A 144,179-nucleotide genomic window follows, 5' to 3' on the forward strand; every position below is an offset into this window, starting at 1 on the left:
CCGCAAACGGAATAAGCCCGTCGCGTTAAAAAAAAAAAAGAACGCAATTTTGGAATTGCACATTGGGGCTGGGGGTGCGGCCTGATCCCGGCGACCATTGCCGGCAACGCACTCCCTCACCAGAGCAGGATTGGCCACCCTGGTGTAGTAACGGCCACGACCTCCCATGAATACGCCAATTAACCCTCGGCCCTCAGTCCCCAGCGGCTGCGAAGCTACTGACCACGGCGGCGGTCAGACCTGTGACGTAGCAGAGGGTGCTAAGAATCCCTGGACCCGGACAGGCTGCCAATGGAATCTGAACCTGGCAACGTTTAACGCGCGAACCTTATCTAGCGAAGCAAGTCTCGAGGTGTTGTTTGAGGAATTAGAGGGCATTAAATGGGATGTAATAGGGCTTAGCGAGGTTAGGAGGACGGGTGAAGCCTTTACGGTGCTGAAAAATGGACACGTCCTATGTTACCGTGGTCTAGAGGACAGAAGAGAACTGGGAGTGGGATTTCTAGTCAATAAAAGCATAGCTGGCAACATAGACGAATACTATAGCATTAACGAAAGGGCCGCAGGTCTTGTAATTAGGCTCAATAAGAGGTACAAGCTCAAGGTGGTGCAGGGCTACGCGCCCACATCCAGCCACGACGACCAAGTAGTGGAACGCTTCTATGAAGATGTGGAATCGGCAATGGCTAAAGTAAAAACACAGTATACCGTAGGTATGGGGGACTTCAATGCTAAAGTAGGCAAGAATCAGGCTGGAGACAAGGCAGTTGGGAACTATGGTCTGGGCTGTAGAAATAGCAGGGGGGACCTACTAGTTGAGTTTGCAGAACGGAATAACCTACGGATAATGAATACCTTCTTCTGTAAACAGGAGAGTCGGAAGTGGACCTGGAGGAGCCCGAATGGGGAGCACAAAAATGAAATAGACTTCATATTATGCGATCACCCTGGCGTTGTGCAGGATGTGGAAGTGCTCGGAAGGGTAAGGTGTAGTGACCACCGTATGGTAAGATCTCGAGTTAGGCTAGATTTGAGGAGGGACCGCAACAAGGTAGTACGAAAGAAGCCAATAAATGAGCTAACAGTAAGACATAAAGTAGAAGAATTCAGGATCGCGCTGCAGAACCGATATTCCGCCCTTAACATGGAAGCCGAGCTTACGACACGGGAAGCCAGCGACAACCTTACACGCATTATCACGGAATGTGCAGTAGAAGTCGGGGGCACTATGGCTAGACAGGATACTGGTAAACTTTCACAGGAGACGAAAGATCTAATCAGGATACGGCAAACCACGAGAATCTCTACCGCAGCTGACAGAATAGAACTAGCCGAGCTCTCGAAGTTAATCAATAAGCGGAAGACAGCTGACATACGGAAGTATAATATGGAGAGGATCGAATACGTTGTAAAAAACGGAGGTAGCCTGAAAGCAGCGAAGAGACGTCTTGGCGTGGGGAAAAATCAGCTGTATGCACTTAAGAATAAGCAAGGCAATGTCATCACAAATAGGGATAAAATAGTCACAGTGGCCGAGGAGTTCTATAGAGATCTGTACAGTAGCCGGGACATACAGGATTATGCCGAACGAGACAGTAGTTCAGAGGAGATAGACATCCCACCAGTAACGACCGAAGAAGTAAAGAAGGCTTTGAAAGAAATGAAAGGGGGCAAAGCACCTGGTGAGGATCAGATAACAGCAGACCTCTTGAAGGATGGCGGAGAAATTGTACTTGAAAAACTGGCAAACCTGTATACGCAATGCCTAAAGACCGCAATGGTACCGGAATCTTGGAAGAACGCGAACATCATCCTAATCCATAAGAAAGGCGACATGATGTACTTGAAAAATTACAGGCCGATCAGCTTACTGTCAGTCGTCTACAAGGTATTTACCAAGGTAATCGCTAACCGAATCTCTGCAACCTTAGATTTCAGTCAACCTAAAGAACAAGCAGGGTTCCGTAAAGGTTACTCAACAATGGACCATATTCACACGATCAACCAGGTGATAGAGAAGTGCGCTGAGTATAATGAACCCCTATATTTAGCCTTCTTAGATTATGAGAAAGCATTTGACTCGGTCGAAACCCTAGCAGTCATTCAGGCATTACGGAACCAGGGGGTAGATGAGCAATACGTAAGAATACTAGAGGATATCTACAATGGGTCTACAGCTACCATCATCCTCCATAGGGAGAGCAGTAAAATACCTATAAGGAAGGGTGTCAGACAAGGAGACGCAATCTCTCCAATGTTATTCACAGCATGCTTACAAGAAATATTCAGAACGCCGGATTGGGAACAGGTGGGAGTAAGGGTTAATGGAGAATACCTCAGTAACCTCAGATTTGCTGACGACGTTGCGTTGCTAAGTAACTCGGGGGACGAATTGCAAAGCATGCTTTCTGCACTGGGCGAACAGAGTAGAACCGTGGGCCTGAAAATTAATTTGCAGAAAACTAAAGTAATGATCAATAACCTCGGGACAGCACAGCAGTTTGAGATAGGTGGCGAGGCAGTGGAAGTGGTAAGCGAATATATCTACTTAGGCCAAGTTGTGACCCCAGATCCCAACCATGAGGCAGAGATAATTAGAAGAATCAGAATGGGGTGGGGTGCATATGGCAGACATTCCCAGATAATGAATAGCAGCCTACCATTGTCGCTGAAGAAGAAAGTGTATGACAGCTGCATATTACCGGTACTCACCTACGGGGCAGAAACTTGGAGGCTGACTAAGAGGGTTCAACTTAAATTGAGAACGACTCAGCGGGCAATGGAGCGGCAAATGCTAGGTGTAACATTAAGGGACAGGAAGAGAGCGGAGTGGGTCAGGGAGCAAACTGGTGTTAAAGACATATTGGTAGAAATTAAGAAGAGGAAATGGACGTGGGCAGGGCATGTAATGCGAAGGCAAGATAACCGCTGGTCGTTAAGGGTAACAGAGTGGATCCCTAGAGAAGGCAAGCGCTGCAGGGGGCGGAAGAAAATTAGATGGGCAGATGAGATCAAGAAGTTTGCGGGGATAAATTGGTCGCGGTTGGCACAGGACCGAGGTAATTGGAGAAGACTGGGAGAGGCCTTTGCCCTGCAGTGGGGTAGACAGGCTGTTGATGATGATGATGATGATGAGCTTACCACCCTTCAAACTTACCTGAATTCTATAACAGCTTGGTGCTTAAAGTGGCGCATGGAACTCAATGTTAGCAAGTGTAAATTTATGCGTGTATCTACAAAACATAACACACTACCTGTTTACTACCTTGATAGCATCGCCCTTGACTCTGTTTCTTCTTATAATTATCTCGATGTTAACATCACGAGAAACCTCACCTGGAACGTTGACATTGAACATATTATTACCAATGTAATTCGCATGCTGGGTCACCTGAGGCATAATTTTGCTAAGGCACCATCTTCCCTTAACTACTGTTGTACAAAGTACTTATTCGGTCTAAATTAGAATACGCCCTCTCTATTTGGGATCCTTATTTTAACAATCTCATAAACTCACTTGAATTGGTATAAAACAATTCTGCCCGTTTCAGCCTGTCTAACTATAACCGAACCAACAGCGTAACAACAATGAAATTTACCCTTAACCTCCAATCCCTAGCAGTTCGACGTAAAATTTCCCGATTTTCATTGTTCCACAAAATATTTCATCACCAACATCTGCATGAGTACCTCATTTTGCCTGCATTGTACGTTTCTTCTCGCCTTGATCATATTCACAAAGTCGGTATAGCATCAACCCGACCGACCGCTTTTTCTCATTCGTTTATTCCACGTACGTTATAATATTGGAATCGTCTTCCCTCTCCTACAGCAACCATTGTAAATCACACGCTTTTCAAAAATGCCATTGTCAACATTGTGTGAATTTATGCTTGTAGTGTGCAGTTATGCTTGCATGCTGCGTTTCTTTTTGTTCTGCCTAATTTTGTATAAGATGTTTCTTTGTTATGTATTTCTCTCGCTGCTTTTTTTGTTATACCAATGAAAGTAACCAATCCCCTCTCTAATGCCACTGGCCCTGAGGGTAATACTAATAAATAAATAAATAAATATTTTAAATGAATCAAGCTTATGGAAATGTCACACCTTACTTCAGAGATCTAATCTTACTAATCTGCACGATAAAACTGATCAAATTACTTTGTTAAAAAATTACCTCGTACGCGGAAACAGAGAACAACAATTCCCATAAATAAAAGCTTTGCCGAAAACTACTATGCCATGTAATATTTTTTCTTTGCGAAACAACTAGAGCAAGGTGAAAAATCGCACTCATTTATGTTCTGCAAAAAGTCGGCGTTTTATACTGTTTTGCACACGGTCTTTCTAGATGCATTTGTGGCCGGTCCTTTGGATAGAACACCACAAAACTATATTGAACGCTGCTGCTAAGAACGAGACATTTTCTTGTGCAAGTCAGAAGGCAGCAATTTCAGAAAGAGCACCTACAAAACAGTTAAAACTGTTTGCCCGAACTCAAAATCACCTGAGTTGTTCTTCCTGGTATCAAATTCACATGTTGTAAGGTTGACGTGCGCATTTAGATAGCAACGATGCCACGTAGTTGAAAGCGATAGCTGCTGTAGCGAGCCATACTTTTGAAAAACTGAATACATATGGTTAATGGTCCGGACCACTGCTTCAAAAAAGCGCGCCCATAATTTCTGCCGCTAGCCTATGAGTATGTGTAATACAAATAGTATATATAGTAACAATTTATATCAATTTGTAGACTACAATAAACTTGTGGCAGTATTGCACAGTTTAAAAAATTGCACTCAGAAATACAGCACAAAAACTTTTCTACACCCCCCTTTTTTGGTTCCGAAAAGGTGTGAAATCGTTGTTCTATGACACATGCTTTTAAAATAAATTTTGACTTGAACTGGTGTAAAGATAAAAATGAAAGGTGTGCTTCAGACCACCTTAAACCAAATCAACAAGGATGCTTATTAACCAGAATTGACAGAGTGGGCAGCACCGCTACGTGGCACAATGTGTATCAGTTGACTGCGCAGCGCAATATGCAGAAATCTTCCACACCTACAAGTCATGCTTGGATCCCACATAAATTACACAACAAAACCAACAGGATGTTTCTGAGGAGCTACTGTGTCATGTGTTGCCTTAGAACTACCTCGGTTATTTTTGCATTTATTGTTAGCAGGGTGACGTCATCTGATGGAGTAGGTTGGCTTTTTACAAAAATAAATATTTTGGCGATCATTTTAGAACTGCACATTTTGATGTCACCATATACACGTCAGCATTCGCAATGGAAGAAGTTTTTATCCTTGAGGCGATGTGGGAAAGGGTTGTAGTTAGTATGTTTATTAAGTCATAAAATTTATTAAATACTAACGACCTCTTCTACACCCTTTCAACACACTCCAGAAAGTGTGTTCAACATATAAACACACTCTTTGCAACATGGTTATCAACCTACCAAAGAGGAGGTTGGAACTGAAGAGAAAGGGTGTGGAGGCTTTTATATTCGTAGGTCACTTTACCATTATATAGTGGGAACTTGGACATGTTCTGCGAGCGAAGGAATATTTTGTAACTCTAGGTGTTTAAAACAATATGAATTGCAATACTCTATCATCGGAGGAGCTATTTAGGCTTGAGCATTGTGTGGTGGCGTTAGCAAAAAAGTGCCAGCAAAATAGTCTCTGCCGGAAGTATATCGTCTACCAAGCGAGATTGAGCATTAAAACGGTGAAGCCAGCTTTAGCGCCTGCTGCAGTTTGATCATGAGGGGCATACGCCTACGTGAACTCATTACTGTACCCTTTCAACGTTCAAAGGGCATAGTCATTCTCTAAGAAACAAAAACACAAAATAATTGGTGCAGCTTCCGCAAATGGTGCAAGGCCGGAGAAACAGCGGAGCTAGGGGTTGACCTAACTTCTCCCATCCCCTGAGAACTGCTGCCCACGTAGGGGACCGATTAGATCGGCAATGTAAAATCCCTCTAAAGCTCGCCTAACCAATCAGCACTTATACTTGCCAAACAAGCACATCGCAAATTCTAACATAGCCAAATATATCCTACCAAAACCTTGCATAACCGGAGGAAGATCGATCAGAACCAAGCTCCTCTGTTTCTTTAGCAACTCATCACCCATTTCACACCCTTTCAAGAGCTACAAATATGACTGGTTCTCGAAATTCTGAAAGTCTTTTCGCCTTTCAAAAAGGTTTTGAACTACAAAGCATGGCAAAAGATTCAAAGAAAAAGTGTGTAATGAATTCCTAGCACAAATATTCTGCCCTTACTATAGCTTGTTTAGGTGATAAGGGTGTTAAAGGTAAGTGTTTCAAGGTTTATCAAATTATCTAAACACTTTATGGTGCTTAAACATGCTTCTTTTGGTTTACCATGCAGAACACCAATATCCTGGAATATAAAACTGATAAAACTTGAATTGGCCCTTTGAGCCCTGAATTTCATTTCGAGTAGGATACGTTCAGTGTGTGCTTTCCCAACTTTTACAGTCGATGAGCGCAGAATCCAGCGAGTAACATTGTGATGCAAGTAGGTAAGAATGCAGAGCCATGACATCTTATAAAATCTACAATAAAAAACCTATTTCCAGCAGGAATATTTCTGATTGTCTTTGATAAATTTTATAAAGCAGTTAGGGGACCTCCCAAAAAAGCCGGTAGTGCTACGTTTTTTACAAAAGCAGATATGTTGCCAAACTAGGCATCCGTCCTGTCTGGCCACGCCGATGTCAGTATGGACTCCCCTAAACCGAGTTTCTCTTTCAAGCATACAGCTGTAAAAAAATCTGGATATTCATTTCAACTGGCATCCTAGAAAAAACTATTTCAATTAAAACTACCAGATTCGGTTTTTTCTCTATGCGCAAGGGGCATTTTAGTTGATTTTTAAATATTGGTAATCTGGTTGCCAGAGGGATGTTGAGTAAACGTTCTTACTCTTATTCGCCTCACTTCATTTCATGTGAACCACCAGACTAGCTGACAGCTCCATATGACCCGCATGTGCACTCGTGGTTTCTCTACAATTTACCGCAGAACCTCTAGAATATTCCTCTCATGAACCGGCCAAAAGCAGTCATGGTGTTTGCGCTTGCCATAGTCTACACGGTGTTTGAGTATTATGTCGATAATACAGTCCTTTGTTGTATGAAACTGCACAAAACACCAAAGTGTTCTCTAATTGGGAATTCAAAAGTACCGATAAACCCAATGCCACGCCCCAGCTGCTTAAGCAATCGCGATCATCATTCAATAATAAGTAACAGGTGCAGCCATTTAGCTTAGGACGCCGGTACCAAATTACAGTACAGCACATCGCTGCACATGGCTTTGTTCTACGAAACAAGCAACCGCAAGATGCAACTCTCACAGGAACAGAGTTATGCCTCTGTCTAGTTTGGGGTTGGCAGGGAGCAATTTAGGGCTAGTTGTCCAGGATCTGGGCAAGTCCAAAGGAGCTGGGCAAGCAACGGTCACAAAAATACGTATTGGGTGCAGTGTATAACTTCGAACTGAGCGTTATTTAAAGTAATAGGCACATGAAGAAATCAGGCAAAACAATACTGCACCAGAAAGAAACAGTAATTGTAAATGACTAAAGCATTTCTAAATTTGCCTACAAATAATCAAATTGTGAATATGCAGTCAATCTCATCTGTACACCTCACCACGTAATAGCGGTGTTATGTACAAATACAGTTTATAGCGATTTATCGTAGGGTGGTGCTTTTTCATACCTTTGTATCGAACAATCCTGAGGGGTAGTTTTAAAACCCTGCTGACATACTTGGCTTCAATGCGTTAAAGGTAGTCTCAAATATAAAATATGACCTCTGATGGAAACATCCAGAACATATCCGCCACCTTCTGGTGGAGCGGAAATAAAATCATCGGAGGGAAGAGGACCAGAAATTGCTGTTACTTAGCGATGGTGCACAATTCTACAACAAAATTGCCTTCACAAATTGCCAAGAGCCTACAAAACTACTGTTCGAAGGGAGGTACAAACACCTTCTTTGAAGAAGACAAAGTCATACAGGCGTTGTTTAGCATAAACGTATGAACACTTTATGAAACGCCCCACAATAAAATCGCAACTGGGCCAAATAGCACGTGGACGTTTCAAGTAAATTTAATTGAGCCTAATCCTGCAGTGTCCTGGAACACGCGGAGATTACTTTTTGCAGAGCGAAATATTAATGAAAGGTGAGTATTTTACCAAGGAAGCAGGTCTAGGATGGACTGACGAGCTCCGGAGCGAGCAAGGCAGGGCTGGGTATGCCTGCACATTGACGTCGCAACCTAAGCTTACGCAGGTGCGGACCGACAACGCAGCGGTTCTTCCTCATCAACACACCGTCAACATGGGTTTTGTCAGCCGTAGCAGTGACCCGCAACTGCTTCTCCTAAGCACCAGCACCCCGCATACACGCCGTTCAACTACCTCAGAAGCGGTGAATTTTTTTGTGCTTCACGGCGTGCCATTTGGGCTTCACGGCCACTATCGGAGCCACAACCCAACTGTGGTACCACAAAAATATATGTCAAACGGGTACACCGCGCCGTGTCTTTAGGAACATACTCCGCGGTAGCCACTTCGAGACAGCTGCGTCTTGTCACCGCCGAATCTTCGTCGGACAAAGTAGGCAATGGGAGTAACTAAGGTTTTATGAACAGATATGAAAAAATTACTTGAGGTTTTTGTTTGGTCAATTATGTTATTTTCTTTTGTTACTTAGTGTGACGTACTGTTTTCATAAAGAGCGAAGAAATTGATTTAACAACGTCGCCCTGTGATTTAGCTTGATTTAGTGCGTGCAGATAGGCTGATGATGATGATGCACATTGTGTTTGCTATAGTTGGCAACGTTTATTCTATAAAGTTTATACTAATGTTTCATTAGTATACATTAGTTTCATTATTTTCATTAGTAATATGCTGTAAATCAATCTTGGAGAAATTAATAGGCCTTCTGTGAGCGGCGGGGTCGAGGGCCCAGGAAGAACTTGCACCCAAGAGATCATTGCATTCAAACGTTTCAGAGAAGGTGCCTAGAAACCCTCCATACAAAGTCTACATGGAGACCTGCCCCTTGGGAGCTGAAAACGACGAGAAAATCTTCAATTAAAAAGAAAAATGTTCGGTTTTAATTCTTCTGCACCAGATATTTTGATTTTAACGAAAATGAAAATACATCAGGCGATCAATATTTAAAATATATGACCAACACATTTAAGCCCTGCAGCCTCCCCGCATGGGGTACCTTGTGTAATCTTTATGACGGTATTGGCGAGACCGCGGACCCCGAGCCCCCATTCTGCCGCTGAAACCGACAATGGTAATGAGTTTGAAGGTGAAGTGCAGGAACCTTAAACGGTGGCCGTCGAAGCCCTGGTCAAGCTCCGGCGCATAGAATCCAGGTCTGTTTACCTGGCAGGATGTTGCGGGACATCTTTAGCTATCAGGGTAAGGCTGACAAAGTGACCCCGTCCGCTGCTTTTATACATACTGGATAGATTTATTTGAATTCCCCAAACCAAATGACCGGCCCCTAAAGGGCCCGCACCGAAGTATCCTCTCCACCCCTTCCGACCATGACAATCCCAATACCTGATAACTACACGCACACCTTCGTAATTGAATTTCTTGAACAAGCCAGGCCTATTGCTTCACATTTCCTGTTCTTGATTTCGAAGTTTCTGGGAAGCTTTCTCAGGTGAATCCTTTAACGCTAAGAAAGAAATAACCGGCGAGATCTTGGTCGAGGTACAGAGTGAGCAGCTGGCCACAAAACTCTTGATGCAGGCCCTTATTGCCGATCTTGACATTATGGCCGATAAATTGACCAACTAGAACAGAGAACTGTACTTCGCAGTCATCAAGAGAGGTAAAAAAAAGACTGTACAAGTACGTCTTGACTCAACATGGCAAAGTTTCGCTAAGAAAGCTCTGAAATCACCCCCTATCCACGTGACTTAAACGAGCTTCTGTTAAAGTGAACAAGGAAATTGACCTAGATTGATCCTATAACGATCAATGTTTTTCACAATTGTGACAGCTTCACTTACTTCATTCGCTCTCGCAAATCACGGATGCAAGTCCTTTACGGTTGTGCACGTTAATACCCGCAGTATCCATCGGCACTTGAACGAATTTCTTCGTATCATAGAAAATACCTATTTTTTCTTGGTGCTTTTGTAATAACTGAAATTATAATAATGACGACATTGTTCACTTTTTTAGGCTTCCGCAATATTGTAGTTCCCCTCTGACACGCCGTGTCAGCAGGGAAGGTGGCCTCACGGTTTTTTAAACGATCAATATGTAACACCATGCTTGCTATCAGGGTCCAGCTAAGCAGAATGCCTGGCACTGCGTATCCCCTTTTCACGTACACATATATAACTTCTTGCCATTTACAGACCAGCCTCCAAAACCGCGAACGTTTTTGTAAGCGATAGAAACAACTTCTTGCTTTCCTTGCCCTTAAATTCTTTTCTTTGTTTGGTTTGTGATATCAAGAGGAATACTTTATCTCCGGTGGACCAGCTCTTCGCGAATATTTAAACGTGCTGGCCAAATCACGTGTTATTTCAACTATCGGCTGCTCTACGCAGGAAGAATACCGTCATGTGAAATAAGTAACTTTATGTATTCACCACATCAACCTAAGGGCGCCTTTTGTTTCGCATCGATTCGGCACTAATCAAACACAAACTGGCCACCCATTTTTTTGTTGGTTGCTATGCTTATTTTCCCGTGTTTAAGAAGGTTCCATCCGAGCACTTGGATATATCTATTCTCGGCGTAGCTAAATTGGAAAGTTTAGTTATTTTTTTACTTAAATACATTCCTTGGAGGGGCACCTCACATGATAATTATTATAAATTTGTTAATGTAACTACGGAATACCACGTACTGCGCATACAAAAATGAAAATAAAAAAAGGAATAATGATTGGCCTTGGCATACCCGTGCCGTTCTTAGGGCATGTAAAGAAAAAGACAAACTTCGGGAGAAGTGTAGGCGCTCACTTTATGCATTGCTCGGAAGAACCTATAGAAAGTGTAAACAAATAAGGTAACTGCGTTACTTCGGTCCGATAAGCGCTCATTTTACTATAAATCCTTCTATGAAACCGATGCAACCCAAAAAAACTTGAGCAACAAATAATAAAAATTTTTTGACATCCTTCCAAACGAGTGTACCTTCTTCGTCACATTACGAGAATTTCGAATCTGCAGTTACTGATTTCAAGGTTCAGTTTCCTAAAACACCTTCGGGTACGCATTGAGCTTGATTCTATCCCTTGTTTCGACACCATCATCAGTTTATGGTCCTCTGGATTCCTTCCTTTCGTGACTTCTTATGACTTGCACAACATATTATTCAGCTTTGAGCCAAAGAAGGTGCCGGATTTAGATGCTATATCTGTCTACAAGTTTCGACGTACTTTCTTGCTCTGGAAAAATGCATTTTTATTTATGCTGAATAGTTACATTGAGCTTGAGTTCCTTCCAGTTGAATAAAATCTGCTGAAAATTGTTACATAAAAATGGCTGTTTTAACAGGTTGCCAACTACAGACACTTTTCGATTTTACTGTTCTCGTTTCTTTTGCCCTCCCCTTTTTCATTTCAGTTTTCTCTTTTTTACCTGCTGTAATTTATAGTGTCCTGACGCTGACTTCCGGGTACAGCACGACGAGCCGCCTGTTTGTCTTGGGCTGACCCGTCATGAACTATGTACCTCTTCGACAAAAAAACATTTATTATTTATTTATTTATTTTCGCTTAGCTCTGGTAAGACATAGATTTGCGAAGCTTCCCAACAAAGTGCACTTTGGAAACATCCTTAAGAACCACAAACAGTTAATTTATGCTTGTATATTTTACATAGACAAGGGCTTGTCAAAGTTATTTCGGCAGTTGCATGGGTTAAGGTATCACACGGTAGTTGTTCAGCCTCTTCGCGTTGCCGTTTCACGTCTTTGCGAATAAGGTGGCTACGATGGCTCTGCGGCCGTGATAGAGCCTCGCAATGACAGGGACGCTGCATTGAAATGTTGTCGTGTCCGAGAAGCACTAAAGACTTTTTTGCGTCACATGGGCCCTGATATTCTGTATTTTTATCCAGTTTAGCGTTGTTTCTTCAAGGCTACCCGTTATCAATGTTAAATAAAGCTTGTAAATGTTGCTCATCGGGAACTGCACGTTTATGGAAACATATTGAGACTGCCTCATTAACCGGGTGTGTGCATATAAAAATACAAAACGATGTCCTTGAAACGTAATCGAAAATGTGACTACGAATTTTGTATAAGAAATCACGTATTGATACAGAATACCATCAAGAAATAATGTTTTTAAATGTGGGAGCGTTTTTTACCCCAAACGAGACAGCCACATATTAAAATGAGCCTGTTATCCGTAACATTGTGTTATGAATATCATCCGCGTACATTTTATCTTCTAAAAAGCCGTCTGAATGATCTTGTGAGAGAATCATTGACGCACCGCCAAGCAAGTTTTGATAGGTGTAATAGAACGAAAATATTAGGCGTGTCTCTGGACGATAACACGGAGGGGTTACCACACACTGAGATGCAGTTGCGTCCTGCTTTCCCCGAACATCAACAGAGACGTTTACACGCTATGTGGTGCCCCGCGACCCCCATGCGCCTCATTTCTCGACAGCGACGTCGAGTTATTTCTCCTTCTAGGTTCTGAGCAGCGGAAATCGCACGCCGAGAAGGACAGCGTAGTGTAAATAACAATGATCTGAACGTTGTCGGGAAAAAATGTTCGATTGTTTTGGTTACACTAGGGTTACACTAGGTTACACTAGGGCGGCATGGGTAATTGTTTTCCAAGCAGCAACGTGCGATTGCGTCCTAGTATGAACTAATAAAAGAAGGCCTTTATGCATACTATTCTGTGGTAGGTTTCCCCCAAACAAGAACAAAGTTAAGCTCCGCCGAAAAAATGCAGGAACAAGTGCACGTGCAAAGATTCTGTACGACGGTAAACAGTGTCGTCTACCGCCCCTGCAAATTTCCTTACATCAAATGGAAGTAACACGTTTTTGTAACTAGCTACGTGTAGTCCTTTTATCCGTATTTGGTTCAGGCATTCCGAATGTTTGTCAATAACACACCTGTTAAAATTATTACGCGAAGAAAAAGTTTGGGGCCTAGGCACAATCCATTTGAAAGAAATAATAAAGTGAGAGGTAATTTTTTTACAGTTAGGACGTGCTTACTCGCCGATCCGTTACTCAAATAGGTAAGCAAAAACACTCCCAAAAACGTATTTGTGCATACTATTTCACTCTTAATTCTTCGACCTACCTGCTCCACACTTCTGGTGAAGTTCTGCCGTTTTTTTTCGGTTTACCTTAGGAAGAGTACCAATCGGCCAGCAAAGCAGATTGTTTATTTGAAGTTTTTTGTAGAATATACCAGAAAACATATTTCTATCTGCCTGGACGTACGGAGCATTGAAATATTAAGAATTCATTGATGGCTTGGGCTGTCTAAAACTGCACGTTGCTGCAGCATTTAAAGATAAAAGGTGGTCCTGGGGCCGCAAATAACTGTCATTTGAACCCACACTGTGCAACGTGGCTCTCAATAACAAGGTAAAAAAGATTTGTTGAAAATAAAGCAAGGTGACCTAATGATTGTGCGCCAACATGACCTCCAACTTTGCATCTGAGCGTGGACGTGGGAACTGTTTGCGGCGTTTGACGCAAAAATGTCTGTTTCAAATACGTCATAAAGCCTTCAGAAGTACTTGGAGTACTCCAAATGCTGAACTGGTATTTGCAAGAACCAATTCATAGTTTGGGAACATTCATTTTTCTTTGCGTGCACGGGTAGAGGGTTTTTGTGTAATCAGCTGAAATTAGTCATATTATGCCACTAAACGTACACGTAACACTTCAATATAGCAAAGGCTGGCGCGAACATATTTGTTGGCAGCTTGTGCTCCCGCTTAAAGACTCATTTTGAGGTGAAACTTGACGAATTGGTAATTCGGGCTCAAAACCATCTCAAATTGACGTTGGTTGGCACCTTGTTCTCATGAAAGAGGCAGTACATGACGGCGTATAGAGAACTAGCGCAAGAATCCACTGATACCAAAATGGGCCACTACTCCTATCGGTATATTACCTATGCCACAGGGTCGTTTCAAAGGCCTTCGGAAGGGCGTTGAACCAATTGTCTATTGAGTGCCCCATAGTAAATACATAGAGAGCAGTTCTGGTAGTAAGTCCAATTGTCAATTAGAAGTTGCCGGGAGCACAGGCATGAATCACGTATAACGATTCTTAAATAGTTAAAATTCACGCCCGCCGTCAACACGTTGTCATCCACCAGACCAGTTTGGTAACAAAAACGGCTCAAACTTGTGTTTTATTTCAACCGTTCACAAAGTCCACAACGTGTCCAGCTGAAGCGACTACACACACACACACACACACGAGGTCGTGTGTTCGGATCCCACCCGGCGGGCATTTTTTCACCACTTTCTTTTCGACTCAAAAAATTCTTCATGTCTTTCTATGACTCACCACAACCTCCCCTTTGCTTTCCGAGGTTTTCTTGACTGCCAATCCTTATTTTCTGTCTATATATCTATATATATCTATATATATATATATATATATATATATATATATATATATATATATATATATTTATACTGTAGCGCCCTCTAGTTACGCGCTCTTAGCCGGCGCCTTCGTGCGGCAGCAAGGCACGAGCAGTTCGATTACGTATGCCTGCCACACTGGTACTCTTTCAGTGGCGCTGCGCTGCGACCCCTCGGTTCCCGACATTGGTGACTCCAGACTAAGACATGACCGACCCCAGCAACCTTGCGTCCTCAGGCCCTCTTTTGCCTGACGCCTCTTCGCGGCTGCTCGACGTCGCAGTCATACAGCTCCATCTGCCCACCTTCGTGCGCAAGAACCCGCCGGTTTCATTCGCCCAGGTCAAAGCAGTCTTCGATCTGCACCGCGTCATCTCGGAGACTACTCGGTATGGCCACTTGCTTTCCAACTTGCCTCTTCAGGTTGCTAATGAAGTGGCAGACGTCATCTGTGCACCTTTGGGTGATGCTCCGCATCTGCGGCTCAAGCAGAGTCTGAGAGCGTGTGTCTCCGGCACCTGCTCACCCACGAAGAGCTTGAAGATCGCCGCCCATCCGAGCAGCTCAACACCATGCGACAGCTCGTGGGCGTGAGCACCGTGGAGTCGAACGGTGCGCTTGTAAAGGAGCTCTTTCTGCAGCGCTTGCCACAGTCCACTCGCATCGTTTTAGCTGCTGCAGGGGACTTGACCCTTGACCGCGCCGCCGAGCTTGCTGATAGAGTTCACGACGCGATTTCCCCTAAGTCGCCACCCTGGCTTCGACAGCAAAATCATCGGCCGTTTCCCGCTTAGAGACTCGGATCAATCAACTCGACGCTTTCATTGAAGCGCTTCGGACGTCTTCTGATCGCCAATGCGGCTCCTCCAACGTCCTGGCCGTCGTTCGTCTTCCCCGGGCAGTTCTTGCTCGCGAAGCCCTCGAAGCTCGTCTATCTGCTGATACCATCGCACTTTGCAGCACCGCGCCCGTCATCGCACTTCCCCATGCAGCTGGTCGGGAAACGCTCCGCGAGATCACCGATGGCGGCTAAGTGACCTCGCCATCCAACCTGGCCGCCTTTTCCTGGTCATGGATCGCATTTCTGGTTTGCGCTTCCTTGTAGACACGGGTGCTGAGGTCAGTGTATTACCGGCCACCAAGGATGAGCGTACTTCAAAGTCACGTGGACCTACGCTTCGTGCAGCGAACTCTACCTCTATCGCCGCGTATGGTCTCCCGTCCCTCACCCTCGACCTTGGTTTGCGGCGCACCTTCCGGTGGGTCTTCGTAGCAGCCGACGTCAATCAGCCGATCCTGGGCTCCGATTTACTCACCCACTTTGACCTAGACGTCAGCATGCGTCACCATCGCCTGATTGATAGCAAGACGTGCCTTTCCATACTGGGCGTACTGTCTACTGTCGTTCCAACTAGCTTCCGCACGCTGCTTTCCTCATGCCTGTACGCAAGAACCGTCGAAGACTTCCCTGTGGGTACGAGACCCTGCAACATAAAGCAGCCGCCCAAGCAAAGCGTTACCGACCACATCGTCACACGTGGTCCACCAATCGCAGTTTGGCCACACCGCCTCTTCGTTGAGCGTCTGGCAACTGCTAAACGTAAATTAGACCACATGCTGGAACTCGGTATTATCCGCCCATCGTCCAGCAACCACGCGTCTCCACTGCATATGGTTCCTAAGTGGAGACTGGCGCCCGTACAGCGATTAGTGGGCGCTCAACACTCAGACTGTCCACGACAGCTATCCTCTACCCCACATCCAGGATTTCACAAGCCACTTGGAAGGGTGCATAATATTTAGCAAAGTGGACCTTGTCAAAGCACATCACCAAATCCCCGTCGAGCTTGCCAATATCTCGAAGACGGCCATCACTACACCATTGGGCTTGTTTGAGTATGTGCGCATGCCCTTTGCGCTACACAACTCAGCCCAAACATTTGAAAGGTTTATTGCCGAGGTGACGCGTGGCCTTCGGGCGGTATTTGCGGACATCGACGTCATCCCAGTCGCGAGTCCTACTCCACAGGATCACGAGCGTCACCTGCGAGAATTGTTTGAACGCCTTCAACAATATGGCCTGGTTGTCAACGCCCAGAAATGCGTCTTCGGGACTTCCGAGCTGGAGTTTCTTGGACATCACGTCCAGGCGCAGGGAATACGCCCTTTACCCTCTCGGGTTCAAGCCGCGAAGGACTTCCTCGATCCTACCAGCCTCCGCCAGCTTCGTGAGTTCTTGGGCCTGGTCAATTTCTCTCGACGCTTTATACCCCACTCCACCAAACTTCTGCATCCACTGACTGAGTTTTTTCGCACAACCAAGAGCTCCTCATCATGATTTCCTGGTCTCCCGAAGCTCGAGTCGCTTTCAGCGCTGCTAAACAAGCCGTCGCCGATTCAGTGCTTCTCATCCACCCGAGAACCGATTTCCCCACTCGCATCATGGTGGATGCATCCAGCGTTGCAATCGGCGCTGTTCTCCAGCAGAGAATCGACTCCGAGTGGCACCCGCTGGGTTTCTTCTCTCAGAAGCTCCAGGCTGCCGCGACACGCTACAGCGTTTTTGGTCGTGAACTGCTCTCCTTTTACTTCACCATACAGCACTTCCGGCACTTTTTGGAGGGCCAGTGCTTTCACGTTCTTACGGACCATAAGCCTCTGGCGTACGTTTTCCGTACGAACTCCTCGAAGTACGTCGCACGGGAACTCCATCAGCTCACCTATATTTCGGAATTCGTGACGTACATTCTGCACATCAAAGGTACCGCAACGAGGCTGCTGACGCGCTTTCACGCATTACCTCAATCGGCAGTGCTGCATGTGCTGTTGACTGGGAACGCCTAGCTCAGGCGCAGATTGAAATGACCCTGAACTGCAAGCACTGCGGGACCACCCGGGTTCCCTCCGTCTACAACTTGTGCCTCATCCGTTCGTGCCTGGCTCACTGTGGTGTGACATGTCAGCGGCTGCGCCTCGACCCTTCGTTCCGGCTGCCTTTTGTCGTGCTTTGTTTCACTTGCTCCACATCTGCCACCCCAGCATCCGGGCCATGCAGCGCCTCATTACACAGCGGTACGTCTGGCCGAGCATCAATACGGATGTCCGCCAGTGGGCCCGTTCGTAGTTCGCTTGTCAGACATCCAAGGGGACTCGCCAAACGAAGACTCCCACGCAGCCTTTTTCGCCACCTAGCTGTCGCTTTGACCACGTGCCTCTTGATTCGGTCGGACCATTTCCTCCCTCCCGTGACTGCTGGTACATTCTCACAATCAGTGACCGCTTCACCCGTTGGCTCGAAGCCGTACCAATTCCCGACATCAACGCGGAAACGGTCGCAAAAGCCTTCGTTTCGGCTGCCCCGGTATTGTTACAACGGATGGAGGCAAGTAGTTTGAATGTCCTCTGTTTACTTTCCTCAGCCGCTTGCTTGGCACTAAACACTGCCACACCACGGCATAGAATCCCTGTGCCAACGGCGTCGTTGAGCGGCTCCATCGCCAGGTTAAAAGTGCTCTCACTGCACGCCTGGATAGAGAGCACTGAGTCAATCACATTCCTGTAGGGCTTCTAGGTCTGCGTGCCATCCTTCGTCGCGACCTCGGCTGTTCAAACTGTGAACTTGTCTACGGCGCACACCTGCGACATCCTGGTGATTTGTTCGTCCTTACGGCCTCGTAGCCCCAGCCGCTTGAGTACCTCCAATGCCTGCAGGACTGCCGGTAGCATCTGCGACCGGTCGCACCTCGGTCTTCTGATCACCGCATCTTTGTGCATACCGACCTGGCGTCTTCGATACACGTTTTCGTAAGGTGGGACGCTGTACAGGAGCCTCTTGCCCCCTTTTACGATGAGCCGTATCGTGTCTTTAACAAGACGCAGAAGTTCGCCACCATCCTGTTGAATGGCCGCGAAGAAGTCGTCTCGGTGGACCGCCTCAAACCGGCCTACCTCGAAACGCCACCCACCGAACTCCGCGCCGACATCGTAGCCCTTGACACCCCACTGCTCGCCCCCAAAACCAACTCCCACCTGCCTTGCCGTCGCGTCACGTTCGACATTCCGTCTGGTCGGGGGGCCCTGTATCGCCTTCTGGTTGGCGCTCTTAGCTGGCGCCTTGGCGCCGGTTATGAATGACGAGAATAAAGAAACGAGCGGCGCGTGCTTGGTGCGTCAACGTGGCACGGGCAGTTCGGTTCCGAAAGCTTGCCCCGCTGGTACTCTTTCAATGGCTGTGCACTGAGACCCTGCGGTTCCTGACAATATATATATATAGGGTTTGGAAATGAGGGGCTCGTTACAAAATGCAGAAAGAAATACCACCAGTTTACAACGCCAAAGAAGGCATATAGGAATGGTTAGACTATTTTTTACCATTAGTAACGTTACATTATTTTTTTTATTAATTACGTGAGAAAGAAAGAAAGAAAAACACGCGGTTCGGTCCCCACTCTGGGCTCGTGTTTTTCTTTCTTTCTTTCGCACGTAATTAATGCAAAAAAATAATGTAACTTCACTAACGGCAAAAAATAGTCTAACCATTCCCCTATGCCTTCTTTGGCATTGTAGACTGCCGGCATTTCATTCTATATATACATATATATATATATATTTATAGAACTTAAAATAGAAAACAGAACTGACATAACAATTAAGCCTACCTATAAAGGAGTAGCGATTGTGATCATGAATACTGTAGGTTACATCTCCGCAACAATCTTACAAATAAGTAATGTTTCTTGGTTTCGGTGCTGTTTCAGCAATAACTTCTGTTTACCTTCTCCCCAAAACACGTGTTCAAAAATTGGTTGGGAGATTTGAGCGTTTGGATATGGCGCATAACCCGGAAGGTAAGCAATACGATTCTGGGGTACGCGTTATTACTCGAACGCACATATCTTTGCCGCTGTTATCACTATTCGCCCCCGCGGACTGGTTACATTTTTGAAGGCTTGCAAATGTATTTTTCCCTCCCTTGCACCTACAGTCATCTTCTAAGACCAGCTACCAAACCATCGGGGTTTATTTTCTCCGTTTTCCCTTCCATCCCGTTGAGAAGCTTGCGTTCTGGTTTGGCTGTTCCCCCCTCCATCCCCCACTGAGCGGAGGGGAGACACCAGCAACGCACAGGTTGTCGCTGAGCTGCAAAGTGGCAGCTCTTAAAAAATACCTGAAAACTCGGCCTAACGCCCCGTTCTCCGAAGGCGTCCGTCCGGCGAGGGAACGGTGGAAAGGTGTCGGACCATTTCCATCTGCACGACCACAAAACGTCCTTTAACTCTCTCAGCTCCCAGAACGGGCCCATAAACGGGCTGTAAAATGCCTTTTTCGCACTTTCCGAACATATGGCGGGACACTCGCTTTCAATCAACGGAAACGCGATCCCTCCGAGTTTCTGGGCGTTATCATAGTGACGGCTAGCGGCGGAAGGTATATTGCCTTATCTCCTTTGTTCTATAACCCCACGTTCGGACGCTGTTAAGCTTTTCGCGTTTCCGCTACCACTCGAATTCCATTTCAGTGCTCTTTCGTCTCCCTTTTCTGCCTTTTTTACCCAACTATCTTGGCATCTTTCTCTTCGCTGTTCATTTTTTGTTCATTCTTCTAATAAGGAAGATTCCCGCTTCGTGTTTCTGTTATTCACGTATGTTTATGTGTGGTACCGCTGGCCATTCGTAAACCCGCTTTCCACTTTCGAAATATATGCTCTCTTCCGAAGCGACCGAAGCCATCATTCCCATAGAAGACTTGTCGAAACGTCGAAATAAACCCTCCGCTGTTGCTGTTACCGAGGTTTCTTACTTTGTGTTCACCAAGCCTTGGGCCCCATCGCCAGCATGCCAGTTGTTTCAAGACCGGCCCCCGGCGCACCCTTGGAGCAGCAACTCACGCGGAGGTTCCCCAAACACTTGCCTACCTCTACAGTGATCGGAAATTCACAGACTCGTTACCTTCACCAGCACTTCAATCCGTATGACACAGCGGCCCCTGCATTCATCACCATTCGAGGGTTGACCACGTTCGAGATAGAAAGTGAGCTTCCAGGCATTCCAAGAACCATGAGAACACTGGTGTTCCACGTCGGTAGAAGCGAGCTGGAGCATTACGGCTGCGATGAGACCCTTCGCCGTCTTTGCCGACTCGAAAACAACACCCTTCGCACCAGACCGGAGCTCCAGAAGTTGGTCGTGTCTAGTGTGTTGCCACGTCACACCAAACGCCGGCTTGACCGACCAAACGACCACTTCGTGAAGTGGTTTAATTGGGAAGCCCGCAAATTCAACAAAACAATCCGGAGCTACTGTCGTCGCCCAGCCAAAGTGACGTACGAGGACTATCAGTGTGGCTCACTCCCGCCCCGTCGTTTCCTGGCTGCGGACGGGCTTCACCCCAACTTCCTAGGAGTCGCTGTGATGCCGCAAACTTTGAGGGGTCTTTTCATACGGGATGCAACAACGACGGCACCCGGGTGGTCATCAAAAGCGGCCACTGCCAGCATTCACTCGCATTACCAACCTTGAACCCAGACCAACAGAGTTCCGGTTCACGACGCCGCGTCAATTGAGCAACGCATCCCCGATCATCATGCCAACCAGGAGAACATCAATGCAGCAAGCCCCGCCGCCACAGCGGAGAACCCCGAAGACCGCCGCCACCCCCCCATTGTGGACATGGTTCAAGTGCCCTTTTCCGGAGTTCTGGCAGAAAACATCGACATGGAGTTTGCGCCAATCGCCCAGAGCATGACGCCCGGAACACCTGTGCAACAACCCCGCTCCATATTGACGAGCGATAACCTAACCCAGTCGCCCACACCTGCTCCCCGCATTAGGACCGATTGATATGTAAATGGTGAGTACGGTTCGGTGCCTACATTTTTACAGCGCCACATTGCTGTTACCGAGGTTTCTTACTTTGTGTTCACCACGCCTTCGGCCCCATCGCCAGCATGCCAGTTGTTTCAAGACCGGCCCCCGGCGCACCCCTGGAGCAGCAACTCACGCGGAGGTTCCCCAAACACCCGCCTACCTCTACAATGATCGGAAATTCACATACTCGTTACCTTCACCAGCACTTCAATCCGTATGACACAGCGGCCCCTGCCTTCACCACCATCCGAGGAGCGACCACGTTCGAGATAGAAAGTGAGCTTTCAAGCATTCCAAGAACTCTGAGAACACTGGTGTTCCACGTCGGTACAAGCGAGCTGGAGCATTACGGCTGCGATGAGACCCTTCGCCGTCTTCGGCGACTGGTAAACAACACCCTTCGCACCAGACCGGAGCTCCAGAAGTTGGTCGTGTCTAGTGTGTTGCCACATCACACCAACCGCCGGCTTGACCGACCAAACGACCACTTCGTGAAGTGGTTTAATTGGGAAGCCCGCAAACTCAACGAAACCATCCGGAGCTACTGTCATCGCCCAGCCAAAGTGACTTACGAGGGCTATCAGTTTGGCTCACTCCCGCCCCGTCGTTTCCTGGCTGCGGACGGGCTTCACCCCAACTTCCTTGAAGTAGCTGTGATGGAGCAAACTTTGAGGAGTCTTTTCATACGGGATGCAACAACGACGGCACCCTGGTGGTCATCAAAAGCGGCCACTGCCAGCAGACCCTCGCCTTACCAACCTGGAACCCAGACTAACAGAGTTCTGGTTCGCGACGCCGCGTCAATTGAGCCACGCATCCCCGATCATCATGCCAACCAGGAGAACTTCAATGCAGCAAGCCCGGCCCCCACAGCGGAGAACCCCGAAGACCGCACACACCCCCGCATTGTGGACATGGTTCAAGTGCCCTTTTCCGGAGTTCTGGCTGAAAACATCGACATGGAGTTTTCGCCAATCGCCCAGAGCATGACGCCCGGAACACCTGTGCAACAACGCCGCTCCATATTGACGAGCGATAACCTACCCCAACCGCCCACACCTGCGCCCCACATTAGGACCGATTGATATGTAAATGGTGAGTACGGTTCTGTGCCTACATTTTTACAGCGCCACATTCCAAAAATAAGAAAACTTGCTTACAAACGAATTAGACATGATCTTCATAAATCAACGCTTCAAGTGTACCTAAAAGCTGGAGTAACCCCTAAAGGTATCACGCTCTCTCACGCGCCTTCCATAACGAACCTTGATCATCACGACCGACTAGCATGTCAGATCGTTCTCTTAAGTGCTTCTATCGAACTTTTAAAAATTGCCATCAATCATAAAGAAAAACAGGTGAAACAGCTAACGGCCCAATCCATGGCTCTTATCAGCTCCAACGGGCCCCTGTCACCAGACGAAATAAACTCCTTAACGGAGTTCGAAAAAGCTAAGCACCGTGACCTCGTAGACACAAAAATTCGCAAACTAAGACGAGATAAAGTTCCCAACCCTACTTTGCCTGAAATCTCGCCTTTCCACTATAGCCCCGACCCTCAACCACTTTCTTGCACAGTGGATAACCAACCTACTACAGAACCAAGCGGTACCGCTATCGTAAACATATCTAGTACTGCTCTGTCACCAGATGAAACAAAACTACTCTCGAAGGGGCTGAACTTGTGCCCCACAACCGGCTGTTTTAATGAATTCCAGTTACTTCAAGACCCAGATAACTTTGCAAGAAATTTAGGACTAAGAGAGTACTTTTTAGATAAGCCTCCTAACGTTCAATATGCGCAGACACGCCCAAACAGGATTTGACGCCAAGCACTCAACGTGACGATTGCCTGAATCGGTACATCGCCGCTGTGCAAAAAGATGTCATGCGGGAATGCGAAATTCGCACAGGTCAACGTCAAAATTTAACAAAGTCTGAGAAAGCGTGCTTGAAGGGTTTGGAGAATAGAACTGACATAACAATTAAGCCTGCCGATAAAGGAGGAGCGATTGTGATCATGAATACTGTAGATCACATTCGAGAAGGGCACCGGCAACTCGATGATTCAAACTATTATGAGCGCCTTCGGAGGACCCCACTATTCAGCACACCAAAATCGTAACTTCGGTATTAAAAGATCTTTTGGACGAGGGAAAAATAACCTCCAGTGAGCACAGTTCAATGTGACCAGTGCAACCCCGTCCGGGCCGATTTTACATGCTTCCTAAGATCCATAAAACTGGCAACCCAGGGCGCCCAATCATATCCGGCATTGGCACAACCACCGAACCCATATCGGGGTTTGTGGACAAGCTAATAAGGCACATTCAAAGCGTCCTGGACTCGTACATAAAGGACACCACGGATATCCTCAAATTTATTTCGGATCTTCGTGTACCAAAGAACTCATAACTAGTAACCCTTGACGTATCTTCCCTTTACACCAACATCCCCTATGACGAAGGGATAGTCGCACTAACCAGCATGTATGCGCTTCATAATCAGCCAGATACCCAAGACTGCCATGTAGGTGCGAGGTTAGCGGCCCTCGTCTTATAACTAAATTCATTTGAATTCAACAATGAGTACTTTCGGCAAGTTAGTGGAACCGCAATGGGAACCAAGATGGCACCAAGCTACGCCAATCTCTTTATGGGGAAGTTTGAGGCCACATTCCTGCCTGAATTCCACTTAAATCCCCTCCTGTACAAAAGGTACATTGACGATATCTTTTTTATTTGGACGTACAACGAGGATAAGCTCCTCCACTTCATTGACTGTTACAATTCTGCACACCCGAACATCAATTTTACTCACACCTACTCTCAAGAGAGCAGAAACTTCCTGGATGTGACCGTGACAATTGAAGACGGTAAACTCACGACAAAGCTGTATCGGAAGCCAACGGATCGCCAGCAATATCTGCATTACCAAAACGACCACCCACGTCACTGTAAGAATAGCATTCCTTATAGCCAGGCCCACCGTTTCAAACGAATCTGCTCAAAATCGGAAGATTTCGCTACCAACGCCAACAATTTAAAAACCATGCTGTAGGGGCAGGGGTACCCAGCGCGTGTAACTGATGACGCCATAAAAAAAGGCCGAAGCGCTCAACCGCGTGTACCTAATTGCGAACCTTCCCCCACAACGCGACTTACAACGAACAGACCTATGCTTAACGTACAGCACCAACTTTCCTAACTTAAAAACATCTTGAAGCAGCACTACAACATTCTCGAACAAAGTGAACGCCTCAAACGGGCGTTTCCATCCGTTCCAGGCGTCGTCTACCGACGATCCCGGAACCTCAAAGACACACTCGTGAACGCAAGGACAAATTCATTGTCCGCGCATAATGAATGCCGGCCATGCCTGAAGCCGCGGTGCCTTGTCTGCAAGACAATGCAGAAGACAAGCACTGCTCAAAGCTCCAACTCGATGTACTCTTTAAAAATTCGCGGGAACATGACGTGCGACACTGCCAATGTGATTTATTTGATTGAATGCAATGTGTGCCGAATTCAGTATATAGGGCAAACAGGGACCTCTTTCAGGCTCCGGTTCAATAATCACAAAGCGCACGCCAAAACGCGCCCGACCCTGCCCCTCTCCAGACACCTCAGCCTTCCAGATCATTCTTTCGATAAACTAAGCGTCACGCTCTTAGAGACGGGGTTCACGTCAAACCGGGAACGAGAACAACGTCAATCATACCTCATATACCGATTCAATACAATCAAAATAGGTATAAATGAGGACCCAGGCACACTTGCAGCGATTAAAACATTATCATCTACCTAACCCTATCAGTGGCGCTGTGTATGTAGCCGGAACCGAATTCCCGAAATCACATGCACGTGAGCGTTTGTTCAGTGGATTTTTTTCACTTTGCTGATGTCTGTCCATTTTTGTTTTCCTTTTTATTCCTTCTCTCCTTTTCCGCTTTTCGTGTTCACTCCTATCCTTTGTTTTTTATTCTCTCTTTTATAATATGGTGTTATTACTTTGGAGACCTTTTTTAAATCTCCGTCACAATCTGACAATTAAGTAATGTTTCTTAGTTCCGGTGCTGTTTCAGCAATAACTTCTGTTTACCTTCTCCCCAAAACACGTGTTCAAAAATTGGTTGGGAGATTTGAGCGTTTGGATATGGCGCCTAACCCAGAAGATAAGCAATACAATTCTGGGTTCCACGTTATTACTCGAGCGCACATATCTTTGCCGCTGTTATCACTATTCGCCCCGGCGGACTGGTTACATTTTTGACGGCTTGCAAATCTATTTTTCCCTCCCTTGCACATACAGTCATCTTCTAAGCCCGGCTACCGAACCATCGGGGTTTATTTTCTCCGTTTTCTCTTCCATCCCGTTGAGCAGCTTGCGTTCTGGTTTGGCTGTTTCCTCCCCATACCCCACTGACCGGAGGCGAGACACCAACGACGCACGGGTTGTCGCTGAGCTGCAAAGTGGCAGCTCTTAACAAAGACCTGAAAACTCGTCCTAACGCTTCGTTCTCGGAAGGCGTCCGTCCAGCGAGAGAACGGTGGAATGGTGGCGGACCGTTTCCTTCTGCACAACCACAAAACGTCCTTTAATTGTCTCAGCCCCCAGAACGGGCCCATAAACGGGCTGTAAAATGCCTTGTTCACACTTTCCGAACATATGGCGGGACACTCGTTTTCAATCAACGGAAACGCGATCCCTCCGGGCGTCTGGACGTTATCATAGGGACGGCTAGCGGCGGAAGATATATTGCCTTCTCTCCTTTGTTCTACAACCCCACTTTCGGACGCTGTTGAGCTTTTCGCGTTTCCGCTACCACTCGAAATGCTTTTCAGTGCTCTTTCGTCTCCCTTTCTGCCTTTTTTCCAACCAACTATCTTGGCATTTTTCTTTTCGCTGTTCATTTTTTGTTCATTTTTTGTTCATTCTTCTAATAAGGAAGACTCCCGCTTCGTGTTTGTGTTATTCACGTATGTTTGTGTGTTGTATCATTGGCCATTCGTAAACCCGCTTTCCATTTTCGACATATATGCTCTCCTCCGAAGCGACCGAAGCCATCATTCCCGTAGAAGACTTGTCTCGAAGTCGAAACATCGAAATTAACCCTCCGCTGTTGCTGTTACCGGGGCTTCTTACTTTGTATATATATATATATATATATATATATATACATATATATATATATATATATATATATATTTTTATATATATATATATATATATATATATATATATATATATATATATATATATATATATATATATATATATATATATATATATATATATATATATATATATATATAGATATAGATATATATATATATACAGGGTGATCAAGGTAAATCAACAGGGTTTTTTAATTAGGCCTTTGATTTTCATAAAAACCACGTCTATAATACCGTTTGCTGCCCAGCGGAACATAGAAATATATTCTAATTATTGATGTCGGTTGCTTACTCAACTAATACTGAATAATCAACTATTTAGTGGCTGCAGTAAGCCCGTATGTTCATATCAAAAAGTTGGACGCAATCGTGTTTCTAAGCAGTGTTCTTTTTCAGAATTCTAGCGCATGAGTACTCCGAGATACTGAATTGGGAACCTTAATTCCCCTTCACATGATTACACATCCAAGACAGTTAAGACCAGAGAACAACTCCTTCCTTTTGTGACGTGCCTATTGTCTACAGTGCTTTTTTTGAGAACGGGGTGGTGGCAGAAGCAAAAACCATAACTGGAACACTTTCAGTCTTGGCTGGCGTTATCGCAATCAGGACTACTCGGAACCACTATCGAATCACAGGTCAAAGGGGAGGAGCTTTGCGCTGGCCTTTACTGTCTAGCATGCGTACTCATACAAACGGGAATTGAACTTCGCAATTTGATATCTCGGAGTACGAATGCGCCAGAAGTATTCTGCCAAAGAAAACTGCTGAGGAAGAGAAATGCATAAACCTTTTTAATACAAAAATGCCTGCTTGCTGCAGCCCGTAAAAAGCTACTTATTCAATTTTTGCTAATTAGGCCACTGACGTCAATAATTATAAACTAATTTTGTGTCCCCTGGGCGCGTAGCTTCACTAAAGTTTAGGCACCTAATCTAAGGAAACTGGTTGACCTAGTTTTGATTACCCTGCATATATGAGAAAAGAATACTTTGAATAAAGCAGAAAGGATGATTGTTATCAATCTTCCATCAAAAAAGTTTGCCTTTCGTCAGGGCAAACCCTCGCGTGGTTGGCACACTTTACATCGGGGAAGGTCACCAGGTGAGAGGAGAGAAGGCAGTGAAATGCAATAAAAAGATTGGTTTTGGAGTGTGCAAGGGGAGATATTGAGTGGAATAGAAGGTTGAGTAGTCTGTTTTTCTTAGCTCAGTAACGTTCCTAGAAAATGTCCTCATAACAAGAGGCTAGAACTTGACAAGAATGAAGCATTCGGTTGGAAAAAACCGCTGTATAACATAAAAAATAGCTTCATCAAATTCTTCTACCATGTACTTGTTTTGCCACATGGCCTCTTCAAGTCCAGCTGCTTCTGCGCGACGTGCGCGTTTGAGATAATAAACAATGCATCCAGTTTTTAGAGCAATGTGATTTTTATTCATTGTAACAATAACTTTACGTCTGTCGGAAAGGAACGTCTGGCTATACACCACTCAAATCTCCCGTCACTTCTTCTTATCAACATGTTCTTCAACTTGCATCAATGTATGCTTACTTTGGTGTTCGTCTCATTTTTAACGCTACCCAGACTATCATTGGAAGGATCCTTTACTCCATTTTACAGCATACGCAGTGTGAGTTGACGTCGCTTCGGCCACCTTTGTTCCACAGTTATTACTGTTTACTATTGTTTGTACGGTAGTGTTCATAGAAACTTTACTGATTGCAGATCATTTTCCTGCTTCTACAAACGTTGTATATAACCTATAGCCATATTACTTATAGCCATGCAGCCACACTTTGTCACTAAAAATTGTGTGGTTTTTTGCTGAGTTTTGGCATGGATACCGCATACTCGGCGTTCTCCTTCCGCTGCGTTCGAATTGACTTTTCGTGCATTCAATTGCAGCAAGTTGGCGCAAAGACTTTTTTGTATCTAACAAAAATGTGTGTTTTGTGTGCTTAGTGCAAAATATAAATTGTCGACAGAACTAATATTGATAATTAACCTTTTCCGGAAGTTTTTGTGTAAAGTGGGATTCCAAATTACCCATTCTCATCCTTTTTCTTGGCCGTAAGACAACGAACCAGGCTTCTTGGGTAGCTCATCTCTTTGGAAAACGTACCAGTTGTATTGCGAAAGAGAGTCAAGCTACTTAACGCGGGAGCATTCCCTCAGGTCAAATTGTATTTTTTTCTATCCCTAGCTAGTAATTCAAGTGTAGATATTTCTGTTTTCCTTTGTGTTATGTACTCTTTTAAGGTCTTCTTACAATTTCTAAACTAGACCACTCTTCGTAACTCTGAAGTGGCATGTATTCGTAAATTTCTCTAAGCCTTCGTTTGGTTTTTACTGGTGAATTTAAATAATATATTCTGTAGAGTTATTTGATGTCTTCGTCAAAGATTCTCTTAGTTTTTACTGCTTGATGACACCTCTATAAGGTTTAAAAAAAAAACTTTTGGGCTCTAGTGTTTCTAATGTCGTAATGACTTACACTTCCTACTAGACAATTCGCAGTTAAGAGTCTCCTGGCTCGTTGTATTACTGAGCCATCGTGTAAACTAAATCAGTACTGTTCAGGGTAGTTTTAAAACGCGCACAAGTGAAACGTAACTAGAAGCAAAACATGTGTTTCGGAATGTAGTAAGAGAAATATCGCATTAACAAAAAGTTACAGGAAGACTGGTGATACGCTCATTTTCTTTTGCAATGAACACAAACTTGAAAGTAATTTTAACCCCTTTTGTAAAAAGTAATTAATTTGCGGAGTAAAACGGCTCTTTAGAGCTCATCAAAAGTGTTAAAAAGTTGCTGTAGATATCTTTTACAAGCTGGCCCCCCCTCCTTTCAGACTTTAAATCACCCAAGATACATGTAGAAAAACGAAAATTACCCGTCAAAGAATTTATTGCAGAGAGGTCACTTACAGCATGTAAAATACCGAGACCGAGTTTTGGTATATTTTACTTTCGCATCGATACATGTTATGCATTTAGTTAAAAGCAAGAAATAGGCACTATGGCACTATACAAGTGCCTTGAAAGTTTTGCTGGCCGAGTGCCATAGCTTGCAACGCTGTTTTTTTTGCTTTTCTGTCATATCGGGGATTTTGTGTGTTGTGCCGTGCTCACTTACCTTTCTTTTAATAATGTGTTGTATATGGTGCGCCAGCACCAAGACCTTAAGGTTGTTCCTGGGCACCGAAAATAAAGGTTGATTGATTTATTGATTGATTGTTTGATTGATTGATTGATTGATTGATTGATTGATTGGTTGATTGATTGATTGATTGATTGATTGATTGATTGATTGATTGATTGATTGATTGATTGATTGATTGATTGATTGATTGATTGATTGATTGATTGATTGATTGATTGATTGATTGATTGATTGATATTAGGACGTATTCTGAGGCACTTTTGTAAATAAAAGTTGGCATAAGAGAACGTTCATTTTGGTTGCGCCAGAACTATTTGTGTTACTCAACTTGTGAAATATTCAAAAAGGTTCATGGTGTCTTCGATGAGTAAGTGATACTATGTGGTTCCGTAGCTCCGGCGAACTTGTTCATGGGAGTTTAACCTAGTGAATACCGGTCAGGCACTTTGTGGAGGTATTTCCAGCTGGATGGTGACAAGGCAGGTACTCAAAACAGTTGAATAAAGCCACGCAGCCAGCATTAGCTTTGAATGAATTTGTAACTAGGGGTATATTTATCTTTGGACATTTTAGCTGGCCTCAAGAGGTTTCGGTGAATAAGAAATTTTGGCGCAGTGGAACAGTGTTAACAATTTTTTTCAAGCAACACATCGGTGTTGCGCGAGGCACGCGCAGTGAACTCACAAACTCACAAACAATACCAAACGCACACGGAACTTGGCGCAGGTTCTGGTCTGGGTGTTAGCGCACAATGAAGTTACATGCAGCCAGTGCCTCTTTAACATAATATATTGAGTCACTTTTTCTTCCTCCCTTCTCCGCACTTATTCATTTGGAACAAACAAGCAGTTACAAGTTTTCACTGCCTCATCGCACAAGTTACTGTTTGATTTTAGCCGAGCTTGAAGGTAAAAACCTTCAAAACGCCCAACAGTGACAACGGGACACAAACGGGACACAATTTGCGCTACGTAACAAGCAGTTTTTTACACCTAGAGTAACTAAGCATTTGGTCGGTCATTCGAGCTACTGTGCTGCAGTATATTTATTTTTGAGACGCTCTTAAATTATTTCCCAAACACTAACTCCAAATCTATCTTTTGCACTGTAACAGCATCCGTGGAAATTAAGCAGGACCACACCGGCCCTCCATACTACGCGGCGTGGTTAGTGCTCGAATACAAGAAGGTACACTCAGTCTAGAAAAGTACTTATGAAACCCCAGTTGTGTGCTTTCTCGGCTACAACTGGAATAGATTTGCTTCCACGTCTGCGACCTGTCGACTTTTACAATAATTATCTGCTCCACTTCCTTCTGTTTGCACAAATCAGTTCGAAGCTACGAGGTGTCCCGGGACAATGATACCCCCATCCTGTGTTGAGGGTTCACGTTAGCGTTCATCCTAAAATTTCCTTAGCATTCGAGTTGATTTTTTCTGTTAATTTTTTTTGCAGTTTGTTGTCCATATGTCGTTTCACGACAGGCAAGTTAGAATACCGAATAACCCAACATCTAAAGAGGTGTTTTGCATAGATTAGGTATCCTCCACTGCAGTTTTTGTGCCAGAGCTGTGTCAAAGGGCAGCATGAAGTAACTAACACACGAAATAGACGTAGACCCAAAATTATCCTTATCGCCTGCGGGTTTCAATTGCAAATGTACGCCCCACCTAAATCTTTGTATTCGCAGTGCCTGATTTATATCTGCACCGAAACAAAGCTCAAGAATTAGGAGAAATGTACTACAGGAGCATAAAACAATGAGCATAGAAACAAAAAGCACAAAACATCAAAATTTATGGTGTTCATGTCATTGCACTTAGTGACTATAAACAGGCGCCTCCACAATCTCTTACTCAAACAAGAATTATACAGAAATATGCACTTTCCGTTAAATAAAATATTTGGCCCTTAGAATAGTTTTACGGGTTTGTAATAATATACCTGATAGTGCACAGGTCAAGAACTGGATACTTGTCTTCGAACTCACAACAGTCACTCAAAAAAATTACCCTGAAGATTCTTTATCTGTTATTCCCAGTAAAATAGTTCTTGTATAAAATATAAATTTAAACTACAAACCTACGCACAATAGCAAAGCCCAACGTCGAAAAGGTACAAAATGTAGCAGCAATAATGTAATCATCATAACGCTCACGTTTTAAATACTAAAAACAGGACATCAAGCCGCCCGGAAATTCACGAAACGTATGAGGTTCAGATTATGTTGTGGAGATTGTTAAGAGCAACTCTAAAGATTTCAAATTTTAGTAGGGCACTCTCCTATATAAAGTATTGTTATCACCACAGATGATATCTTTCTCACAACACAGTCTTGCAAGTGACGTTGCGCACACCTTTCAAGGGTGACGAACTTACCCCATACGCAAAACATTTTCTCATGATGTCAATATCCGTACTAAAAAGAAATAATTTCTTTTTCGTGAATAAAACATCTCTGTCCTCGCTTCTCCCAACCTGTTATAGCAACTGAGATTCTGAGGAAGATGTGTTAGTAAAACAACTTTCCGGAAAAGCTCTAGCTCAGGGTGCCGATTTGTAAATTGAATAATTGATTTTCTTTATAAAGGAAACCCGTGGCCTGCGTGATACTAAACATGTGTTATATTTTCGCTCTATTTCACGTGAAACCTCTCCCAATGACTTCAAGCAAAGCGCCTACGCAATGCCTATTTGCTTTGTAGGATAGAACAAAGTGAAGAATAAAAGTACAATAAACAGCAACCTACCAAAGTATCTTACAATTTTAGAAGCAGTAGTTGAAGATTTTGAAGATAGAAATAAAGAGAATTTACGAGAAGCACTTGATCCTACTTAGCTGCCAACATTACATTAAAAATATTTTTTAGAACATGAGCTTTTATATTTGCCGAAAATATTATTTAGGTAAAAATGCTTATCGATTGCGACCAAGGCAATGATTTATCATAATCGATCACTAACATTTATTTACGCGCTCAGGAACCACCAATAGCCTTGCGCTGGCGCGCAGATGATGCTAAAATAAAATACGCAATTTTACGTTGAAAATGCAATAATCGAATATTCTGCAAAAAACGAACTAAAACCAACCACAAACTAAGGTGGTCCATCTAGAATAAATAAAATTCTGCCGGAGCGAAAAGTGAAAACAGCGAACGGAGACACCCACCGAAACTGTTGCTGTAAAAGCACGGCAGCTGAGCAGTGAAGGTGCTAAGGGATAATTTGAAATCAAGTTTAACAGAGCAGAACCGAGCGACGCTTTTCTAAAATTTTAACTTATCAATACCAAGGAGCACAGCAGAAAGTTTGGCAAAAATATCTTAAAGGAAACAATCGCACGAGTATAGACCAAAAAGTTGATACGTACAAATCACCGGTAAAATAATATTATTCAATCAATTAATTTAATCAATTATTCTGCGTTATATTGTGCCCAGGTACAGCCATAGCCTTTGTTCTGGGGCACCTCAAAAAAGAACGATGACGATGCACAATTACACCATATGGAAATAACACAGTATAAGCGAATCAAATGAAGAGAATGAAACAAGGGAACTAAAGGTCGTCCAAACAACGTCAACTATTTCGGTACACCAAAGACGGGAAATTCACGACGAGAATAAAACTGTCAGGAAACATTTGACACAGCAAACGAAAAAATATACATGACTAGGCATTGTAAAATAAACGCGAACAAAAAACGGAAAGGGGGCAATGAAGATCGATATACAGCTGGTTGAAACCGATTCAGGGTAGGACAGTAGTAAGAAGTTCGCACGTGGAAGACCGAAGTGGGGTATGAAACAGGGCAATATTATGGGAGTCCAGGTGGTATGTTTTTCGAAGGCGATAGAAGGTCAGTTTCGACTGCATGTGTTACGGGTAGAAGTATTGGGGACTTCCGGGCAAATTTCGACTGTACGTGAAGAGTTACTTTTGAAAAGAGGCCAGAACAAGAAATAATTCCGTGATCAAGTTTAAATACAAAGATTAGGTCAGCTTTGGTTGGTTTTGCCCTTAGATATTGAATAGAATGGAAACAACAAATGATTCAGTTCCATTGCCACTGTGGCAGAAAAAAACGATGTTTGTGCATAGATATGCACTTTTATTGCGCTTCATCAATGATGTTGCTGCTCAACTGGCATGTCCCGTTCTAAACAAAACAGGCATATTCTAACACAGAGTGTACAACAGACAAGTAAGGCCTTAGAAGTAAAACAGGGTTGGTGATTTCTTTAGACATTCTGCAGAAAAACCCCGTGCAGCGAAAAGAGCGCTCATGATTTTAATATACACGAGTAGCAAAGTTTACTGCTTTGTCAGAAACAACTCCACGGTCGGAAATTTTTGACACACGCGGTAGCGAAACACGTTTCCCAACGTACGAATAAATGATGTGCTGTGTTTTATGAGTGTAGGAAAAAACCTACGTTTTAGTGCCACACAGAGCAAGTGTGTTTGCAGAGCAGGGTTGTTAAAAGCATCAACTGATTGCCGAGCCAAGAAGTCTTGAAAACTAGTAACTCATTTAAATGTTTTCATGTGACCAGCATACAACAGAAAAGAAAAGTGATTTAAACAGGCCGAGACGTCGTTACAAACAAATAAACAAAAGGGGGTCCAGAACAAATTCCTGAGGCACACCACTTGTAGCTTAGTAAGCAGCAGATTAAGTATCATTAAGAGGCGAAGCCCGACCGACTACTAAGATAGCTCTGGGTAAATGTATGAAGCAAGCGGTAATGTTTCAGTGAAAGGTTTTGCAGAAGAAGTTTTGAACTATTTAAAAAGCTTTGCTGAGATCACCGCACACGGTATCGAACTGTCCCCGTGCATACACAGCTTCTGAGGCAGATGAGATAAGACGGACAATATTTGTTCTAGTTGAACTGCCAGATAAAAAACTGTGTTGTTGAGGAAGAAGAATTTTTCTGACGCTACTACAGAATATTAGATAAAAATGTGACTCGAACAGTTTGCTCGCAGAGCAGAGGATAGAAATTGGTCTGTAGTTTTCAACCATTCTTTTCACGACAGATTTATACACAGGAAGAATGCGCGAAACTTTCCAAAGGCGAAGAAAGGTAGATAAACATATACAGTTGGTAAATAAACAAGCGAGACTCCTAGCCAGTATGACCGCTTACGCTTTTAGTACAGCGGGGAGACTTCTATCTAGACCAGAGCAAAAAGATGGCTTTGTTCTGTAAGTGCTCTCAAATCGTCCTACTCGCGTGTGAGGTTAATTCAGAATTTTCAAGAGGCCTGCTGGCTGATGCAAGACGGGTTGTTGGATTCAAATACTTAAATAAATTTATCAGCAAATACGTCAGCAACAGAAGTGATATAGTTTCATCTATCATCAAGAAGGCATATGTTGCCTCGGCTGTTCTCGCCGGAGCAAAAACGAACGCACTTCAAGAACAATTTGGAACTCCGGGTAGCATCATTTTCAACAGCAGCATGTGATGCGTCCGATCCAGCTGATAACGCTATTTGCACAACAATCTGTAATATAGAATTTGCTGTTCCTATTACCCACTATTTGGTTCCTGTGCCTTGCTATGTGCGTGATTCTTGTTTCGAAGCAGCGCGGAGCTCACCTGAAAACAAAGAGGAGAATTTAAAATTCTTTGGTCGCGTATGCGGGATGAATCTGCGCTAACCTTCTTGCATCATATACAAAACTGCTTGACTTACTCGTTGACTGAACCAGAGTTCAAAACAATAAACCAATTACCATTGGAAAGATAATTAGAAAAACCTAAGTAGTCCCCAGCGGAAATTTAAATGCAGACGTACAGATGGACAGGAGCGAATGAACTGAGGGGAACAGGGTGAAGAAATTTGCTATAGGGGATGATACCTGCCGTGATACACAAAATGGACGTGGGTCTTAGAAACACCTAGAGAAGGAAGATTTTATGGCGAAAATATTGCACCCAAACTCACAGGGAAAAAGATTTGCAGGAAACTAAAATGTAGAGAGCAAAGAACTCACCTTTCCTCGGCAGCATAATTCAAACCACACTGATTCATCCACAGTTTGAGTATCACTGAGTCTCAAGGAAGTAATGAAACGATCTACAGCTACGAGGACACCACCACCTATGTTTTTACCTTCTGTACAACACGATCACTGCGGTAAATACTAACATTTTCGGTAAAAAAGTCCTCAGAAGGAATATTGAGGCAGAAGCCAGGTTTACCTAACAGTAATAACATGAAAATTTTATGAAGATGCTGAATAAACAAAGTGACTAGCCTTTGTTCATAGGCCCCAAACATTTTCGTATAGAACGTGCAGACGCTTCCGGGTGGAGTATTCTCAGATGTTTCGAATGTGTGGAGCATTGGGTCATAAAAAGGACCTTCAAACCGGTTTAAGAGGCGTCCCTTCGGTCACAACGAAGGTGCTTGAGAGCTTTGGAAGCACTCATCGGAGAACACTACATAAAAAGATGCATTGTAAAGGAATCTTGTTTTTCCCCACTTCTACGTGAAAGGAGGGGCGTAAAAAGTGGGGAGAGAGGAGTATAAGGCTTAACTAGTAGTTTCCGGAGACAGCCTAAGAACAAAGCAGTAGTAATATTAATCGTAATATTATAAGCAATCGATTATTCATTGTGTGCTAATAATATTATTCTTACGGCTACTACTACTACTAATAATATTCAATCAATCAATCAATCAACCTTTAAAAAAGTGTCCAGAAACAGCCGAACCCTTCGTGCTGGCGCAGCGATATGGGGGAAAGAGGGGCGGGCGGCGAGGGTGGGCAAATGCCGCATTGAAATACATCACCGGCTGTCGCATAAACAGCCAGTAAAAAGGTGGGTGAGTCAAGTACAATAAAAGCTCGAAATACTACAAAGAATAAAATGAAAAGTTGTATCCAACCTACATTACACGACTAACAGAGACTGTATATTATGTTACATTGCTAGAACGCATCGTAATCCCTCAATCAATCAATCAACATTTATTCCCGGTGCCTAGGAACAACTCTAGGGCCTTGGTACTGGTAAACCACACACAAAACATTCAAAAAACAAACTAAAATTGAGACAACACAACACAAAAAATCATACGTATGACAAAAAAATAAAGTAAATATAGTTACAGAATTGTCAGAAAATAAAGCAGAAAAAAAACAGAAAAGGAAAATAGGAAGCCTAGTGTTGCAGGCCAGGACACTCGGCTAGCGAAACGTTCAGGCTACGTAAAAAATAGGAAATATACAAGCACATACACAATTAACATGACAGAGATAGATAATACCCATAAAAACAAAGTTTTTTTAACAAAATATTGGGAAGTTTCAAACTGAAAAAAAAAAGTTCAGCGTTACAAGCACGGGCACTCAAACCTTCAAAAATTCAAGCAACACAATACCAGGATAAGTGAAAAACAAGAAAGCGAGAACTTGATTTCATAAAATAAACACGGCATATAAATTTGGAATGACATAAAGGCACTTAAGCTACAACAATTTTCAAGTCATTAGAGAACAAGAAAAAAGAGCTCCGGAATATGTTAAGACGATCGGAATATTCATTCTGTGCACATTGTATTATGAAGATGGACAAGCGTCGTATACTTGAAGAATATGTTCTGAAAGTTTGAAATGTTCTGAAAAGTTTTTTTGGCAAGTTCGCATGGATACGATAACCAAGTCATCACACAAAATATCACAAAGAAGAAGTTTATAAAGACAAATAATATCAGCTCGCATTCGTCGACACCACAGGGAAGGAATATTTTAAGAAACGACTTGATGCCGTTTGCGTCTTCTTGCACATGACGGAAACGGTGCCTAAAGGCAGAAAGGAACTTATTTTGAACCATTTCGATGCAATAACTATTGGCCTTGCAAGTTCTATTCCAAACAAGATACCCGTATTTGAGAAGAGGTAAGCAGAGAGCCGAATACAAGTTAAAAAAAGAAAGGGGACCTTTAAACTCTCTAGAATACATGGAAAGAGCACCCAGACATCAAACAGAGCTGTGTATAATTTGTGTAATGTGGGAAGAGAAATTCGGAGACGAATCGAAGGGTACTCCCAAGTCCCGAATTTTGGTAACCCTCGGAAGTGCAGTGCTTGCAATATTATAAGAGCATTGTTGCTTTTGAGTTTTTCTACTATAGGAGACAACTGTAGTTTTTTAAATGTTCAAAATTCGTTCATTTTTGGTACACCAACAATGGAATGACACGATAGCAGCCTGAAGAGAATTACAGCCCTGAACATTACGCACTTCTCTAAAGATTTTGATATCATCAGCATACAACACAAAAGATGAATTTTGAATGACAGAAGATTCATTGTAATGAAAATGGAAGAAAGAAGGGGACCAAAATTGAAAAAAAGAAAGGGACCCAGAACGGAGCCTTGGGGTACGCTACTGGGTGCTTTGTACCTAAATGGTGTTTGACCGTTAACACTACATAGCAATACGCTCCTGGAGGTAGCAACGTTAAGACCCACCAAAGAAGCATGTACATCTCACAGAATAAGCTTGAGAAGCCATAACAAGTGGTTTACTACATTAAAAGCATTGCTCATGTCACAGTAGACAACATCAAGCTAGCGTCTACCAAAAATTGCTGTGACAGCTTGCTCCATGAAGCACGCTAGGTTTGTGGAAGTTCAACGACCACGCATAAAGCTATGTTGATTAGGATTGAGGACGTGTTTAAGTGAAAAAGACAAGACCGTATGAAGAGATAACTCAAATATTTTAGGGGCAGAACAAAGGAGAGAGACTGCCCTATAGTTTGTGGGGTCAGTTTTTGGGCCTGACTTGAAAACAGAAAATACACGTGAGATTTTTCTTGAGCGAGGGAACGTGCCCGACCGGAGACAGTTGTTAAATATTTTAGTGAACACAGGAACGAATATATTTTCTTATGTTTTTTGAATGGCAACAGGAAGACTATCTGGCCCACAAGAAAGTGAGGGCTTTACCCGCTTGATGCTTGTCCGCACGCTGTTGTCATCCAGTTGGAAACAACCGGAGTTACCGCCCTGGTGACAAGGTATACGGCTGCCATCACTATTACCGCCAAGCCCCCCAACAAACGAAAACTGAAGAGCAAAGCAGTCGGTCAACTCTGCAGCCTCATCGCCGCTGGCATCTAGTAGACGAATAGATTCTTTTGTTGTACTAGATCTACAATGGGTGTACTTCCAGAAGCCTCCCTGTTGATGAGTTGCTTTATCTTCTACCAACGCCAGGTATGAGGTTTGATCACGTATGTGCAATATTTTACATTGAGCACGTAGGCGCCGGAATTCCTGAGCAAAATGGTTGGTACCAGAGCGCTTATTCTTTCTGTGCGCACGTTCTTTAAGATTCAGTGCATCCCGCAATTCAGAAGAAAGCCAGTGCGGGAACTTGATCTTCTTTGTTAAATATTGCGCGATGTATTTCGCCATACCCAAAATCCCAATCTCAGTAAAACGGTCAACTTGTTCATTGACTTCAGAGTGGTCAATGACTGCCCAACAAGGGGCAGCCAAAAAGTTGCCATATAGCTCAATGTATACTCCCCGGGCGAAAGCGAAACGAGGTGGCGTGTTGCTGGAACATGCAGAACGGTGGAGCATTGTAGGAAGGAAATATGAAGGAAGGAGGGTAAAATTTATTTTTTTATTTATTCATAAAAACCTTACAGGCCCTACTGGAGGGCATGGAGTAAGGGGGGCGTGTGAAAACGTAATAACAATACATAGCATAAATTGAAGACAGGAACATCGTAACAACAAAATGTAAATGCATTATACATATTTTGCAAGAACAAGGCTATTACTTTTTCACCGTACGTGAACACTTGTGGCCTACAATTTGTGAGAGAAAAAAAACACACACATACACAACATACACGAAACTCCTGGTAATGGGTGTTACACAAAAATATTTTAACAGCAATAAATTGTGTAATGCAGGAGTAGCTGACGGCGAAATGTTTCGGGGTTAGATATGGTGGCAATGTTATCAGGCAGATCATTCCAAAGGCGGATGACACGAGGCAGTGCGGATAAATTAAATGCATTGGTTTTACCGTATATGCGCATGAAACTGGACTGATTATGCAATCTGCGTGAAAAACAATGAGGTATTTGAAGTGGTAGCCGGGTTCGTTTATGGGTGAAAATATATTTGTGGAAAAGGCACAAAGCAGCGATATTACGGCGACTGTCTAATGGAGGAAGTTGCAGGTCTAGTTTTATTTGTGTTACGCTGGAATTGATAGTGTAGTTACGTGATATGAACCGGACTGCTCTATTCTGTACCATTTCTATCATATTTATTACGTAATTCTGGTGAGGCGACCACATTGGCGAGGCGAATTCTAATTGTGGCAGGATGAATGTTTGAAAGGCGAGTTTAAGAAGGTTAGTAGGTGAATTTCGCAAGTTGCGACGTAGATAACCCAGCGAACGTGATGCTTTGGCGCATAAAGATGTGATATGAGGGACGCATGAAAGATCGGCTGAAAGAAGAACACCAAGGTACTTGTACGAAGAGGTATGGGAAAGCACAGTGTTGTTTAAGTGATAAGAAAATTCCGAATTTACATGTTTACGGCTGAAGCACATTACCACGCACTTGGTAAAGATTAATGTCATGAGCCATTTGGAGCACAAATTACAAAGAAGGTTAAGATCTGCTTGGAGTGCTAAGTGATCATCAGTAGTGTAAATGGGACGGTAAATAATACAGTCATCTGCAAAAAGTCGCATGCAGGAAGTTATTTGGGTCGGTACGTCGTTAATGTAGATTAAGAAGAGTAAGGGCCCAAGGACGCTGCCTTGCGGCACACCGGAACTGACAGAAGAAAGTGGGGAAGAAAAATTGTTAACAACTGTGAACTGTTGCCGAAAAGAAAGGAAGTTTCGAATCCAGGATAATGTTAAAGGGTCAAGTCCTAGAGAAGATAATTTAGAGATTAGGCGACAGTGGGGCACGCGGTCAAATGCTTTGGAAAAGTCAAGAAAGACACAGTCAGTTTGAAGGTTGCGGTTCATGTTAGAGTGCAAGTCAGTCGTCAGTTCGAACAGTTGTGTGTCACAGAAAAATCCCTTCCTAAATCCGTGTTGATTAGTAAAAAAGAAATTGTGTGCCTCGAGGTGATTGTACACGTTAGAACTGATAATGTGCTCCAGCATTTTGCAGCATATGCAGGTTAATGATATGGGTTGATAGTTGTCAGGCGAGTGAATATCTCCAGTTTTGTGAATTGGTATTACATTTCCTACTAACCAGTCGGCAGGTAACATTCGAGATAATAGGGATTGCTGAAATATATGGCATAAGATCTGGCATGATATAGCGGGGGTGTTTTTCAATATCTTCGAATTAATGTTATCGATACCGGCTGATGTAGATATTTTTAGGTTTCTAATGAGTGATTTAATGCCTTCAACAGTGATAGTAATGGGTTCCATATATGCAGCGTCAAGTTTGGAAAAGGTTGGAACATTGGAATAGTCCTCCTGAGTGAAAACAGATGAAAAAAACGCGTTGAACACTTTGGGGAAATCGGTGCTAGGGATGGGTATGTTATCTGTTCCGTGTAAAGTTATTGTGTTAGCTTCTCTGGCCGGAGATATGGTTCGCCAAAATTTTTTGAGGTTAGAATTTAGCAGGGAAGGTAGGTCTTGTGAGTAGTATTTATTTTTTGCTAAAGTTATTGCCGAGCAATAGCTTTTCAAAGAATCCTTGTATGCCTTCCACGCCTCGGAAGTGCACACGCGTTTAGCCCTTTTGTACGAACGCTTCTTTTTGTTTCGTAGTTTACGAAGGGACTGTGTGAACCATGGGTTGGAATTATCGTTAGTTATAGACACTAGCGGAACGTACCTGTCTACTAGCTCTGATAATTTGTCCCGGTAGAGTACCCAGTTGTCGTGTACGGATCGAAAGTTAGACGATGGTAGAAACACTTGGTGGAAAAATTGTTCTAGTTGAGAGTTAATCTCATCGTAATTGGCTCTATTGTAATCGCGAATTTGTTTGGTTTTTGTGCCAGGTACAGGTTTCGGGATGCCAACAGTTAATTGAAGAAGATTATGGTCACTAATGCCGTCCACATTTGAAAGTGATATTCCTGTGTCAGGAGCGTTAGTGAAAACCAAACCAAGACTAAGATATTGGAAGCACGGGAAGGTTCTTTAATGATTTGGAAGAGGTTGAAATCTAACGTTAAATTGATTAGTTCCTGGGACGCGTGACATGAAGATGACATATGTTCCCAATCGATAAACGGAAAGTTGAAATCACCAAGAAGATAAAATGGGTGGCAGGACATAGATTGAAGGCTTAAGAGATGCTTTCCCGCAAGCAATTCAAAAAGGAATTGTGGAAATCTGGCGCCCGGTAACATGCGCCAATAAGTACCGCTCTTGAATACATAGGAAAAGCAGCCCAGACAATCTCAAGAGAAGACATGGAATCAATACAATAAGACTGGAGTGTTTTTTTAATGGCAATAAGTACGCCGCCGCCACGCCTATCTATGCGGTAGTTTCTATAGATATCGTAAAAACTAATATTTGGTAGTATTTCATGATCGCGAATATCTGAATACAGCCATGTCTCCGTTAGTACTATAGCATCTGGAACACTATCATCTAGAAGTGAACAAAGTGTGTCTCGTTTAGGTAGCAAACTTTGGATGTTAGTGTAGACCACCGAGAGTGACGAAGCGGCTTGCGGCGCGAAGGTTAGCTCATGCAAGCCAGAACTCGCATTTAGCTATTTGGTAGATAATACTACTGAGTCTTTGTCGCTATCGTAAACATAAACCTTTTTACCTACATAAAGCTTGTCGAGTACCAACTTAAATGGCTTGTCTAAAGGTTTAGCAAAAGCTACCAGCTTCCTTCGAACTGCACGTGTTGATGGCGCAAAGTCTTCACCAATGGAAAATGTTGTCCCCTTTAGCTTATGTGCTGCCGACAGGACACTTTGTTTGTTCTTAAAAGAAGACAGTTTAGCGATTATGGGCCTGTTCTTTTCACTAGAAAATTTGCCGAGGCGGTGTACACGTTCATATTGAGTAGTGCTTGTGGGAAGTTCAAGTTTTTCTTGGCAAAATTTTATAATCTTTTCCTCAGACGCTGCCCCCAATCTTCTTTCTCATCATCATCTAACCCGAAAAATAACAAGCTCTAACGTCTTAGCCTATTTTCAGCGTCGTCACATCTGTGCGTAATTTGCTGTAGCTGACTCGAGATATCTTGTAGAGTGTTCTGAGGAGGAGTCGCTTCAGAGGAAGTGCCCTCGGTTGCACTAGCTTCAAGTGCAGTCACCCGAGCTATGGCCTTCTTAATTTCTTTATTAGTAGCAGCTTGCTGTTCCTTAATACCGTTGAAATCAGCCAAAGCAGACTTCAGTCCGCTTTGCAATGTTTCAATTGCCTTTAGGGCCGATTCAAAAGTATCGGCCTCTGCCTTACTCATGGGGCCAGGGTTCGACTCCACATCTCCTGATAACATAAGAAGCAAGTTGACAAGGAAAGAAAATACACTCAATGAACATGACAATAACTGTTTCTTAACACTAGACAGCTCTAATGGGCACGACACCGCAAAAAGACAGTAGTTGCTGGTTTTGACACATGTGGCACGGTTTAAGTAACTACCTGAAACAACAGCAGCTGTGAGCGCATGTTTGCAGCGGTGTTGTGCCCGACGATGCTGGCGGCTGGATCCAATTTATGCTTTGCTCCGCATGCGTCGTCCGTACACGTGCCGAATCCGGGTTGCCAAGCGTTCGGAGCAGTTGCTTCCAAACACGGCGGGTATCGCAGCAGGACCGGACTAAGCGGCGGTTGGTCTTAGTAGTGCAGAAGAAATCCAGGAAACCAGGAATGGGCGGCCCATAGCAGTGTTGCCTGAAACAACAGCAGTTGTGAGCGCATGTTTGCAGCGGTGTTGTGCCCCGGGTAATGCCGGGTATTGCTAAACAACAATGATAGCGCGACACAGTAACGAGATCAAAGTTCAAAAAAGACAGGTACAGAATATTTACACTGCAGTTTTGTATGTGATTACGCTGTGTCATGGAAGTGCAAGACGAAAAATGTAGTAATTCAGTACCCTTCTGTTCAATGTGCTGGTTATAATGGAAACAGGTTAGCTGGCACCACTGAACGCCTTGAGCGTTAATGTCTCCAAGGAGGAGGACCTTGTGGTTGCAATGAGTGACAAGCTCCTGTTAATAAAGGACATTAACTGATGGAACGCGTCAGGAGCTACATCAGGGGAAATGTAAAAACACCAACTAGAAGTATTTCAGTTTTAGAGAAATGAATTTCAATCCACAAAGACTCTCCAGCAGCCTCAATATCACTACGTAGCACACACGGGAGAGATTTGTGGACGGAAAGAAGGGCACCGCCCCCCTTTTGCTTGCTTTCCATTAAGGCACGATCACTACAATATACATGGTAATTTTGAGGGAAATAACCGGTGGACAGGACATCAGGGCACAACCAACATTCATAAATAGCCATTGACGGAAAACAAAAGCCAGCACTTTACCGAAGAAGATAGTTGCATTAGTACGAAGACCTCGCACATCCTGAAAAAACACATCTAAACTAGACCTTATTGTCTTTCTTATGTGATGCGCTCAGAGCTGTGAAGCGTGCCTTCGCGAAACATGCCTGTAAACTCCTTACAGAGGCAGCCTTTCGGCGTGGTCACTCGAACGCGCGAAAAACTCTTCACCCAGGGATATATAAAACGATTCGTACGAGTCAAATTTCGTCTTCAATCGTCGGCAGATAAACGGCGTGACACCTAAGGTTGAAAGAGGGGCATTAAGACTAACAGAGGTGGTGGAAGAAGAAAGCTTCGAAATGAACATCGATTCGGGGCGCTTCGGCTGCGGAATAACAACGAGTTCACATGTGTCCGATGCACCTACACATGCCCGGCTTCGGCGCTTTTTCTCAACAGTAGGAGAGTGAGAGTCAAGCACAGGCACAGAATGCTCCGGGGAAAGTGGGGACTGAGTAGGAAGCAGTGCAGCAGGAGACGAAGACACCGACTGCAGTGAAGCCGATGTAGCCGATTGCGACCATTCCTTGTTTACAGCTTCGGGGAAAGAAGGCTTCCCCGAGCTGTGACGCACTCCTTCCTGGAAGTCGGCGGGGTGGTGTAGTAATTGGTCACGCAAGGAGCACACCTCCGCTCGCAGGGAAGCAGCCAGCTTCACATGATAAGCATGGTCTTCCTCCCTCTCCTGACACAGAGGGTCGAAGGCCTGCACGTTTTCCCGGCACATGATGTCGTTTCCTCCCGCAGCCGGGCCACTTGGTGGCTGATGAAAGAAATGCCGTCCAGCGCGTCGATGACGAGTGTGCGACGACCAGAAGCTTCGGCGTCAATGTCAACCGGTTGGAACGGCGGGGCCGTGGCCTTCTCGACGACGGCCGGCGAGTCACATCGAAGGGAGCAGGAGGAAGAAGCCCCGCTTGCGGACGGGCCGATGTCGCCGCTGGCTCCGCTAGGACTAGCCGCCACATCAGTCGTTTCACAGATGTTGCACTTGAACAGCCGAGCATCAGATCTCAGAAGCTGCAGCTCAGTGTCAGGCCAAAAAACACACTTCGCGTGCAGGCGTTTCTTACAGTAAAGGCAGCGGAGGAGCTATTGCTTACCGTAAAAAACACAAGAGCACAGAACACAGCCATCCTTGCTACGGGCCATCTTCAAAAGATGGCGTCTAGCAGGGAATACTTGTAATAAAAATAATATAATATTACTAATAGTAATATTATTATATTAATAATAATATGGACCTTCTTATTAAAAAGTAAAATGGCAGGCCTGTCGAAGCCAATTTACACTCGTGTGACTAGGCCTGCGCCGCAGGCGAAGCGAAGAAAAAGAATGGGATAGAGTGCATGTAACAGGGCCAGCTATACTATCGTTCGGGGCATCCGAAACGGGGTTCTGCCGCCTAGATGCATGCTCTGCTCTCCAGCGCTACATAGCAAATTCCAAACAATTCTCTTTATGATTCACATTAGTCATCCTCGCTTTGATTTTGCAGCTTTTGTTTTCAAAACCAACTGATCTGAATGATCTATCCTAGGCGTCTCGTGATTTGATAAGAACTCCATTCATTTTAACCATCCTCTGTTGATTGGCCGATCCCCTATTGGGTATGCGCCATTAATTATCAGGATCAACAACAACAACAGCATGTAAATACAAAACTGCGAACAAAACATTTACGAAGTCAAAAAACTAAACAGAGCGCAAGAAGAACATAAGAAAACCATCGGAAAAAAGATATCATAATCCACCTAGGTACACAGTTCCAACCCTACACAAAATACATATACAAACATGTTGTTGGGATACAAAATGTTAGGCACATGAATTACCAAAGGTCAACAGGGTTTTTTAAGTTGATGCTTTGATGGTGCGGCAAGGACGTCTTGGTTTAAGTGATTATATACTTTTGGCACGTAGACAAAACTACCTACCATACAATACGACGTACGGGAGCGGGGGACAGAGAAACGAGGCTGATTTCTTACAGGCCGGGCATTCTTGACTTCACGCATCAAATCAGGCAACTAAAAATTTCAACCACTGTTTCAAACAATAAATCATTAGATAACAGTAAATTCAGGTTGGAACATATCCTGCACATCTGACAAAGGCAATCCACAAGAAATAAACATCAATATATTTTTCAATAAACGGTTCATGCCACCTTTCCAACGTGATGAACAAAAAAATGGTTATCTTATACCTGATTACGCTATAGCCGAGGGCATACCCAATACTTTTTTGACGTTAAAGGGACGAAGGATTTAATGTCGTAAAGCAGAGAAGTCACATTTATTAGTTTCCCACAAGCATACTGCAAGTGTTCAGGGCAAGGCAATGCGGAATCAAAAGAAATGCTTAAATATTTAAAGTATCGACATAATTTACAATTTCACCGTCAAAGGAGGCGCACTGGTAATTAAGTATGTAAAGAAGAGCATTAATCACATTAGTTTTCCACAGATTACGGGAACAGATTAGTTTAGTTTTTACGTGAATTGACTTTAGGATGATTTTCGGAGAACCAATGCACAGCTTTGAAAGTGGCATTTTGTAGAATGTTAATCGCTATTTCAAAATTCACATGTTTAGCTACCACGATTGTGTTCTCTGCGTACAAGTACTATGCATTAAAAGTTTACATTGAAAAAGTATTCGTGTAAATATTAAAAGCAAGGGCGACAATATAGGAGCTTGTGGAACACGAGCAAATAGCGACACTGGTCTACTGAACTGAAATTGTTAACCAGTGGCAAAAACCTGAGAGCTCTCCGAGAGATACTTATACAGAAAATCAAGAAAAGGACCACGGAAACCTAATAAGTACAGTTTCCTTAGCAATATTTTATGGCACACAGAATCGAAAGCTTTAGAAACATTCATAAAGAAAGCACAATCAAATAAGTTACTATGAACAGCACTAAAAAGGTCATTGGCAAATTCTTCCAATTGTTTGGAAAGTCTGCATCAATAATAAATCCATTAGGAATGAAAAGAAGAACGTCCGATAGAACATGGAAGTTCCTGCAAAGCGTCTCTACCCTTATTCCATCAAACTCGGGGACTTATTATTTCGGAACCTGAACAGTATATACCTCCCATCGAATTTAGAGAGGCAAGGCAAAAATGCTGATAAAGGAATAGATTTTTAAGTGAGCAAGAATTAGGTACAGGCGAAGTATTATCGGGAGTAATACGGAACGCATGAATAATTGTGTCCGCCATGGTTTCGGCATCATCCGAAAAAGCTTTATAGGCTGGAGTATTCCTCGTCTTGCCACGCAAGCTGTTTATTAAATCCCATGTCATAGCTGAAATGTTTGTATACAGGCTGAATTTCTCAAACAATTGTGTACCTTAGCAGATCTTAGAGGAGCCACAACTCCATTGCGAGCACTTTTGTATTGGGCGCGCAAAGTCTCATCTTTAGGTGCGCGCTTTACACGCTTGCATAGGCGAGTCCCTCTACGAAATAGCTTGCATGACACCCGCGGCTAACCAACTGTAATTTTTACGACGCTTCCTTAACTGAGAAACAGTACAGGAAGCCAGCAACAGTTTAAGATGCTCGCATAAGCTTGCGTACAGTGTTCTAGGGGACAGGGTATGCGTTATCAGAGACGACCATTCGAAACTGGAAATCAAATGATCAAACATTAGTTTATTTACGAAAGAAAAACGTGTATCTCGACAAACCGGTACGCTGTCCACGACAGTTGATAAGTAGGAGCAGAAAAACCAGCCGATATTGAATATGCTACTATGTGATAATCCGCCAACCTTTGAGCGATGACGCAAGATGAAAAAGAGCAATTTTCGGCACTTCAGCGATGTGATCTAAACAGCATTGAACTAGTTTCCCATGGACAACCTCTTCGCGAGTGACAAAATTGACCAAATTTTTAAGACAAGACCAACAAAGTATTCCCTAATAATCTGCCACTGTAGGTTGGGCGACATGTAGTAAGTTTATATTCAAGTAACCATTTAGCACAATTCATCAACTACGCCAAAACTTTTAGGTAAGGTATCCAATTCAATTAAAAATCTGGGAATACTATTACAGGAAGGGCGATAAATTGCTAATCGCACCGACGAAATAGCACAATAGGCTACCTTAACGGCTAATATTTGTGCATGTACCAAGGTCGCAACCAGAGGCACCACTACAAAGTGCTGGCAAATAAAATTGGTAATGCCGCCCCCACGATAAAATGAACGAGTTTAAAAATTTGAGCTGAAACTCTGCAACTCAAAAAAGCCAGTAGGTGTGTTGATATTTATTTCGGTAAGAATAAAAGTTTCAAGTCAGTCAGCTGTGGATACTGCAAGACTGCTAAATTTGTCCCAGTTTTTTCGAAGAATACGAATATAAATTTTGACAACTATTAGATCCTATTCAGACCCATTACTTAACGTGTACCGAAATGCGTTGAAGTCGGAAAATTCAAGTGAGCTGACGTGTCCTTTACGCAATTTTTGCAATGTTCGCGATTTTGAAAATCCAAAGGAGGGCCGCGTCATCACTTTTAATAATAACAAAATAATATACTAATATTCAATCAATTATTCACTTTTCTTTATGTGCCCAGAAACAGCCAAAGGCCAGCGTGCTGGTGCACGGATAGGTACATAAAACAAAATAGAAGAAACATATTGCAAGAAACAAACAAGCGACACGACACATACATTTAGGTAATAAAAATGACATAAGTAAAACCCAGTTGGAGTAAAAGGTCGGCACAGGTAAAAGAAAAAAAAGACGCCTTTGCGACTATTCTTGTTCTAAAGACACCACAACTAGCACAGCAGCAACGTTCGACAGTAATACGACAAAAACAATGGCAAGGGTATAGAGACAAATGATAAGACGAACAAAGCACAGGAAACACTTTCAGAAATAGGCAGCTATCAGCCAGTTATAACAAATCCGCGGAGAAGCTAAATTCCAGCAATATAGAAAAAAATGAACCACAGAGACATCATAGATGTCTAACATACTGTATTGAACAGCGCAGTACGGAAAACTTCAAAGGAACTTTGGAAGATGTCAAGACATTCAAAGAAGTGATTGTAAGCATTCTGTATTCTGCACAAAGGACAATGATTTGAGTTGCGCGCAGCGGTCAAAAACGCACGATGCGACGTCGTGGGCCTTTGTGGAACAGTAAACTCTGAATAGCTAAGCAAGTCTGCGCAAGAAAGGACACCAGGAACAATTTTGTGAAGGAATGTAAGATCAGCACGCATTCGTTTGCACTTCAAGGACCGGATGGAAGGAACTTTTGGCGAGTCAGAAACCGGACCCGTTCAGTGAATTTGATGACGGTGCCTAAATATGGATAAACCTGTTCTGCAGGCGTTCTATTATTTCACTACTAGATTTGGAGATACCGTGCCGGGCAACAGAGGCATATTCAAACTTACGGACACACATACTGTATTGTATAGAGTTAGAAATTGAAAGAGGGAAGACATTTCTTTGAAGTTCGACACACATGTCCAAGACTGCGGAGTCCTGGCGAGGTGATGAGCCTAATATAAAGAGAAAAATACCGGGTAATATCGAAAAGCACCCAGAGGTCCCTAATCTTCTCACCCTTTTGCAGAGAAGCTCTATCAATACTGTAGGAAAACAGTACACGATGGGTTTTCCGGCTGTACGTCATAACCTTTGTTTTAGCGGGGTTTAAAATTAGGAAGTTTTGCTTCACCAGACCGATAATTCCGACACATACCTCTGCAAGCCACAGCACTGTTGAACACCGCTAATGTACCTAAAACGTTTGACATCATCAGCATAGCGAATAAATGAAGATTTTCTTAAGACTGTTGGCGCACCCTTGATGAAGATATAAAACAATAATAGACCTAGCACGCAGCCTTGAGGTACACCACTTGTACCAGTGTAAACACTGGACTTTTTTGTTGTTGACCTCTACGTAAAAGGACCGGTCAAGGAGATAGTTGGACAACAAGGGTTGCGTCTAAACTGGACGCAGTAAGGTTGTAAATAATAATTTATGGTGATATATTGATTGATGGAATTGATTGTTCAGCACATCAGACGCCTTACTGAGGTAACAAAAATCGCCCAAGACTGCGTAGCGCTCTCCAGGTATTCGACTAATATGAGATGAAAAAGACAGGGTACGGTCGAAAAGCATCCATAGGTCCTTAATCTCCTCAATCCTTTGCAGATGAACTCCATCAATGACGTAAGAAAACAGCAGACGATGGGGTTTCCCGGCTGTACGGGATAACCTTTGTTTTATGAGGGCTCAAAATCAGACAGTTTTTGCTACACCAGCCCAATAATTCAGACAAATCACTTTGCATGGCATGGCAGTCTTGAACACCGCTAACGTGCCTAAATAGTTTGACATCATCAGCTTAGAGAAGTAATGATGTTTTTGTTAAGACTGTTGACACATCGTTGATAAATATAGAAAACAACAGTGGACCCAGCACGGAACCTTGAGGTACACCACTTGTTGCAGTGTAAAAACAGACTTTGTTGTTTACGCATATGTAAAATGACTGGTTAAGGAGATAGCTGGGCAACAAGGTAACAAGGGCTGCGTCTACACTGTACGCAGCGAGCATCATAATGGTTGATGGTTAACCACATCACACACCTTACTCAGGTAAAAAGAAATGACTTCCACCTGGCCGTTTTCAAAAACTGCAGCCGAAGCCTGTGTCACATAGTTTGCAAGATTTGTAACCGTTGATCGACCCGAGAAAAAGCCGTGCTGATTTGGTAACAGAACTTTCTTGGCACAGGCAGCTAGAACTTTGTGCAGAGCTGACTCAAAGAGTATTGAGGCGAGAAAAAGAAGTGATATCCGGCAACCGTTTGTAACGGCTGACTTATTACCAGAATTAAATATTGAAAAAAAATCGAGTGATCTCCCATGAACGAGGACATTGGAAAAGTAAACAGCTTTTATAAATTGAAGTTAAAACAGGCACAAAAATGTGGCCGTATGCCTTCAAGATGGCAGCTGGAATTTCCTTTGCACAATCGGAAATGACAGTTTTGTCCGTTTGAGGCTATCATTGACAAGTTTTTCATCGAACATAAGTGTATTAAAGTTAGGCATAATATTGAATGATAGGCGTTCATTGTTAGCTTCAGGCAGTCGAAAGACAGAATAAACGTACTGAGAAAAGCTGGTGGCAACATCCTCAACCAGTTCACCATCGAAATTAAGCAAGCTATTGTGTTATTTAGATGCCTTTGAACGGCCGCGTCAACCGGTCAACCGCGTCAAGAAGTCAACCGGTTTCTGAGACGGGGCACTTCCCAAGGACTCTATACATGGCTGGCGGTCATGCCGGTAGAGGCTTTTACAAAGTGAGCAATACCGACTAAACTCCGCTTTCCACTTGTCAAGCCCTGAACGCTTTGCGTTTTTTGTGGGCGCTGCCCTTAGGTTTAAACGAACATCAAAGTTCTTTAAAGAAACAGTGGGGAAATGCGGCGGAACTGCAGAAAGGAGTTCACAATTGAAAGTCTCATAACATGCTGCATTTCTGTGCTGCATATAGGTTTTTGTGCTCAAAAGAAACACTGTTTCAGCGAATACCTGGGCTGTTGAAGTCCCCACGTATATTGAGCTTATGGTCGGAGTGTTAATTTGAGAGAATTTTTATAGATATGAGTGCTTGAATAAATTCAGAAGGTAATACACCCGGCCATATAGAGAAGGCCACGAAGGGTAGCTTCTCGCCCCTCGTGAGGCCTCCCTCAAGCGAGACTGCTTCATCTAGGGTCTCGATGTCACCACGCCGCATGTAGTGTACTGAGCGATCAACGGCAATGAGAACACAGCCACCTTTTTGTTTAGGTCCAGTTAACTTTCAGTCTCTTCTAAATATTTTATATTTAGAAGGGAAAGATTCGGAAGATGGGATATCATCGGAATGCCAGGTTTCACTCATAACAATAGCAGAAAATTTAGAGCATGCAATATTTCTAATTAATTCAGAAGACTTAGTTCGTAGACCTCGAGTGTTTTAATAGTAGATGCCGAGTATGCTTCTTATTTGTCATGCTCAGTAATTTCACAGCTGGGTACCAAGCCAGGGTGAAACGTGCCTGTGAACGGCTTGAAAAGGCTTCCCCTAGGCCACACACGCTTTAGGTGCCTAAAACACTTCTCGTTAACAGTTACGCAAAAAAAGATTATAAGTCGCACTTGGTCCTAAAGCGCTTGAACGACAATGACATGACTTCCACAGTCGACAAGTCGGCCAATGGTTGACCAGTTGTCAAGTTAGCCGACAATTTCGAAACAAAAATGGCTCTGGGGCTTGGTGGTCGACGCACCACAACCAGCTCTTAAGCCGACGTCAGGAAGCCAAAGTTCACACAGTTGTCTTGAAAGAAAGCAAGTGCTTTGAGTGAACTTGTGCTGCCCTAACAACCTAAAGAAAACAGACAACGAAGCAGCAGTCAACAAGGTGGTATGCGCAGGCGACTGTAGGTAATATCGAATACCCCAGGGCATGCTTTGCAGGATATTATCTCTCGACACGAGTGGTCCTCCAACTGTCGAACTGCTTCCAGAACACCATAGATTAAAACATTATTCTAGGCTTGTGACATTATTTCGGAACACTCTCTCTATCAGAGGGGATAACACGTTCGGAATAAATATTAGAACACGCGCTTCACTTGCCCACGGATGATACAGATAACACAGCCCGGTGCAAGCGGTTGGCAAAAACAACACAAAATATGAACAAACCCAATGCATAGTTTGCGGCAATAGTCTCCGCCTCTTTTTCTAGCGTTTTGTTGCATAAGCTAAAGAAGGCACTTTTGCCATGTTTAATCATCATCCCTTTAGACCTATTTTAATTTATTGGTAGCCCTATGTCCTTGCTTTGTGATTCTAGTTGGTGAAAAATTTTTCTAGTGATATACAGACTCACTTAGCAAGACAATGGTGACTGCAATTCTGAAATTCCTTAATTAGGTGTTCCCCGTTAGCCGTAATTTTTTGTCTCATAATCGAGCATCCTCAATAACTCCGACAAACATGGTGTGAATGCATTTGGCGACATGGAATTTCTTTGTCTAACGCCTTTATGTATTGGGAATTTATCACTTTGTGCGAGAACAATTTGCCTGCCCCTATATCCTTGACATCTGTTATCTAGAATTCATATGTAGTAGGTTTTTTCTATGCCCTGGTGGTTTAGAGCTTCCAGCACTCCGGCGGTGTGTACTGAATCAAACGCTTTTATATTATCTGTTTTGCCATGTAAAATGTTTGGGTGTACGCGGCGGAGTTTTCTATTCCTGAATTGGCCATGTGAATGTTTTCTATTGTTAGAGAATCATTCCCTAAACCTAACCATCTCTCTGGGTTGCCGGGATCAAAGTAGTCACTTATTCGTTAACAATTACTTGCGTAAACAGCTTCTATACAACTGCGAGTAGTAAATCCTCTTCAGTCCCAAAAATGCGCAAAATACAGAAATCTTTTGTAACACACTTTTATTCGATTCATTATTCATAGAAATAAACGCCAAAAATTGCAATAGCAAAAACGCAAACGAAAGTATTAGAGTTTGAAGGTACCCATTTGGGTACTCTGGGTTTCAGTGCGTGTGGAATGTAAAGACCAATATTGTCAAAATTCTACAATGCTTCAAAAAGGCTACAAAGATGCTACAACGCACTTTTATTTGGTTCAATATCTACAGAATTAATTACAAAAAGGTACAATAGCAAAAAAGCACACGAAAGTTATGAAATTTGATGGTACCCTTTGGCTACTCTGGGTCTTCTTACCCTGTGGAGACATTCGGGCGCTCGCGCCGGTGAAAGCCATTTTTGCCGCCTCGCTCTTCAGGGATGCCTGGACGCATCGCGCCACCTAGAGAGGCTTAGTGAAAGGAGGGCCGGCTTTTTGCGGGTAGACAACTTCTGACGCGCTAATTTTGAAAGGGGGAAAGCTATTGCCTTTATGATTGTGGTAGTTATTCGGGTACCCCGGCACCAAGGACGGTAAGGAACCTGAAATTCTTCAAGTAGTTGTTACCTCCCTTCTGTGAATATGAAATATTTTCGTGTTCTTCTAGTCAATGAGCCCTTCTACCGCCTTTGAGCATTCCAAGAATAGCACCGCAATATTTCCTGTACAATACTTCCTATCTGATATAGAAGCTCAGTGTTTATGCCGCCGCTACTTGCAGCTTTTCCTATTGTCATGCCCTTGACAGCCTTTTCTACTTCGGAAATTGATAATAGTGGAACCTCGCAACCTAAGCCTTCATACTTGATTGTTTCCTCTAATATATTCTCGCTGGTGTATAGAAGGTGGACAACCGTTCTGCTATTTTTTGGTCTTGTTCCTGGCATGCGAATGACACCATCTTCTATCTGAGTGCGTTCACTAGGTCTTCACAGTATGTCACCTTCGTTGTGGTTTTAGATTCGCTCTCAGCGTTTCCTCAATCACAGCCAGGTTGTGCATGCGATTGGCGTTCGTTTTAGATCTCTTAAATAAATTCTAGCGTTTATCTGAAAATCTCAAAACTTTATGTTCTTACGTTTGGAAATAAATTTCCAGTTCGTCTCCTATACATGCTCCTTCTGCAGTTGGCCTGATTCTGTTACTGACGTTCTTAGATTATCGTTTGGCCTATCACCACTATCCTCGTGCTTCTCGTTTAGAAGCGCCAATATGTTTTGGTGAGTTTTTTTTTATTCCGGCCACCTGTTCCTGACTGACTGACTGGTGGATCGCTTGCATTTTACAGGTTTCTGTCTTTCTTTTTTTGAGATGAAGCCTTACGTTTTATCTTCTAAACATCATACGTCACAGCCCAAGTTCTGGCCTAGCACGTCTGTGTCCGCCGGAATACTTTGATTGGGACTACACATGAAGTCAGTGTAGTTTTTTGTTTACCCCCCCCCACTTTTGAATGCCCATTTTTTTCGTTTTCTTTCCCTTGCGGAAAAAATGTGTTCACAATAGACAGGTTACTCGTCTCCGCAAATCCCATCAGTTAATCTTTAGGATGGATGTGACTACACATTCCTAAGATTCCCACTACCCTTCCTCCTAGTTACTTCTCGGCTACGTTTGTGTTAAAGGCTGCAATGCCAATGTTGAACTTTGCGGATTCCTTCCTTCTTTGCTGTTGGACTTTCTCGGATATACTTTCGATATAATCAAAATCGTACCACGTTTTGGCTCTACCACCTATTTACCTTGATCACACGGACTGCTACACTTTCGTTCACTGTGAAGAATTCCTTCCCTTTCCCTGATATATCTCCGTGGATTAGGCAACCCTAGTGGGGCTCAGTCTTTTTTTTTAGGTTTTAGTTGCCACGTATTATCCTCTCTAATGGGGTTCATGAAGTCATCTAGTGTTTTTTTCAAACTGCACCTAAATAAACCGCTAATGTCCGAGAGCTACTCCAGTAGTGAAGCTTGTCTTTGCTAGACAAAGTTGGAACGTTGAACATGGCCAGCTTAGAGTTCGGAAGGCACCCGGTCCAGACCCAGACATCCTTCACCTTCTGCTGTATCCCTGGCCTTACCTCCACTATGGTTTGGTGCGCTACAGTGGATGGGGACTGGGGCGCAATACTGGTATTGTTCAGCCAGTGGAGATCGGGGCCAACAAGTACACAAGAATGGCCAGACCATTTTCTGGTGAGGAAGTGCTCTTTGTGTACCAGAGAGCCTTAATATTGGGGTTTCACCTACATACTTGTCTTCATAAGGGGCCGGGATGGTAGTTCTTCTCAGGAGCAGTCAGCGGATCTTAGGTGCCTGCGTTGTGATCTAGAAGTAGGGAAGTGAAAGCAGCAGAAAAAAAATAGACCTAGGAAAGGAATACAGGAAAAAGAAAGATAAACGTAGAAATATTAGAAAGAAAGAGATAAAATAAAGGTGTTGGCCTACCGCGAATGGCAATACATAGGGATGAACTAATTTGCGAGCGATGTGCACTTCACCCCATCTCTCACGTGAAAAGACGCCTTGTACAAAAACAAATAAAGCAAGATTCTAAGCTTGCCTACCTACAAATAAAATAATTGCGTAAAATGTTTCCTCTACGAGCTTGAAAACGATAAATAGATACGCATCCTTAAGCGTATCCGTTCGAAGTTAATGCAGGAAGTTGCCCAGAAATTTTACGTCAACCGAAAAATTCACGCACGGAATGTTTCTACACCGGCTGCTTAATAGATTGAGACACGTATAGGAGAAAAAAACGACAGAATAATAACCTTTCTGGCAGACACAAGTAGCTCTGGTTTTGTCGCTCAGCAGCGAGAACGGTGTTAGTGTACGTTAATACAAGGATAAAAAAGATAGCGTGGAACGTATATCTTCGTAATACATCCAGACCTAATAGGCTACTTATCCCTTTACGGTCCGGCCCACCCAAACGTGTGGGTCAACAAATTCATTTACTAAGTGACACCTGTTTCGGTTTCGGTTTCACAGCCCCGGGTAGCCGCTGCGAACGCTTCCGAGACTTAATTGGTTTCGGTAGTTCACTCATTTCGCCCCCAAGGGGCAAGAAATCGCGCATTAAAAACGGCGCCAAAGCCGGCGCGTTCACGCTAGACGCCTTCAAGATGAAAACTGATATTTCTTCTTGCAATTCTCGTATTTTCTGAATAACAAGCATGAGACACGACTTGCACGAATTCGAAAAACACGATCGGCTAAAAAATACACCTGTTCCCTTCTTGTGCGTTACGTCATCACGCATGAAAAATGCGCCCACATATAAGTGTGGGCTGGGCTTTCGTCGTCACGAAAATTTCGCTGGGAGGTACAAGGTGGCGGGCTTGTGCACTCTCGCGCTGGCGATAAATAATTTTTTCTTGCTTTCTTGGTGTCTCATTTATTCGCGGTTTTGTGCTGGCTCGTTGGGAATGTTTTCTGGCGCCTTAACCTTGAACTAGTTACGTAATTACTTGTGATAATAATATAATTATAATATATTTATTCTAAAAATTAAAACTTCATTATTATTTATTTTCACAAAATCAAATTTATATTATACATACTCCTGAAATCTTTGTCAAACTTGTAAAAATACGTAAAAATGAAGTTTGTCGGCGCCTGAGGTTGTTTTTAGTTTAGTTTTACTGTCCGCAGATCATACGAATAGAAGCCCAGCCCACACATATGTGTGGGTTGGTTTTCTGTGTGAATACTCTGAGCTTTTCATTTTCACTTGTAGAAGGAGCATTAAGAAGGGGTAAATACGCAAAGTTTAATTACTTGCGGCCATTTCTTGTAAAATCTTTTTCTTGGGCAGGAAAGGGTTATATTAAAGTTGGTGCTGGGTCATTTTCAAATTATTGATTAGGAAAACAAAAAAAAGCGTCAGAATTTGTTGTTCTGGGGATTTTTGGTATTTAGATAAATATACGTTTTTATTTGGGGTATTATTTATATTAATGAATTGGCTGCTGCCTCCGAAGTAACTACAAAAGTCCCAAAGAGTTTATTTTCTGTTGTGCTACTATAGTTTGCACTCGTGACTATTTTATTTCCGAAGTCTTTCTGTAAGCTTTTTGTGTAGTTATGAAGTGTCCTATTCTCTTAATGATACTTTCCCGTTTGTCTTCCCTGATGTTAGCTGAATGTGGATGACTCCGACAACCTTTATAAATGAACGCGCCGGATCAAACATACGATAATAATGAAATTCTTTTGAAGGAGCACGAACCTGAAGGAAGCACATCACGTACACATTAAAATCACGTCACTACAAAGCGGCTCTTTCGTCGTCGCCTGCTCATATTTAGTTGCCTTGAATACCGCAAACATCTCAGTTTTGGAACTGCACCACCTTATCTGTAAAATAGAGAAACACCTTCTTGCACCGGACAGACATGTCTCTGTTAGGGAGCAATCTTCATCCACGGGAAAGTCACAAAATCTCGTATTTTACGCCGAAGCCGCCAATGCAAATCTGTCCCCGTCGATTTTGGGCAATGCGGCTTGTTGGACTACTCTCAATCTATTTAAATGTTCCGGCCATTAGAAGGCGAAACCTGTCAGTATAAAAAAGCATCGGTGTTTTGTTAAGTTCTTAAAACTCTGTCAGAATGAAATAGCGTCTGAGAATGTCGCCGGCCACGCACCCCTTAGTTAGCAACTTCACAAAACCTGTTGTGCATGCAATGTTTTCTTTCGATATGGGCTGCGCCCTTTCCTGATACACAATGACCATGTTCAATAACGCTCCTCAAAAAAGCTCAAGTCCAAGCTCTGATAGACAAGAGCCATCTTTTTTGCCTAAAATCGGTGGACTGTTATCCGTATCACCCCACCCCCAAAAGCACGCCGCAAACGTCATTGACTAGAAGTGCAATCATCTCACCACCGCCTACTTTGTGATCTCAACCAACCTAAAGAAATGCCGATAAACCCTAGCGAAACTGCCTACGCTGAACAGATAATGGCTCCCTATAACGTTTAAATTGCTTGAAGCGAAGTCTCGACCAAGCTCAACAAACAATACGCTCTAAACATCCTTCATAAGGCTAAAGCATCCTTAATATATGCGTTGTCTGGACCAAGAATGTGCGCTTCTAAAAAAGCTTTTTTTTTTCTCCGTCCAACAACCCTTTGGGATGTTTTTCACAACAGGTAGTGAATACAAAAATTCGAGAAAGCCACCAAAGACCGCTCCCCCCCATCTTAAAGAAGTATTTTTGTTCACTACTATTTTGAACAAGAACTGTCCCTTCCCATCATAATTTTTTTTGCAGCCTAACCACTAGTATTCTTCAAACTAGACATTTAAGCCTTTCCTAGCCCCAATTCAAGCCATGCACACCCCTCTACCACTCTTAACATAAACGCGGCCCTGAAAAATGTGCAACCAACTGTCTCGTATGTGAATGCCATTGGTCAGGCCATCTCAGCGCTAACACCAAACAACAGCCATACCAGCGAGTAGTGTTTGGGGTTTGCACCATCTTTACGCTCCCCAAAAATAGCTGACCATTAAAGATGGCCCAGTACGCATCGAAGATAAGCGCTTTTCAAAGGCGCTCGAATCGCATTTCATGGAATGCGTTCGGGCAAAAAATTCAAAGATATATAATATAAAGGTAAAATAACTGATTCAATACTTATGTTCCGTACACCATTCCTAACTGTTTTTCCGACGTGTGTCTGGTAAATGTAAGAAATCTAAGTATACTCTATAAATTCGGAAAATGCAGTTTTACAGATCTTCGGGTTACATATGGACGTACAACGGAACAGCTGCCGACAAAGGAGTTCATTGTAAGGTTGACAGAACAAGATTTGGAACAGATGAACATGTTGTCTTTACAAGAACGTATTACAAATGCAACAAAAAGTAAGCCTCTTTCTTTTGCGAACCTCGATGCTCGTTTATGGGAAATCTTACAGTCATTTGTTTTCCTTACAATAGGTACTGTCATTTGCTGGAGGGCACGCTTGCCCGCGAGGCCAACGCAATGTATGTGCGAAACAAAGGTAAAATGTTTTTGAAAGCTAGCCAGCGGAATAACGTGTTTTGTTTATTATTTTAATTTTCAGTCACTCAAACTCTTTGATTGCTGTGTTCTTTGCTTTGAAAAATTTTTACGTTTTGTCTTGAAACAATATTGTGGTGGCTTAGTTGGTCGCCACAAACAGACGCGTTGAAAAGGCCGCTGCTTCTTCATTACCCTTGTCAACCAATGTTATCGGTTCAAAAAACTATGGTAGACCCAATTTTCAGCACCGTAATTATTGATAAGACTTTTTTGTTATCTTTCACTTGGTTCAAAACGTCAAAGTATCGCGAAAGAGAGTTGTAGATTAAGAAGATTTGCAACCCAATTCGGCAATAGTATCTGAATTTGAGTGTGCAAGTGAATTTCGAGACCTTACAACAACCACACAAAACGTATTCCATAGATCCTTAGTTGAAGCGTACCAAAGCTACAATAAAGGTATACCGAGTTATTTTTTATGAAACCTGAAATAAACTGTTTTTGAAAAACGATATTATGTAGGATCAATCAATAAACAAGGATTTTCCATAAGGTATTGCCTTGCAAAACCTACCACTCAGACAAAAACGTTTTATTATTCTCGGATATACCCAATATTAAAGTGCGAGTGAATTACTTTCGGACATCATGCGGTATATATTTTTTAGATATTGTTTATGAAATTTACGTGTCCATACATTCTTGTTTTAAAGCCTGTGAGAAAATATTGTAATTTTCGGCTCCCTTTGAGAATATACGTAAATTTTTAGTGTTCGACTCCTGTGAAAACCACTGCGGGTAATGCCTAGAAATGGCTTGCACTATCACAATTTGTTCACCTCTGAATTTTACGCTATCCAGAATACTTGCGTTTGCAGCCACAAAGAGTACAGTTTTACCGTTTCCGTCTTTCAAACTGTGTTTAGACTGTACCAGAACTACATTGTGCAAATTTACTTTTATGCCGCACGTTCAATAAAAATAACATAAGTGCGCTAAGTCAGTGCCCTAATGTGCCCAACGGCAATTATCTAAATGTCGTTCACCTGTTTTTCCGCAGCAACTTGCACAGTGACATACGAGCAGGTCGTGTTCATGGACTCACAATGCACGTGTGGTGTATTTTACACTGCAAACATTGGAAGTAAGTACGCTTGAAGTAGAGATACAGTTTATTATTCTGTCCTAAAGGTAAAAGGGGGGTGTAAAATGTGTGTACAAGAAATTTATCGGCGAGAAGTTTGCACAAGTCATTGCACTATTCGTAGTAATACAGGCTAGCAGAGAGAAATCGTACGCACTCAGAGGGCAATAGAGTCTACTGGAATCTACTTTTCCTAAACTGCTGGCCTACAAATTCCCAATCTCATCATATATGAATCGCTCCCATACCTACCTCTGTACGCTAACACGTCACAGCCTAACCACCATTTTGGCCCATTGCGTTGCAATGGATTTTGATGAGCCCTACTATTTTTTTGCTGGTTAGAAAGGTGTGGAACGAAAATTCATAATAAACCTTAGCTGCATTTAGTTGATGATTGCGGATCAGCACTTATAATTCTACAGTAAGTTTTTCCTGTGTACACTAATTGAGATGGTCCAACCAGGGCTCGCAAACGTTCAGAGTTTTTTTTTAGTTTTAGTTTAAAAATCACCTCTTTAATAGCAGTCCTGCAACCAGGTATGGAACCGTTTTCTCAAAAACTGCTTTGTGTCGATAAATGCTTCTTTGTCGCCCGAAAGTCGGCGCGCAAAAGGTTGTTGTTTTGCGTACTTTTTGCTCATATTCGCCCTATCTTTGCACATAAGGCTGGCGAACGCTACCCCAAAAGAGCAGTCTTCAGAATGTCTGCTGATTCTCTTCATAAATAACTGCGCCCTCAAGACAAAGGTAATTTAGTAGTTTTAAGCATTATTGAAAAAGAAAATGTGTGAAAAACGTGTTTTAGAGCCGCAGGGTAATCGTTCAATGCACCGCGCGTGCCTACAGATGGCCAGCAACTTTTTGAGTCACTGATGTTCTCACTACGATTTTTGTCTTGTGCTTTGGCGCTGTCTTCAAGAAAATATACGTGAAATAAAACAGAGTACAATGTCTGCATCCAGTGTGACAGTCGCTTGTCATTTGCAAGCCTCCGCGGTGGCAGTCACGCATTACCGAGCATAGTGCCTTCCTATACCATCGAAGCATTTAGATATTTTGTTCTGCATTTTAAGGGGCATGTAAGAAGCACAATATATTCTTCAAACCAGTTTCTTTTGGGTTATTTTGCTTTGTCTGCAACGCACACCGGCATTTACGATTACGTTTATTGCGCTTTTTGTAAAATAGGGCGACCGTTACAAAGCTAAACTAAAAATCAGAGTGTGGCGTGATTTGGACTTTTCAATAGATGATCCAGTGTGGTTAGTGTAAACTCACTGAATTTCCACAAAAAGAGCACTACGACACATTTTCGGCAAGTGTTTGAACAAAGAGAAATTAAATTTCGAAAAAAAACATACCCTAAAATATGGGGAAAATTCCCCCATCTATGATATTGCACTGGTGTTTTCGTAATGTTGGATGTTCCTGTAAAAGAAACCCACGGAATTTATTTTATACAAAAATTGTATATTCCACAGGCGTTTTGAGGGGTATTTTTGTCACTGATCCCAATCATTCGTATATTCGCAGGGTGTGACGTCTCATTTTGGCGGTTTGTACAACACCCATTTAATGTACACTTTAAAATTCGTAACGCAAAAGCACTCCCGAAAGCACTGCCCACATTCAATAAGCAATCAAACATAAAAATAAATATCCCCAAATACCGCTCAAAGCAAAACCAAATAATCCCTACAACAATGTTCAACACATTTAGTCAAAATATACTAATTACATTCGCTCCTACATAATTTCATTTGTACCACAACTCCCTAGTTGGGTCCTACGACTGCGTCTATAATGAACTGGCCCTGCCACGGTCGTCACCGCTGACGTGTCGGGCCTTTGTGTGGCAGCGACTCGATGGTAGCCGTCCTTGTCTTGCTTTGATGCCGGCGTTCGATGAGCGCGGTCGTTCCTTGGGCGGCGTGGGCTCCGCGCGTCCCTACGTGATTCATCGAATGGAACCCTCTGCTTATCGCTGCTGCTGGCGGACCCAGGTAGTCTCGGCACCAACTCAGCCTTTGGGGACGTCGAAGCAAAGGACAACGAAGCGTAGACGTTGGCCGGAGGTGCTCGAACGCCATCTCTGGGGCCATGAAGAAACAGGTTCGCGGTGCGCGTAGTATGCCGCAGCCGAGGCAAAGTTGGTCCACTCCCGCAAAAGGTTGGTAGGCACTATCGGTGGCTTGGCGGCGTCCCCCTGGCTAGTTCATTGAAGCTCGTGTGCTCCTTGCAGCTCCGGGTTTTTTGCCTTCCCCTTTTCCTTGTGCTCCCGGCTTTTAATTGCTTTGGACTTGATCGCGGCGCACTTTCAGTGGTTTCTTGCCTTTTCATGTCGATGTATGGTCCTCACGCCACTGGTCCCCTGCGCGGCGTTCTTATATTGGCTGGCCAGTGCGCTACCATACATCATCATGATGCCTCGGTCTTTCGGTGCGGCTTTCCTTCGTTGGTTCGGTCCTGGCGCGCACCTAAAATTTCCGTTTCTTTGTTCTCTTATCCGCTTTTTTCACGGGTTTGATGCTTCCCTTTTCAGGGGGTGCCCTAACATGTGAAAATAAACACCCGTGAAATATGGGGGGAAAGTACCCCCGCTTTGTTATTGCACTCGTGTCTTTCTAAGGTTGGATATTCTTGTAAGAAAGTAACAACTTAATATTATTTTATACAGAAAGTTTGATATTTGGTACAATTTATGAAAGGTATTTTTGTCTCCGATCACAACCATCCGTTTATTCATACGGTATGACTTCTCATTCTGCCCGCTTGTACGTTTATATAAATTGATCAGTTATTTGTAACAATATTTTTGCACATCGCGCATGCTACGAGCGCTTGAAAAGATGGGATTCATCAGCACCACATGGATTGCGGCAGATCGTTGTTCAGTGAATTTTCTAGGCTTACAAGTGTCACATGGTTTGATGGTGAGGAGTCTCAGACCAGCTCAGAGAAATCGACGCATGAAAGCTGTTGACGTGTTAAATAAAACATACATGTAAAATAAAACATACATTTAATGCACACTTGGAAAAAACCCTAAACAAACTATTCAAGAAATGAACTGCCCTAAACAAATAAGCAATCCCACCCCTAAATAACAATCTCAAAATTCCAATTTACATCAAAACTCAAAAGCCTCCACAATAAAGTTTCTACACCAATATTTCAAATGCACGTATGAGTAAACAATACAACTGTCTTTAGCCAAGTCTCTACCACAACTCCCTTCTAGTTGTGCCCTACGACAAGTGTGCTCAATGAACTGGACTACCACGGCCGTTGGCGCTGACAGGTCCCACACTTGCGTGGGCGCGACTCGGTGGTAGCCGTCGTCGTCTCTTGGTTCTTGTTGATGCCGGCGTTAGATGCGCCCGGTAGTTCGCTGGATGGCGTGTGGACTCCGCACGTTCCGACGTGTTTCCTCGGTGGCTACCCTCTGGTAGCCACTGACCCTGGAAATCTCCGGTAGATCTCGGCACGAACGCAGCTTCTCAGGGCTGTCGAAGCAATTGTCGGCTGAGACTGTACGCTGAACAGGTGGTTCCCGACGCATGCTGCTTGGGCCACCGAGACACAGGTAGGTGTAGCCGATGCGAGGCCGGCCCGCTCTTGCCCAGCTCAAATGGCACAGTCGATGGCATCGCCCCATCGCCCTGGCTTCTTACACCTGCTGTGTCCGTGGCTCATCACAGCCCTCTGGTCGCCCCGCTTTTAATCCCTCTGCGCTCGATGTCGCCGCATTCCTATTGGCTCCTTGCCGTTTCGTGTCCATATTTGGCCAGCACACCACTTGTATCATGCGCAGCATTTACTTACCAGTGCGGCAAGGCCATGATGCCTCGGCTTTTGGGCGAGGCATTTGTTCGCTGGTTCGGTCCTGCCGCGCCGTTCAAATAGCTGTTTCTTGGTTCGTTTTTTTTTCTTTTCCGGAAGTGTCTGTGCATCCCCTCTCTGGGATGCGATTTACTCATGACAGTAAGAATAACAGGATTACACTGGCAAGAACGTCCTTCTAGTGCGTTCAATGCCCTACTTTCGGTTCAAAATTGGATTTGTGCGCTGAAAAACAAACAATCCTTCGGGTATTCCAAAATAAATGAACAAATTGCTGGCGGTTATGACACAATCTAATGCGAAATTTCAGCGAAGCTCCACCCTTAGCTCGCTCATTGTTTAAAAACTCGTTGATGCTACATCTCTTGTGTTTGTCTAGGAAAGTAGGATTTATTGGAACGAATACGCCATGAGTGGCCCATATGGCGAGACATTATGTCTAGCATAAAAGATATCACTTCAGGCGCCTCCAAAAGTGCGGAGCCCGGTGCGAATGCTACGCTAATTGGGACATCGCGAGAGGGATTGATCATAGCAGTTCACAGCAGTGCCGCTGATAGACATCCGCTTTTTCAGCCCTTTTTTATTGATGGTATTGGTGTACAATTTTATATTCGTGATAGTATGCCCTTTGGCAGAAACTCCTAAACGTGCAAGTTGGCACACGTTTCCTGAAGGAATTCCAGAAGGCAGCGGTGATGGGGTCCCTTAGCCCTCATTGGGAATTGGTTGGTCTCCCAGGATGCAGGCCTGTGCCGCGAAGGCGTCGGTATGTCGCTGCACTCAGGGAAGGACATGCCCCCTTCACCTAAGGCACATTCTGCCTCCTTGCATTAGTAGCGCGCCATCTCCACTAATTCATTAGTGGTCACGTCATCAGCGGGCACAAGATGGTTGGCACTATTCTGGCAACATCTAGTAGCGATTCTCAACTTCGGAGCCCGTGTCTCCTCCGCTGTTAACCATTTTTTGTGCGGTGACTTCCTCATTTTCTCTCGATACATCGGGGGATGATGGGCGAGGGACGTGCCAAACAGCACGAGTGGTTACATAATCGCATCGGCCAAAAAAACACTGAAGCACCTTTAAAACGCCACAACTCCGAAACACGAAATTGGCCCAACCTTTAAGAATATAGCGCCTATGGGGCACACTGTTTCACACTTGTCGCTACTAACGGGACATATCTGGAACTACGGGGCGTTAATATTACTGATATCATAGTTCAAACTTGTAATCGTCTATCAGAGGTTTATTAAAAAGGTAAAAAGCGAAGTTTCGGCTTCCATAGGGAACGCTTGTTCACAAAGCATAAATGGTCGAAAGGCAAAGCTTCTAAGTTTGACAATCTATTAGCGGAAAGCAACATGCGTTATTCGACAGAAGATTTGTGGGTTAGTGTTGAGGGTTTATTGTGTTTAAAATTACCAGAGACTGAAGAAATCAAAGGTAGAGCGTTTGATTTTTTAGGTGAACAGGGTTGCTTCTTTGCGCCTAATAAACGTGGTGACCCCCACCTCTACCGCATCAGTGTTAACTAATTTTTCACTACTAATCTCTTAACAACGAATGCAGAATAGTGTCAAACCATAAAGTTTACTTTAAAGTTTTATCTGTCTGGCTTCCATGTGTTCTGGAAAATAACAGGCTACTTGTCTGCATTATTTGTCAAATCACTCAAGCTCTCAATTGTATAGCAAAAACAAATAAAAATATGATTTCGCAATGCATAAGTATTGTAAAGTTGCCAAGAACAAAGAAACGTTTTTTGAAGAAGGTTGCTTCTTGGAGCCTATGTTCCCCTGAGAAGCTTTTTGGACACTTTAATTACGAAGGAACAGGTAAACGTCATCTCATAGTCGCGCCTCGGCTTATCCTAAGCCTACTCATATCGAAAAATACTTGCCAATTGAAAACCAAATCTACGGGTGTATTGAAATTATGAGCCGTAGTAAATCAGGGTTAAAACATTTCTTCTGCCCGAAATGATTGTCTTACTCTACATTGCCAACGAAAAGTGCATAATTGAGTGGTGGAAATGGTAATTTTTTTCCCAAATTTATGTTTAGTGACATCTTAATTATATTTTAACACTCTGCTAACATTACACATACAGGTAACTTGATATGGTAGCTCCTTGGGATTTAAAGTCTTTTTATTCAGTTTTTCTGAAGCGATAACCTATTACTCACTACGTGCATAACAATTTTCAAAGCGATTGTCTGAATTGTAGCCCGTGTTCAGCACATTCACTTTAACTCAAACTAACAAATACACTGTGTGACTTCTGGCTGAAAATATGTCTGTCACGCGAAATATATTATGCTGGCTACAGCCACAAATCACAACAATGCAGCTGTTACTTTTCTGGTTGTTACGGCGGACTTACTCGTTGCAACGTTACGGGACGTAGCCCTTCGTGACCCATGGCCTTAAAAACCGTGGTGTCCCAATACAAGAAGTTTACCTAGTCTGTGAAAATGCTCTTAACGCCCTAATTGCCCATGTTTAAATATAGTAATTTTGTACTGAAACAAAGAAACAAAACTTTCGCTTGCCAAACACCTAGTGCCTTGTAGCTAGAACTAGATAAACAAAAATGGGTTTCTTGTTTAGGTTACTTCAGACAACAACTTTGATGCTTATAAAGAAGCGAACTAGGCCGTGAAGAACATTGTTATGCTGCTGTCAAAGTTTTTCTATCTCTGCACCAGGCATTTCATTACCGTGATTCATCATTTTCTAAGTCGCGTAGGAGCGTGATCCGCTGAGTCCCCCTTAAATGCAATCCCGGCAACCTGATTCAGCGAGAATTTTACTTCACCAATGAAGATATACCTTTATTGGTCGAGCATGAAAAGCGTGAGATCCACGAAGAAACATTTGTGTTTTTACTGCAGTATACTCGTACAATGTACTGATGGCATAATTCTGGGATTTTATTCTGGGATAGATCATCACATTCCCCTCCGATTGCTCTAGGCTCAGTATATTGGTTACAGAACTTTGACTTCTTAATTGTCTCATTCCTCTCACTACCCTCAGCAGCACGTAATTGCTGGAGACTGCCATCAGTTGCCTAAAGGTGTCACCGCTAAGACAGTGGCCTCCCATACACTTGTACGTGATGGTGAATTGGTGCCTTCTCTATTATGAAGGACCTAATCGTGAAAATCGTAATCCTGTTTCACAACACGGCATTCAAACGGACACACGTTCGCATTCTCCTTTTTCAGTACTCACTGAAAGTCGTCACAAAGAAAATGTCGCTTGCAGTTCCTCCTTCTTTGCACACACAGATGTGTATGCAGTGCACGTAGCCTACCAACAAAACTGTGAACATCTGTATACCAAAGTAAAAGCATCACCACAATTACCCCGAATCATGGCACTAAAAGTGTAAACTTTTTGACTAAATATAGGAAGCACTCTCCTGAGTTTTTTGGAACCAAACAAAAATATTATGTGGTCAGCCGTCCGCTAATTCAAACACTCATTATAAAGCAAGACATAACCTCCATTGACCAACTATCTAATTGAAATGTAATCCATGCCGTCGGTGTCTCGCGTCATGTCCTTTACGGGAAAAGACCGTCCATGGCGGTTGCTCGTGATTACCGACACACGAACTAAATATAAAAAATTACGGGGCTTGCTGAAAACTTTAGAAATACAAAGGAAAATCTAGTAACCATTTTTGTTATTCTGCTGCAAATTGTTCCTGTAAATTTTTTTCATGTACCCGTCTACATTTGACCATCCCTTCGTCAACACACTCCGGAACTCGTTCCTCCCGCTTGCAATCGCCAGAACGCTCCAGTGAATCGTCTGTTGATGTTTCTTTAAGCACGCCGGCGTTACTCGTAATCATTTTAGAAGACTTCCGGAAACCACCCTTCGAATTTCGATCGGCTTTGGAGCCGTCGCAATTAACCTGCAGGTCCTCCTTGGATGGAGCTCAGTCGTTTTTGCCTTTTTTAGCGTGCAATCTTGAATTCAATCCTCACGGCTCTCGGCCACCGAGTGTGCTAATCCCGGTTCTGAAGCCGAGGCTCTCACAAGATGTGTGCCTCGGTTCCTTCTGCGTTATCCGTAATTAAATTGACATAGCGCCGATGTTTTCTGCACCCAAAAGCTAGTGTTGTGTAGGTTCTGCTTAAAGCGGTTCATTCGTAACATTTTTCTGGTATTTTTCGTTATCTAGCCTAACGGCTTCCTTAGCGACACCTTGCGGTGCCTTTTTGAAGTCTAAGCTGTCACACAAACCTACTTTCGGGTCATTTATGCACACATGGGCGTTAAAAGAAGGTATGCGTAGAGGCGATCCCTGGCTTCACGCGCTCGCTAACGTGCGTTATTGTGATGGGACATTTAGAAGTTCATTTTTCAGGCCACTCGGCTACCCCACTGCTGCTCCAGGTGGTGGAGAGGCTATGGTTCTGCTTTTATGAACAGTAACATGAATACAACGCGAAACGAAAAGGGGCAACGCAATGCTTGTACACAAGCAAAAAACGTACAACATGACGTTTTTTTAGGCTACACAAACGCTTAAATTTGTTCTGTCTCTAGTTGTGTCAACCTGTTCCTCTCTTTCCCTCAATTCAGCCGCCCGGCTAATGTAAAATATTTCTGGATAAGGAAGTAATATAGGCAATCATATTCCAAACTATATATATCAAGTCGCACTATACATACTTGAGAACGTTGTCGAGCAAAAAAAAATATAGGCGTAATTTTTTGGACTTGAATACATATGTTTTATTTGCCTTGATATTTGTATCAAAAACTCACGACTCTAAAAGTCGTTGATGTTTGCGACTGCAAAAAAATTTGCCGTGGAAAAAATGTTTTGATAGCAAAATAGAAAATGCACTTGTGGCGCTCCCCTTGAAGCAGTGTTCCAAAATGAAAAGAAAGAAAAGGTTTGAGCACCTAGCAAGCAGAGAGAGCAGTGAATGGACTTGAGCAAACCTCCATTGTACTAGTCATGGGAGGGGAGTAATGGAAGGGAGCGGTAGAGGTGGGCACAAAAGTTAAAGACAGTCGCTTAGTGGCGGGGGCGACAGAACACCATCACCTGGCGGCTACATTAGCAGCTAAGGGCGCAGACACCCGGGCAATTTTGGCATTAGTGTTTCATTCAGCTAATTGCCTATGAAGAATGCCTAATCATAACCTACAAACTGGCGTATTTTGTTTCATTCAATACTTGGATGGTGCCCATCTTCGGTGGTCGTCTCCTTTCATAACAGCTGTAAGGTCAGGGGACTTTTTACAACCTATTTGCGGATACTGTGTAATCCCGTGATTGAAAATTCAAATTTGTAGCTTTCGCCTTACAAATGCTTCTATCTGACATGAGCATCATATTAGAGCGCACTGGCAGGCTGTGTACAGACAATTCTCGTCACGTGGTTCAGAATGGCTTCTTCAAAAGTATGGATAACATGGCGATAAAGTGGCTTTTGTCATTCCTGATTGCGTCAATTTCGAGTGATGCCACGTGCCATCTGCACAATACGCCTATTTTTTACATGGTGTTTGACGTTTTTGCGCGATAGGTAAATGGTCTTAAAGGAGTACTGACACAATATTTCTCGCTTTCAGTTTTTATGCTGTAAAAAATACCTATTGGCCCAGTAATTACGAAAATCGAACCGAAAGCCGTCAGCCGCCAACACACAATTAATTATAGCACGTTTATTGCAACCAATTTCAAATTTGGTTGCCGCGCGGGAAAATGGCCGTTCGAAGGCCAGCCTGCAAGCGGGCCAGCCTTACGTCACGGTCTCACCCGTGACGTCAGGGACGTTTTTCTTTCCTCCATGCGTTCGCTGCATTGTCTGCTACGATTGCACATCGTCCGCTACTCACCCGCGCAGTCGACATGTCGTCTGAATCGTCAGACTCGGATGAGTCACTGCCACCCGACAGACAGAGCAACTTTATTTGGCCAGGCCATCAGGCCTCCGATGCCTTCGCCGTCGTCCGTTTTTTATATCACTGCGGCACGAACCGGCGCAGACCGGGATAGCAACAGCTTGTCGCCACTCTTCTAATCAATCTGATCACGAAAAACAAGCTCCACATGCAAAAAAGTAGATGTTCGTGTGTTGAAAATTGTGCTAGGAGTTGTTATCAGGGCTGAATTTAAAAGTGGCTTTCAGATATTTGCCGCGATCGTAAGCTTACGCTGACCGGAAGCGGAGGTTCGGCGCTCCGACCTAGCACTGGCGGCACCACGGTGCGGCGATCGGCCGAAAGATGGCGCCACCTGCGCGCTAGAATCAAAACCGGCCGCGGCAGATGTCTTGGTCACCGATCGCTGAAACTGAAATTATTGCCAAAATAAAGCTTCATATGCGACAAAAGGGATGATAGTGTGGTGAAAAGTTGTGTAAGGGATGGTCATTCGCAGTTGTACAGATACCAGCGATCAAATAGTCGCCACGATACTAAGTTCCCAAACCCAAGGTAACCCGTGCACCCTGAGCCCGCTGGCTTGGGCGACAGTTCTTGCGGCCGCCGGCGTGCACGAACTCAGTCCACGTTTACCGCTGCATGTCGTCGCGTGGAAAATAATGCATCTTGGCGTCATTGTCGATTTGCTCGGACAGGCTTCCACGAGCAGTACTTCGGATACCGCGAGCTTTCCATAGCACGACTTGGGCGAGCTCGGTGACGCGCACCGCCGCGTCGCCACGGTGCCTGTCGACATCGCGCACCGCGCAGTTTTCGGCACCAGTGTCGAACACCATGCGCCGGCAACGAACTGAAGAGCAAAGACGTCGAACAAGCAACGTTTACAAGCATTGCTCACACAGCTACGCCCACGTCTCCTGCCCAAACGAATACCACCGACAACAGCAGCACAGGATATCGTTTCCGATTCTAAAAACGACTATATGACGTCACCCTGAACCGGCCAGACACGCAGGCCAATGTTTCGTCACGCCGAAAGCGATTGCGCTAGTGCTGCCGATTTGTGGAAGCTCACAGCCTGGACAATCAAAATCAATTTTAGATGTGATTCCGTCCTCGGATAGCTGCAAAAATTTCTGTGAGGTATCTGTACAAACTACTGAAGCCAATTATATCATTTTTTAGGTATCAAAATTTGGTCTCAGTACTCCTTTAAAATTTGTGCTACATGGTTTGAATCATTCTCCTGGGACCGATATAGGAATAGCTCCTGTGTGTATTAGAAGATAGTGTCCTGGTTTACAGACTATTTTGAGTCTCGAAGCATATTTGTATGCAGTTGAGCTCCTGAATGCACTGTTGTGTCGTCCGGGGCCTCAATACCGACACTATTTACCGGAGTTTCACTATAACGATCCATTTAAATTTATCACAGTAACATTTCAGGAGATTTTTTCAGACCTTGTCATTACAGCGTCAAGTGACGCACGTCTCGTGAAACGATTGTCCTGCAGTGCAACCCAGGTCTCTTACGTGCTCAACCGTCAGTAATATTTATGTGGTACACCTACGTCCCTCGGAAAACCGCAACATCACATTTCTTACAAGTTCTGATAATGTGCATCCGCGCGGCTAGCCTCCTAATCCATTAATTACAAGTAAGGGGAAATAGCACAATTGGTCCGAGGCAATCACTTCAAGTAAAGGAACGGAACAAAGGATATTTATTCTGGGCTCCAGAGCGGGATTCTACCAGTGCCTTCCCAATTAGCGGGACTTTGCAAATATTTCTCAATGTACCGATCTCCGCCGCGTTACTGCATGGTATCTGAGGTAGAATATTGGGAGTCATGGCGTTTACAAACTGCGGAGCGTTGGCCCTTACAAATTACAAATCTCTTCTCTCTGATAAACACTCGTCGTTATAGTAAATTTTCTTATCTCCCCACAAACTATTTCCGCATTTTAAATTTTCTGAACAAGTTTCTTCTTCCACAAAGAGTATTAGAGTGCAGACAGCCCACTAAAAGTAATAAATATAATCGCAGTATTGCTTTTTGTGCCACTTAGTGGCAAATATTTCGAAGAGACTAAATCTTACCCACTGCTGGGGGAATATAGCTCTCCGTGTATGTTAAATTATTAGTTACACTCTTCGTACTAACTGCTTTGTGAACTTTCTTTCAGACGTGCAGGACCAGCGCACAATTTGCGAACTTCGTGTGAAAGCATTCCACCGGTACCCGGAACCAAGCGAGGAATGTCTCTGCGCGTTTACTCAACACTGCCCGATTAGGCCATATTTTGGTGTTTACAACAGGTCTTGTCCCCAACCTTAGAGAAAAAGCTTTCTTTAAGGAATTATTGTGGCGTAATATTCAATAAACCGCTCTAAACAAAATTGTCTACATGCTATTCGATAAGTGTCATGTTACTTCAAGGGACAAACGTGTAGAAAAAAAATTCCACTCACTACACATGGCAGGTTAATAAGGTTACTTAAGGGTTGTATGATTCGCCCTTAGATAACACGTGAATAAATGGTGATAAATTCTGCAATTTAAATAGGCACTGCAGCATGAATACTTCCGACCAGTGAAAAAATGCAGTAATGTAATATCTACACACAAAATATTATGGCTCAGATTTAGGAATACCTTGATTTAGAATTCGCCCGCTAGCATTCAGGAAACTTATTCGTCATGGAGTTTGCAGTTTTGTGCATCTATGTGAAATTGACAATTGTTAATAACCCAGAATAGTGTGGAACACTCATCATACACACTTTGATTTTTACATGTATTGCAAGTGTAGGCAGCCATTACTATATTCCCAATGTAAGGCCGCATTTCTTTTAGGTATTATTGGCAGTAACAAACTGGTGATGCTTATTTCACTCATTTTCGCGTTACAACACATTCGGTTGCACGTGGTATACAGCGCTTTATGTGCGCTGGACACCAGTGAAGCCAAATTAGGGCATGTATATTAAGGCTGACGGACCGTAGGTGCTCGGGTTGTCGGCGTCCCATGTCGTCGCCGTCGTTCGGTGTCGTATTCTCATGTGTGGTGCAGTACTAAAACACCCAGACACTCATTTTCGAAAGTCTCGTGCTTGAACGTAACGCATGTTAAAAGCACTGGGAGCGACACTCATTTTCCAACTCCGAGCGTTAGAAGGTTTTATCTCCAATGCCAGAAACTGGTACAGATAAAACGCAAGGAAACTCATTTTTCGTTGGCTCTTGCGTGTTTGCTTCTATTTTCACTCCATGCTCACCATAACTTTTAAAATTCACTTCTCCGTTACTAATTTCACTCCTCATGTGTCGTCGAAATTAGGCCCAGTGGCGAGAGAGGGAGAATGTTTGAATACGCTTATAGACTCTATGCACGGCGGCGTTTTCATTAGTGAAGTATCACGCGGCGTTTTCATTAGTATCAGGTTTCACATTAGTGAAGAAGGTCCGTTTTTGTTATGTGCAAAACACTTGGTCAACTACGTTTCCAGCTGCTTTAACACTTGATCTGGTCGTGTTTTGTCCGTTTGATAAATTGCCCATTCCAGCTTAGCGAAACAAATGGTGTCCAATAGCGGTTCGCATAAGCCACGTGGACTAATTCAAACTTGAATGGCTCCAGGCGCACAAATTTCCGCAACAGTAACCGCGACGTCCCACAGGTTGGTTTTCACTGTAGTGAATGGACGAATTTACGTTTCAATTCATTTTTGATGAGCAGGATCACTGGACAAACACCTACTTCACTGCTGGGATGTTCGGGAAGCGCTCCTAAAAAGATGGAAACGCAAGAAGAGAAACCGTTCCTTAAGAAAAATGATCAAGGAAACGAACGCCACATACTGGACTACATGAACCAGCTCTTAAAGAAACAGTGGACCGACCAATGCAGTAGCCTGCAGGCAAAGCTCAGCGATAGGGAAACACGGCAATCATTAGACACCTCTTCTATCCGACCACATCAAAAAACAGCAACACGCAAAATATAGCATGACTAACCAACGAGCACGACGACACTCAGAAACTCCTGGGAGAACTAAAAACGAAAGTACATTATTCAACACGAGAACCCGAAATACGAGAACTGCAACGGCAGGGAAAACGGAGCTCTTGACGCGACATTTACCCTCAGTGAACTCAAAGACGTTCTGCAAGACCATATCAAATTACGAACCCGTGCCTCTGGAAGCTCAGCGATGAAGATGAAGAACGGCTGCATAACAACATATGGTAGGGCAATACCCCCTGCACAGAATAGAAAACCGCAAAGATTATTTTATCCCAAAACCAGGAAAAGTAATCAACACATCAAACCTGAGACCCATCACTTTCACATATAACGCCGGTAAGGTCCTCGAACTAATGGCACAACAGCGTCTGCAGAAGCATCTTGAAGAACACCACCGCATCCCCTTCTATCCTCTAGGCTCTTGACCAAAACTATCTACACAAGATGACCCCCTAGCACTATATAAAGAAGGGATAAAGGAGCCCACAACGTTACAATTGAGAGCAATAAAAGGTGCGGACTTCCAAAAGGCATTTCATAATGTAACTCAGAAGGTTATATTGCCGGAATTGGCCAAAACGAGCTCTGAAACGGCAGTATATAACTACGTCCTTCAATTCGTGCAAAACATAACACTTTCCATCCAGATCGGCGAGTATTAATCCCAAGAAATTCAACACCCCCAGAAAGGCATCCCTGAGGGAACGGCGATTTCGCCGACGCTATTCACCCTAGGTATGCTGAAATACATCGAGCTCTGAAAGACATCAATGGACTTCAATACCTCCTGTATGCAGACGTCATTACTTTATGGGTCACGAAGGGGTCGCCAGGACAGGTTTAGGGTACGCTACAAGAGGCACTGGATGTACTTCAAACGGCAGCTACAGGAATCGGAGTGTTGTGCAGCCCTGAAAAGTCTAGCCTCTGGCCAGTGCATCACCCAAGATGGCATCCACACCCGATACATCTAAACATTGGCCAACAACCCCTACCAACAGTGAAGGAGACAAAAATTCTAGGTTTACACATACACACCTACAAAAAAAAGACGCTTCGGTAGCTAAGGTAATAAGACAAGGAAACCAGCTTCTCCAAGTCAGCAGAATAATTGCCAACAGACAGAGTGGCCTTAAAGACTCCCTTTTACTACAACTTCATGACGCTTTCATCACGTCCCGTATCAGATACGCCTTACCGTATTGTACGATAAGCAAGAAACACCCCAAGAAGCTTATTGCGTTCCTAAAAAAATCACCAAGCTCGCCATGGTAGTCTTGATGAGCCTCTTCGAGGTTTCTGACCAGGTGCTAGTCACGTCCCGAGGCCTCCAGGTCACTGAGGCCTTGTGGGCAACCACCACCGCCTCATAAGGGGGAGCTCTTTCAATAAATGTTATTTTTCTTTCTCGTTTCAACACGCCAATTGATAACATGGGACTCTACGTAACATGCGAAAGCATCGTAGCAGCACACAAGCACTACCGACTTGCTAGACTAAGAAGCACCATCCTAAGACAAGACAATTTACGACTACTCAAATTCGACACCAATCATCCTCCAGAAGAAGAAAAACCAATCAGCCCGGAAGAACACAGCCCAACTTCCGTAGCGCCCATTCCAATGCAAATGAACAGCGAAATGAACGACACAAGACGAAAAATTTGAGCAGCATACTTTACGAAGAAAACACGACGCACACGAAATGAACCTCACCGATTCTAGCATCCATAAGAACCAATGGGCATGTGCCGCCATCGAATTCGAAGGAAATGAAGGCACGGGCACCTGTGCCTGCACACAGAGCACTGAAGCAGAAATGTGCGCCATTGGCCAAGCCATCCAAAAATACGCACACCCCACCGAACCTCTAAACATCTATACTGATTCCAAAAAAGCATGTGCACACATTCTATACAATAGAATACCCCCCCCCCTGCACGCACAATTTATTCAGAGAAAAAATGAACGATTAGACTTTACTGGGCACCTGGTCATGTCGGAATGCAAGGTAACGAAAGAGCAAACCGACTAACCAGCGAAACCGCACTCCGGGCACCCTGCAACCGCATCCAACCCCAGGGAGATCGCATCCAACCAAAACTCATCACACTGAAAGATCTCCAACACAACCCGGAGGTTTACCCTAAACCACAGAAACACCTGACCAAGAAGAACAGGTTTTAGTGAGGTCGGCGAAAACCGGTACCCGGGTAACCCCAGCACGAATGGCCCTTTACAAAAGAAGACCACTCCCACAGTACCCGAAATGCATTGGAGGTCTGGATTAGCCTCACCTATTCGGCTGCTGCAACAATGAACCAGGCGAAGAAACCATTGTGGGAATCTCGTCACTTGAAGACCAAAGCGCCGTCACCGCTTTCATCAAGCAAAACCTGGAACGCCACTACAAGGAACATCAACTAGCTCCCGACGAGGACGCAACGTAGTTCATATTGCCGCGAAGAAAGCTTTCCTACAATGAGCCTCTACGTCACTGGGAGCACGCTCTCGTGGCGCTGTTCCACGAAGCCACGTGGAATGCGCGCTCGTGCGGCGGGGCTAGTTTTGGAGGAGACGCTCGTGGGGAGACGTTCGGAACGGTCGGTGTTTTACGTTGTGGGCACAAGTTCGCCTCAATAAACTAATTGTAATCCACCCGTGCAACGTCTTGTCGCTACAAAACTGGTGGAGGTGCGGGGTACGATCAATTGCGCTCTACATCCACCCCCCTGTGTAGGCCCGGCGACAAGCTCAGCCACGGAGTTGACACCCGTCCACGAACGAACCAGCCGGCGACTGCGAGGGTTACCGGTAGAATTCCAGCCTATGACCAGCAGACCAAGGATGGCCACGCGGAACGCCAGCACTGTGACCTCCGGTACCGGTACGGCACCTTCCTACTTCGTGGTACACCAGCCCCGCACACCAAAAGTTTTCTATGGGGACTCTTTCGAGGACGGAGAAGATTGGCTCGACCAATTCGAACGCGTTGCGAACTTTAATGGATGGAACGAGCAACACAAGCTGCATAACGTGTACTATGCCTTAGAAGAGTCAGCTCGCACGTGGTTTGAAAACCACGAGGCCACGTTGACGCCGTGGAACGAGTTTCGCCGCTGGTTTTTGGCCACGTACGCCTGCACGGATCGTCGGGAAAAAGCTGAGTCGGCGCTTCAAGCTAGAAACCAACGGCCAAATGAAAGCGTCACCATGTACGTAGAAGACATGGCTCGCCTCTTCCGGCGCGCAGACCCGGCTATGTCTGAGGAAAAGAAGTTGAGACACCTTATGCGAGGTGTAAAGCAGGATGTATTTGCTGGATTGGTGCGCAATCCTCCGCAGTCTGTCAGCGCATTTCTGTCTGAGGCCACAGCAATTGAAAGGGCCCTACTCCAAAGAGCGAGGCAGTACAGCCGGGACATCACTTTTATGTCGAGCGACGCCCCTTGCGTGGAACAAGGAAACGGAGGCCTCCGGGAGTTGGTCAGGTCGATCATTCGAGAGGAACTCCAAAAGCTGCACGGAGTCCAGCAGCTTCAAGCCTCCATGCCCCTTGCGGAGGCTATACGTCGTGAAGTCAGGCAAGCTGTTGGAGCGCCCGAGACGTATGAAGCCCCACAAAGGCAGTATGGTGTGCCGCAGGAGCCGTACGGGGTCCCGCAACAACAGACCCAGGTTGCCTCATATGCGGCAGCCCTGAGGGAGTCGGATCGCTACGTTGCCCCAACACCTGCCGACGCAACACCACAAACGACACTGGGCCTCCGACCCCGCGCCATGCTGACTGTTGATGAGGCACGGCGGCCTCGCAAGAGCGACGAGTGGCGCACGCCAGATCAGCGACCTCTATGTTTCCATTGCGGCGAGGCAAGCCACATATACAGAGCTTGTCCCTACCGACGACTTGGTCTTCGTGGATTTCCTCCACACGCCCCGCGCCCGAGGTACGGTGAGCGCCCCGCCGAAATCGAAAGCTACCTGGCCGAACGTCGAAATGGGTTTCCGCAGCGACGGCGCGACAACCGATCACCGTCACCGATGCGACGCCGCTATTCGAGTCCAAGCCCGTCACAATCTTCGCGGCGCCGTTCTCCGAGCCCTTCCGTCCGGGAAAACTAAGAGCAGCGACCTCGGGAGGTGGGACCGCTGACCATCGAAGCGCTGAAGACCCTCCAATGAAACGACGACGACCAACCGGCGACGCTGTGGTTTGTTCCGATATACCTGTGCAGGTTGACAACGAGCAAGAAATAGTCGCATTGGTGGACACCGGAGCGGATCGTTCAGTTATGAGCAAGTCATTGGCTACTACCCTGAAAAAGGTACTAACGCAGTGGACAGGACCACCGGTTTGCACCGCTGGCGGCCACTTGATTACTCCGTCCGGAAGGTGCACAGCACGCGGTAAAATTAGAGGCTTCACATACGTCGGACATTTCATCGTGCTTCCTGTATGCTCGAAGGACTTAATCCTCGGCATGGACTTTCTACAAGAGAATGGTGCTGTCATCGATTTACAGAAACCCAGTGTAAGCTTCTCGACGAAGAGAGCGGTAGCTAAGGATATCGACGACCGACGGGACACTGCCTTGCGCGTCATCGACGACAACATAACGCTGCCTCCTCGAGCCAGTATGCTTATTCCTGTCAAGAACGACGCTTTTCAGGACTACGAAGGAATTGCGGAAGGAAACGTCGGTCTCTTGCTTGACAGGGGCATTTGCATTGCAAGGGGGCTCGTCAAGCTACAAAATGGATGCACAACAGTGCTGCTGACAAACTTCGGCACAGAGTGTCAACATGTCGCAAAAGGCACGACCATAGCTTTCATTGAGGATGTTGCTGAAGTAACGAATATTGGTATGCTGGAAGAAACAGACTCAGATCACCTGGTCGGAGGTGCGCTGCTGCCACCAGTAGAAGTCAACCCCAACTTGAACTCCGCGCAGAAGGAGCTGTTACTGGAACTTGTGAGAGAGTTTTCTGAGTGTTTCGCATCATCATCATCCCGTGTGCGCCGCACAGCCGTGGCGAAGCACCGCATAATTACCGACGATGCTGCGAGACCAACCCGCCAGCATCCATACAGAGTATCACCAAAAGAAAGGGAGACAATCAACCAACAAGTACGGGAAATGCTAATGGATGACGTCATCCCGCCATCAAAAAGCCCGTGGGCTTCACCCGTAGTCCTGGTAAGAAAGAAGGACAACACATTGCGTTTCTGTGTGGACTACCGTAAACTGAATAGTGTGACAAAACGAGACGTTTACCCTTTACCTCGAATTGATGACACACTAGACCGCTTGCGGAATGCAAAATTCTTCTCATCATTGGACCTGAAATCAGGATATTGGCAGATAGAAGTCGATGAGTGCGACCAGGAGAAAACGGCCTTCGTGACACCTGATGGCTTGTATGAATTCAAAGTTCTCCCCTTCGGCTTGTGTTGTGCCCCTGCAACGTTCCAACGGATGATGGACACTGTCCTCGCCGGATTGAAGTGGCAAATGTGTTTAGTTTACCTAGATGACGTGGTGGTGTTCTCGGCCACGTTTGAAGAACATCTCACACGACTAAAAGGCGTATTACAAGCAATCCGATCTGCAGATCTCACTATAAAGCCCGAAAAATGTCATCTAGGTTTCGAAGAGCCTAAATTCCTCGGCCACCTAGTCAGCCAGCCAACAAGGTATCCGCCCAGACCCTGACAAAACGTCCGCGGTATCTTCGTTCCCCAGACCTACCGATAAGAAGGCTGTACGACGCTTCCTAGGCCTATGCGCGTACTACAGACGGTTCGTCGAAGGTTTCTCGAGGATCGCTGATTCTCTTACACGGCTTACAAGGGAAGACGTGCCATTTTTATGGGCAAGTGAGCAAGAGTGCTCCTTTGAGGAACTACGGAGACGGTTGCAGGAAGCTCCAGTGCTCGCACATTTCGACGAAACCGCTGACACGGAGATTCACACTGATGCTAGCAATGTTGGCCTCGGAGCTGCACTTGTTCAATCGCAACAGGGCGCTGAACGAGTCGTAGCGTATGCGAGTCGCACCCTTTCAAAAGCCGAAGCAAACTATTCCACCACGGAGAAGGAATGCTTGGCCGTCGTCTGGGCGATCACCAAATTTAGGAACTACCTTTACGGCAGGCCTTTTAAAGCAGTCAGCGATCATCACTCCCTGTGCTGGCTCGCCAACCTCAAAGACCCCTCGGGTAGATTGGCTCGGTGGAGCCTTCGGCTTCAGGAATACGACATAACAGTTGTATATAAATCTGGAAGGAAGCACAGCGACGCTGACTGCTTATCACGAGCACCGATACCTGCAGAGTCCTATGATTACGATGAAGAATTAACACTTTTTGGGGCAATAGACTCATCCCAAATGGCCGACTTACAATGTGAGGACCCGGAACTAGGCCCACTGATCAAATACCTTCAAGGAAAACGCACTGACGTACCGCGCGCCTTCGCTCGAGGATTGTCATCCTACTGCCTCCGTGAAAACGTGCTATACAAAAAGAACCATGACAGCAGCAAAGAGGCCTTCCTTCTTGTCATACCTTCAGTGCTTCGCGAAGAAATCTTACAGGCCTGCCACGATGAGCCAATCCCGTCACTTAGGTGTTAGCCGGACGTATGCGAGAATTCACCAAAAATACTACTGGCCGAGGCTTCTTCCCACAGTGCAACACTACGTGAAGACCTGTCACGATTGCCAGCGGCGCAAAACACCGCCATTGAAGCCCGCCGGACTACTTCATCCGCTGGAACCACCACAAACGCCGTTCTACCAGGTTGGAATGGACCTGCTCGGACCATTTCCGATGTCTTTCTCTGGTAACAAGTGGATAGTAGTAGCAACGGACTATTTGACACGGTACGCCGAGACCAAAGCTCTTCCTCGAGGAACAGCAGCAGAAGTGGCAAAGTTTTTTGTGCACGAGATTGTTTTACGCCACGGCGCACCATGATTTATTATTACAGACAGGGGAACAGCTTTTACTGCCGATTTGATGAAAGACGTCTTCAGGCTGACGGGGAGCCACCATCGGAAGGCCACCGCATATCACCCACAAACCAACGGGCTTACGGAACGTCTGAACAGAACATTGGCTGACATGTTATCCATGTACGTCGACGTGGAGCACAAATCATAGGACGAAATTCTGCCATATGTAACATTCGCATACAATACGGCTGTGCAAGAGGCGACGCGGAGGACACCCTTCCAACTGGTCTACGGACGTCAAGCAACGACAACACTCGATGCCATGCTCCCCCTCTATGATGGCGACTCAGGTGACAACGGAGCTGAAGAGTTTATCCAACGGGCTGAGGAGGCACGACAGCTGGCCAGGCATCGCATTCTGCGCCAGCAGGAAAGAGACGCGCGACAGTATAATCTCCGCCACCGAGCTACAAGGTACATGCCAGGAGACCTCGTGTGGGTGTGGACGCCAATCCGCCGCCGTGGACTCTCAGAAAAACTTCTCTGGCGGTATTTTGGCCCATATGAAGTGACCCGCCGAATCAGTGACGTTACCTATGAACTTGTACCTCGCGGTTCTCGCTCCACAGCTCGCGGACGATCACCCGGCAAAGAAGTCGTGCATGTTGTGCGCATGAAGCCATACTATGCGCGGTAGATCCACTCAAGACGTCATTGCACAGGACACTGATGTGCTATCTTTTTAAACTAGCTTCATTTTTTTTTCTTCTTTGGGTCTACATTTCGTGCTTTTCATGTATTTTTTCCTTTGTGTTTCTATTTATTTCTGGCTTAATTTCCTCACCTTATTTGTACCACAGCATCGGGGCGATGCTGCTAACGAGGGGAGCAATGCCGCGAAGAAAGCTTTCCCACAATGAGCCTCTACGTCACTGGGAGCACGCTCTCGTGGCGCTGTTCCACGAAGCCACGTGGAATGCGCGCTCGTGCGGCGGGGCTAGTTTTGGAGGAGACGCTCGTGGGGAGACGTTCGGGACGGTCGGTGTTTTACGTTGTGGGCACAAGTTCGCCTCAATAAACTAATTGTAATCCACCCGTGCAACGTCTTGTCGCTACAATATGATGCCGCATAGGAAACCACGCAGACAAGCTAGAGGTTTCCGGAACAGGTGGGGACCTATACCGGCTAAAGATATGTAGTAATACACCTTTGTTTTATTCATTCATCTGACTGGAATAGTCTCCCCACCTTCATTGCCAGTAACACTGACCCTGTTGCTTTTAAGACGGCCATAACTTGCACAGTATACGCTTCGCACTCCTCTCTGCAACGCCTCTCGGGGCAACGGGAGTATTGAAATAAATAAATAAATAAATAAATAAATAAATAAATAAATAAATAAATAAATAAATAAATAAATAAATAAATAAATAAATAAATAAATAAATAAATAAATACATAAATAAATAAATAAAAATAAATAAATAAATAACATTGATCGATTGTTCTTGACGTATGAAGCAACCTTGCCTCAACAACAATATATTTCATTTAAATCGAACAATTGCAAGAATAATTAACTAACGTACAATGATGTCCTACTGAAACAAAAACAAATAACCAACACACAAAACCCTGACAGTCAACCTAGATAAAAAATTGCCCACCTATCTGGTTGCTTCAAACCTTGTCGAAAGACCACAGCCTTTTGCCATATTAATTCGTAAATGTCTGTTCTCCGTCCGACCAACAATCATGGTTTGTCCTCCCAGCTTGCTGCTTCCTTGACGGACTGGGTAAGGCATTTCTCACGCCAATCTGATTTCCCGGCTGGATATAGAAGCAAATATATTTAATAAAAAATAAGAGGCAGGGGTTCTAGAGAAGGAATGAATAATCACCAATGCAACATCTCATCAAGGGTTTTAGTACTTTATGCTCCCGTCTTGGGCCGGCTAACTAGCGTCGTTCTCATGTGTAACTGAGCTCTATTTAGAGTTCCCTCTAACATTTTCGGTGAAGTTAGTGGCAGATCATTTATTCGTCGGTCCTGCTTGAATTATAAACGTCTGAAATTGGAAATTTTGCGAATTCATACAAGGCTTCATATTCTTTCGTAAATAATCCAATTCGACAAGTTCTTGAATTACGCTGTCCAGTCTCTTTAAAATCACATGTATGGCCATTACGCTTTTCTGGGAAACCTATGCTCACCGATTGATGGTGCCTCGGTATTCATCCGTAATATATCTTTGATCAGTGTGGTGGTTATATTGCGGATTAGGCTTCTTCTTTCGCAAGGTGCCACCATGCCGATGATCGGTGTCGTTAATTTTTTTAATCCTTCGAGAAGAGTCATGGTAGGCGACAAACCTAAGCCGGTTCTTTTGTTCCCATAGGCATCCGTGAAAAGTTGGTAGCGTTGTTGAGGACATCTGATCGTCAGTCGCTTGGCGAGCCCTGAATTGATCCTTAGGTAGTTTCGTCCGCCTGCGGCCCGCGGTCAGCGGGAACAATTTAGTCCCATCGTTGTGGTCACTCAAGTAATCGAAGTGGGGTGTTGCGCTATCAACAGTTCAACTGTTATTTTGATATCTTGGTCAGGGCACCATTTTTGATGATGAAATCGAGGGGAGGACTGCGGGCGGTGAGTGATCTCTTTATTGGCGGATGGAACACAACAATGATGATGATACTAAAAAGCCCCTGCCTGTGGCGCCTTCTTCTTCATTTGTAATATTACCAACAAAAGTGTAGGCAGCCCCACGCGGGGTGGAATTATGTAGGCGATATCTCCAACTAGACTGCAATATTCTGCATAGGCCGGGTGCCGCGTGCAGAAAACTTCGACCGGCAAGGTTTACGAATGACAGCGTTTCTGTGTATTTTCCGAAGAATATGGCATTAGGTGGCGATGAGTTCGCGATTCTTAGCAGCGAATGAAGCAGGCCCTTTTTTATATTCAAGGTATTCACCGTAGGGGGTTTTGCTAGCCTATCGTGCGGCGTCGGTCTTTCGCCTTCCACTGTTTTCGCGCCATGTATTAGAACCATTTCTTAATAGTGCTTTAAAATGTCGCCACAATAAAAAGACTCTGACAAAAGCATTTATTGTATTCTAGTGTAAAATACCCCAACGTGGGATTTTTATAGGCCCTCGCAAAAACACCCGTGTATGTACGTATTGATGTTTTGCCTCACACACGTCGATTGTCCTTTTTTTGCTGAATAAAGTTGGAAAAAGGGAAGTACGGTAGCCGATTGAGCGGCTGACAAGTAGTTCCACGTATATGAACGGCTCTTTTCGAAATTCTTTGACCCCTTGGCCAGGTGACTGAAAAGAAGAACTACCATATGGAAGACACAGTGATATAAAGCAAACCAAACATTTCAGAGCTTCGGACGCCTCCGAAAGACTTTCGTCCTAGTAAATCAAACGAATAGCAGTCAAAAGAACGGCAACCAGTGGCTACATAAAAGATTCTATTTTACACGGTCAATAGGCAAAATATTGTTACGAGGATAAAGAAAGAGGGAACCAAATGTATTCACCCTATTCTCCGTATATACTGTAGATAACACTACTCGTCTTATTGAGATCTGATCCTTTTCTTCCTTCCCGAGCAGAAAAACCTGCCTGGTCTTCATCGTTGTTACTTACAACACAGACGGGTAACATAACCCCCTGCGATTAGTCTCGGTAGCCTCGCAGCGGCTACCGAGAGCGCGACGACGGAGATCGAGACGTCGGAGCACACCACACGCATGGACCCCCGCCTGGCGCACATGCTGGAGGCGAGAAGATCCTAACAGTAGCGCTGGAAGCGCCAGCGCCACAGCCGCACCCTCCGCAAGCGGATCGCGGCGCTCGGCCACGAGATCGAAAAATACAGCCGCCAGATGTGCGCCCAGCAGTGGTTCGAGCTATGAAGCGAGGCCGACGGGCAGCTACACCGGGGAGGCACGCTGAAACTCCTTCGCCATCTGATGGACGAAAGCAAGAGTAAGGAGTTCCAGCGCCACCGGCTCGCCCAGATCATGTACACCGCACCAAGAGGCTGGTGGAAGAGGAAATGCACAAACGCCTGAACGAGCGCTACCTTCCTGACACCCCGAGCGAGACGCACGCCGAGTACGCCGGGCCGCCCAACGCCACCCTCGACAAGGCCATCGAGGAGTGGGAGGTTCGCCAGGCGACCCAGGCCCTAAACTGCCTATCGGCAGCGGGTCCGGACCGAGTGAGCAACAAAGGGCTGCGTAACCTCAGCGACGCAGCCATAACAGCCCTGGCGAAATTCTTTAACAAATGCTGGCAATCGGGCAGCCTCCCCAAGCAGTGGAAGACTGCCAAAACGATTCTGCTTCCCAAGCCCAACAAGCCGCCGGGCGTCGAGAGCCTGCGCCCCATCTTCCTCACGTCGTGTGTGGGCAAGGTGCTGGAGGACATTCTCAACGCCCGGTGGCAACGTTACCTGGAAGACAGCGGGCTGTATCCCGATTCGATGCTGGGCTTCCGCGCGAAGCTCGGTACGCAGGGCGCCAAGTTGCTCCTCCAACACGAGGTGCTGGCACTCCCACCCGTGCCCACCGCGGACAACCGCGCCATCCTGGGTATGGACCTGCAGAGCGCCTTCGACAAGGTTAAGCACTCTGCGATCCTGGCCCAGGTCTCTCGCCTCGGCCTGGGGCGGAGGTCCTACGACTACATCCGAGCCTTCCTGTCCAGGCGCACCGCCCGGCTGGAGTTCGGCCGAACGCAGCTCGACGAGCCAGAACTCGGCAGCACCGGCACCCCGCAGGGCTCCGTCATCTCGCCGCTCCTGTTCAATCTGATGATGAACGGGGTCTCCCGGCGCCTGGACGCGATCCCCAACGTCAAGTAGGCGATCTACACGGACGACATCACCCTGTGGGATCAGGGGGGCAGTGACGGCCACATCGAGTCGACGCTGCAAAAGGCGGTGAACAGCATCGAGGCCAGCCTGACCAGCACGGGTCTTCGGTGCTCCCCGGAGGTCCCAACTGCTGATCCTGCCCCCACCGGGCCGGTACCGCAAGCGCGCCGCCGCCGAGGCGGAGCGCAACATCGTCGTGCGAGCGGGGGTTTCGAGCATCCCGAAGGTTTCGAGCATCCGGGTCCTCGGCATGCACGTGGACGCCAGCCGCACTGACAGCACCACGATCGAGCGAATGACAACGAAGATGGGCATCGCCACGCGCCTCGTCAAGAGAGTCTCCACACGCGTGCGGGGGATGCGGGAAGCCAGCCTCCTCCGTCTGCTGCAGGCTTTCGTGTTGAGCCACGTGGCGTACGTGGCGCCTTTCACCAGTGGAGGGCCCAAGAGCGGGCCCGGATCGACGCGGCCATCCGCAAGTCGTACCGGGCGGCTCTGGGCCTCCTCAACGGCACCAGCAACGCGGCCTTCCTGTCCCTAGGCGTGCACAACACCCTGGCGGAAATCAGCGAGGCGAAGCGCGTTTCACAACTCGAACGCCTGAGCACCACCAGATCGGGCCGGAAGATACTACAGAGGGTGGGCCTGAGCCCGCCCCTCGGACTCGCGTCGGAGGACGAGCTCGTTCCGCTGCGGGACGACATCGCCCGCCGCGCCATCGTGCCGCCGCTGCCGAGGATCGTCGACCCGGAGCGGAACGTGGAGCGCAGGTCGGCGCGAGCGTGCGCGCTCGCCAAGGAGTACAACGAGCGCGAAGGCGCAGTGTTCGTGGACGCGGCCAAGCACCGCGAGCGGACTGACACCTTCGTGGCGGTGGTCGTGAAGGCCACCACTGCTCAGCGCCGGGATCGTGCGGGCCACGACCGCCCGTCAGGTTGAAGAGGCGGCGCTCGCCCTCGCCCTGGTCCGGGCGGGCACGACGACCATCCTCAGCGACTCCAAGTCGGCGATAGTGAACTTCGCCCGGAGCACGGTGTGCAAGAGCACCGCGCGGCTCCTCTCCAGCATCGGAGAGGGAGCCCGCGCGAACAGCATGAGCATCCGCTGGTTGCCCGCCCACGCTGGCCGGGAGCTGCGCAACGGCCACCGCAACCGCAACGAAGAGGCGGACGCCGCGGCTCGAGACCTCGCCACGTGCCGAGCCACGCCTCCTGCCCCTCCTCGCCCGACCCCCTCCGAGCCTGGAGGAGAACAGCAAGACGACGACGACGACGCGGAGCCCCTGACCGCCTACGGCGCCACGCTCCGGTGGTACAGGCACGGGAGACGAGCCTTCCCGCCCTCCCATCCGGGGCTTACGAGAGGGGAGGCAGTGCTCCTGCGGCAACTGCAGACAGAAACGGCTCTCACGCCGGCGCTCGCCCGCCACGTGTGCCCGGATCTCTACGAACGAAGTGAGTGGAGTGTGTGTGCGAGTGCCGCGGACCTTGCCCATCTCATGTGGGGCTGCGAAGAACACTGTGCGCGTGACGGAGGCCGCGGCCTCCCACCGGACGTTCGCGACATGATCGGCTCTCCGGAGCACGGACTCCAGCGCATGGCCGTCCAGCGGCTCGAGGCTGCTCTGGCGCAGCAACGGCGAAAGGAGGACCCGCGCTCCCCCCCGGTTGCTTCCCTCGGGAACGGCGACAGGGGGCGGAACGGAGACACCCCTAGTATCCCGAGCCGCAGGCCAGGCTCATTGCTTCGAGGTCAGTCCGATACCTAGAATAGGTAGATAGACAGGGGTGATGGCGAAGCCCTGCATGTCCTGACCCGCACCCCCCGCCGGACAACGCAATAAAGGTCATTTCTCTCTCTCTCTCTCTCGTCAGGCACGTGCGCGTGGTAAATGTGTATCAAAAAGGCCAGCTCTTTCGAACTCAAAGATATGGAGGACAAACTGACGCAGTCACCTATCAGCTACAGTTCCGCAGCCTCAATGATTTCTCGCGGGCGCAGATCTGCGTCTCGAAAAATGACGGAGCGCGCATCAGAAGACTGGAAGCTCCACCCCCCAAGACGACCAGAGGGGTCCATCAAATATGGGAGCCAACACAGCGCATGGTAGTCTGTCACAACCTTGAATGGTCTACCAGACCGGTATGGGCGAAAGTTTGAAATCGCCCTATTTAATAGCGACACAGTCTTTTTCAGAGGCTGAGTAGTTTTTCTCCTCCTTCGACCGACCATGGCTGACATAGGCGATTACTTTCTCGCAACCGCTTTGCTTGTTGACGAAGACTGCACCTAAACCTACATCACTGGCGTCCGTGTGCTTTTCCGTTTCGTCATTTTCGGCGAAATGAGCGCGCACTGGCTGATTTTGCAGGCGTTGTTCCAGCTCTCAGAATGCTTTTGATTGGGCATTTTCCCAGCAGAAAAGAGTGCTATCCTTTGTCAGGCGCGTGAATGGTTTTCTAATGAGTGCGAAGTCTGCAACGAAGCGCCCGTAGTATGCGCACAGTCAGAGAAATCTTAGCACACCCTTCTTGTGTTTGGGTCTTGGGAAAATTGCTATGGGTGAAGTTTTTCCCGGCTCAGGCACGACTCTTGCTGCGTTGACGGCGTGGCCCAACAACGTAGTTCCACGTACGCGAAAGAGCAATTTCAGGCTTTAATGTTAATCCCCGATGTACGAATGATATTGAGTACAGAATCCTACTTTGCAAGGTATTTGTGGAAAGTCCGGGCGAATACCACAATGTATTCGAGGTATACGAGGCAGATGTGCCACTTGAGGCCTGCTAGCACCGTCTTCATGCGTCAAACATTCCCAGGCAGCACAGGACTGTTCGGCCTAACTCAAGCCGGGCTACTTTGGCCGGTGATTTTCTGCCCGGCCGTTTTCCTGCAGCCTTGTTCGGCCCGTGCCCAAATGTGGGCCTTTGGCCGGCCGTACTCCCATGGCTATCCAACGGCCAGTGTCCGTCGTCGGCTAGTCGACCGGCTTACGTTCATACGGCCAGATTCTAGCCGTAGGGCTCCGGCCATTCCAAAGCCACCCGTGTAGGGCCGAAGTACGGCCACCGGAGAACAGCCGAGATGCGGTCGTCGGATTCCAGCCGGACTAAAGCTGCCGGAAATTCGGCCGTGCTACGGGCATTGGAGTTCAGCCACAGTACGGTAACTGTACTGATGCCGGTGGACGACCACTGCATGCCGCGCAAGCAAATGAGTCAGTCGCGCTGTGCCGCAGCACAAACACAGCTTTTTGGGTCCACTACATCCACATCAAAGTGAGACCGCGCGCAACCAACAGCCGTACAGCCTTCAGCGCAGCCTGGCTGAATTATCAGCGTCAGTTGACCTCAAAATTCATTTATTCAGCAGTGTTCAGAATTGGTCGTTCCTTTATTTCCTGTTTCTCTTTCACTGTCGAATACAGAAAATAATGAATTCTTTGCAGAGCTGGCAGAGATTGTCTAGGTCGTGATATTGGGGCGCCTTAACTGTAATAAATGGAGAAAAGGGGGGGAAGGCGGAGGCGCGTACTATAGTGGGTTGAATTTCACATAGATGAAACTGCCGCTTGTAGCCAATTTCTTAGAGGATAATCTTCCTGAACACTTTGACGCTCTGACTAAATCAACTATTTTTACAACAGTTGCTTGACCAGTTTTGTTGTAAATAAATCCGGCGCGAATGCCTTTAGGAAGCGTTTTGGTACTCCACAAAACAGTCAGGAGCATTCAATATAATTTCTTTCACACAAGAAGTATGTCCACTATTTTCCCGTTTTTCTTGCGAAAAAATTTTCTACTTCAAACACTTTTCTGATGATCTTTCACAGGGTAATCCTAGGATAGATCAAACAAGTACTTTGATTTTCAATCTATTTTTTATGTTGTTTTCATGAGTTACGTGCACACCACTTAATAGTCCCAAATAACTTAATTTCCCTCTATTGTCATATTACGTTAACAAAATTCTAGACGCGTTGCGAATGATGCATTGCTTCGGGTGGCTGCAGTTGTATCCCTCTGTGTTCACGCACGGAAAGGCGCAAGACTAGACTTTCATAATTTGTTTCAAACCAATAACATAGCAATGGTAGCATTCATACAGAAAACTTGGCATAGTGCAACGAATAAATCAATAAATATTTCATTGGTCAAGTTTGAATGCGTAAGGTTGTCAAGCCGACGGAGGCGAACTTGATTGATTGTAGGTTTTAACGCGCCGACCCAACGCAGGTGATGAGACTCGCCGTAGTAGAGGGCTCCGGATTAATTTTGACCATCTGGGCATCTTTAACGTGCGCCGTAATCTCCTACACACAGGCGTTTTTGCTTTTTGCCTCCGTCAGAAAAACGATCCCGCGACCTCGTGGTCGGCAGCACGACGCCTTAGCCACTGAGCCACCGCGGCGGTTCGGAGGCAAACTTGTGGCTCCCCAAGAATATTTATTTATTTATTTATTTATTTATTTATTTATTTATTTATTTATTTATTTATTTATTTATTAAATTTATTATATATTCGATACCTACTTGCCTTTGCTTGCAGGGAGATACATGCTGAGCAGAGAGATACATAACACTAAGCATCAACTATGAGACCAAATAACAAAATATTTCCACAAAGCGCAGTGAAAATCGTCATTATATACAGTTGGTACAATCATACATGGAAGATAATTACACTCTGGTATTGATCTAAGATAAAATGAATCGCGCAAGGCGTCACCTTAAAGGAAACTTAATAATTTGCTTCGAGCTAGCGATCCCACTTTGGGATATGTAGAATGGCGCTTGGATATACTTCTCCCCATCTATTCCAGTTTTCGAATGATAGATATTACGAAAAAATTTCAACCTGAGGTTTCATCTCTGATCTTTGCCGTCTTACCGTTTAAGTTTACTTTTACTTTCCCTCATGCTAAGTTGAGCGTGCCAATGACCTAATACGAATCGCACTCACATATTCTGTATGTTTTCGAGCGTATCAACCGGGTCTTTGCTTTAGGGATCCCAGAAGACACATGCGTACTCCAACCTTCAGCGCACATGAGTGGAATACGGTTTTTCTTTTAAGTTAGAGGGAAGTTCGCTGAAATTTTATATCAGAAAGCCAAAAATACGTGCAGCCCTAACTTTGAGGTTAGGGCTGCCCTCCTAATAAACTCATAAACCACTCCTAAATAAAGTCCTAGTTATTTATATTCCCGGCCGTTCTTACTGCAGCATAATTTACAGTACACGTATTCAAATGAAATGAAGGTTTTCTTGTAAAGTTAACGTTAACACACTTTTTAACAATCAACGACTTCTTTGAATCAGCACATCGGGATGTTAATAAATTCGAATCATGCTGCAGGTATTCGGAATCACAATCATTCGCTTTAGTCCTGTAAACTATACGGTCATTCGCGAGCATTTTGAAGAAAGATTTGTGGCAAATTGTAATAACATTTATACAGGGTGATTAAAATTATTTCGGCAAGTTTTTTTTTTAAATTGAGCGCTTTGCATTGCGTGAAGACGACCTCTACGGTGAGGTTATGAGCCCAGGGGGACACAAAATAAGTCGTAATTATTGACGTCGGTGGCTTAATTAACTAAGATTGTATAATTAACTTTTTAGTTGGTGCAGTAGGCAGGCTTTTTTGTATTGAAAAGTTTGACGAAATGGTGTTTCTACGCAGTTTCATTTGGCAGAATTGATCTAGCGCATCCGTTCTCCGAGATATCGAATTGCGAAGTTTAATTGACGTTCGCATGATTACGCATGCTAGAACAGTGACGACCGGCGCAAAGCTCCTCCCTTTTGTTCTGTGTTCCGATAGCGGTTCCCCCTAGTGCAGATTGCGATAAGGCCAGCCAAGACTAAAGTGGACCAGTTTGCCTATGCCTTCACACAATTGTCATTCTAAGCACCGTACGCAGCAAGCACGTCACCAAAGGGAGGAGCTTTGCGCCGGTCTTCAATGTCTATCATGGGTAATCATGAGAACGGCAATTAAACTTAGCAGTTCCATATTTCTGAGTACCGAAGCGCTAGGAAAATTGTGCCAGATGAAACTGCGTAGAAATAATATTGCGTTTAACTCTACAATACAAACATGCCTACTTGCTGCCGCCGCTAAAAAGTTCATTATTCAATTTTAGCTAATTACGTTACCGACATCAATAGTTACCACCTCATTGTGTGTTCCTCTTGGCGCATAACCTTGCTGTGGTGGTGGTCTTAACGTATATTTAAGCGCCTAATTTAAAAAAAAATCTGTGGACGTAACATTGATCACCCTGTAAACAAAAGAGGGCCCGCAACTGAGGCTTGGGGAATTTCTGAGGTGAAGAGAACATATCCGGATGAACCATTGAGAGCGACCGACTGCTGCCTTAGAAAGAGATACTGGGCTATTCATGCTATAACTGGCCCATTCAGTTTACAGTCCGCAATGTACTAACAAAAAGGTGATATGGAAGACAGTCACCCGCCGGGGTGGCTCAGTGGCTAAGGCGTTGCGCTGCTGAGCACGAGGACGTGGGTTCCATTTCTGGTGAAGGCGAGAAGCAAAAACACCCGTGTGTACGAGATTTCGGCGCGTGTAAAGATCGCCAGGGAGTGAAAATTAATTTGCAGCCCTCCACTACGGCGCGCCTTATCGCCTGCGTTGCGTCGGCGCGTTAAAACCTGCAATCAATCAATCGATACGGAACACCGTCAAATGCTTTTTCGCAGTACAAGAAAATACAGTGAACTACTTTAGGCTTATCTATTGCTAGAGCCCAATCGTGCGTGAACTCAACAAGCTGTGTTGAGCAAGAAAAACCTGACAAAATCCGTGCTTGCCAGGATGATGGCGATTATGTTTAACCAAATGAGTCATATCCCAAGTGTAGCTAAGCTCACCTTCAAACACCGCAACTAAATTAACATCCAGGCTTCTTCATTCGCAGGGCTCGGTTGTTATGGCAAATCTAAAATAACACTTGTTTATAAATAGGCAGTCAGAAAATCCCATGAACTAACATTGTGCAGGGCACGAAGTTGTGCCTACCAATGCACGAGTTTTACCCTTCTACGTTTATCACCAACAAAAAAGTGCAACATTGTTTTTCGCAGCATTATTGTAAGAAGAATAGCCGCAAACGCGCGCTTTTGAGCGCCCTTGCCTTTCTTTAGTGGGGAGTCCTTGACATGGCGCCGGTTGATCTCCTGCGTGGTAGCCGCTTGCTCGACGCCCTTTAAGGCCACTCATTTTGGTAAACCACCGCCGTCTCGGGTCGGACATCTCTGCCGGGTCGATTTCTTCATCTGTTTCTATAACCAACCAAAACCTCGCGTTTGCTTTCCAAGGTTTTTTTGACTGCCAACCCTCATTGTCTGTATGAATATATTTAAATATTTATATATATATATATATATTGTTACGTGGCGGCAGGACACAGATGAGACGAACGATGCGATGGAGTGAAGCGATCTATTCACATTATGTACAGTGCGGCCATGACAGAGCTCGCGCAAGGTTCGCGCGAGGCACTTCGTCGTCGTCGTCGTCATCGTCGTTAGTTCAAGGAGCTGTCAGGCATTGTCCACCTTAGTCCCGTAACAATATATATATATATAAATATATATATATATATATATATATATATATATATATATATATATATATATATATATATATATATATATATATATATATATATATATATATATATATATATATATATATATATATATATATATATATATATATATATATATATATTAAATTTGTTTCTAGCTTGTTGTTGAATTCACTGCTGTTACGGCAACCAGTTATTAGAACATCGGCTATGAGCCTTTCAGAGGGGCTTTATTGCAAATGGACAATACTCTAAAAAGGTTTCTCAGAATTTATAGTTGATATATTTTAATTTTAGACAAATAGTTTATTTTGTTTTGGTCGGGAACTTCTATTTGGGGCTGTCTTTGAGGCGAATCGCATTTTCAGTGTTTGTAGACTGTGGCCCAGAAGCTTGACATATCAGTAAAGTAGAATGGCTTATTTATACGGGCGTTTCCAGATAGCTGGTGTTTTTGTTCTTGTCCAATGAAGCATACTGCGTGTGTTGTCGGAATATATTCGGTGTAAACATTTATCGGTGACGCGGTGAGACCCACAGGGATTCAAGCAATGCCAATAAAATTGTATTTAAAGCACAATGTTCAGGCCAACGACATATGTTTCTAAACATAATATAGATCCAACATATCTGGGTCTCTTGCAAGCTTCGCATGCGCATGATATCCTCATTGCGGAATTAAGATGCGTAAAACGCAATTCGCAGAAAAGAGATACTTTTGATGGAGAGGTTTTGTATACATGAAGCGAATCAGAATTTGGATGACACCCTCCACCAACAGATTTTAAAAACGCGGATCTCGAGACGTCGATTTCATGCCATGAAACCAGGTGGTGCCAAACTTGTTATATAACCTAAGTGGGTGGAAACAGAATGCTCATTTAAGAACACAAGATATATTTTTCGTCAACAAGTGGACCAAGAAACCGAACGTACTCGCCCTTGGGATTGACCTACCGAGAACGCGGTAGTCGTTCCTGAACAAGGCAGCGTTTTGTTACATATATCAAGGTAAACTCCACCTTTTGAAACGAACAAAATTGTTTGAAGAGCTCCTCCTTACGCAGAAAAAACGTAAAGGAGCTGCAATAGAAAATCTCAGAGTTATTAGCAACAATAGATTTGGTTAAGGCAGAAAGTTGGGCTGGTTGATTATCCGAACGCGTTTTACAAGTGAAAAGCCGACGCGGATGAAAAGTACACAATCCACTAGTGAGTGTCATGTGTACTTCTTCTTTGTAGGGGTGTGTTTTACGCTTAATAAAACGCAGTTATAATTGGTGGTTACATAAAACAGGCTAGGCATGATTGTTGAGGCAAATATTTGAAGAATGATACTTCCAATGATACTTCGTATATTCACTGTGAATGACAAATTATATAAATGTTCCATTGTGTGCAGGCTCACATACTTTTGCACGGTCCAAAACTGTGTGTGCTGCTGAGGAGAGTATTTACCCTGACAGTGCAAAGTTCAAAAACCCATTCAAGTGTTGATGAATGACTGCATGAGTTGGAAAAGTACAGCCGTCCACTTGTGCTACTTCTGAAGAGCCACAATACTCAGTCATTTTTATTGCTAAATAAAGCCATAAATAAACTACCAGACTGCAACAAAAGTTTGATATGTGTTAGGTTTGAAAGGTTGAAAGTCGTCCAAATGAAAAGGGAAACTGTCGGTGCTACGGATAAAGCTTGCAACTGCCGTGCAGTAAACCTGCGACAGCTGGTCTTCCACCACCCAAAGGGCGAGATCTCTCCTACTGACCGGGTATTGAACCTTCAGAGATCACGTTATCCACAAAGGGCGTATTTTAGGAGCCCAGCTGAGAAATAAACGCACAGCAGCGGCTCACATTGTATCGCTGCGCGTCGACTTTCGCCGCAGCAAGTCGAGTCTGAAATTGCCTCTTCAGGTTACATCGGGCTCAAGTGTAACTGGCAGCCGTAACGCTACGCTGTGGTGAATTTTGGATACAGAAGGGTCGAAAGAAAGTGATCCGCTTTGCCTTCAGGGCGAGGTAAATTTTGCGTTGGTGTCGCATCACATCGATGAATTAGTGAAATACACATCATCTTTTTGCACAAACTAAGAAGGCATCATCTCTTTGTTTTCAGGAATCAAGTGTAGCAAAGATTATACAGCATTTTATTGCGCTCGGGCAGTTGGCTGAGTAAACAGGTTCGTCCTTGTACAAGGGGTAATATTGCTCGGTCATTACTGAATATTGCACTCGCCGGGAATATTATCAATTTTTAATTGCTGTATCATTGGTGTGCATTTGGATAATATATACATGCGACAGATGTCCAGTACTGATGTTAGAGCTGACGGCAGCTTCGCCAAAATAAAAGAATTGTCAACTTTGTAGGTAATGTGTTCGTAGGGGATAGGTTCCCCCTAATTGAAACTGTTTCTCCGATATGGCGAAAACACTTCCAAACACATGATATTAGGTTACCTACTGGATTCCGCGGGCAGTACTAACAGGCTCGTATTTCTTCTCGTCATTTTTTTCGGATATTTATTTCTCATAAAGCGCCTTAAATATTTGAATGAAGCAACGAAATATTAGATATTGTGTTCCCTCAAATCAATAGTGTTCGGAATACGTTTTAACATACAAAAGAGAACAAGCAAACTTTCTGCCTTCACTACTTGCTGCATTCGCAGCTGAAAATTCGTGCTTTCAAAAAACTTTTTCAGATCATGACAGGGTGAATGCTCCTTATTATATTCTGTGTTAGGGGTGGATGATGCTACAAAACATTGTTCCACATTTCACGCCCTGGAAACTATGGCAAAACAGGATTAAGATCGAAAGCCTCATAAAATTTTGAATACCAAAGTACAACCTTTTCAAACTGTTCCCCCCAAAACAATTCTGAAAAAGGAAAATGGTTTGCCCGGATATCTTTTATTTGTATAGACACGTCCTAACACGATGATTCAAAAAATGCTACGAACTATAAAAATTATCAACCGAACCCGAACACCACACACACAGGAAAATTATACTGATCGAAAAAACACTAACCTACGGTCCTAATTTTTTAGAACTTCAGGTATATGTGCCAAGCCACGCACTCTTGTGTCCGCGCGTCACAATGACTTCAAGCACAACCATTCCTGTTTATTATTGCGTGTAATAAATACCGACGTAGACAGGAAAATAATATTGAAGAATAATCACCCCTAAGAAAAGCTATCTCGACACCCTATTTTGTAGTATCCAGGGTAATTGAAAAACCACTGGAATATTTTTAATAAAAAAATCTTGCAATCCCATATTGCCAAGTGCTCCACGAGATTTTGTGTTCTAAAACAATGCACAGTCCTTGTAGACAATGTAGTTTTATTCGACGGATATGTGGTCTGTCAAAAGTTTTAGCCAAGTAGAACCTTTTGGAAGTAGCAGAATATTGTGACGTGTAAGCCAAATCTCCACGAACAAAATACCGTGGTGATTTCCTTGTGGCCCTTCATGTCAAATTCGGTCTTTTACAGAAGCAAAAAATCAAAATTTAAAATTTTTTTTATCGAAAGGACAACCGTCGAGGTGACTATATATCACTTTGGAAAGACTGGCGAACCACACCTCCTCTTTTTTAGCATCTACTATAGCCTCCGGTGCACTTTGGTGGCCGACAGAAGCAAACAAAACCATTCTAATGAAACCGGCAATAGAGTGTAGTTTTTTGGTGCCTTGGAGTGACTTTAAAACTTCTCTAACCTATAAAACATAGTATTTAAAGGTAATCTGAAAACAACATGTCGGCCTGAATAAAATAAACGCGGTACTGCGGCAGGCTATCTTTTATGCAGAGGTCTTCGCTGAACAGTTGTAATTTGTAGAAGAATTCAGGTGGTAAAGTATGAGCAACTTATTTTTATGACTATGGCCAAAAAATCCCGATACCTATATTTTGGAAAACTACGTGCTGAATAAAGACTGCGACTGACCACTCCGTCAGAAATAATTATCGAACCGGAAGATAACTGCAACAGCATTCTGAGATGACAATCCTGTTAACGACTCTCGTTGCACCGATTGTACTGCAGTTAGGCTGGAACGCCGAAGCAGCACCGTTGAATACTTTTGCGCCTGTAGACATGAAGCTGGTATGTACTATTTTAGTCAGAATACAAGGTATTTTCGCGTTTACAGGTTTCTGTTGGTTGCATGTTGCGTTTTTGTTCAAAACAAGATGGATTACAATTTTGCAGTGAAAAACTCAGGTTTATCACGTACACAATATATTTTAATGTATTTTGGGGCACTGAATACCGCGTTCAAAAAAATATGGACCGCGATATACCCCAAGTTGAGTAAAAGAATTATTAGTTTTTTTTTTGCTAAGTCTAATAAAGATTACTACGCATCTTTAAGGGTACCACTACCGGGTTAATTGCTGACCAAATCTTGAAGCAGTTTGGACAAGATGCTACTAGGCAGGCGTGTACTCAAAACCAGTGGTTCAACAACACAACACTTCATTTGCTTCTGAGTTGAACACCAGAACCAAAGACGATATTCGAAGTAAGAGTGTTTTCTTGATGCATAAACAGAAGCGTGTTTACGGCCAGTTGTGCTGCCCTAAGGTTGTCCCCTGTGCTTCGTGCAGAACGAGAAAACCCCATGTTTCTCCCTGTGCGCACCGCTAATTATAATACATTTTTTTCAATGTCCGCATGATTCCAGCATGGCTTGATTTTAATCTGCGTTGAGCCGCGACATAGAGAATCCCCACAATTTGCAGTTTAGCAGTAACGCTAGCACGGTAATCTAGTTGTACGTCATTATAAATACAGTCTTTGTATTTATTAGTTTTGTTGCAAAAATTGTAGCAGTTGGCTTTTATGCAGTCTTATTCTATAAACGTCTTCCTCTCGTTTTCCTTATTGCTTCCTGTGATCCGAGATGTCTGGTGAAGGAGCTGAGGAAACAGCCGGAGAGGGAAAGGCGACCAGAACATTAAAGGGTGCGATACATGCTTTTGATGCAAGAAGTGCGGCAATAAGCGCAAATGTCGTTGGCAATAAGAGCAAGATCCCTGTTAGTAAGAGTGAGAAAATGATAAGGTCGACAAGAGCGACTAAATGAGGAATGCTCGTACTTTGTACTCGCAGCAGTTCTGGATATTGATTATGCGTGGCCGCATATTCCACGGAAGAAACACGTGCCCACACAGACACTATCCCGAGTAGTAGAGGCGCTGAGGGTTGCCGCAGAAGTAGGAAATTGAACTGATGCGAAGGCGAGGGGCCATGCAGGCAGCATGGATATGCGGCAGCGACAGAAAACATTACATACATCAGTTCACAAGAAATGTCTTTCTTCGACAGAGACTCATATTAGGCCGAGCTATGAAAAGAAAATCAGACTTGCTACGGCAATGGTCACTGTTAGCAAACAGAATGACAGGATGACGGTTGGCCGACAAGATGTTTTATGGACTAAAGTAGCCTTATCACCAAGTTATTCAGCCTAAGAGAAAAACGGTGTGTCCAACCTAATTGACTGCCAACCACGTCACTGCACTTCATGAAGACAGCGACTCTGATAAGCTAGAAACATTCGCAACATTTTTTTCCTTAAGAAAATTGACGGAAAGTCAGTTGTTTACTTTACGAAGGTGGCTACTCCGATAGTCATCAGCCATGTCTTCCGCAGTGCGCCAACAGAGCCCCTAAACGACGCCATCGTAAGTGATGCATGTTGTACTGCGATGTTGCTTGCGTTCCCAAGCAGCACAAGCATGTACGGCTAAGCATGAGCTGCCCATCTCTCGTCGTGTAATTTCTGCTCGGTCATTCCTCCATCAGAGTTTAAAGCCCGTACTAAAAAGTGGGCCTTGGCCGTCCGCTGAAAGTTCCCTGGTGTAAGCTGAACAGCTGCTGACCTTTGACCAACGCATCGCCAAGGGGCCTACAACCGCCCGTCGGCCGCCAGACTTTGCCGTCGTCTTGCCGTTCATTTTTTGTCCTGTGGCCGTTCAACCTTTAACAACCCACGGCCGTTCAACTTTTACAGGCGGCGGCTATGTATCTTTGCCTTGGGGCCAGCTGTTGAACCAGAGCCGCTCAGCCATGGTTGAACTTTAGCCATGCAACATACTCGTCCGGCTGTTCTACTGCAGGAGGCATATTAATTTTGCTGCTGCAGATTTCATCCAGCCCTAGAATGGGTATAGTCGAGCTGTTTCTAAAGTCAAAAGCAGAATTTGTAACCTCGTAACAGCAATCAATTATGCTTTTAGGTAAACAAATCAATTCAGCAATTGACAAAGACTGTTTATCACAAAATGTGGTGCAGATTTATTTTCTCAATTGCTACTCCTACAGTGATGCTGCTTCCATTTGATGCAACCGTTACGGTTGTCATGGGCAGAGTTTTAATGGCAACCACAGCTGCCATTCTCAGGAGCCCCTGGAGCAGAAAACAAAAAGAAAAAAGGACAAGTTACAACTCCGCACAGCTCACACAGTCAACAAACTAAGAAAGGCAGTTCGATGCACCTACAGATATTTACACTGCTAATGGGAGCTTACAACACTCTCGCAGCAGTGGAAGTAAACCTGCATGACGTTTACATTACACTGCCAGGAATACCTGAGCCAAATATTACACGTGCACGTCAAGCGGTGAGCGCGCAAATCACTGTGAAAGACGCGGAATAACCAACTGCACTCTCTTCAATTTTGCTCATTATGCAACCCTGGCATGGCCTACACAACATCAATACAGCCTAGGACGTCCTATTTGCTGTCGCTGCTCAACTTCGCGGCCTATTTCTTGCATTTCATGTTAGTCGGCGCCGTGTAGCAACCTATTTTAAGAGTGAACCTGTACGTAGAGTTTTAGGGGTTCTGTTGTGTTTTGAGTGCCCAAGGAGTTTCAGTGACCGACTAAATAGTCCCCGTTCAACGAGATCACTCGACAGCAAGCGTTCATTACTATCAAAACGCCCTACCAGAATAAGCACGCGCTTGCAAATATTCAGCGAAGCCTGCTTTTTTGTGGCAGCAGACGGGAAATAGACGCCACCTTGTTGCTCAGAAAAGAAAACAAACTCTAAGGCCTGTGATATAGCGAAGGCCGCCAAAGAGAGCATCGTGACCCGCACCCCACGCAAGGTGAGATCGCACAACTTTCGCGCGTTCAGCCGATGTCCTCCTGAACTACAAATTGGTTACATAAAAGAAATAGTTTCCAAAAAAACAAAACCCGAGAAAGCAACAGAAAAGGTATTCAACCAGAAATCAGATAAAAATGAAAATGGAAAACGCTTTTATTGCAAAGCTCAGATTTTCAACTAATTCCCGCGTTCCCTTTTTTTTCTGAAGGGAAGTTTTAGCTCCGAAAAGTTGAGCAGTCGCATATTGTATTTTGCCTTGTTCAAAGTGGCCCAGCTATCGAAGTAACAAAATAGTCTAGTGAAACCGCCCAGCCAACACGTTTTTTTTTAAATAGGCGTTTGGAATTACGCGAAGGCAACCTCTACAGTGATGTTATGTGCCCAGTGGGACTCATAAATAGGAGGTAATTATTGATTTCGGAGGCTCAATTACTAAAATTGACTAAATAACTGATTAGTGGCTATAGTAACCAGACATACTGGGAAGTTAGACGCAATCATGTTTCTAGGCAGTTTCAATTGGAAGAATTCTTCTGCTGCACCGTAGTCCCAGATATCAAACGGCGAAGTTCAATTGCCGTTCGCGTGATTACGCATGCAAGACAGTCTGCAAAGGCTCAAAGCGCCTTCTTCTGGGAGGTGCCTGCTGTGGACGGTGTTTAATTCGACAAAACGGTGGAGGCCCAGGAAAAAGTCATAACTGGCACCCATTATATCTTAGCGTGCGGTATTGCAATATGCACTACTCGGAACCGCTATCGAAACACAGAACAAAAGGGAGGAGAAGGGAGGAGCTATGCGCCGTTCTTGAGTTCTAGCTTGCGTACTCATACGAACGGCAATTAAATTTCGCCGTTTCATATCTCGGACTACGGATGCGCTAGAAGAATTCTGCCATTTGAAAATTCGTGGAAACACGATTGCGTATAATTTTACAATGCAAACATGCCTGGTTACTGCAGCCACTAAAAAGGTATTTAATCAATTTTAGGTAATTAAACCACCAACATTACTAATTACCTCCTAATTATATGTCTCCCTGGGAGCATAAGCTCACTGTAGAGGTGGTCTTCGCGTAAATCTAAGTGCCAATTTTAATGAAAAACACGTCCACTTAACTTTGATCATCCTGTACAAACAGAGCTCGTGCGATAAAAACCTGTACACGGTACAAAACACCTCCATTCGTCATGATGTCATCAAGAGCACCGGCAAATATTTCAGACTTCCGAGCCACCTCCGCTGCGCCTACCACCTGTCCATCAGCAACTCTAGACATATGGAGCGTCGTCAGCATCAGTAAATTTAATTTAGCTTCCGCGAACCACACTGTGAGACTGAAGCGGAAGCAGGAAATCGAGCCGTAACACATTTCTGCACCGAACCTTAGTAGGGCAAGAAAATGGCCAGCAAAAATAAACTTACCGAATTCTCTTGTTCCGGGCACTGAAAAACACCGCCGTTTGTCGATCATTTGCAGCAGCATTCCAGCTTATCCGTACCCTGACGTGTTTCCAAAGTGGCCAGCAGGATATCCACAAAGCGCGAACACATGTCACAACACAAGATTGAAAATGTGCCTTTTCAACTATACCAATAGCAAGCCATTATTTTGTCTTCACTATCCATTATCTTTATTTAGCGTATTCGGTAAATATTTTTGCGTCCTCGTTCATGTGTTCATGAGAGCACATGTATATGCAGCACACTGTTCGGTGGCTGGGCGTGTGTCCACGCATGACCTTCGGAATTCCGGTGATTGGGCACGGGCGGTGCTATACCCGCGACAGACTTCAGCCCTTCACCTTTCGAAGAGCAGGAGCGTGCAGATTTTTTAATGGACCGGATAACGTACGTTTGCAAAACAACTTTTGAACAACGGCTGCCCACGAACCACGAGTACTCTAGAACTGGACAACAGCCAATCTTCATGTGTTGCCCTGCAAGCGGAAACAAAGCGGTTACCTGAAGCCAGGCACAAGCTGATAATCTCTTGTAAACCCGCTTTTAGGCAACAAGCGAGGATTCGGCGGCGGGAAACCTGCCGCCTGTCGTTTGATTGAACGTTACTGGAGGAAGTACCGTTCATCGCCGGTAGTTGATCCGCCAGATAACTTCTGAGTAACTTTCGCCGAGGGGAAACCGTGTTGACGGTTAACAAGCGAAAGCTTGCCAACTTAAGAACACTGGTTACAGAAAGCGTGCGCAAAGGATGGTGACCGTATTCAATCCGTTTATCTTATGTTCAACGCTGGCCAGTTTGTTGCCGATGGCCGAGCATTCAGGAGAACAGCCGTAGGTTGGCCGGTCAAGAATCGGACTTGCTGTGCTGCCTGGGTTGTTGGAATTATGTTGGGCTGTTTCGACACGTGAATGAGCCAGCTTTCAAATTTACCGAAGTTAAGTGGCAATGCCTTGGCAGTCGGTGTACTCTTCTTGGTATTTTAGAAACGAAATATAGGGCAGTAAAATAGAAGACGTATTATTAGTTTTAAGGCCTCCTATATCAAAAGAAACAATTCACGAGCGTCTTGTTATAGAGACAAGCTTAGGTTTTATCAATGCTCATCTTCCGGAGGTGCGTAGATAGGTGTTGTGAACTGTAGGGTTTCCGCCCCACATACAGAAGGTTTTTGGAGCGTTTCGGTATCGTAGAGTTGTAGGACCGTTCATTGATTTTTCCGCCAGGTGTAGGGAGATTCGGAGTTTTTTTGGTGGACTTGCAAATCTAAGCCGATTGGGGCTGCAACAATATAAGAATATTTTTACCGTAATGTTTTGTAGTGCTAATTTTGGCCGCACGATTGTGGCTTTTCAGCTGTATTATATCGCATGCAATGACAAAATGTGACGCCCATTAGATAACGACGGCGTGCCAGGCAAGTGCGCAGACAGGGCCGATGTAGCAATTTATAATGAAACGTTCACTATCGGAAGCATAGGAGAAATGTTTTCTCCATCATCAGCATGCAGAAAAGTGGGACAATTGGCTTAGAGTTGCCGACTAATATACATCGTACAAAACTACGAAAGTTAACCGCTCGGTTTTATACTGGATCCTCTGACGCCACGCAATTGGTATCTGCGCATTCCTAAAATGAGGTACATAAAGGTAGCTAGTTATTTGGATAGCGACTGTAAATCAAAAGAAATTCTGTGCTATTCCGCCTTGCAAATAAGATGACCGGCGAAGGAAGCACGGTACAAACAGTGTGCCAAACTAAACTTGTTTTTGCAATTGCATATACAAACTTGTTAGCTAGCTATATAAATCTCAGATGGAATGCAGTTTTTAGCAGAAAACACGGGTATGTCCCTCGTCCTTCAGTAAAACCTCATGTACTTACAGCAGACGGCCGGTTTCCTGAATGTAAAACTTAGTAATCGTGAACCTTCGTAATTGTGATTTATGTAACCAAGAGAATCATGAGAAACTTGGAGTACTGTAGAGCACTATTTGTATTACAGGCTTATTTTCATATTCTCTGTTTCGTGAGTTGTGTTGACTAAACAAAAGTTATAGCCGTTTCTCGCAACCCTTCCATCGAAATGGTTATGAATGGGTGATCCCGTCAAGCCTGGCCCCTCGAGCAAGCCCGACCCGTCAAGCCTGGCCGCTCGGGCAAGCCTGCCTCTTCAAAACTTAACTACGGAAGATCTTGAAGCTGTTCGTCTGGAATTCAAAAACGTAACTACCAGAGCACTTCAAGAAGGCCCCACAAAAAATTGGCTCAGGACACAAAATATTTCTGTTCTACAACAATTTTTTCTCAAGCATTATTTAAAAAAAAGCAGAACCTATTTACCTTCGGTTGTCGAGTAACAAAAACAAGCAAATAAAAATTACAACGAACTTGAAATTCCCCAAAAATGTAATTCCTTGCGTAGGGTGGGCCTTAGGTAGCACTATTGCGTAGGTCTATGTAGGGCCTTTTCATGGCTTGAGTTTGGCGTTGCAAACAAACGTTACAGCCAACACTGCTGTAGAAAACGCTGCCAACTGGACTTGCGCCTACCAGGGGTTGGAGTATTAGCGGTGGGGGTCGCGTTTGTCGTTGCTGTATTACAAACCCGTCGTTGAAGTTTGCGATCTGTGGGAGCTGCATGAGGGGGGTGGGAAAAGCCGGAAGAAACAGGATATTGTTTTTGGCAACCTAGGCCACTTGAGAGGCTTTACGAAAGCATGGGTGAACAAATTGTGTGAGGTGCAACGGCTATTCGCCAGTACCTGAGAGCTCAGATGATAGCAAAATGCAGGGAGTGTGCCAAGATGACGCACGTACTGCAAGTGTTTCGGTATGCTGGGGGTGATGATAAGAATATACACAGCAGGCATTGATATGCAGAAGCGCTGGCATATTTTGTAATTCTGCTGTCAAACATTTTGCAATCTTTCGTCTTTAAGGATGAATGCTTTGGCCGAGAAAATAAGTGAACGGATAGTACAAACAGAGGTAAGGTGCTTGAATAAAATAAAAACTCGAGATTAATATTGTTAGGTGCAATCAGCGTTTTACTGCAGCTAAATTCGCCCTTTCTTATTTAAAACGATACCATTCTTTTATAATTTGGCGGTCTCAAACCATTAGAATTAAACTTGCATTTTCTTCTACAACACCTGTTAACACTTTGGCATGTTGTTGCTGTTTGATTGATATATTTAAAAGCGATCTTATTTCCCCGTGGACGAATGTGTGTTCTTAGTTTTACAGTACAAACAGATTTGTCTGGACGTACGCAACGTCTGAAACGAATATTGTGTGCAAGGTTGATAAACCTAGATATCAGACGTATGGAGAACTTTTGTTTACAAGGGCCTACTATATTAGAAGGTAAGTTTTGTTTAGCACGCAAATTAATCAGAATCTAACGCTTCAATTTTCAATGTGGCTTTTTAGCAAACAAAAGAAGATTTCCCAGTTCCTCAAAGGGACATTTTATGACGTTGAGCGCTGGCACGGAGTCACGTACATGCAGCTAACAAATGTTGGTAGGTATGTTTAGCCATTCATGAATCATTTATGCCTCTAAACGATGTTTATTTTGAATAAATTGTCACCACAAAAAATCGGAAGTCAAAGAGGTGGCCAAAAGGAACATACAATCGAGAAGACTGACCCCATAGTCGTCGTTTTGCTCAAATCACAAACGTTTTTTTTGTGAGATACCCAGTACACTTCTCACAATTTTAGCTCACAAATCCTCTCTTGCAAGACGCAGGTCTTGGCATAAAAGATTTTCAGAGAGGTCTTGCCAGAGAGCGTCTTGCCAGAGAGCGCTTGCCACAGAGCACGCAGGTCTTGCCAGAGAGGATTGTGAGCAATTCTTACCCTAGAAAAAATTGCACACATTTCAATGCGAGACGCCAAAGCCGTAAATATCTATTGTGCCCAAAGAAAGTCTTCACTCTCTAATCTTTATTCAAACCATCAAAAATGCGGCGAAAAATGTATTGGTTTAGTTTACTACAGTTTGTTTTTACTGCCGGGCCGCGTCCGAATATGTTATCTGCATCCCAAGCGAGGTGCGTGTTTCATCCTTTATTTTTATTCAACACTGGTTATCTCATTCAGATAAGGAGGGTGTTTCTCCCTAACGTCCCCAGCCTAGAATAATATTTTTTATTCTGCAATATTCTGGAGGTAAATTGACGGTTCGAAACCCACTTGCACCGAAATATAAAAGGCTGCAGAGCAGACGCCACGGTATTTGATTCACCGACACTATTCTGCGGACGTATCTTTGTTGACTGCTGTTAAGCCACCTGTGTATTTTTTTATTTCATGGGGGGTACAAGTTCGCTAAAATAAACTTATTTTTCCTTGGAGACATCTGCGCCGTCTTTGCGTACGTGACATCTGATAAAGGGGCTTGGTATTCACCCTTTATGCTTCCAACGACATCTGGAAGCCGCCAACCCATTCCAACTAGAGCCAGCCGCGGACTGCAAGGTGTCCGGCCCTAGTTTGGTCTCCTGTGAGGCAGACCAAAGAAAAGGACCGCTGCAACCACCAGCATGGTGCAAGAAGCAACGTCGCCAATTGTCCTGCAGCAGCCCCACGAACCGGCATCGTTCCGAAGAGCAAGCGCAGAAGAGACCAAAAGAAGGGTTGAAGAAGCTGGAGTGCGTCCGAATCTTCAACAAGTGAGACGACGAAGAAACCTTCTGGCAAGTTCTATATTTCTTAGAAGGTTCAGCTAGAAATTGGTTCGTAAACCACGAGAGCTCTTTGACAAACAGGACTTCATTGAAAAGCGAACTCCTCAACACCTTTACTACCGCGGTGAGAAAAGAACGAGCTGCGCTTCTCCTTGAAACTCGAACGCAGTGCCCCAACCAAGGGGTCATGATCTTCGCCGAGCGGATAAAGCGAATTTTTTGCCGTGCGGGCCCATAAGTGAAGAAGGAAAAGATACTAAGGTTTCTGGTGTGGTAGGTAAAGCAAGATTTCTTCGTGTGCCTTGTTCGCCATGCCCCCCCCCCCCCCCCCCCTCACAAAAGATCGTGTCCGAATCCGCGTTTAAGGCCGCCGCAATGGCAGCCTCAGGCGACGACGCAGGTGCAGGTGACCCGAAGTCGTCCGCGTGTTTTGCCTCAAACCTTGAAGTGCAAGGATGCCTATTTCTTAATTAGGGCAAACTGGTTTAGCGATGACACTATTCAGACCCTTCGAACGTCTATCAAAGCAAGCGTTGTTCTTGGGGCGTGTTTCGAGCCAGCACGAGAGCCTCTGTAACCAAAAACATTGCCTTTTTACGCTTTTTTCTTACCAGGTAATGTATTCCTATTCGTACCTCAGCCTTTCCGCTACATAGAAGGGATCCAAAATATCCGTAAACGTATCCGAGGTATTTTCTCTCAGGCCCGTGCAAAGCGTCGCCCCACCACTATCCCTACACCACGTTGCATTTCATTGATGGTCACTTGAAACCTTAGTCCGCCAATTTGGCTACACGACCGACAGACATATGCAATTATTTGTTGAAAAAACTGGTACCCCGTATCTTTTTTCTGAACACATTTACACTCTCGGTTTACCCATCCATGTGATGCTGGTCCGCCATCTCCAACACGACCGAAAAGGCAAAGCCCTTCAAAAGGAAATTTTTATAATCACAGAGGGAATCGGTTTCAATGCTGGTGACATTTCTCCGCCCTCTACAGAGTCTTTTGTAAAGTCCCTTTAACCGCCCCTCTCTATTAAACGGGCACACAAAGACACATTCAATTTTAAACACGTGCAGAAAACAGCCTTATGTGATGGTACCCCATGTCTTTTCTTTGGTCATAAGCTCAAAACAAGCCGTCTGTCGTTTTGGTACAAAGAGGTCCTATCCTCCAGTTCTAAGTATAAATATACAAACCCTCTTAGAAGTCCCACGCATATGTGCGCACCCAGGCGTGTGTGTATGTGTAACCTTGACCAGGCTACGCACTCTTTTTCCCGATGGTCTTCTTTCTGTGTCGCCACGACGCAGTGAGTCTCCAAACACGTAGCCCCGCTGGGTGTGCGGGACGCTATCTTCACAATTACGACGTACCTCCTCACTACCGGCTCAGTAAGCTTCCTGAGGTACACCAGAAATTGTCATGGCGTCGAGATCTAGTTTGGCGCTAGTTTCAGCGCTGCACATTTGCTACTTTACGTTCGTCTACATATGCCACCTACCCATGTATTACTTCACGATTAGAAATATTCCCGTTCCGAAGCTAAGCTCCAAATTCCTAACCATCAAACGCATGGGCACCTTGTGTATTCAAAGGGAATGTATGCCAGAACGCGGACACCGAGCACCCCACTCACGCTTTATACAACCATGTCCATAAGTTATAGGGTAAATAGTAGTACCTCGAAAAGCAGCCTTCGATCTCGGGCCATGCTTCTGCAAATGGGGTCCGTGACTGTTTTCCAGAGAAGCAGTGACCATGAGAGTAGAGTCAGTGTAGAAAGAACCCCTCTACAGTGATTTTATTTTATGGTATATGGTTAGCATGTCCTGATGATGAAAAGGGTCGGAGCTGACGTCTCCTTTCTGCCCCTGCTTATTACCTCGTTCCCAGAAAGTGGTACCTACACCCGTTTCTTGATAAGGGAATCTGCTAAAAAAGAAAGGCGCGTTGCCTCGCAATCTGTGTACACAATTTCTATATTCTTGGAGGGTAGAATAAAACAGTCCCACTAATGTTTCAAACAACAAAATGAAGAAGTATAGATGGAATTCGACGCCCAGCAGCAAGCCCCAGAATTTCTCACACAAATACGCATCATAGATCTTGAAATTAAGAACACGCCTCACCACAGGCGCAGCAGCGCCAAGGCTATGCTCTCAAATACTGACCTAATAAAATAAACCTCAGGCGATCTGCTGTAAGGCCTTCGGAAACAGATGGTAAGTGCACCAAGGCGCATATCCAGAAGCTCAGAAAACCAAAAAAACTTTTCTTAACACACAATCTGAAATTGGTACCGGTCAATACTCCCCAAATTTATTATCGCAGGTCTCACTTGATGTACAGTTCTTGCTTACGTCCCAAGCACGAGGAACGTCCCCCGGTTTGGGCATTGCAATAACTCCCGCCAAGGTCGACTGAACTGCGCCAAGTGACCCAATATGACCCCCATCCGAAAGCTAAAATTCACAGAAAACTTCTCATAAATGCCGTTGTTTTAGGTCGACCACTCAAGTAGATGAGGACAAGTGAAACTAGAGAAGCACAGAATAAATTAAAGATCACAAACTCAATAACGTTCCACAGGCGGGAAAGCTGTTTGCCGATTTCGTATTGAGAGGTACGCCGACGCTACTCTCCGTTGGTGCGGAGCGGTCTCTGAAATCTGCCGCCGCCGAGGTCAGCGAGAGTGACCTGACCCAAATTGTTACCGCTCCGGAGGGAAAGCCTGCACTGGTGTTTGCGGCAACCGACACAGGTGGGGCAAATGCGGGTTTTCCCGTCTTTGTATTTTCAGCCCTTTGAAAACCCCAGAGAGCTGTGGCGATAGACGTGGAGGAACACAACATTATCTGTGCCGATAGTGGTGCTCGAGTAACTCCACGCAGGCTACTCAGGCAAAGACAGCCCGAAAGGGTGCCAATCTATGAGCGCCCTATGCGTGGTAACTCCCACAACGTTTCCAGACTACACGGACATCGGGCCATTGTTGCCTGCTTCACAGCAAAACGACGGCTGTGGCATTCAGCTTTTCAAACAAGATCGAAAATTCCCCTTGTAAACCTTAAACCCCTTATAACCAATTCTAACACACGCACACAGTGCAGTCGTGTTTATATTCAAATATTGGGAACACAAAACACATTCTTGTGGAAATGCGGAGGCCTGCCTTAACTCCTTGATGGTGTATATGTGATACTGTCTCCATAAACCCGCCGCGGTTGCGCAGTGGCCATGGTGTTGTATTGCTGAGCACGAGGACGCGGGTTGGATTTCCGGCCGCGGCGGCCGCTTTTCTGATGGAGGCGAAAAGCAAAAATGCCCGCGTGTACGAGATTTCGGTGCACGTTAAAGATCTGCAGGTGGTCAAAATTAACCCGGAGCCTTTCACTACGGCGCGCCTAATCACCTGCGCTACGTAGACGCGTTAAACCCCACAATCAATCATACTGTCTCCATCAAGGTGTTTATGAGATACTGGACAGATATGAGATATCATTCCAAGAATCATATACTAACAGAAAATATACAAACTTCTTTTATGTTCTTGTGGAATTTAAGAGAGCCAGAAATAGGCACACACGCTTCCTGGGCGGTGTGAACACTGTCACCGCAAATCCCTACTATGAATGATTATGAACTTTAACAATATTCCTTAGGCTGTTTTAATGCGTTCAATGATGTCCAATACAATTATAAACGTATGTTTCCTTTACATACTTCCTGATTTGCAGATATTGAGCTTATTTCGATAATTTTGATAATTTTGAGGCACTCGTTGATTATAAAGCCCGGACCTTACAATGTGATAGGCGTCGTCAATGCAACCAATTAACTCTTGGGCTCTTCACGCAACGATGCTTTTGGCAGCCAGATTTAAAATGTTTAACATTCTAAGCAACATGACTATTTACAAACAAAATAGCCTAAATATCACCATAAATGCAGCAAACTTACTTCCCCCTTTATTTGGCAGTTTTATCTACAGTTCTCGTTTCATGTCGTCAGTGGGACGTGCTAGCAGGCCTATACGGTATTTCCTATTTTTCCACAATGTTAAAATATATGCAAAAAACCACAAACGGTTCACCTTCCTATATAAAGGTCCAAATATTCTTGAATGAACTGCAGTACATTTACAGAAGCATATAAACTAGACAACGTGTTCACTGACAGAAAGTGAAGGAATCTTTGTGACCACGGCGCGCGAACTTGCTGTCAACGGAAAGTTCATGCGCCTTGAATATAGTGCCCCGCGCCACCAAGGAGGCCCTGGAGGAACGGGGATTCTAGACGAGAATGAAAGCCCCAGAGCAAGGCGTAGGGTGACATTCGTGCGTATCCACGTCACCAACAACCATATCTTCTAAACAGGTGCAAGGCCCTCGTGCAGCGTATGTACTGTGCGGGAAAAGGAGATAGGTGGCTCTCCTTCTTGACATCAATAAATCCATACAAAAACATACGCAATGTGTTTGCGCACATACATCTGAAATGACCATAAACACACAGCCTGCCCCAGTTCAGTACAACAGCAGATCCACTTGAAGTCCAGGCTAACACCCTTGCACGACCCTTTCAGTTTGTTACACTACGCATACACTTTCATGAAATAAAAATACGTTCTACGAAAAGAATTCCCTGCGTGTCCAGTAATAGGTCGCTCACTTCATATATTTCGCCCTTTTCGATTTATCAGCTGAAGGCTACCCTGAGCATATGTAAACATTCAGCTCCACGAACCGACAAGATTACACACACCATATTACAGAACCTACAGGCAAATTTAAAACACCCCCACCCCTATACAGTTAAATATGCATGTAACGAACCCTGTGTGACGAATTCCCGTATTTAACAAATTTATTTGTTCCCCAATGCCACCCGTATTGACACCCATGTGTTGGTAACCTGTGTGTAACGAAACGTTGTGGCGGGTAACCTCGATATACAAAGTCGGCAAGCTGGACATTCATGGTTTTTTGCACTTTTACTGAAAAAACGCGAATTAAATGCAGTAATTAAGCGAATACTTGCACTACTGCAAAGAGGCAGCAGCTACGAAAACGCCTAGATTTGCCTAAGAACAAAATTTGTCATTACGATGATGATGAACGCAGCCGCTGCCGGTATTCCGACAGCGTAAGCACGTGGGATTCACATCTGGTTTTGCTTGTGTAGCGGAACCCCATGCCGGGTAGCAAAAATGGCTCCACTTCAATTTTTCTTTTTCACGCGCACCAAAAACTACTGTGTCTTTCCACGTAATAGCGCCGTTTCGGTTTGAGTCTTACGTTTTGAGGTGCCAGGCCATCCTCTCCGCTTGTAGTCGCGCGCCTCCACTGCGGTCTGTGGTATCGGATACTCGCTGTGTTCTGCTGCAAGAATATGAGAAGTTAATGTCTTTCAAAGACAAGCCCACAATTTTAAATGACGTCTCTGACGGTGAGAAAGAAGAATGTCTCCGCCTGGTAGAGTAGCACCGCTTGGATCCTATAAATTATTAGATGCGAAACATCTCACGCAGGGGCTGTGTCCCTCCCTACATATTGTCGTTGTCGTTTTCCGCCGTCCGCACTTTACTGCGCACGCGGGTCTCTTCAGCCCCGTCAGCCTTTGGGCTGACGTCAGCGCAGTCCACTATAAAAAAAAGTTAGGCGGCGCCCATATTAGATTCCACGACTCTCTGGCCGCAACGGGAGGTACGTGGCGCTCTTCCAACTTCTCTAAAAACCGAGATGGGAGCATGTGCTACAAACACGCCTTGTGTCCTTCAGTAATTCAATCTACGTCAAGAAGCTATTGATACAGCGAACGCACGCGAAGCTAAATGTCAACGGAAACGACGAATTGAAAACTCATAGAAACTTCACTCGACCCCATGGCTGCTTCGCATACTACTCAGGATTTCCCAACGGGAAGATGGTGTAATTTTTATAAGTGTTATATTGAGCACCAAGTTCACAAAAAGGCGCCCATTCAGCTCACGTTTAGTTCTCGAAACGCGTTAAGAGAGCGCAAAATGTCAAAGGGTCAAAGTGATACGTTAGGTTTGTAAATAGGGATGTACATGACATCGCTTCTTTCTACCACCATGTAGTTCCTGAGCTCGTGCGAAAGCAGGAGGCTTGACTAAATCAGCTTTTCAGCGCGAAATAAATTCACAAAGGGTCCGTTCACCTTCACTTATGTCCCACATTTTTCCTTTGTTTCTGTTTCATTACCATCGCCCTTAACTCGACACCTGCAAGTAACAAAAACCGGCACGTAACAAAAAATTGCGAATTTTTGTTAACTTGGTTACATACAGGTTTCACTGTACAATAGGTATGACTTTTGGGACAGCTTCCAAAGTATTGGAGAGAGGCTCCAAAAAAGTATTTCTGGAAGGATTGGAAGAACGGTTCTTCTCCCGGGAGCTATCGACCTATAAGGATAAGATCGCTGTGCAAGCTCCTCGAGAACACGGTAAACAGAAGACAGGTGTACTTTCTACGGTGGAAAGGCCTCCACGATAGGTACGTGCTGTGTTGCCGGGTTGGGCAACCGACGGACGACCAACTCGTTGAAGTTGACTCGTAAATAATGATGTCTTGTTTTGGGAACAGTTTTTGAGTAAAGCTGTTTTTAATCTCAAGAAATGCAATGATGCCGCTTCCCCTTAGCGTATACTCAGCGACCTAAAGTCATTGGGTGTTTCGGGTAACATGTTAGTAAATACCTTTCAGAGAAGATGCCGAAAAAAACCCCGGGCGTGAGAGTTGAAGGAGCACTCTGAAAGGTTCACCTGAAAGAAAATTGCTTGTTTTAATGGGGCAGTTTAGCGTTATACTGTTCATAGCGAAAATGAAGTCTTTAAAGAAGGCATTGCCTCTGGTAATTTTAGTGTATTTATGTAAACGACGCCTAGATATCTTTTAAATGATATAATACCTCAATCTGCAACGTCAATTTAAGCTTGACGTAAAAAAGCAGGCGGTCTGGGCTGATCAGAATATATTAAAACTCAATCAATAAAAAGGCACTTGCATGGCGTTCTCCAAGTGGGGGGAAGAAAGCCATACCATAATATTACCCTCACTGGGGTATCAATTCTCTCTAAAAGGAGCACAAGTTCTCGGTGCTTCACGACAAACACACATTCATATAATAAATCAAACTATTTATTCATAATGACTAAAGCCTTCATTACCAGCGAGATTCGCCACAGTAATCTTACAATGTAGAAAAAAAACTCCTGTTCCGCCTTTACGCTGCCTTGATGTTTCTCATTTGAACCGTGGCTGTGTCTATTATGGGTTGCCGATAAAAAACAGTTTTAATAGTGTTCGAACGAGCGCAACAATAGACTTCGCCTTCGGTTGGGTGATTTCCTCACTAGCCCAGTCCGAAGCATGTATGTGGAATGCAACAATAGGTGCCTAGAGCATCAGATCAAGTTCATGGACTTTCATGTGATTTTAAAACTTCATCAGTGACTCACCATCCATTAACACCTTCCTAACTATACAAACCCAACCAACCTGCTTTGAAATCGTTATTATTTTCCACGCTTTTCTCCCTCAGAACGAGTGCGTAAGGTTGTGAAACTTCCGTATTCAATTTAGGGAACTCCAACACACCAATTTAAATATGTGGGATCGATCGGTCGATGATAATGTTGAAGGTGGCTCACTGATCGAAGGCAGATTTCTGACGATTGTCTACACCACAAAATTGACATTTTATTACAATATTTACAGCTATGTTACCACAGACATCAGAGTACAATTGCTCGGGGAGAGCTCGATACGAGTCCGCATCCACCGTGGCTCTCTCCTCAGCAACAAACACCTTGATTTTATTGAAAAAAAACACAACTAAGGAAGTCGGACCTAAAGGGACAAAGAAGGACACAAATTAAAAATATCGTGGCATTGACTCGCCACACTGCCGCCACCGGCGCAGCTAATAATTAGGCAATTGGCCCACCCCTTGTCCCAAACTCATTTCCCATTTCCAAGTCAACTATACGCCAATACCCAGAAAGTATTCGCACCGGAAGTCGTGAGACGAAAAAAAAACTAACCAAGTCCGACGCGTTCTTACACCAATTCGGGATGTCCTCAAAGGGCCCGACAAGGCCTTCACTCCCCGAACCCCGCATGCCAGCAAACGCCTGCGGCGTGTCACCACTTGTTTACCAAAGGTCGCCGCCGCCGCAGCACGATGCCCGTTACCGCGGCCAACAGTTTTAAGAATTTATGTGCAGTTGTCACTGTGTTCCCGGTCATCCCCAAATTACTCATTTTACAAAAAACCAGAGCATTTTACAGTTTCCACGAAAGTCATCGCCGCCGCTGCCGCCACTATGACATTTCGAATCTTCGTGACGAGTCCACCCAGCGATTTATGACCCGGCCGCAGCGCTAACGCTACCGGTCCCGCCCCTCAGCCTGGACACTCGACGCACCCGGCGTGAAACCACATTTCCCCGCCCCTGGCATGCTTCCGGAATTACGGCCAACCGATTCCCTGTTACCGCCGAAGCGCTAAGAGGGGTCCGCTGCCCCCGCGAGAAAGACAGAAAGACGCACAGGAAGAAGTGCCTCCATCTTCGGCGCATCGCCGCCCTGGCCCCTCTATGCCGACTCGTGGACATTTAGTACGGGCCTCTACGTAAATGAAAGAAAAATAAACATTGCAGGCCAGTCCTAGTAATTCGGAGAAGCAATCCCCAAACTTAACATCTACTGATTTTATAGCCCAGCGGCATCGTCGCCCTGTGTTGTGTGACTTCTCCGTTAAACAGGTCCAGAAGTATAGTGTATACACAATAGGAATATGTAGAAATTTGAGTACCTGCCTAAGATATTTCATGGCACAGAGTTTTCCGGTGATGCGTCCACAGCATTTACCGCGGTATCTTGTGCCGCACATGGAGCCAACTTTTACCATGCCTAACGCTGAATGTAAACATCAGCTCTTTCACCGCTCATTCATACAAATGTTCTTGTTGTAACTCGCGTACTTGAGTATCATTTTTTTAAGTCTATCATTTTTACTGATTCACTTAGCGTTCTGCATACCTCGTCAACCATAAAGTCTCCAGAAAATCACATCGTTAGTCTTGTTTTTAGAAACATTATGTCAGCATATTCTATGGGCAAGCAGTGAGCGTGTGTTGGGAGACAAGTCACTCTGGCGTTGTCGGAAATGAGGTGGCAGGTGAAAGGTTTATGGCTGTGGCACTCAGAAGCACAGTGCACATAACGGTATTGTATACCTACTTGAAGCTACACATCAGGCAGAAAATTCGGAAAACATTGCAGGTAAACTGAACTGACCCGACAGACAACTACACGTAATAAAACCCCACTTGGGCGACACCCAGCCCCTTCACGGAACACATATAACATGGTTGCTGTAAGGGGGATGTATAGTGTATGTAGAAGTCCTATTACGTCTGCCGGCAACTTCGCTCTTTTTCACACCATACACTTCAAGTTTTGGAGGATACGTATAATAGCTGTCTACTATCTATATGCAAAATATTGTACGCAAATATTTATTAGTTTTGAGAATAAAACTTATGAGCTTTTTTCATTTTTTTTCGGCTTAAGGATCATTTTCGGAAATGTTATACAGGCACAGGACTGAAATATTTTCTGTATGTGTTTATTGCCTGAGGCTTTCTTCATGAGCAGAGTAATAATGGTGGCTATACTCGTTGATTTTTTTAAATATGTACACACCACCCACACAAATTGTATTGATTTTTTAGAGAAATAAGTGTTATAAAAACCCTTTTAGTCAGCATATGCCTCTTCGGCTTCATAATGGGTATACAGCATTGATAAAGAACACCCACAAAAATGATTTCAGAAACTCAAAGTTTTAAAATAAAATGTTCCTTTTCTTGCTTCAAAGATTTGTTTCATTTTTTTTTTCAAACTGTCGCTTCTTGTGCAGATTCGGAGAAAAGCTAGGTAACGATAATACAAAGTAGACCTCACGCTTACAAAATCACTGTATTATGTAGGAAAAAATTAAATTACATGCGCACAAACAGAATTGTAGGCGACGGACCTGATGTAAACAAACGTCTCGTAATGCATGTCAAATGCTATTTTAACTAACGCAGGGTCATTGCTTCTTAAAGGTGAACAAGAGGAAAATTCAGCCAACTACGCGCTAATCTTGTAAGTTATTCGAAGAATACACGTTATGACACGTTTTTTAGATGTTAAGCTGAGAGCATCTCTTGTCGGCGGCCCTGTCCTTCCTGCGTGCGTCCGTCGTCGTCGTCGGCGTCGGCGTCGGCGTCCGCACTATCGTCCGCTCCCCCCTCTCCTCTCCGATAGCGAACACTCTCTCGCGAGGGGCAATGGATTGGATTGGTTTTCATTAGATTTAGGTTGGTTTGGATTAAAGTGGATTGTGTTCGATTTTGTTGCGTCATAGCCGCGGCAGATGCACTGACGCCGGCGCGTGCCCAGGTGAGAGCGAACACTCTCTCTCAACATCTGCGGGTGTGCGGCCCAGCGCGCTCTCACTCCGCCTGTGGGTGGCGCTGCGGGCTGTGCGGCGCATGTGCAGTACTGTCTCTCTCCGCGATCTCTTTTGCTTCGGGCGCGCTGCGCATATAGCCGGTGTACCGCTCTCCGGCGGCCTTTCGGTAGATGGTTGCTCTCCGCTTCCGCTTGAACCTCCCTCAGCGTCGCATCACACCAGGGTTCGCGCGAGGGGAGGTGGGCGTAATTTTATTAAAAACAACGTAAATACAACTGCATCACACGAAACTTGTGACTAGGCGGGCCCACAAAGTGGCGCGTTAGACGCCACTTTTCAATGACTTTTGGTGCGCATCTGAGAATGCCCCTTCGTGGGGACGTTCTCCAAGAGTTAGAATGTTTTTGCACTATAATAAAAAGACCTATTTTTGGTCGTTTTTGTGATCTATCCCCTCGTAACCAGATTGTGGATAGGCCACACGCACGCGGCCTGCTCCCACCTGCTCACTGGTTCTTAAGGACCATTTGCAGTAGGTGTGGAGAGCAACCATGCGTCATATGGATGACAATCCAATATATTTCACCGGACGCCACAGGATACAAACCGTTTGCCTAAATTTACAGACAAGAAATCCCGCTCTACCCACCACTGTTTGGTCTTGACGACTATACGGCATCCATAAAAAGTTTTTCTGAGTACTTTTAGGAATTAAATTTATAAACCTTAGTTTTATCAGGAATCATCAAAAACTGGCACTTTGTCCAAACCATGACCAACTCGTTTATTTAGTTTATTGTTGTTTTCGCCTACTAGGTTTAACCACTACTTTCTCAAATAATATGTTTAAACTACTCCTAGCACTCGTTGCCCGAGCTGGTCATGCGCCAAAATAATACAACCATTATTATCACCATCAATTTCTATCTATACAACCCCAATACGTATTTTAAAAACGAGTGGGAGGCTGCGTGGCACGGCTCAACTGTTCACCCTGAAAGAAAACTATTGGGATAAGATTTGCGGGTAGCCAAGGCATACCCTCATATCAACTTCCTCTTTTTTGTCGGCGTGAATTCCTTCTTGGAGTAATAAGGTTGTTACCTAAACGTGTACAACTAAGAAAAGCATGTACACTAGGTTACTACGTAAACATTGCCATTTTTTTGCCGAAACCAGATACATTTTTGATACTGCAATTTTGAACTTCAAATCTTCGAAATTACACTTTTACAGTAAATTTTTTACGAAATTTCTTGAGGGCGGACATATTTCCTGCTGTTTGAAAAGAAATTTTATAATGGTTTTCCCAGTATAGCCAAGGCATCCAATTCTCAGTTTATAAAGATGATAGTCTTTCTTGGGCTACTTGAAGCAAGAAATGTTGGTCTGTCTTTATGTCTGTTTGTATGTGTGTCTGTCTGCCGGCCTTTGACTCGGTTCAGCCACCCGGCCAAAGTAACACAGATATTTCGCAATAGTGTTATATACTCCAAGCCAAATGTAAACGTCTAAGCCCGGTTTAAAGAGCTTACCTGGCACCTTTCTTCAAGAAGAACAATACATTACGCAAATATAGGACAAGAAAGTAGTACACAAGAGATATTTACAGTGTTCCTTTATTAAAAACTTCATAGAGGCTTGGTTTTTCGATATCAAATGATGTTATACATCTGCTGCAGAAAACCGCCGCCTGCGGTTGCCCGCGCCACCTCCTAGCGGCATATGAAAAATCACGGGGTCACAGCAACGAATGGTTCCACTAGCTAGGTGCTGCGTTCTGACTGGAACTCACATGGAGCACGGCCACGTGGTGCGATAATCCTTGAAGTCGGCCATATCAAGTCATGGGCGCCTCCACCATGCTGCAGCGCTCACAATGGGGATCCCGGCCTGTAGAAGTGGAACGCGTAAATTCAAATCTCCTTTAGCAAACCTTTAGTGTGTTTACCTTGGGATTAGCGCAACGGTACGGGAACAGCATGAGAGGTGAGGAGGAAAGCAAAGGGGGGCGTTTCCTTGGCAAATGTTTGCAAAGGCTATCGTCTTTTGACGAGATTTGCAATGAAAGGAGCAGATACGCGGCCATTTTTTTTCTGATGGCATTTAGCTTTACTTACTATTAAACTATTTTGCCACAAAAACCCAGTTGTTATAGATTTCAGTAGACATGTTTCTCACTGATGACCCGTGTGGCACAGAAGGAAATGTAGTCACGCTGCTAAACATATCTTAGAGGTCCCCTAGAGTGGCTTATCACGTGGCAAAAGCACATTGGTGTTTGTGTATGTGCGTCATTTATTCATAAAAAAATACCTGGCTTTTAAACATGACATGTTGCCCTTAAGATGTTTCAAGTTTGGGAACTGCTTGACCTTGTTTGCCGTGTGTTTCCTAGAAATGAGAGCTGAAGAAAGATTTAAACAGCCATTCAGGCGGTAAATTGTCTTTGTTGTCTCAGCAATTTGTTTTACTCTAAAGTAATTTTGCATAAGAAGATCACTAATAGTCGGGCTATCGAAATGCAGTTTTAATTGAAACACTAACTTGTTCCCCGGTTTTAAAATTTTATATACCAACCATCACCGAGAATAGCGTTTTTGGATGATTTTTTAGTAATAAATAGTGATTTTTTATTGTTAGGTTTTCGACGTTAAGTCGTATTAACTTAACTGTTCAGAGGCACACCTTCTTTACGGCTTTCAAAATGTGTTTTATGGATATTTATGTTCACCACCAAATGGGGCGCGTGCAGAGTAGGAAAAAATGGCGCGCATTTGAAGGAGAATCAAAACGCCATTTTACAAAAGCTTGTGGAAACGTATTACTACGATTATGCACAAGCTGCTTGATTCGGTGTAAATAAGTAAGAACATAGAACACTTGTTCAGACCCTCAGGTACTGATGAAAAAATTCATTCTCGCAAATGTAGCAGAGCCTTTCGTACAGACTCCATGAAACACCTTGCCAAAAGAAAGCTAACAGGTCGCACAAAGTGTATGCGGGATAAATAAGCAGCAACACTTCAGTCCCCTTTTTTATGTTAAAATTCTGGTCCAAGAGAAGGTTTAAGCTTTTAAAAAAACAATAAATTTGGCACTAAAAGCCTTATTTATTAAACCAATGCTTTGCTCGAGCGGCAAACAATATACAGGCTGCTGGCGGAAGTAATTTTTCATTACAATTTGACAATATTGAGATTAGCAAAAAAGCAGGAAGTAACCAAGCAAACCAACAGAAATCTCTATAAAAATTTTACTGGCATGAAAGAAAATCTTCCTGCCATAAATGCATTCCTTTTTATTGCGTAATGCATTGCCTATAAAAAAATTATTCATTTAAAGTTGCTGGAATTGAGCAATCTCAGACGAGTTTTTGCAAAATAAAAAGTTGTAAAACTAGTCTTTTACTTTGAGGCTCATCGTTTGCACATTTTCTGCAGTGGTACCGTTTGCTTGCTAAATGCAAAGTGTTATATTCTCGATGCTTGCAGAGAATGAAAATGCTTACACTGAACAAATTGTATACCAAGATAGTAATTCCACATGCGCAATCATTTGGGTTTTGGATAAACTGCCTTTGGCTCAAACATACTTTTACAGTAAGTAAGATTATCATTTTTCAGATAATGCATTTAAAGGTGCATAGGTTGTTTAAATAAATCATAAATACCCACTATAATGAGCAAAGATAAACACGTGACACTAGGGACACTTTTTTGGTTCCGTCTTTTTCAATTATTTCAGCCGCTTGTGGAAGGAAAGATTGGGAAGTTGATTTAACATATGCACCATAGGCACGTTGTACTTCGTAGTTGTTCCGTAATCATTGCAGGTGCCACTCAAAATAGGAGAAATCTGTCAAAGTTTTCACAGTACAGTCGTGGCAATACGCTGCTTCAATAAAAACCTATTCAACGACAATGTGCTTACCACATGGTAAATTGGTTATTTCCTCTTATGTGTGGCCACTTTAGGTGTGGGTTGAAAGAGAGTTAATATCAACAATAACTAAATGGATGCGTGAAGATAAAAATTTCCGCAGTTTTATGATAACACGTTTGCATAGACAACTACAAATAATTTTAAGCAATTTTTACCAACCGCAAACTATGAACATGACCTAAGTATTTTGTAAAAACCATTTAAACAGTTGCTTAGGAGAAAACGCCCACGGAAGGTCAAGTATCATCCCCAGCCAATGTGGTGATGATAGTTATACTTGGTTAAGTATAGTGGACGCTAATTTCAGATCAACACAAAACATAAGCCAGAATTGTTCGCTTAAAAAATAAATAGTAACAAAACTTGCGAACGGTGAAAAAATCGGTCCCAGTAAAACTTTCAGTAACCTTTATTAAGGGAAGAAAGTGAATTTGTAAAATGCGCTACAAGACCAAGCGCAACACCGCATTTTTTCGCGGTGCATATATGGTGGACGCCTTCTACGGATGTGTGAAATGACTACTTATTGTTACGGGACTAAGGTGGGCAATGCCTTCAAGCTCCATGAACCAAAAGCAATGACAGTGACAGCGAAGTGCCTGGCGCACACATTGCGCGAGCTCTGTGATTGCCGGTATGTAAATATAGCAAATAAATTGCTTCATCCCATCTTATCATTCATCTCTTTTTTGTCCTGCCACCGCGTAACATTTTGATGCAGTGTGCGGGGTCATCCTCATTCTGGCCTTTACATCATATCGTTTCGGCCTGAACGGAATCGTTTTGGGGACGTTGGCATTTCGGGAAGCCAAATTCCACCTCGACAAGCCTTCGACCACGTCCCCCGCCCCATGACCCCAGCCCGTGAGCAGCCGATCAAAGAACAGTTATGATACGCCGAGACCAGAAGAACCGAAGAGTCGGCGTCCCCAGCTCCCTCGCCCGACAAGGTTCGACCTCCTGCGATGGTCCACTTCTGCCTTCAAGACACCGCTGTTGTGGGGCCAGGCATCACCAAAAACATCATGTTCATCTGTGGTGGCAGGCTCATCTTCATTGTACCTTGTCATCGCATTGCTCGTCCGCATTCATCGCAGTCCTCACGTTGCTTCGACCTCGACGGGGTCTGTCGCCCTCGAACCAGGGGGTAATGTTACGCGACTAAGGCAGGCAGTGGATCGAAGCTTCTTGAACCAACAACGATGAGGACGATGGCGAAGGGCCTGGTGCGCACCTTGCGCGAGCTCTGTCATGGCCGCTATGTAAATAATATAAATGGATCGCTTCGCCTCATCTCCTCGTTCCTCTCATCTCGGTCCTGCGGCGACGTAGCAATTTATAAGTTACTTCTGCTATTTATCATCCACCCGCACCCCAAATTTACGGGTGATTAGACTCTCCGAAGGTGGTGGTCCACTGAAGGTATCGGTCTTGAGGAGTTACAGGAGTGGCTTTGCGGGCGAGTGTGTCCCCCACTTTTGTGTGGGTAGTCAGGACGTTATCTAACTGAAGCGTATTGTACACTTTGACCTTAACCCGTAATGAAGACAAAAAAAAGCGCGCATCCACCCTCTGAAGGTGGTTATAAAGCGAAGCTGTAAACGACAATCACAACGATTGTGAAACCAGAGTGAAGTAAAATGCGCTTTACCACACACTTTATTACGTCAAAGAGGTATTCTTTGCTAAGGCTAAATCAATGCATGATGCAGGAAAAATGATAGGTTGTGTTGTACTGGTGTAGCGCATGAATAGAAACACACTCTGTATAAAATAAAAGGAAGCTCAAACCCGGAGTTAGGCGATCTCACTTCTATACCGTCACTGCCTCTGGAGATGAAGGAGAAGATATAGGCGCCAGAGACAGAGGGGAAGTGAGATGCCATGCGTTGGTGTGAGCTTCCTTTAATATTAAGAACTCGTAGTGCATGTGCAAGGCACCAACACTGGCGCTGCATGTGGCGTGGGCCCCGCCCACAGAGGCGTGAAAGGTCGCGTGATGCTATCACGTGGTATTCAGCGAGAAGGTAGGGCGTCAACCCGCACATGTGCCCGGCGAGGTTACCGTCTGTTTCTCATGTTGACGCTTGGGATGGCAACTCAATCAGTAAGACAAAAAGCTCTCGGTCTGTTTTTCCATTCGTTCCAGGTTTGATTCCTGGCGGTTACAGAAACTTTTTTATTTGTTCGCAGGGATTTTCTGTTCCCACCAACGTTCGCGACCGAACCCTTGAGGGTAGGGGTAAAAAGCTTCGCTTTAAAATCTCAAAACCTGCCGTAAGCACTCTTGAAATCCTTTAATTTCGCAGCGTTGAGGCGAAGGCACAATACGGCAATTCTTACCTGTCGCCCTGCACCCACGGTTCCTGCCTGTAGTTTCTATGCCATCTCGTCCAGAAAGCTCTTCGGAAGCTAATGTTGTATCTGTAGGCTGTGTAGGACTCTAATCGCCTAGCCGTTGTTGAGAGCCTCCAGTAAACACTTTTCAGAGTTGTCGTCAGTGTGCTTCCTTAAGTGTCAAAAAGCCAGCTTCCGATTACCATGCATGCAAGTTCCATAAAATCCGCTTTGGTTTATTCCCCAATATGTTGTTAAAATAAGTTTTTTGAGGAACCATACAAAGACTCGTGCTTCTAATTGTGACTGACATGCGCCTATTGTAAACTTTTTATGGTAAGCCGTATTTCGCAACTTGCCTTTCTCTAGGCGGGTGCCATAAACTCTTTCCTTTCAGCTATAGGCAGATTCTAAAATATCTTGAAAAGCACCCTACCATGTTAAAAAATTCCGCCATCTCCACGAAGTGAATGATGATGAGAGGGGCAAAGCCAAAATGCTTATCGGTAAAACCGTGAAACATTCGCCCGCACATCATATAGAGACTTGACACGTCAAGCTTTCCACCGTTCCGTTAACTGGCCCGTCGACGACGTCGATGTTTGTTCTAGTTATGTAGGGGTTTTGTACGTCGAGAATCTGCATGGGTAAGTTGGCGAATTCGATAGGTGACATTTTAGCCACCTTGGCCGTCGCCTTCTGCAGGACGTCTTGTGTTGTGTACTGCCGGTACATGTCTTGAGCTCGCAGGGGACGAACGAGAACCTCTTCTTCTTCTTCTTCTTCTGGTTGGGTAGCAACGAACGCGTCGACCGTTTGTCCTCTTCGGCAGATCTTTGTTTGGCCAATCCCTTGGGGAATTCGGCCACAATCATCAATAATGTATCGTGCCGTATACAGCAGCAACAAGGGACGGGACAGGGCCCAAGCAAGAGGAGATTCGCCCATAAAACTTTCTTGTGTGTGTGATGCGCCCTGAAGTGGCTAGTTCACGGTTTCCCGTTTGGGTGGTCCACGCAGAGTTTCGAGGAAAGATGCACAGATACGAACGCGTATGAACAGATAACAATTAGGTTAATCAATAGGAGCGTAGACGGTGCCGGCCCCTTCTATGGTTTGGAGGATGGAGTAGTGTGGCCGCTGGTCCGGCTCCGGGTCAGGGAGAAACATGTCAGGCTGGGTGCTTGTTCCGGGCTGTGGAGGCGAGACCCGTTGCTCTCGTGCCTAGGGGCTCAGGACGAGGGCCATCACCGCTTACAGGGGGCTCTAGCTTTTGAGCCGAGGAACGCGTTCTCCGTTGGGCTGTGGAGGGTATCTGGGAGTGCAGCTGCGGGTGCGCAAGTCCGTGTTGGCGGAAGGTGCAGGCAGTGGCGTTCTTGCCTGTCTTATTCTCGGGCCGGAATTCAGAAGCGCGCTATAGGATAACTCTTGCGGCGGCTTTTACCGGCGGAATCGCTTGGCGTCGCATAGGGAATGCTTCCCCTGGGGCTTGTTTTGAACCCTAATTATACCGTTCGCTGAGATGGGACGAAGCCTTGTGGAACAAAGAAGGTCTGGTCTGTCATTGTTGGCAACCCCCCCTACGTGGCGTCTCCCCCAGTGTTTCGGGTGCTTCAAAGTCGGCTTGGGCTTGTCCCCGGGAAGGATTACATTGTACGCACGTGAAATGTACTCATTGTGGCATCGTCCGAATGTCACATGTGTGACTATACGCACCTGCGATAGAGGCAAAATGGCACTATAGTGCAGCATGAAACTCTGGATTACTGAAATATTGAAAATTGCTCAGCGGCCTAACGGTTAAAAAGTTGCCGTTGAAGCAAAAGTCAGGGCAACACAGATTTCTGTAAAGTTTATCGCCTCATTTTGCACTTCCCCACGTATAAAATTTTACACTAAGGTAATAAAGAATAAAAACCATACGACCATTTTAGAAAGCGAGGCTGTTTGAAAATTGTGTTTATTTTATAATGGTATAGCGCAGAGAGAGACAAAGTGCTTATAAGTAAAAAAATGTTTATTGTGTGAATGCTAATATTATTTATAAAGTAGTGAACGCAAAACATGAGAATCAACTTCCGTAATATAAACGCATGCAATAAAAATTATAATCAACCGAATTATTTCATTTGTTTTGCGTTTTTTGTTTACTATGGCTCCTCTCAGACCTGTATTTGTATTTTAAAAAACAAGACATTCAGTATAAATATACTTTTATGCTGTTGTATTGCTGAATCGATAAATATGCTCATGCGACACTGCAGTTGTTATGGAAGCTTCTTCACGCAGTTCATTTGAGAGCCATAACAGACACTTGAATATCTCTCAGTGAAAGAATCATGCCCACGAGACCACCTCTTCTCATTTTCGCAATCAAATGGCTGGCTACAGGTGAAGATTAGTGCATGGACCGGAAAGAGAACCGGAAAAAATGCCTCTCTCGGTGCCTTACTGGTCAAAGGCAACAAAAAGCTTTCGACCAATTTTCTATGTGTTGTGTGCCCTCTGTAGGACCTAATTTGGGTACTAGACAATGGCAAATATTTTTCTGCTGTAGCACCAGATTTGCAACCATAACAAATAGTTTTTCGGCAAGCTATCAATAAAAAATATTGCTGGGGAATTTTGTTACTCTGTGAAAAAGTGTCTAGCTGATCGCGTGGAAGGACTCTAAATTTGCGTGAAGAGGTGATCTTAAATCTAAACAATTTTAGAAGGATATTTTTATGGTCATTACTTTGAACGTATTCTTAGGCAGCGTGCTTGCTTAACCCCAGATTCGTTTTTTTGCAATAACCGATACGCGATTTTCATCAAATAAACATTGCAATTTGATGGATTTGTTTGGGACGCACCCTGTACAGTCATTCGGGTACTCTAATTATACTGAACACATGGTACATGTGATAATTTCGAGAGTGGTTGTTTTCGCTCAGCCTCTTACTGATTTCTGGTCGCGGTGTTAGGAGTTTACTAATCTTTCCTAACTACCTTCAGACAGGTTCTATAACTACACGGCGTGCGAGCTACGCAAGAAAGGCAACAAAAAAGGACCGCAAAAAACATGGGCTTGTGACTCAGCCTTTGAAGAAATTTGCCGAACTGCGCTGCCACCCACCACCTGCGAGGCTGGAAAATGCTGAGAATGCAGCTTGAAATCAATCATGTAAAACCTACTACAGTCGTCAATGTGTGCATCTCATTCACTTTGTGGTATCTAAAAAGCACAATTTCAATGTTGTGTAATAAACGATATGCTCATATACCTACAATTTTGTTGTTATTTCCACATACTACAACAGCGATAAACTTATTGTAGGGGTCTGTTATCGACCACCTTCGTCTTGTCCCTCTTTCGTCGATGGGCTTCATGATGCCGTCAACAAGATCATTCTACGTTTTCCTAATGTTCCCATAATTTTAATGGGCGATTTTAATTACCCAAGCATTGTGTGGTCCATGGTACCTCCTCAACCTAGTCCCTTTTCGAATGATTGTGCCAATTTTTTGAGCCTGTGTGGTGATTTTAATTTTTCCAAACTCGTTACCCAGCCTAAAAGAGTTACGTTGACAACGTCGAGTGTTTTAGACCTTGTACTAACTTCTGTCCCTGAAATTATTTCTCCTCTTTCTTACCTACCCGGTTGTAGCGACCATTCAATTCTGCACTTCACAGCAAATTTTCCCGTTTTTCGTCGCACAAACAACCGAAAGCAAATCCGGGACTACAAAAGGGCAGATTTTGATGCAATAAATTGTGAGCTTGCTTCATTTCTCGACAGCTTTTTACTGGGCTTCGATGACAGATCAGTTAATGAGAATTGGAACTTGTTTAAAGGAAAGGTGGCCTCTTTATAAAGTGACTTCGTTCCAATTAAAACAATCACATCTAGCAGGCAGGCACCATGGTATAACCGTTCGGTGAAAAGATTGTGCAACAAAAAGAAACGTTTATTCCGATCCGCAAAATTATCCAATTCTGAATCAAAATGGGATGCATATAGGTTGACTGCCGCCCAGTACAAAGTTGCACTGAAAGAGGCTCGGAATTCATTTTTCAATACCACGCTACCATGTATGTTGGTCAATAATCCCAAGCAATTCTGGAATATCATTAATCAAAATAAGGATAACTCAACGATTACTCTTAAACCTCAGATAGAGCTACGGTTCCTGGTGATGAGTGTGCTTCAGTATTTAATGATGTGTTCACTACTGCGTTCTCCACATCTACTGTCACTGTTTATCCGGCATTCCAACCACTTGACGTACTTTCTATGAAACCAATTATGTTTGACATCTCTGGCATTGTACGTTTAATTGAAAAACAAAAAGTTACGTCATCATGTGGAGTAGACAACATCAATTCCAAATTTCTTATCAACACAAAATTGTATTGTTCTATGTTTTTGACAAAATTGTTCACGCAATCACCTAAAACCGGCTGTATTCCGGATGATTGGAAGATTGGGAGGGTGGTTCCCTTGCACAAGTCTGGGGATAGACATTCCCCGCAAAATTTTCGCCCAGTGTCATTAACTTCCATTTCATGCAAACTCATGGAACACGTCATCTATTCTTGCGTTGCCAAATTCTTAGAAGACAATTCTTTTTTCAGTCATTCACAGCACGGGTTCAGAAAATCATTCTCCTGTGACACGCAGCGTTTATGTTTCACTCATGACTTTCAGTCCGTTTTAGATCGCGGGTCGGTTACGGACTGCATATTTCTGGATTTTGCGAAGGCTTTTGATACTGTGTCACATGAACTTCTATTTCTTAAACTTAGTAATCTTAATTTGGATACTAACGTGCTTGCATGGTTACGCTGCTTCCTAACTAACCGTTCACAATTCGTTACTGTAAATAACTTTGATTCTCGTTTGTCTGCCGTTCACTCAGGTGTTCCTCAAGGCTCTGTGTTGGGACCCTTACTTTTTTTGATCTACATTAATGACTTGCCAACTAACATTCGTTCATCAGTCTGCCTTTTTGCTGATGATTGTGTAATTTATCGGGAAATAACTAATACATCTGATATTAACACTTTACAGTCCGATATTAACCAAGTTATGGAATGGTGTAAGTTGTGCAAAAATGAATCTTAACATTAATAAATGCAAATGCATGCGCGTTTCTCGAACTAACTCTGCTGCACCTAACTACTTTCTTAACGACGTCCCTCTCGAAACAGTCTAGTGTTATAAATACCTTGGTGTACACTTAACATCTAACCTATCGTGGAAACTTCACATTGATTATGTAGTAAGTAATGCTAACCGTATGTTAGGCTACCTCCGGCGAAATTTTTATATGGCTCCTAGTTCCCTAAAATTACTTCTTTACACATGTCTCGTTCGTTCAAAATTAGAGTATGCGGCTTCTGTGTGGGACCCCGGTCAAGAATCACTCATCGCAGAAATAGAGAAAGTTCAAAATCGCGCGTCGCGCTTCATTCTTTCCAATTATAACCGCACATCAAGCGTTACGGCCATGAAATTAAGTCTTTCTTTACCACTGCTGGACCATCGGAGGAAATTATTTCGGTTGTGTCTTTTTCATAAAATATATCACAAAAATCCCATTCTAAAACAACAGCTACTATCTTCTCCATCTTACACTTCGGCACGCATTGATCATCTGTACAAAGTGAACGTTCCATCCGGCCATACGAAGCATTTTCATAATTCGTTTATCCCCATCACTTGTGTTAGTTGGAACCGCCTTCCATCATCTGTTGCTGCGATAACGGATGAGGCTGCGTTCCGATCTGCTGTAAGCAACCTGTTGGGGTGATTTCTTATCTTTACGTTGCTTTTTTCAGCTTGTGTTTGTGATGCTGCTTTTGTTTCTTTTATGTTACACAAGATGTAACCCGCTCCCCTCTGTAACGCCCTTTGGGCCCTGAGGGTATCCAAATAAATAAATAAATAAAAAGTGAATCAGCAGTAAAGACCATAAAAATGCGTTGGTGGCACTTTTTCAACAACTGTAAAAACTTCCAGGCCAAATGTTTTTGGTCTGGTATGCCTCTTCGAAGCGTACATATCGAAGAGTTGTGGGAAATTCCCTATGTGTGCCTAATTATGGGTATTTCGAAAACAACCATATGTTTTATACTATTTCGCGCATAAAGCACCTGAGTACGTGACTGTACTAATAAAAAGAGGAATATTTTTTTATCTTTTATTGATTTTCTACTTTCTTCACAGCTATAAGGTTTTAACTGCTGTTCTAAACAGAGACGAGCAACAACGATAGTTGTAAATTGCCTTCAAGCCAGGTTAGTACTGCAGTAGCCATAAAGTGAAAATTCAGCTGTTGAGGCGAAGCTCTATTTTGAACTGTGTTGAGGTGAAGAATCTGGGCTGACTATAGGGAAAATTTATCTTGTGTAGTATCGACTTTATTTGCATCACCTTCTGGCGCTTACATGGCAGTTTGAACATTTCCTACCTCAATGGCATACGAATAATCGCTAATATATAAGTGAAAACTATTCAGACATTGCAGAAATTATAGCTACTATATTTTCTAAAAATACTGTGATCCACACATTGTTTGGCCTTTATCAACGTTCTGATACAATGCACCATCGGTGCCGCAATTTTGGGGCATGGATAATCGGAAATAATAAAGCTTTTGTTGAATTTTCTTAACAAATATATACAACGTAATGTTTGGCACAAGGAACATTTATGAAATTTTGTGTGTGTGGTGGCCAAAATTACCGGAAGTTTCACGTTACCTATAATTACGGCGAACGCCTTGCATTACTTTCAACAAGCATGATCCGAATGGCAAAGGGTATAATATTATTTTCAGCTATGTGTACACCTTGGACACAAATTCAGGATCTTTTAATTTCATGACTCCAATTTTGTTCATGACCCCGAAAACAAACACTGAAATATCTGCCTGTGTTTCATTTTCAGGATTTGACAAAGCCACAAATGGTGGTGTGGAATGCTCAAGTTTTGTTAAATGATTCGTGGACGATGACAGTTTTAAAATCACATTGACAGAATATTTTGGTACTATCTTGAAGCTTGAATTTGCAGCGACCTCTAAACAAAGCAAGCACATTTTCACCAGTTCTGAAATCACATTTACTGGATTTTTTGGTACTATGTTGAAGCTTGAATTCGTAGCCAGCACTAAAGAAAGCAAGCACATTGACAATTTGAGGAATTTTGATACTAAAACAAACAAAATTGTGGATGCAGCTAGCGGCAACGTAACTTGCATGAATAAAAAAAAACAGTGTAAACACCACAACGCGAAATGAAGACAGAACAAACAGGCTCATCGCTCCACCAGGTTTATTTTCAATCAAACGCAGTTTTTTATAACAGGCTTCATGCCCAAAAGTGAACGAAAGCACTACGAGCGATAAAAAACTGTATAACAGCACGTGCAAATATTACTGGCATAAAAACAGATTACTGAACAGCGGCAATGACCGACGTAAGTTCACTCTTTCAAAGTGAAGATTACAACCAAACACCAACTACAAGCAAGAAGTAAAAATGGAAAAATAACACAAAGCCTTTCGAACATCCTAATTAGTCACGTAAGTTCAGGCCCCGGAAATGCCCCATCTTTATGAAAAAAAAAAGTTGTCAGCCCCAGCTCACAAATCTACAAATTGCCGCCTCCATCATTTTGTTGATTTTTCGGTCGGCAAATTTGCGACACACAGTGGTTTCGTAGCGATATGGAACATACAGGAAAACTATGTTCTCAAGTGATTACATGCAAACACAAGTCGACGTTGTCCTTTTGCTGTGGCTTGCACCCTTCGTTTGTTGTCTTTGGCATTGAGGAAGTGTTGTGCAGCGGGAAAGTGACAAATTCTGTTGGGATGGAATAGAATGAGGCAGGAACCTTTTCAAGATTGGCATGATGGTCCCAGTGACCGGTAATGAAGGGATGTGAAAATAAAGTTCAAACTTAATCAATTTCACAGAGCTTGCCGCAAGTACCTCCTTACAATTGTCAACCGAGAAATTCCCTAAGATTTTGCCACACAATAGTTAATCAAAGACACTGGAACGGGACAAGCCACTAAGTAGTGAGACCGAATAAATTATGATTATCAGGCTGTTAATGGCCGGTTAACAATCAATTGATGCAGTAGATCAGAATAAGATGCCAACCTGCAATTTCTTGTTTATCGTTTTGGGGGGTGGCTGGTTTGCCGGTGTCGGGTTCATAAAGACCTCGCTAAAAAGAATGTCGGGAATGACCAATGCTTTGCGGTTTTTTGTAAAATCTAAAAAAGTACTTTCACGCTTCTGATAAATTTCGTAGTGTTAGTTTTGGAAGAAAAGGGTGTTTTTCAGAGGACACAACGTGTATATTGCTTCAAAACACCGACAAACGTCTTTATTTAAACAAATACGCAATCGTATAGCCGAATATTAGCCATGGCTTTTTTCAACCCGCCAGAACTACTGGAAGTTTAGCTGTGCACTGAACAAAATGATTGTCCTTAGTAGCCCTGAAAACCACCGGCAGCTGGAACACCAATCACTGGCAGCATGCAAAGGCACTCGTGATCCCTTCGGGATCTAAACAATACCACAGTCTTTTGGGAGCTCTCCAGGACTTCCACACCAGTATAACACGAACCATAGCCTGTTGACAATGACGGTGCCTTTGCAATGAATTAGCCCAACTCACTAGCCACTCAGCGTGTAGTTTCGCAGTTAGGGGGCAAAATAATCACTACGATGAACGCCGCGTCGCCAAGGCGCCATGAACAAGCTAAAAGGTGTCTGCATCCGACCTCATCAAGGCGGTTTATTGATGAAGCCTTTTCACCCTGCAGTCGGATTGAAGAGCTTTGAAGTCATGTTCATTCACTTTTATGATGATATTTTTCAAGCGTGCAACGATTACTGAAGCCTGCAAATCCTGCGACAGGCTCTTGTACGCGCAGACATCTCACGTCCTCAGGTACATCTGGACGTGTTTTGACTTCCAACTGCTGAAAGCGGCGTCCAATTACCACTGGAAATGCGTACCCAATCAGAGAAACCACCCAGTTATGAAAAATACCAAAGAAAATCATGTGCTGATTTCCTTTATTCTCAACCGCACTCTGCGCGTATTTGTAACCACCGAATGACCCCTTAGATCCATCGCAACTATCACCCACCCACCACCCCCAAACAAACTGCAAGAAGAGGCAAATGGTTCGCTCACCTAGATAGGCGGCGATAAGGAGTCCATGGGGTTTTTTACTAATCACGGAGTTGTCTCTTGTGTTGCATTAGACCAGATGGTCTTACGAGAATCATACTGGGCCATCAAGGGTTCTGAGTAAAATACCTAGACTGGGGGATCTACGATACGCTATACACGCATACGTTTACCATTCTACTAATAAAAAGGGTTATAATAAATACAAGTAATATGTAAGCAACTCCGGAGACTGTAATACAGGTAGTTATGGCTGTGTACAATACGTGCCCTAATGACTAACATGTAATCCGGTAACCTAATCGCGCATGTCACACCCCACATATAATACGCAGAAAACGCCGGTCAGCTTGGTTGGTCGCCCACGATGAATCAGAAACTGAGAATGCAGACGATAACCTTTATAGTTCGAGATGCACAGTAGCGTCTCTGAGATCAGTACGTGATTTCGACTTTAAAACGTAGACCGGGCTACCGCAAGAAGCTTGTAGGCCATATTGTGTACCTTAAAAAACTGCACTAGATTTTGAGGACTTCTCTCTGCTGCTGTTTCAGAGAGCGTCTGAAGCAGGGCTGGCCAAGGTAAAAATCACAGGCGGGACATGAGACAGGTCCCGCCTGCTGCTTTTACATTGGGACCTTCCAGTGCCTCTCCACGGGCGCGACCTGAAGCCGGTACCGCATGGTGCTTTTATATAACGACCTCCCAGCGCCTATGGAACCATTCATATTGCATGTTCACGCCTTGTAAATAGTTTTTAAATTTAAAAACAGCAAGTTTGGCAGAATCATCTGCTGGTCATGTTCTCGAGAACACGTTTCGTAATGTGTGCGTGACTGTTAAACGAAAATCGAACATGACCACCAGAATAGATGCGTCTATTTTTAAGCGCAGTTGAAAAAGCTTCCAGCACTGTGTTTTCACTAGAAATTTGGTTCGATGAAGGAATATTTGCAGCAACGCTGTTGTCTATAAGCTGGACATGGCTTTCATCCCGCTGGGAGAACCGGTTCTAAGTTTTATTCTGGCTCCTGGCTGTTTACGTGACGGCGACTTGAACACAACTGCCTCAACATCCACCATCCACGCGCCCATGAACCGGGTTGTACACTGTCGTCTTCCGTTCCTTGAAAAAGTATGTCTTGTCCCAGTTGGCTAATATTGGAAATTTTCGAGTTGTACACAAAGCACGTGCCTGAAATTTTGTTTAGTGTGTTTTACAAGGCTACATACATTAGGTGGACGAACGGTCACTAGAGCACCGGTGATTTGTACTGGTCTATGTTGTGTAGTTGGAAAACTAGTAACTTGGACATTATTGTACCTCTAAGCGCTTAAAACAAGTTGCGGTAACTAAATGGCACACTTAAAGCGGATGTGGCGATATATCCAGTAATGGGATAGTCGCTTGACCTATTAGGCAATCTCCGCTCTTCGGTACGCGCTTAATGTTTTTTAGATTAGAATGTTTTTTTTTCTTTTCCGCAACTTGTAATAAAGTGTTCAGTTGACAGTCAGCGCATCTGGTGTGTGTTTCTGTCCGTTCTTCTTTGAAAAGTGCGCTGTACGCTCCTTTGAGACACATTGTCTTCCAAAATAGGGCACCACCACTTCGAGTGCGTAAAGGGAACAAGAGTGCTAGGTAAAGTTTGTTCTCCTCTTCAAATTTCTACGCATTTAGCATGGGCTACCTATACATTACGATTTCATCCCTGCAATTTAACAAAAAGTGCCAGCACTGCCATGCGGGTTCCAGAGGTCTGTCCTGAAATTAAGCGGTAGTTCTATACTGAGCACAATGACCGTACACAGAAATTTAGCAGCTGCACCGCGAGCATTTCCGCTGAAGCGCCTACATGCTTTCTTTCCAGAGGTCACAGCTGCCGTAGCTCGATTGCACCTGTGGCCTGGGTGGATGATGCACGCGCTGTTTGTTCTTTTGTTAGGCTGCTTTCGCATTTGCTTCTCTCCTCGTCCAGCTTTCAGTGTCTCACCTACACTTGTCCTTTTCGGCGCCCCATCTGCATAGCAAAGTAAAAATTCGAAACATGCCAAATGTACGTGCCTCCTGCTCCTGGGCCTATTGTATGAAAGCTAAGGCAAAACAAATTGGTAAAATAGATTAAAACTTGTTCAAAGCAGGCTTTTGGGGGTGCGCCGCTTTTTCCCAATTTGTTACAATAAATTGCTCTCTTTCTGCTGTGTCGCCCTCGCTAAGTACCACCGTTTAGTGTGACGCCTTTAGGAGCGTTCTAAATACCTAATTGAATAAATACGTAGCAAATTAAGCACCCACTTTACAACAGTTGGTTTTCCAAACTCCCAACCTCGATAATAGAGAAAAAGGATAAGGATAAATAAATTTATCAGTTACTTACAACGAGTTTATTCAGTTGCATTGGTTCTGTTTTTTAGAAGCTCAGAATTGTGTGCCTTTATACAATGCCATATCGCCACACAATACAATGAGCAAACACGTTAAAGTTTGTCACATTGCAGAAGTGCGTGGCTACAAAATCTTTTATTTGGAGGCACTGGGGTTAGAGGGTAAGGTGTCATCTCGTTTTCGTGAGTACAGCACTTCGCAGATAGGGTTGGAATAACGCTGACTTCAGCAGAATGTTTTTTTTTCTGCACAACACGTTCAGACACCTTTTTTTGCAAAACTAGGCATAGTACTTTAAGAACTGATTTATATACAAAATAGCTTACAAAAAGCAACCGTAGGTTGGCTGTTTCTATCGCATCCGTTCACGCTATATGACACCCTATTTCTTATTCCTGTAATAAACGTGCCGGAGAAGCATCGCATTACTGGCTGACAAAAGGCTCCGGCTCAACTTTTGCCAGTACGTATGCGCGCGTGTCTGCGGATTTTCCTATCACTTCATTGACAATGTGAATGCGATCCATGTTGTAGTTCCTTTATCTAAACCCCGCCTGCTCCCTGGATTTTTGGAAATCCAGGCAGTGAAACGTGTTGCTATATATAACTTTGTCAAAAAGCTTTTACACTGAAAGCAGGTTAATGAGTCTTGAATTTTTGAGGTCTTTGGGATCTCCCTTCCTATGAATCAATGTAATGTTGGCGGTCTTCAGGTAATGAACACTTCTTTATCAAGTATTCCTAAAATATTACGGCATGTACTTTCAGAACAATGTCTCCTCACTCCCTAAAAAGATGTATGGCTTTACCATCGTCACCGGTACCTTTTCCTTTTTTCGTGCTTTCAAGTGTGTTTCGAACTTTCTTTTCCTTTACTAATGGCACATGACAAGTTGAGCTTGTACACTCAGTAATTTAAGCTTTTACGCCCTTATCAACGTCGTTCCATAGAGCCTGGTTTAGAATCGCTCCGCTATCTTTATTAACTCGTCCACGAATGTATATTTGTGTTTATTGGTTTGTGTTTAACGAGCGCACATACTCTATTAGGTGGTCTGTCAATGTCAGGTTCGAACATAAAAAAAGTATTAGAGGAGTATGGTAATACCCTAAATGTATATGTGTGTATATATATATATATATATATATATTTATATATATATATATATATATATATATATATATATATATATATAGAGAGAGAGAGAGAGAGAGAGAGAGAGATACGGCAGCAGTCTACAACGCCAAAGGAGGCATAGGGGTGTGGTTAGGCTCTTTTTTTCTTTGTCACTTCGGGTAATGAAGGAAAATTTTTTTTTGTATATACAGAAGAAAGAAAGAAAGAAAGTAAAACACGCGCCCAGAGTGGGCTCGGTCCCCACTCTGGGCGCGTGTTTTTCTTTCTTTCTTTCTTCTGTATATTAAAAAAAATGTTTCCTTCATTACCCGTAGTGACAAAGAAAAAAAGAGCCTAACCATACCCCTATGCCTCCTTTGGCGTTGTAGACTGCTGCCGTATCTCTCTGTATTTCCTCAACGAGCCCCTCATTTCCTTGCTATATATATATATATATATATATATATATATATATATATATATATATATATATATATATATATATATATATATATATATATATATATATATATAACTAGACTAAAACATGATGTTCATAATGATGAATAAAAGAGCAAGAGCATTGTGATTAAGATGTGACATCGCCTTGAGCCTCAAAGGTTGACACGCTAGCGGGACTGCCTGTGCACACAAATAAATTATCGCGACCTCCCTCAACGATGAGTGGTTCTGAAGTACCGCCCGCTACGAAATGCGTTACAGGAAGTTTTTAATTGAACATTGCCGCATCTCCTAGGAAACGTGAAGGGTGTAGTTGGATGTTCTATGTGTAGATTTTAGGAAAGTGTCGTTTTCTCGTGGCATGACAGGATGTGCACTCTGTTATTAGGTGGAGCACGGAAAGCCGTTCCCCTCTATGGTCACAAACTGGTGGAAACGTGCCATTAAAAAAATACGCATGGGTTACGTGGGCATGGGCTATTCGCAATCCGCCGAGGGACACTTCTGTGAAGCTATAGGGCTTACAAGTGACGTATTTACCTATGCGTGGTTTATTTGTATGTAGTTTGTTCTGTGATTCTTCGTTCCATTCCTGCTGACATTGTTCTCAGAGTACATATCGTATAGCAGGCTTCGTGTTTAATTCCTGCCCCAGGTGCTCACCCGGCCAGCGCGATGAGCAGCCGCCCCATCATAATGATAAGCAATTTTATATCAACAAATGCTGAGGTGCCCCGGCAACCAGCACAACACTATCCTCGAATCCGAAGGATAAGCTGACGTTTTGATTGATTGATTCTGGGGTTTAACGCGCCGATGCAACGCAGGCGATGATGCGCGCCGTAGTGTAGGGCTCCGGAATAGTTTTGACCGCCTGGGGATCTTTATCGTGTGCCAAAATCTCGTACACAAGGGCATTTTTGCTTTTCGCCTCCATCAGAAAAGCGGCCGCCGCGGCCGGGAATCGAACCCGCGAAAGCTGACGTTTTCGTTCTAATCAGTCGTTTTAGGACCGGGTATTTACCTAAATTTACTAAGCGTAATGCACTCATGGCATTGAGACAATCTGTGAAGATAAGGGAACGTTGTATGTTCGGTTCGATTATATGCTCTAGCGCAATTAAATTTTAATTTGATTTTGCTGTAAAAATACTGCAGTTTCTGTTCAGTGAACTTGTACTAGCTAGTTTCTGCCGTGTGCAGCACGTGACACAAGGGGTTATAGACTTTGATGCGTCTGTGTAGAAGCCACAACATGGGTGCTTGTGTTGAACTGTGGAAAATTCTGTAAAATAAGCTCTTTCAGTGTGTTTATTTTTTGAATTATTCTAAAAGATACATCACACGATGCTGGGCACGCATTCCAAGCGGTAACAAGGTCAATGGGAGCACTTTTGTGTTGGTCCAGTAATCGTGATATCTAATTTCTTTGGCTGCGGGCCCATTCGCAATGTGAATGGCTTGGTCCAAGATTGCTAAAGAAGACATTTCTAGCTCAAGTGCCCCTGATGATAGAATTAAAGTGGTGAGTAGTCCGCGATGGCAACTTGAGAGTGTACATGATTGCTGTATAAGAATGCTGCTGCTCTATATACTACTGGAAAAATTTAACGTGAAAGCTTTTGATGGGGCTTGGCCCCCAAGTGCAGAACTAAATTCAACATTTTAGGCTGTTTGACTGCGGGATTCATATATTAAACTACCATTGTCCAAACACGGCCTCATTAAGCTGTTGGCGTGACGAAGGCACATTTTATCAGCTCCATATGACTGGTGCGTCAAGACTTTCAGTATATATTTTTTGCCCCGACGCACCTATTTTTTCGTTGTTAAATGTGCGGGAATAACTTTTACTAATCATCTATCGCTACACCGAGAAACATAGGTTTATTTTAACCGGAATTGCGTCACAATTCAACATTTATTGTTAGCATCGTCCTTATGCCACGTTGCGTAAAGAACAGAACGCAAGTGATCTTTTCAAGATTTACCTTTACACAATTTTCATCAGCCTACTTTGCAAGTTTGTTGTAACTGCCGCTCAAAATAGGCGAGATTACAAGATATATTGCTGATTTAAATATGGTCAACGTAAACCGAGTAGAAAATAGTGAGTGGCGCTACGTTCTTAAGAGAACTTCTTTTGACAATAAAAAGTGCAGCTCAGTATGCCACCCGGCAGGACCCGGTTAATGCCAAGACCCGGAAAATGCCAAGTTATCTCTTGGACTTCAGAGTAGCCATCGCTGCAGCAAACCTAATATTATTCGGGGCGTTTTCGGGGGCCGCCTAGCACGGCCGATAAAGCTGTCCGGATAACTTACACAAGGGCTATGCGACCAGGTGACTTTTATAGTTAACGTTACGCAATCTACGAAGCTGGTGCCGTGAGCAGGTGCGCAAATCAAAGGAAGCAGAGACGCCAGAGGACGTGCCCGTGGATATTCAAGCGCGGGGGCCTACACGGCCATCGTCTTGCAAGGGGAAACGGTTACTGCTCGCCATTCTCACCTATGGCTTTCTCAGAAAGGTGGTGCCTTGACCTAAGGATGCCACCATCCGAGGAAGGAAAAAAACTGTATTTCTATGCCAATGGAAGGTATTTCATCTCCACCTCCTCGCAGGAGCGGCAATGATGTCCTGGCCAACTGAGAAGATGAAGCTTGGCGACTCGTGGTCAGGTCAGGTAAGGTCATGTCAGCTGGTGGGATCAATTCCCAGGGTTAGCGGCACACGATTGCCGTGGAGAGACGTAGAATGGCAGACACGAGGACGGTTGTCTTATTCATCGGCTGCTGACAAGGAACTGCCCCGAGTGCGAGGTGTGAGCTGGACACGAGTCCCTGTTGCTGTGCCAGCCACTTATATACTCTATCATACTCTATAGTCACACTTTTTTTCTTGCAAACAGAAACCATTCTTTATACGCGAAGTAAATTTGCGTTACTTTGAAAAAGATACAATTGTAATTGTTGTTTAAATTGCATTGGCAAAACTGAACGGTAAAACTTTTTCTCCGCAACCCTAGTTACTGGCCGGAAAATTATTCCCGGTTCTAAAAAGATTGCGCCATTTTTTAAAACTGAACATCAAAGATGATTCAAGATATGTTTAGTTTTTCCGTAGCGATGCTCCTCAACAATGTTTTAAATGCTAAAAATTATATTGTCACCATTCATACAGGTACGTTACCCTTCATACTGTTACCATTCATACTGTCATCATTCTGCGCTATTATTTTATGCTTTGTACAGTCCCATTTACTTCTGCATTTTATGCGACCATAGCCGAAAGAATACTAGGACCCTTCGAAGCATTACACGAGCGCCTGAATTGTCAACACAAAAAAAAAACCAATGAAAGAAAGCCGACAGTAATACTTAGAAGCTTGGAGTTACAAGGCCGTAGCCGTACATAAGTAAGTAAATGCGAAACACCTATATGCAACAAGCGTTCCAGATATTACAATAAAGTTTACTCTTCTTTTTAAACTATGCCTGCCTCGAAATATTTGTTCAGGCATCCGCATATAAAAAACGGTTTCATTTGAAAGTTCAATGAGCTGTTTTCGCAGTATTCGAAGTGTTATTTTTGGAAAGAAAAATAACTTGTCGACGGTTGAGTTTTATGCCCTTCCGGGTTCTGGTTTCAATAGAAGACACCGGGAACTACTCGCGTTCACATAAAGCTTAGTTTAACTCAACCAAACATCTTTAGTGCTATCGGACAGCCTTCCAGCTCCTGTCAGCAGGTGTGCCTTCAGTGTCATCCTTCGGCATTTCAACATTTCGAACTATGAAGGGAAAGGCGAGAGTTTCTGTAAATATGATGTATGGGTTCAGTCTTTGCTTTCTGATACCGAAGGAATGAGTTAAGTCTAGTTCTAGGGTCAGCCACTTTTTATTTTTAATTTAAAAATATTATTGCCAATACATTTTTCACAGTTTTAAGTGATTCCTTTCGGACCAGTATATTTTGCTTTTAAGATAGGTTGTGTTACGTTAGGCAGAGCAAAAAAGCGCGAGATGCGGTTTTTCTCAAAACGCTGGTGGACGTCTTATTATTGGAGTAGTTTTAGAACAATCTGGAAGTACTCAAGATACCGCCCGATTTTAACACATGAATCTTGTTAGAAATAAACACCGCCGAAGTGGGTTTCGAGTAGATAAGTCGAAATGTCGCCTTCTCTGATTGTAGTCAAGCAGTCTAGGATTTTTTTGGCTTGAGATGAGGAGAGTTCGGTTGAATACTCGGGCAAAAAAAAAATACTTTTGTGACCCGGTAAAGCCTGTTTCAATGAAGGCAATGCCTTTCCGTAAATTCAATGCGTAGGCATCTTTTTAGAACGTGATAGACTGCTTTCAACGTGCATTGAAGTGTTCCAGCTGTTTTGCTACTTTGAAGACGTTAGAGTATTTAGGCCCTGATTTGCTGCCAAGCTTTCGCATTTGTCTGATATCATCGTGCATGTACACCAGTCAGGTCTTCAGTTGAACTGTACCAACTGTCACTTAGTGCAGCACCGCATAAATATTCTGGGCATCTTTTCACGGCAAGGGTTTAAGCCTGGCCCTGATAAAGGATAAGCCTTGAAGCAGTACCCTGTGTAGTGCTTTGCTGCCGAAGTCCGAAAATTGTTTTTTTCCTATTTCCTACTTGTTTTGGTTCATAAAAGCGTTCCCTAACTTCACCCGTCCTATTACCGATCTATATCTTGAAGGCGCCACTTTTTTATGAAGCCATGGCAAGCTGATGCAATTTCTACTTTAATTTCCGGCTGATATTTACCGCTGTGTTAGCTCACTTCGACGGATCCGCCTCCAGCAACCATTGAAACGATGCCAGTGCTCACAGTATTGGAGCCATACGCAGCCCTAAGCAAGCCACAGGCGCCCGCGTCATTACATATCCAAGTTGCCAACTTTCACCATCTGAACATAATAACTTATTCTCTGATATAGAATGCCTTGCTCTTGTCTGGGCTGTGGCTAAGTTTCTCCCTAACTGTATGCCCGCCCTTTTGGGTGATTACTGACCACATTACCCTCCATTGCTTGTCTTTCCCCAAAAAACTAAACGGAACGGCTTTGTCACGGGCTTTCCCCGTTCCCGACTACTAATACTTGGTCTTTTATATTTTTCGCAGCCTGCATGACGATGTTGCCCGCGTGTCGTGCTGCCCATTAGATCCACCTGGCCCTTCATTTGCTACAAAACACTGCGTTCTATTAAGTTAGGCCCTCACCCACTTCGGGTACGAACAACGCTATGCTCGCCTGTGTGTTTCATTTAGACTTTTATTTTTATACTTATATCCTTTCAGATAGCATCTTCCAACTAAAATATGGCCTTCTATCTCATCGAAACCTTCATCCCTACGGTCCTCAACTATAACTTACTATCCCTGTGCATCTCCGTCTGGACGTTCCCGAACAAGTTTATGACCTCACAGGTGCTGGTCACCCCAGTGTCTCCCCCTATAACAAGGATCGCATCAGATACCTCTTCGTCTGAGTGGGCTTTGGAAATCTGTATTGCAGTCTGTGCGCTCCTGCGTCCTCTCCTAATGTCGGAGAACCCGGGTATTTTTTCCACCAGGTCGTCCAAATTTATTAGGCATACCTCCCGAACCATTCTTGCGTGTTGGATTAGGTTTGGCCGGTTCGTTTTTCCAGTTCACATCAACAGTAAATGAATATCTCTCGCGCCCGACTATGCCACGCGTTATGGTATCACGCAGGCACTTGCTACGAGCTGCGCTAATTGCGCTGCCGATATTCTGCTTCGTGACGTTACTCTTCTTCACGAGACCCCTCGACAGCTTCTGCGAGATCGGTCGCGATCATTCCTATCGCAAGTTGTTGCTGACGCCTTTCCCTCATGTTCCACCCTCCAAGAGATTCCAATGCCTACCATCCTACAACAATGGGCATGACTTTGATTTTGATTTGATTTTATTATTATTCTTGCGCGAAAAAGCAACAAACAAATCCCTTTCGCGCAAAGGGAGCCGGAAAAAAAGCCGTAATAACAGCTTGACGAGCCCCAGCCCCCCGGTGCCCACAGGCGGCAAACGGCATTGGCTAATATTAACAAAAATCACACAAACAAAACACGCAACGTATATACAATATATGCTGTGACTATAAACAGCACTCAAAGTACATACTTTGCAAGGTTTCGAAAAGTAGTAAGTTTGCGAAATACAGTAGCAAGAAAGAGAAAGATATTTATACTAATAACAACATCATGAGTTGAGTGTAAAGATGCTGCGTAGATTGTTAAAAGGAATGGTAGAAATGTCTGGATAATTATTAAGCAAAGACGGCAATCTGCGTGGCAACATTTGTTCCCCGTAATTTGTTGGGCATTTTTTTACTTTCCAGTTTTCAGGATTGCGAGTAGAATATATCAGAGAGAGCTTTTCTAGACTGGCTAGATTAATTAGTGAACCGTTATTTATTACAGCTTGTTTGTGACATCGGCAAAGTTTATAGCTGTAAATAGAATCCATG

The 144,179-nt window shown here is 44.3% G+C and overlaps 1 protein-coding gene and 1 long non-coding RNA gene across 3 annotated transcripts; both read left to right on the forward strand.

Moving 5' to 3' along the window:
• The first annotated feature begins 28,180 nt into the window (after window positions 1-28,180).
• LOC144142210 (uncharacterized) lies at window positions 28,181-73,333 on the forward strand. 2 transcript variants are annotated; one of them, XM_077673569.1, is made up of 6 exons: window positions 28,181-28,361; window positions 38,908-39,141; window positions 59,714-59,853; window positions 59,929-59,993; window positions 61,056-61,139; window positions 73,098-73,333. In XM_077673569.1, the coding sequence occupies exons 2-6, from the start codon at window positions 39,082-39,084 to the stop codon at window positions 73,247-73,249; spliced, it is 501 nt and encodes a 166-aa protein (XP_077529695.1). In that variant the 5' UTR covers window positions 28,181-28,361; window positions 38,908-39,081; the 3' UTR covers window positions 73,250-73,333. The 2 variants fall into 2 exon arrangements, 1 of the variants encoding a protein (XP_077529695.1); XR_013316895.1 differs by lacking the exon at window positions 38,908-39,141.
• Window positions 73,334-106,240: 32,907 nt separating this feature from the next.
• LOC144141367 (uncharacterized) lies at window positions 106,241-127,745 on the forward strand. Its single transcript, XR_013316557.1, has 4 exons — window positions 106,241-106,378; window positions 106,445-106,536; window positions 121,704-121,811; window positions 127,489-127,745. It is a non-coding gene; the product is annotated as an uncharacterized LOC144141367 (long non-coding RNA).
• The last annotated feature ends 16,434 nt before the right edge of the window (window positions 127,746-144,179 follow it).

This window comes from Haemaphysalis longicornis, unplaced genomic scaffold (genome assembly GCF_048455015.1).
Source record: "Haemaphysalis longicornis isolate Haplotype H1 unplaced genomic scaffold, Haemaphysalis longicornis Haplotype H1 scaffold_6, whole genome shotgun sequence".
Lineage (NCBI taxonomy): Eukaryota > Metazoa > Arthropoda > Arachnida > Ixodida > Ixodidae > Haemaphysalis > Haemaphysalis longicornis.

Excerpts from the sequence above, each read along its gene's own strand:
- LOC144142210 (XM_077673569.1), top strand. The coding sequence starts at position 39,082 with ATGGGTGTACTTCCAGAAGCCTCCCTGTTGATGAGTTGCTTTATCTTC. Across the intron at positions 39,142-59,713 it reads TTATCTTCTACCAACGCCAG|TTTTACAGATCTTCGGGTTA; the intron begins GTATGAGGTTTG and ends CGGAAAATGCAG. Across the intron at positions 61,140-73,097 it reads TTACACTGCAAACATTGGAA|ACGTGCAGGACCAGCGCACA; the intron begins GTAAGTACGCTT and ends ACTTTCTTTCAG.